Genomic DNA, 130,280 nt, shown 5'->3' with positions numbered 1-130,280 from the left:
TAAGTCCCTAAGAAACTGAATCCAGCATTGAAGTTAGCTCTCCTTTAAGCAGGAGATGGGATTCAGTGAGCTTCAGAGATACCTTCCAATATTTCTATAACCTATTAAATTATGAAAAATGGCTCAGGTCAAAGCTGATTAGCATTTATAAGTCCCTATTGTGAAACAGTGGAATCCGTTTAAATAATTAAAGTAACTGGGAGAGCTGGAGTCATACTGTATACTGGCAGAGTCGCCTAGAGAACTGCTGCATAACAAATGCACTTTAGCACTGGGCTTAATACGTAAGGATCTTCTTGTTTCTTTCTTTGCTAAGACAGAGATTGGAGACCCGTTACATATGTAAATTTGATCCAAGGGTCAGCATTAACACGCACTTTAGGCTTAAGCTAGTGTTTGGGAAGTACTGTTTCAAGACACCAGGTTATTGTTTATCTTGGAGGGAGCTTGGATTTAGAAAGAGCCTTAATGTCAGTTTTAGCCAACATTTTTCCTTTTTCATTCCCTGATGCATTCTCCACCTAATATGTAACCTTATGGTTAGGATTAGGGCTTGGGGAAGCACAGAAGTGTAGGAAAGCCTAGGTTTGGGAAGGATAGGAGGTCAGGTAACTGGTTCATTTTGGAGATCCCTCTGAGGTAAGAAAAGGAATAATTTCCTTTAGAGCCAGTTCTTCCTTTTCTGTTTCATTTACTTGAAAGGCCCTCTCTCCCTCTCTCATTAATCCTAAAAGGAATATTATTTGAAATTAGAAAGACTAATAAATTGTGATTCTTCTTCAAAGGAGAAAGAAGCTAGCAGAGGCACAGTATCAGACGTGTGGTGCTTACATCTTCTTATTGTGGAGGAATGCGACCCATTCTGAGAATATGCTTGGGTTATATATAAGTGTAGGAATGTCTTTCTCATCTTCTGATCCAATGACATCATACACCAGGGAGTAGGTGAATTATGCAGGTCACTACCAAGAGGAAAAACAACTTGTCTGGTGAGAGCTTTTGTCCTTTTTGGGGTCTGAACACTTCAAACGACATTTACAGTAACCTAGTATGAAGTGAGATACAGCTAGAGAAAGTAGCTTCAGGAGGCCAATATTCTTCTGAACATTGGAGGATCCTCTAACTTATGGAGAAGTATTATATCTGCCCATGTTCAACAATTACATGTACTATCTGGACCATGCCACACCTAATGTTGAGATGCTGGGACAGGCACAGACCTATATCACAGTTTGGGAAAGATCAAATTCTTGTGCCCAGAGCAATGGTTCATCTTAGAGGAAGGGTATAATAGATTTGGATCAACTATTTTTCTTCTTTCACTGTCTATGGAAATTATGTACCAAACACCTAATCTTATGGGTAGAGTGTTGGACAGGTTTAGAGTTTGGGAAAGAACAGCTTCATAAGGCATGTGCGGTTCATACCAGAGGCTGTAAGAGTAAGAACAGGGCTAAGACTGATCTGGTCCATAATTTCTTTACTCATATATTTGCACCATAAGCAATGTGAACCTTGCACCTGAACACTTTGAGTTAAGCTTAGGGATAGGGAATGTACAACCTCAGGGTCCTCAGTGTGTGATGCATGTTGGAAGGGTTGGAGGACTAGGAAGAGGGCTCAGCTGGATCTGAATCATTCCTTTCTTTTGTCATTCCCCATATATGTCCAAGGCTGTACATGAACCCTCTGAGCTAGGGCAGAGCATGTTGGAAAGGCTGCACAGTTAGGAAGAGGATTAAGCCCATTACATAACAGGTCCTCAGGCCAATAAATACGTAGACTATAAACTATAAGCAGCCTATGCTTTTGGAAGGAACAAGTCACACGGCTATACAATAAGGGACATGACAGCCACTATTTATCCTGTCGTTCTTCCTGACTCCCAAACTGTTCTGTGCAACAGCAACATGGACTGCAGACTGGGTAGATCCCTAGCCCCTCACATACCATTAACATATATCTCAGGGATAGGATCCACTCACTGAGAGGGAACTGAGAGGGAAATAAAGAACTGGCTCCTACCACATTAATCTAATCCCTTAACATGGAGGGTACTGCAACATGCAGCTCTTGGCTGTGAACTTCACAAACCATAACACTAACTGCAACACTTGACATCATTGTTCTAGTAAGACACCAATCCATACGATAAAAGGAAAAAGAAAGAATGGCGTCCAGCTGACGTTAGCCTCTTTTTCTACTGAGAGAGATCTGACTCATGCAGAAATTACCTGAGCTACCGAGCCTCTGGATTTGTAAATACTAGCCCTACAGCTATCTCTATCCCTAGCTTCATTTTTATGAATGTCCCCAACTCCGTGCAACAAAGGGCCTTAAAGGACTGACTAGCAGTGAGATCAGTTTCCAGCTCAAGGCCCTTACAATAAGCAGCAGTTAATTCTGTGGCTTCTCAATCAGTAAATATGTTCTTAGTGTTCATCACAGGCAGAGGACCATCTCCCAAAATTTGCAACTTATCAAAATTAAATCTAGTCCCATACATTTCAGTGGATCTGTTACATCCTAATAGAACACATTCTGCATAGGTCATATAATAATTTTTGTATAAGGCATAATCCCCTTACCTTTGGCTTTGTCGTTATTGGGGTTTTTTTTTTCACCCAAGGCCGTAGCTTTTCTTTTGTAAATTTTCAAAGTCTTCAAAGAACACAGATGCAACTTGAAGGTCACTTTACTAAAATGAAATGTGACGAGTCTCTTCTGCTCCATCTTTATCTCAATCATAACAGCGTCAATATGGTGTGTGCACAGACAAATATAAAGCATTGTCATGTGAAATGGGACAAATTTATTGTCTTTTTTCCTGTATGGGTACACAATGTGGAAGGATTCCCCACATACCACTCTTCTCTTATACCTGTGCACACACATTGAGAGCTGAAGTTTCTACTAATGTTTCCAGTAAATAGGAATTTTCTCCTTTCTTCCTAATAACGCTAGGCCGGGTTCTGTTAATGCTTTTATTAACTCATAGTGGTTACTCTTTCTGATGCTAGGTTGCTGGGTTTCTTCACACTGCTGCCTTTCTGGATCCCCACGCTGAATTGTTCATATGATACACTAGTATAAGAGCTTTCAGAGCAGGTTCTGTGCAGGTGGTGGTATCTTCTCTGTTCCAGAGGACAGATGGATTACTCTCAAGCCCAGATGGTGCATACAAAAATATTTGGAAAGTATTTTGCACCTCCTAAATCAATCATTTTAAGATCAGACAGAACAATTTTTGGAAATTTATCCTATGGCAACTGCAATATACAGGAGCATATGAAAGGTCATACTATACTGAACTTAAATGTCATCAGCCACTCCAGCCCTTCAGCATGCTAAGATTTTTCTTCACCACATATACAACTTTATGTTTATGTACATTGCATTTCATCTCCCAATTTATCATCCAGTCACTCAGCATTGTCAGGTTATTGTGCTTCTTCACAGTCACCTTTGACTTCTGCTATCCTGAACAACTACTTATAGCTATTTATCCATACGAGGATCTTCCCTCTTATCCCATGGAAGGTTAATTTCTTTGGTACTTTTTCTGCGAGACCTCAGCAAACGCCCAGTAGGCAATTTCAACCTGATGTCCCTTGAGCATGTGCTCTGTGAATCCTTCAAACTAGACCTGAAATATAACAGTTTTGAGAGGAATGATTTTCCATTTTAGGTTCCACACTGACTTTTGCCATATTTGTCCATGAATCCACTAATTAATTCCTTCTTATCATTTCTGCCATTTTTTCCTATAAGAACATCATATTTACTGGTCTATAGACCAGTAGATCACCCTTGGAACAATTTTTAAAATGGCACCACGTCACAATTTTCCATTCTTTTGATATAAAGGCAATTTTACAGCTGAATTTATGAGCACATCCCTTTACGAGTACTTCAAACTATTTCATTTTTGGGTTCTTTTACAACTCTTCAGTGAATTTTATCTTGAACTGATATGATGCTCATTTTTTTCTATAACCCCTTCAGCTAGCACTTTGCTTTGAGAGTGATCTTCCCTATCATTCCCCTTGAAGGAAATTTCCATCATGAGAACAACCCTAAGGGCCTCTGTAGCACAAAATACTCACTGAGATCTTCTACTCTCACCTTACCTCCTTCAGCAAGTCTTTTAATATACCTTGATCATCTATTGGCTCCATGGTTTCTGAAAAGCTTCCCTTTTTGGGAAATGATTTATTATTCTTTTCTTTATTTAATGCCTCTTAGAGGTTACGCTGTAAAAAACCTTTTTGGTTTGATTTGTTGTGTTCTTATATTTATCATGCCAGAGTGCACATTCTTTCCTATTTTCCTTCTGTGCATTTGGCTCCAATTTTTTCATAGACGCATTCTTATTTTCTATAACCTCCTCCACCCTCTTACTTTGCTAATGCAGGATTTAGGAGGTTTTTTTTTTTTTTAGTTTCTAAAGATAAAAAAATTACCATTTGATTTCAGTTTGTATTATAACGAGGCCTAAATAGTAAATTTCTACATTTAATTTAGCTGTGTGAAGAGATACAGCATTGTGCATAGCTGTGTCTTCATCACATACTGCAAGAGTAGCTCTGCATGTGATGCTCAGCGTCCACATCACTGATTTGGTAGAAGCAAAGAGTATTATTTATTTGCACAGAATAGCTGTGCTATCACTACTTGGCAAAAATCTAATTTCTGCGTCACCTGCAAAGTGTAGCAATAGGCAGAGAAAGTAAGTCCTTGTAACAGGGGAGTAATCACTAGAAACAGTTTGGTCAGCACAGAGGACAAAAGACAAATATGCTTACCTCCTCTGATCTCTTTTAATATATTTGTCAGAGATCAGGAGCACAGAATCAAACTCTATTTTACTGGTATAATTTGATTTCCAAGCTGCTTTCTTTGGGAAGGAAGTATATCCCAGCAAGAAAATCAGAATTTGGGCAGCTAATAGCCGAGCACATGTAAGACTTCCTTTGGTTAAAGTCTAACTGCATACAAGGCTCATCCAGTATCTGTAGTTATATCAAAAGAGTGCTGTCATCTCACTCCCCAGTTTGAACACTTGGCCAGTAAGCCATTCACTTGCTACTACCTGAGGATGAAATGCTGGAAGCTCACCATGACCTCTAAGGTGGTCTTAAGACTGAAAAAGAAAAGGGACATCGATTTTCCTCCTTAACAGAATTAGCCTTCCAGCTCTTTTATTTGCATCAAAAACAATTTTATCCTCTGTGTAGCCCCACTGATTGTGATAACTGATATATCCTGCTGCTTCTTTTGGTGTCAGAGATTCAGATTTTGGAGGTCTCATAAGGTTATTTATAACCTTATATAACTGGATAAGGAACAGCTGAATTATGACAGGTCTGTCCTTTGATGTAGAATTGCTTCTCATTTTCAGACTCAAAGGCTCACACTTCTATCCTAGACATTTGAATACAGACATTTGATTATTAGACTAGATTTTTATGAAATTAGACACTCGACTAGACACTAGACTAAATATTCCCGTAACTACTTTCTGGCACTGAGGCCAATTATCATGTAAGAGCCCAGGTACCTATTATTAAACTCTTAAATATTTGGACACATGCATACTGCTGATTAGACAATAGCCCTGGCCTGAGCTAGCCCCTGAACTATGCCCAGAAGTTGTTCAGGACATTATTAGTAAGCCCTGGCCAAGTCTGTGCTGGGAACTGTTGTTTTCCTGGGCACGTGCCAGCATTGGGGAACCTTCCAGACACCAGCACAGACAGGGGCCATCCCCGGCACAACTCTAGTCTAACTGGATGCAGACAGCTCTTGGCACGTATGGCCTGTTTGTCTTTAACAAAGTTAATCATTGCCTTTTGATGAAAGACTCACCTGGGGAGCTTTTTCCAGCAGATAGTACAACATGGCCAATTTCTTAATGAAGTTAAGGCTGAGTTTATGCTGGACATACATGTAAACCATTCTGCATTTCCCTCAGGATACAGTAGAGGCCGGAGTTCAAATGTTCGCAACCACATCGTAAAGGAGTGACGGCTAGAACTAAACTACGCTGGGTTATACAACCTTGTCTCTTGCACAGAACTGTCAGAGTGAAGCATAGTTTGGCTCTAGTCCACCATAACCTAGCTATGAGCTACGAGTCATGAGCGCTGAGCCCTGAGTGCTGAGCCCTGAGCTCTGACCCCTGAGCCATTCATGGATCACCTACACGGAAAAGAACAAGAAATCATAATAAAGGCAACATCAAGACATTCAGGAGATATCATTAAAGTCTTGTTAAATAGATGTTAAACTCATTTGTTTCCTATTTTCTCCTGGAAAGGGATAATATACTTCAACTCAGTCAACAAAGTAGCTCAGGAAAACTGGCAGGTGTTTTAGGGAAGTATCCTCCAAGAACAAGAATGAGCCATCCAGATACTCAGGGAAACAGGTAGACGTATAAGAAGACCGGCTTGCCTAAGCAGAGAACTCACGGTGGAACTGCAATGCAAAGGTCGTACACAGAATATGGAAACCGGAACAGCTACAAAGGCGGAATTTAGAAATATTGCCTAAGCATGTAGGAAAATCCAAGCTCACAGAGAGCTGACACTTGCAAGGGACTTCAAGGGCAACAAGAAGACCTTCTAGCACTACATGAGTATCAATAGACTGAACAAGGAAAATTCCCATTGCTGAAATGGGGCAGGTGGATTAGTAACGGTGGTCACGGATAAGGCTGAGGTACTGAAAGCCACCTTTGTCTCAGTCTTCTCCAAGAAGGCCTCTCAAGCCTCTGTGATTGGTAAAAGGGTTCAAGGAGGAGAGGAACAGTGCGTGAGGGTCAAGTCAGGGATTACATGAGAAATCTCAAACCCATACAAGTCTATGAGACCCGAATAACTGCAGTCAAGGGTGCTGAGAGGTGGCCAATCCACTTTCTATCATCTCTGGCAGGTCGTGGAGATCAGGGGAGGTATGTGAGGACTGGTGAAAGGCAAATGTTGCACCCATCTTCAAAAAAAGGTGAAAAGATTGGCCTGGGGAACTACAGGCCTTTCAGCTTGGAAAGTCATGGAGCAAGTCCTCTTGGAGCACATTTCTGGACACACGAAAGAGAAAAAGATAATTGGAAGTAGTCAGCATGTATTTACCAAGGGTAAACCATGTCAGACCAATCTGATTGCCTTCTGTGATAAAATGACTGCATCTGTGGATGAGAGAACAGTAAAAGTCATTTACCTTGACTTTAGCTAAGCTTTTGGTACTGTCTCTCACAAATATTCTTGTATCCAAATTGAGTCATTGTGGTCTGGATATGTGGACAACCAGATGGGTAAAATCTGGTTGGATAATTGAGCTCAGACAGCCCAGTGGTTAATGGACTTTACCTGGATGCCCGTGACGAGTGGCATACTGAAGGGACCATCGGGGACCTGTCCTGTTTAACATCTTTATCAGTCACTTGGAGGAGGTGACAGAGCGCACTCTCATCATATTTGCAGATGACACCCAATTGGGGTGACCAACTGATACATTCAAGGGCTGGGCTGTCATCCAGAGGGACACAGTCAGGCTGGAGGAATGGCCCAAAATTAACCCTGATCGCAGCCATTAGTCTCTCGAATTTACTCTGTCCAGAAGAGGAAAAAGAAAATAAAAATCACTATTTTGAAATAGCTTTTTCAAAACTGGTATTGTGAAAAATGATGAAGTACATTTCCTAGAACTCTATGCATTACATCAGCCCTTGTTAGTCTGTTACAAAACAGCTTCATGTAACAATGGGCAACTTATTGAATTATATGAACTCAAATTGTCCATTTAGTCCTTTCTTGTGAAAGGTTGGCAACATTTCTGAAGCTTTTCTTAGGCTGCTGTTTTTTCCAGAGCTCCTCCTAATGCAACAATTATTGATGGTAAACTAAGACACTATTACCAATAGATTTTTCAGACCATGTAGAGTGATTTTCTCTCTCTTTCATTCGTAATGAGCTATTCATGAAACAGCTAGCAACATCTACATCAACAGGAATCAGTGGAACAACATATGCAACAGATTCAAGCAATTCACCCCACACCAGTGCCCACAACCGCCCCGCAAGATGCCCTGATGGGGCCAGGCCAAGGTCCAGCTGGGGAGTCACGCTAGCAAGGTAGAATGAACGTCAGCAGGGTACGAGGCTGGGCACAGGACCGAGGGCCTAAACTAAACTGCAGTATATGAGCCAAGGGGCAGAGTTTGCACGCGTGGAGGTCCCTGATGAGGTGTCTGCCAGCTCTTTCTGCCCTACTCCCTCCCTGCATTGAGACCCCAGGCTACTCAGCCAGGCCAGAGCAGAGCTAGTTGCAGCATGGGCAGCCAGGCCTTGAGGTAGGGAGAGAGGTTGCAGAGCTGGCTGGTGCACACATGGCCCTGGTGAATTAGTTCACAGTAGAGTTTAAAATAGAACAGTTAAAAACAATTCAGCTGCTCTTTGGACAGCCTGAAGCTACTGGTCAAATGAGACATTAAGACCATCCTTGGATTATGCAGACCCTGATCAAACATGCAACCACAAAAGGATGAAAATCCTTTCACTAAAATAAACTACCTTTTTCAGGAAGCGTCACGGGGATAAAAGTGGTCAAAATTGTCTCTGAACACTTTAGTTAGGATTTGTCTGTTCTCTTCACCTGGGATGAGATGTCTCATTTGTCCTTCCGGCCCAGTCCTTCAGGCTGTCTTCACCAACCTTTCCGATCCTTGTCCTCTTTCTCTGGCTCTCGGGTGATGAGTGTCATTTTAGAGCAGGCTCATGCCCAAATCCTCTCCCATATCACAAAGTCAGAGGTAGGTTCTCAACCATCAGACACAGCCAACAGTGAGCAATGCTTGCTTGGAAGGTGTAATGAACTTGTTTTTGGATAGGAAAGAATGGCATAGTATTGAACTATTAAATTGAACGATTATAGTTCCTATTAACAGATTAAATGAAAAACAATTAGGATGAGAGAGCAGCCCAGAGAGGATGCTGTCCTTTAGCCTGAGCAGTACACTGTAGATATTCAGGGTCTTCCTGGGTTATGTTTATTAAGAGAGGAATTGATTATGTAAGTCACGTATTGCCTCTGAAAATACAGGAGACTGAGCTGAGGATGTGCATGCCCACCTGTATTATGACAGTATCGAGTAAGAGGAGAGAAGAGATTTTAACAGTTTTTTATTCAAAATGCTAACACACAAGTTTATTTTCCAAATGACTTACCTAGTAAGGGCATCTTATTTCTTCTTTCAGGTAGCTTGAGTGGACTATGACTCACAGCCACTACACGACTATGGAAAGCACCAGCCTCAGTGAGGTCTGAAGCAGTGTAGATATCAAAGTCACTGTATTCGGGATTCACCAACCTCTGTCAGCCCACTCCTTCAGATTCATTAGAGATGCACACCGTGATGAGGTAAAATACCCTACCAAATGTTATTATTATAGCAGATAAGATGATTTATCCTTGCACAGAGAGTGTCTAATGAAAATATATGACTAAACCTGACTCAGGTTTTCTTTTTGTTTATTCTGCCCTACTCTAACTCTATTGTTACATTTAAACTAGGCTTCACTAATATGATCGTTTCTCAGACTGCTAATATTTGGGGATTAGTTTAAAGGAATCCTGCTGAAAGTAGGTCTTCTCTTGTCATCTTGACAAGCTTTGTGACTCAGTAGTGGTCATCCCCTGATGGTGGTGAGCCTCACAGTGGTTGCAACACCCTTATTTGCTGCTCTTGAGAGGAATCAAGAATGTTAGCTAAATTAAAAGTTCAGAAAATTATGAAAACAGTCAGCGTGAGTCACTGCTGTGTCCTCCCATTGTCTTCAGTTTCTCCCAGTTTCTCCTATCAGGTAGGCATACTGATACAAACTTTCTATTATAAATTCCTATGGCAAGGGATGATGGTGCTATAGAAAAGTTAAGTAAGAAGATAGTGGTAGGAGAGGTGGCTGGTGGTAGCCAAAGTAGAGCATATTTGATGAATAGGCAATTCCAGACTCACTGACACAGGCGCTGGTTATGGTCAGTTCAGGCTATGTAAAAGAAGAAAATAAATTCCTTTAGTGAGCAGAATATTTGGAACATGCCAGTCCTGTCCCCAAGGTACTGAAAAAGCTGGTGGGGCCAAAGATGAAGTAGTTCTGGAGACTGATTGCAAATTCCGCAACTGAGACATGGACTTATGTGCACACTTCCCTCAGCATTGCCTCACTTATTTATTCTATAGTGTTTTCACCCATAATATCAAGGTTTCACAAAGTAAAATATTATTAACATGCCCTTCTGGTGGGATTCAGGGGGTAATGCGGTGTGAACTGAAAAGCAAAGATATTTGCGATTGGAAATGTCCATGAAGCAACTCTCTATTGGTGGACACTAGCATACTAGCATGTCTAAAATGTCTGTAAGCAAAAAAAAAAAGAAGAAGAAAAAAAAGTTGGGGATTAAGAATAGTTCTTCCTCTAAAAGGCTGACTAATAAAGAACCTGCCTCACTCCTAAGAAGCCTGGTGAATTCATTGCCTTCCTACCTACACTGTAGGGGGGAAGGTAAGGAGTAATTCAAATCACTCTTGCTACGGGAGCTTGAGAACAGCAAGAAATAAAAAAGAACCTATTACGTGAAGAACAGCTACTTTCTTCTCTGCACGCCACATACCTTATCATGCAAAACAAAGTGGGAAGTGCCTAACACTTAGCATGACCTAGAGCCACATTTAAATTTGCTGGAAGTTAAAGTAAATATTGTTCGTTAGATTCTCACATTTACATGACTGCAGAGTCTTTCACTAACCTGACATGACTGAATTCAACAAGTAGCTTTGGTAATTTTCTTTTCATTTGAAAATTCAAACACTTTTGCTCCGAGTCCATGATATCGTAGCCTAACACGAACCACATAAAACCAACTCAGAACAGCACATTGAGGAAGTTCTGAAATTAGGATCTGATGTTTTCAATACCACTTCTTTGCCTGCAAATATGCAAGAAAGGATAATTTTCTTGGCTGTTTGAAAATGCTTGCTTAAGGATTGATCTTCCCAAAGGGAGAACCTGGCTGGTATGACCTCAGCTCATTTATGCTGAGGTCATAAATGCTGTATATAGACAGTCAGGTCTTGACAGAATTAAGCGTTCATGTTGTAAGCACTTTAAATATGGACTAGTAACAAAAAAACTGCAGTTATTTGCAGAAAATATTATTTCTGAAAATGTGTTTTTCTGTAGGAGAGGCATTTCTATGAGCATGGTCATGTAGTATGGCCACCATGTAGTTGTATGTTTTTGTATAATGAGTTTACATATTGTGACTATTAGTGCTCAGTACATCCAACATAACAGGAAGAACGTTACTTGCACGACCAGTTCGTGTGAAATCATTAACATCTGCAAATAAGCAAATTTAAGGAAGTTCAAAAGCAGTGAGGGAAATGATAAACTGACTCGCATTCTGACTTGCAGCATTTGCTATTGAACACCAGCACATAGTAACAATTGCTAACAGGCAGAGCAGAACATCTACCTGATGACTGCATGATCACTACTACAGGTTCAAGTGTCTTTGCTGCTGCGATCTAAAATCAAATAAGACAAAGGAGGAGGGTTTTTTGAAGAGGAGGTATGTCTATCTTTGCTGTTGTCCGTTGCTTGTTTCTTGTGACATGGAAGATATGATGCATAATACAAATGTTTGTAAAGGCTTGTTAGGTCCACTCAAACTAGTACACTTGCCAAAGCTGGATTGATTTCTTTCTTATCTAAGAAAACTAAAATTTTGATGAGGCATTAGCCTATTTGATGAGCAATGTAAGTCTGTATAAAATTTTCAGAGCTTTCTGCAAGAATCAAGGAAGACTGAAATGTGTCTCATGTCTGTCGCTCTGTTAGACATCTGTTATTTGACATTTATTTTGCAATAACTGAAAGAAATGCTATCTTCTGTCTCCTTTCTAAAAATTAATCTAACTAAAAATATGTGGAATACTACTAATACACCTCCCTCAGCCTGCTGGCAACACTCTTCCTAATGCACCCCAGGATACCATTGGCCACCTTTGCTGCAAAGGCACATTGCTGGCTCATGGCCAACTTGTTGTCCATCAGGACCCCCATGTCCTTCTCTGCAGAACTGCTTTCCGTCAGGTCAGCCCGTAGCCTGTACTGGTGCATGGGGTCATTCCTTCCCAGGTGCAAGATTTTGCATTTTCCTTTGCTGAACTTCATGAGGTCCCTCTCTGCCCACTTCTCCAGTCTGGCAAGGTCCCTCTGAATCACATTATAACCACCTGACAAATCAACAACTCCTCTTAGTTTTGTATCAACTGCGACTTTACGTCATCTACAAAAATCAAAATATTGATCTAGAGATTGAATCCGTTCTAGGAATGTTGCATTTAGGCAGCAATATAAAAGAAGTATTTCACTATCTGATACGTATTGTCAGGTTTTTATTCCTATTGCTATGCCTCCTGGTAAGTTTGGCACATATATGAAGCTCTCCATATGCCCACAATTTATAAACATCACTTTATCCTCACACCATCCTATGAGGGAAATTCCAATTCTCATTTCTTGAATGGGCAGGAGAAACTTTCCCAAAGCCACCCAAGAAAATAAAGTCACTAGCAAAGAGGGGAATTAAAAGCAAGGAATCTTGATCTGAGGTGGTATCTCCTGGTACAGGATGCTGCCTGTACTCACAGGCTGCAAGCAAAGACAATAAACTCTACAGATTTGCAGGATAACAAATTAAAGTGTTTAAGTCAGATTTTTTATGCATATATTTCTGTGGAAACTACTATAGGTATATCACAGCCTTTAAACATGACTGTATTTTCCTTCTGGTACATTTATGACTCAGATCATTCCAGAGCAGACTGGAGTTTGACCATGACTGTTTACAAAAGATCAAAAAGGCACATGTTTGCTAGTATACCACAAAAGCATCCAGCTTACCAGGGAAATGCTCACTGCTGCTGAATAAGACATATCATTTCTGGTAACATTAGATAACAAGTTTGGCAGTAATTTAAATGTCATCTTTGATAAGATTTTGCTAGTGGAAAAGGAGGACATAGCCAAGAAAAATTAAACATACAGGGTCATGCCCATACCTCTAAACAAAAGAAAGTCAGGAACAGATCCACGGCTCCAAGGCCAAGCAGCACTGGCTGGTTCACAGCCCCATAGCTTAGGTGACAGACAGCAAATCTGTCATGGAGAGATGTAGGTGGAATAGTTTGAAATGGAGGTAGGAATTGAGCCAAGAATTAAGGACTGTGGAAAACCAGGTCCTTGAGTTCCCTCTATAGCCCTTCCTCATTTAGCAGTGTAGACACATGCTGAAAAGCCAAGACACCTGTAAGGCTGGCCAGGAGAAAAAAAAAGAAAAGAGCAGAGCAGAAACAAAGAGAGAGATAAGGATGACAGTTTTCATCTTCATTGATCTCATACTAGTTGTTTTTATATTATTTTCTATGTTGATAATAGATAAGGAAATACCACTTATGCAAGTGTATCTGTGTTTATATTGGCCTGTTCCTCCAAATAAGTCTGACTGTGTCTTATTTGACAGTCTTATTTGACTGTGTCTCTCGGCAAAAGACCAGTCTGGGAAAGGGTGGAGGCCCCGGAGGCATGTAGCTCCTGTGCATGTGGCGGCGGAGCCATTTGCCTGGCCACCAGGCATGGATGGGCCAGGCAGGCGGCTTAGGGCTTGACACAGCTTCTCTGCCTCTCGCCCTGTTGGCAGGCCGGGGAGAGGCTGGGGGCACCCGGCTGTGTGTTGGCACATTCAGCTAAGGAATGCGGAGGGCAACCCGACACTGACTCCTTCATGTATAATCCATTTTAAAAGTCAGTCAACCACAAAACACAAATCCATTGGGAAGCAAACAGCCTGAGCGCTGGGGTGAGTGGAACTACTCTTTCTAGAAAGGAAAGTGAATTTTACAGGCCCTGCTCTTCCTGCTGCAAACGCAATGCCATGTCCAGAGCCTGGAAGCAATGCCAACAGCAAGCACTTCTCCAAGCAGGATGAAGTCTCTTTGGCAGTGCTATAGATGAATGTTTCCATGAGAAAATGCAGAGAACACTCGCGGTTTGGGGCTGTTGTCATACGTTCGACATATGAGGGCAATTTTGCCAGGAGCCATGAGGGCAGACGGAGGGAGAAGACAAGAAGGACGAAGCAAAGAAAATGCAGGGAAGGGAATAGACAGTTGGGAGAGAAAAGTAAAAGTAAAAGCCTAAAAAGGAACATAAGATGAGAAAAGGAAGGAAAAAAGACTCAGAGCAGCTGAACAGAAGACAGAAGAGGGACAAAAATTTGCTTATATGAGAAGGGGCAGAGAAAAGGGACAGAGCACTCCAAGTTCCTATGTACAATGCTGGGGAGATTACTGATAGCATGGGAAAGTGGAAAGAATTGTAGAGCCCATTATCTCATAGAGCATTTCTGTGCCAGTCCTCTGTATTGTTTGTACCAAAAATTCTTCAGTATCACTTCCTAGCAGCTGTGGCCACATCCTTGCTGTAACATGATGATTTACATAGAAAAGATTGATGCTACAGAGATAAACAGAGAAACATTAGGCTACAGTGAAGAGTGTCTCCACTGCAACTCCTGCATGACTTTCTGTCCTAACTCGATTCTTAGAGACTGTGACTGACAGGTCATATTAAGTCATTCTGCATGAAATGTGACATTTGTGTGGAAATAAGCAAGACTTTAGCTTGCTTTGAGAGTCTGGTTAGGTTTTTGCTTGCACCACAAATTGAGTCAATCTGAAATCAGTTCTCTTGAAACAGCTGTAAATATTAATGTGGAAGGACAATAAATTAACAAAATATAGTTGTTTCTTTTTTCCCATGTTTATAAGAATTTACCTCACAACCTTAGCATTAACCTAGAAACACCTGCAGTCAAGAAAATTACTGCTACGAAAATAGACTACTAGGACATATCAAAACAAAAAATTCCATTAATCAGTGTTGCTTCTTCACTTAGAAAGGAATAGAAAAACAAGCACTAGGAGAAGAGAAATTATTTCCAAAGAGTTTTAACTTCTCTGAGAAAAGAAAAATGGTACCCAAGCTCTGGATATCAGCTCTGTCAGGAGCTGATGCCAGCGTTTGACTAGCTCTGGGCAGACTTCCACACCCCATGAATGAATCTGAAATTACCTTTTGCAGGTACTCACACTTCTTCATTAATTTAATTTATTATTCTTCATTAATTTAAATTCCCTAAAATGCTCTGTAACAGCTGACTCCTAAGTTTCTGACATTGCAACAAGAAAGTTCAGCATTTGAAGCAGACCGTTCTGGGATGAGGGTGGTAAATATCTAAAAAGAGAGAGAGAGAATCCAGTTTAAAAAGTATAGAGCCATTAGGCAAAAGCAGTAGGAAAACCTGTGAAGAGCTTCTTAAGTCCCACCAGTGAGCCTGAGCTAGGGAAGGACAACTCATAAAAGCACAACCACGGACTACCTTGTAGAACAGAACCGCGTGCCAATTCTCTCCTGTTTCCTCACAGCCTACAAGGAGAGGCTGCATCTCCCACACACGATCTCTGCAATGCTTCACCAGAAATAATAGTCGCATAGAGATAAAAAAAGAAGCAAGTAAGCAAAAGCAGCATGCCAGGAGTAAGATCTGGTTACTGCTTACAAAATACCTTTAGGAAAAAAGACATCCAAATCAAAGAAACTCAGTATAGGGGAACAGAAAATCAGACATTAAAACAGGAAAATACTAAAAAAGTTAATAAGACTTTTATTCAGTAAAGATAAAAAGATTTCACAACAAGTATTGAGAAATTATATATGTATGCCAAATGTAAATGAAGCTTTCCAGAAAGCCAAGTGCACTTTGGCATCACCTTTCTTTTTTTTTCTGAAGGCTTCCTTCTTGTCTCTTTCCAGAGGAGAAAAGATGGTTGATACTCTTGGACTTTTTTACATGATTTGGTGCATGATGCTATTTCATCCCTTGCATGCTGATACCTATTGTATGGAACGTGAGTAGAACGTTTTTGCAGCAATAGTTTGACAAACAGAGTTTAATTTCTCACCTGTGAGGGATATTTGTAATTAATCTGCCAATTATCATCTTGGACCTGCTAGATACAAGCCTCTATGTTGAACAAAAATAACAGGATATCCTTACTGAAATTGTTCTATAATGTTTTCAGTAGAGACACAAGAATCACCTATTACGAACTTGACATTGAACTGGAGAAAAATGGAACTATCTTGGGAGAGCAGCTTGAATTTCTCTGAGTACATTTGTATTGTGGCCACGAATATGTCTTCTATACAGAAAAAGGTAAACTTGCTATTTATGGAAGATAAATAATGGCACCTCTTTCTTTACCTTTTATAGTTTTCATTTACTGTGAAAAAACAAATCAGTTACAAGTAAAATCTGATTAGTGGTTGTTTGCCGTCTACAGTTTGATCTGTCTAGGGACTGTGGAAAGCTGCAGGTGCTAGCATGCACTCACTGTAAGAGGAGCATCCTGTGCATATGAGAAATCTGTGGGGACCAAAGTGGAAAGAAGGCTACTGCCTGAACTGCAGCTAAGCTGAAGCATGAAATAGGAATCTAGCTGCTGAAATAAAGGAAAGTGAGACTAAGGGAGACACCTAGAGAATTTTCCCAACAGCTGGGAGACTGAGCTGTGTGGCTCAGACTATCATACCGTGACAATTAAGCAGGGGTGACACAGTATAAAATCTAAGAGAGAGAGACATCCTTCAAATTAAAAGCGAATTCCCCAAATACTGTTACGCATCATCAGCGTCTCAGATTCTTCACACATTGGTTCTCAGTAAACTGGATGATGACACTAGAGTAGGTCTTGTTATAAGTCCACATCACCCAGAGAGAAAAGTAAGGAGCTCGACAGAGAGGGATTATTCAGCTCAGCAAAGCAGATGCCTTAATTAGAAATATGTATTACAGTAATGCATCACACTTTTATTGAAGACTATAGGTATAGTGCCATAGACTATCTTTCTTAACCACTGGGGACATCAGATGAGGACGTATCAGTGTGGAAACCCTTCTATTTCCCTTTGTCTAGGATCCTCTGATTAAATTCCATCTTGGTTCCCCCTCTTATTGACCATTTCCTGTGATACCATTAGGGTATTAGATTTTGGCCTGGGAGTTGAGTTGCTAACCTGTGCTTCCAGAGCCAGTATCATCCAATACAGCAGAGGAAAAACAGAAATAACACATTAATATGTTATTTTTCAGGTGGAGAGGGTCCCATGCCGCTTTTCAATGGAAATAAACCTGCCTCTCCACAATGGGGCAGTCTTTACCATTGAAGTACCAAACACAAACATTTCAAAAAAATGCACATTTATCCCTGGAGGTAATAATTGATGGTTTGGGTAAGATTTTCTCCATTTCATATCTTTTAAGGGTAAAAAAAAGGCTTAGAAAACAATTCCTTATAGAAAAGCTAGCTACTTCTCTTGATTTTAAAAGTGGGTTTTTTTTTCCAAATCTGCTAAAATTATTGGCTCTGCAACAAATGTTTCCACAGTTCTTCAAGAAATGCATTAGTATAGACGTATCAATAATTGCGCTGTTCTCTTTCACATCAGGGCTCCAAAATAACACTGAGTAACGGGTGGTTTAGGGAAGGATTCAAATAATTGTTCTGACTGTGAGAAATTAAGATGACAGCACCTACAGCTGTATTAAATGTTTTTCTGCTGAACTGTTGGTGAGTTTGTCAGGACCCAGATCACAGAGCTAGCTAAAGGCAGAGGCAAGAGATCAGTTAAACCAGTCGAATGGGAGGAGGAGAGAGGAAAGAAAATGCTGATGATAGGCAGCTAGGAACAAACTGAAGGCAGCAATCTCCTGATCTGGCCCTGGCACACGCAGACCTCAAGTTCCCTCAGCTGGTGCTCACCCATTGAGCCATGATAATTGTTTGCAAAGATATTCTGAGCTCGCCCCGTTTGTTGGCGATCCAAAGTGAGATTTAGGCAGAGCATAGATTCATGATTCCAAGGTTGAGGTTCTAACGGCCTGTTTTCCATTTCCCTTTCACTTTTCTCCACTGAAGTTACCCAGTCATCAGCGGTTCTGCTGCTGTGCATAACTGGAGTATTTCACACTTGACAGAGGTGACAAGATTAGAAGCTTGCTCAGACTCAGGTAGAAAGAGTATTCCCCTACTCATCTCTTTCTTGGGACTTGGTAAAGGAACAATTCTCCGGGTGCTCCTCAAAATGCAAGACAGGACATCACCCTTTAAAACCCTTTGGTTTTGCTGTTTTTCCATAACTGGCTTAGTGTGCAGGTTCCCCACGCGAAACCCAACCCCTGCTTCCACAAGAATGGCCTTTCATTGATATTGCAGCGTGCTGCAGAAAATGCCAGAAAATTTACTGAAGGAAAAGAGAGAATAAGGCTGAGTATGACTGTACAACCCAGGGGTGAGGGAGCTTCTGAAGAACAGGAGTTTCCTATTAGAATGTGCTCCAGAAAAGGAAGTGATCAAGCCACTTCCTCCCAGGGTGAAAACCTCTAACAGCTGGGCTATTTGATCAGAAGGAACAACAAGTCCCACTGTGCTTTTAAAAGTCCCTATTTTTTAAATGCAGTGTTTAAGCACATCAGGAGAAGTTTTCTGACTGTTAATCCCAAAAGGAGAAATGTATCTCCCTGCAGCGCTACAAAGGCTGTTAAAGGCAAATATGCCTTGCTTTACTTATGTGAATGCTGTAATTGCTCACGGTGGTCACTGTTCAGTGGTAGCCAAAACTGTGTGAGAGTCCAGCTTTTTCTGTTTCCTTTAGCCACCACACACAGCTCTGCACTTGAGTTTCTATTCCTCTCTAGAGGCCTCAGGCTCCTGACTCTTCCCACAGAGGCCACAGAGCGCTGAGACAGCTCTCTCAGGGACGTGGAGCCTATTACAGGGTACAGAAGGCTAAAAGAGAGATACTGCATTTCTCAGTAGTGTGACACCAGCATTTCATTTTGAGCTGGAACAACTGCGAATCTACATGAGACATACCAAAGCACAGGAGCAGCCAGTGCTCATGTCAGTCTGTATTAGAGCAGCGCAGATTCCCTTGGACTCTAGTCTAGCTGATTTAATCTTAACTATGCCTTCAGCATCTAAACAATGGAACATAATCTGTACTGAACACAACACAAACATCTTCCAGTTATGCTACCGAAAATGAAGCACACCATTCCTAAAGCCCCACAGTAATCAGCTGAAGTCGCAGGTGCCTGAAATACCTAAGTGGATGCCGGGATGTTCTGATTTGGAGCAGTCATACCGTTTTCCCCCACAAAGGGACATGGGACGTTCCTCTGTTTGCAGGCATGCCCGGGACAGCCATTACAAATTTCTCCTGCGTGGTTTACAATGTTTCCCTTATGAACTGCACTTGGTGTGCGGGCGGGGATGCGCCAGGTGATACCCAATATTTTCTCTACTGGCAGAACTCAAGGTGAGTAGGCTTGCTTGACTCTAGGGAATTCTGAATCCCGATTCAGCGCATGACACTGCACGCGTGCAACTAAAACACCTTGCTGTACACAGAGAAGGAGAAGAGATGGAATGTGAGCTTTATGTTGAAGATGGAAAAGGGAGGCACACGGGATGCCACTTCCAAAATGTGGCGATAAAAGATGCAATTACTTACTTTGTGGTGAATGGGTCTAGCAAAGACTCCGTGATCCAGTTCTATGATGAGTACATCGAACTGTATACAATTGGTAAGTTAGTAAAAATTTTTATTTTATTTTTGGTATATAATAAAGGAAGTGGAGAATTTACTTCTGAGGAGAAAAAAAAAAAGTAAAATAAAATCTATAGCTATTAGACGATTCTGTACTGCAGGACAGGCTCTGATTTCTAATAGCTGAAAAAATACAGATCCAGAAATGAACTAGAACAAATGCAGAGACAGCCTGAAATAACAGCTCAGAGAAGTGGTGTGCACATATACGTGTACTCTAAGCGATGATATGAAAAGATTAAACTTTCAAGGCCGGGTTTCTAATTGCACTATCGAGCTGATGGGCTCTTTCCACCATACTGGAATTCCATCCCTCTTTGAGAGCCACAAGATCAAAGTGTCCTAAAGTCAGAGGGAGGATTCAATTTACAAATTAAGACTATTTTAGTTAAAAATGTAGATACCTACATGCGAGCTAGGTGTTTAAGCTCTCAGACAGATCTAAAGCAGGATTCAGATGCTGAAAAATATGCATATACTGCCATTTGAGACACAGTAAGACATTTAAGACTTATATAAGGCTTGCAGATGTAGCCCAGGACTGGTGAGAGACTAGTGCCCGTAGGAGACAGCTATGTTCACAGCTGAATCCTGCCAGTAGTCATTACGGACCATAAAGTCCAGTGAGGTGTTTAGCAGAGCTAACTTAAACATCACGGGCAGCATCGAGTAGGTCTCCACTGACTATAACGGTTAGACACCTGGTTCACGTGTACGTTCTGGGCACTCATTCAGATGGCTTTATCTTCTCGCTAAACACTACGATATATATAACCTCCATCCTTTATTCTATGGAGACTTGCATCGTCAAGATGAAATTTAGACACAAAAGAAAATGATATGATGCTGATTGTATTACTGAATTACACAAAAGCCTTCATGCCTTTTTCACACAAACTCCGGTTGCTTCAGATGCCCAGTACCTGAAGTGTTACATTGCCTAATTTCGCTACTGAATGTTACTCCTATTCACCAGATGATATGGGTTAACATCGGTAGAACACAGCTGTACACACGTTGCCTCAAGGTCTGAGGTATTTCACTATGAACCCACGAATTATAGCTGATTATTGACCATGTCGATACTAATTATTTCATTCCAGAAAGACTCACTCCTCCATTAAATGTCAGTGCCAATTGTACTGGTGATCCACAGGGCTGCATAATTGAATGGCAAGAACCCCTTACAAGTCATGTGGAAAATAAAGATTGTTTTCAATATGAAATTAACATACAAAAGAAGGTAAAAACAATGTATTGATTTGCATTTTACACCATACCTACCTACATGCATGCATATAACAAACTTACTTTTGTTTCCTTCACTTATTAACTGCTGTCTCATAAGCTGTGATGTTCTCCTGCTGTTCTTGCATCGTGTCACTCATTACCTTATTTGAAAATAATGAGATATAATGGGAAAAGCAGAAAAGCAGAGGAGAGCAGGATATGATTATGAGGGGTGTTTCAGACAATCAAATTTATACTTTTTCCAGCTAGTCCTCAGACAGTGAAACACCTCAAAGATTGGGAGATCCAATCTTTGGGAGAGCCAAAGGATACAAGCCAGTATCCTTTCCAAAGAGTCACGTCAAATGGCCACACGATGGCAGCCCGGGATCAGAAACGAGAGCGCTGCCCTTGCTGTATCCTCAAGCTCGGTCCGAGTCCAGTCACGTTTTAGCTAGTTCCCAGAGTGCGCTTGTCTCTTTGCAGGCATTTTGTAGACACCGCAAAGCTCACGACTGCCTCCGAATTTCAACACACGGGACTGCTCTTTCCACTGTGCCTCCACACCTTTATCCCATCCCCGTGCTAGCGATCTGACATGCTTCGGCAGCCTTCCTTCAGATGACGTCCTTCCCTTGGAACCTGTTCAGGCCACCCCAGTCCCCATTTTTCCACACAGTGTGCATCAAAACTTCCTTTTTGAAATTAGTGTTGAAACAGAAGCCACTCTTCTGAAAAATTGAGTACACCAGCAACTCAGGAGAAATTTTACACAATCCCAGTGTAGCCATCAGCAATGGATACATTTACTTTCCAGCTAGTTACCCTACGCACTCTGTGCAGTCAGATGAAGTGCTATTCATCTCATTCTAAGGTAGATGACTGACAAATTGTGTTCTTGAAGTGCTTCCTTCTTTCCAGCGACAGTAAGAGAAATCTAAGATGACCAACTCAGATGTAAACACTTAATCATGCAAATACCAAAAGCAAGCTGGGATTTATCCTATTCTCTATGCAGAGCACTACCAATTCAGTTACCAGATTACCACAGTAATTGTAAGAAAAGTGCAGGACAATATAAAGCATGTCACTTTACCATAGCTATGACAAGTTTCCATCAAGTACAACAAAGTAAATAAGCTGAGGTGTCAAATCCTCTTCCACAGATCTCCGAGCTTAAAAGACCTTATTTTAATAGCACTAAGACAAGAAAACAACAAGTTAAAAACCTGCTTTGTTCTGGGAGCTTTAGGAATCAGGGCAGGAAAATTCTTAGACCCCACAAACCTGACACAGAGACAAGAATTAGCACTCTTCCTCCCTATCTCTGGGATATCTGTTTACCACCATGATGTGATTTGCACATGTGGATGATGCCTGCTTTCTGACAAATAAGGACTCTCTATTTACCCTTCTTCTGAGACACAGCTCAGATGCTTACTGTAATGGCAACTCCTTGGGCCTTTGTAGTACAAAAACCTTATAGGAAAGATCAATTAAGGGCTAAACATAAACATACGATTACAATAGAGTAATATATCATTAAATCTCATGAACATATTCAAAGCAAAGCCTGCAGCTTGCACACTGCAGACAATATGGATTGTCTGGGTTGTGTATCTTATATGCATTCATGGTATTTACCTTCATAGCTATTTCAAGGAGCAATTGCAGTGTTTGTAGTTTTGCCTTTGGCTAGTATAATATGACAGTAAGATCTTGTGTGCAATACATAGAATGTTTTACATAAAGATATAGGCTATCACACAAGACTAATGTAATATGATGAAAGTATATTTCTTTTAAAGAAATGTATGTTACCTTTTCTTTCCTATGCAGCAGTCAGAATGGGAGGGATTCATCTCACCAAAATGTTTAGATAGGATTCAGTTTTAGAATCAGACCCCTATATGCAGGCATGAAATTCATCTCACATATTAAAACACCCAAATGTAGTTGTCTACATACAAGCCAGTCTCCCATTGTAGTCAATGCAGATCTAGGGCTCCCTTCAGCTGAGCACATGTAGGTGCTCCGTGCCACTTGAGATGCTCTAGGTACTTGCTGTAGCTACCCAGGGATAGCAGATGACACATACCTTTCTGGAGCAGCCATTCGAAGCAAGGCAGGATGCTCTGTATCAGCTAAAATGGCACTACACACCTAGGTTTAGGCCACTCGATAGACTTGCACTGCCTGCAGCACAGGGTGATGACTTCCACCCATAAAGAGCTCAGTAGGCAAAGAGTTATGGGGAAATACTGAGGTCTAACTTATAAGGCATCAAACGAGGTGTATGTATTTTTTGAAATGAAACATTCCTTTCAATAATATCTTTCTGACTTTTCCATAATGCCAGCTATCCTTTTGACATTACATGTGATAAATGTTTTGAGGATCTCAGCCTTTCAATGTCTTCCAGGATTGTTATTAAAACCACTACTGGTGATTTTGTTCGCTCATTTTGCATGCTGTCGTCTTTGTCTTAGATGTTTTGCATTTTTCAGGTTCTTTGACCCAGGTCAATGTTTGATTCTAGTCCATTAAATGTTGACTGTATGGGATGTATGACTCTTCATAGTATTTTGGGAAAATGTTTGGAAGGAAAGGAAATTTGTTGTTCACATCAATTTCCTGACCCATGTCATTAAACTATTGTGAAATCAACACCTTACAGATATGCTGTGTTTGGAGGATAATTTGACTGCTTGAATAATTTCCATATACTTCTGCTGGACAATAGTGTACATGTGTCTTTAGAAGCAAATGTGGCTTCGTACAACCATTGACAAGTAACTTACATTTCCTTTCTTTTTCAAAATGAAATGGATGAAGCCAAAACTCTGAGTAAAATTCTACATTCTGAGGCGTTATTGGAGCAGAATTTCCAATTGAATTTTTCAGTTAAAAATTACTTATATCATTATAAGCAAGAAAAAGAGTATAAAAGAGAAAGAAATATTTGGTTATCGGAGAAGAAAATCATAAAAATTAAGATTTGTATTTGGTTTTCAGGATAAGCCCAAAGAAGAGAAGACAGATCCTCCTGTAAGAGTAAGGTTTCTTGTTCTACAAAAATATTGTACTTTTGCTCTGTTTAGCATATAGATTACCATGAAATAGAGTATCGTTACTTCTAGATCTATGGTTTTGGTACTAATATAGCAAGAAGAACTCAGAAAGACATGTGCTGTAGAATCTTTATATGTAAGCTTCTTAAATATTTTCCTTTAGGATACTACACCAGGCAGAATTTTCCATGCATTTTATGAAGCATCATATTTTTTGTTTATTTCACAAATACATTTTGATTGAGGTTAGATGTTACACTTTGTTTAATGACAAAGTGGAAACATTCTCTTTCTTCGCTCTTTCTTGCATTTAATGGTGGAAAAATACCATTGTAGTTTAGGACAGCTAGACTGAGGAAATGCAGTGATTTTTAAAACCTTTGAAAGTCAATTCCAACATATACCGCCAGTCTCCCCTTTACAAGTGTACAGCTCTCTTAGCCCTAGAAAGCATCCTAGACTTAGTGGACTCCAGATTTTGTATGAAGTAGTGCGATATCGGATGGCACATAGCTGCTAGTGGACTGTCTCAAGAATACTGTTTGTTTAGCAAAGACAATCACCATCCAGGAAACGTATCCTTTGCGTTATTGATCCTTGTAAGGGTTGTAAGCTAAACTTACAGGGTATTTCTCTAGTTTCAGTTTTCTGTCCTTTAGGATCCTTAAAAAAGGACAGGAACAAAGCATCTTTAAAGCATAAGAGAGTAAATTCAAGACCTAACAGAGGATTTACAGCTTCAAAACAGAAAGATTCTATATTAGGATGAGCTAATTTTTCATGCTTCCAAATTTGGGGAGAAGAACATTTAACCACAAGATACCTACTAAATCATACAAATTACATTTCTGTAGAACTTGGATGAGAAAATTAAAACCTGAATTTTATTAGCACTTGCATATGAGGTGAAATACTCAGTTTAATTGCTTTGATTTTAGGTAAGGAACTACAGATATGAATTTCAAAACTTCAATGTTAAAAAAAAATATATTCTGAAAATCAGAGCACGTGGAAAAAACTGTCTTGTAAACTCAAACTGGGGAGAATGGAGCGACCCCATTGAGTTTGGTAAGAACGTGATACTCTCTTCATCTAGATTCTTTTTCAGTATTACCTTGTTCACCTTCCTTTCTCTCTCACGCTCACAGATATGAACAAAATCTTAATTCCTATCCACTGACATGGAAGGAACAGGATGGAAATTATGAACATACAGGAGATGTCCAAATAGTATGGTGTTGAAGGCTGACATGAGTCTCTGATTTGTTGTGTTTGTAAAAGCAGCAGGTACCCCGCTGCCAGGGTTATAAGTACAGCCTGAGACAGACCCACTGTTGTCCTTTGACAGCTCTGTTGTTACTGTTTTCAGTCTTTGAAGATTTTTGTCATGGATATCATTCTCTTCCTTCAGACTATTCCTTTTCTCTTATCAAAATTCTTTTCATAGCTTCACCGCCTTTTCTGTGTTTTTCCCAAGAATCTTAAGGTCTGTGGCCCTGTTTCTCCTTTTGTGTATTTTAAATTGTTCTAAGTTTAAAATGTGTATATTTTAAGTGTACCTGAACTTTTTGTTAACAGTCTGTAACATACCAAGTCCAAGTTGCTCAGATTATTCCAGAAGTTATGTGATAACAGCATTAATTACTATTGATCATGAAAGCAGTTTTGTGGCTTGCTATGATTTTTCTCTCTTGGGTGTTTCAGGTCCAGGAAAAGATGATTTTATTTTTGTGATTTTAATTCTGATAGCACTTGGAACAATCTCTGCGACATTACTCCAATCCTTCCTTTGCAAAAGGTAAATCAACCTTAAGGTAAGGTAGCTATTTCTATGAAACACAAGCATTTTCCATACCTCACAAAACTAAAAGTACTCAGCTATTATATTATATGTCATGAATTATTACTACCAGTATTGCTTTGGCTGGCAGTGAGCATGCAAAATCATTACTATGAAACAGGGGAAAGGATATTACAGTTAATCAGCGATGCAAACCAGATCCTACAAAAATGAAACATTTCTGTTTTTACTTTTACGTATTTAACATTCACATTGCTGTGAAGTAGTTAGCTTCACCAAGTACCAAACAACTGGGAATCAGGACAAATGTGTCATTATTTTAATAAAGCTTCTTACCTGGGGTAGAAGAGAGTGGTTTATTTTGTGTGATTTATTGAAATTGATTATTTAAGAAAGTCATTTATTGTTAATCGAATCACAAAAGAAAGCGTAGTTACCCAAGTGCAAGAATAGTTACCACCAGTTTCCATTTAAGATCTTTCTCCTTCTTCTCAAAGTGATTCGTCAAGCAATACATGTCCAATCTTGAAAGTAAGAAACATCCTTAAAGAACAGAAGATGTTTGTGCATGTTGTATTCCCAATATTTTAATTTCTTCACAATTCTGTTTTGTACCCAAAGGTACTGCAGCTCCAAAAGAGTATTTTCTCCCATTCCACACCCAAGAGACAAATTTAACATATTAACTGATGAAGATATCCAGGTACTACTTCTTTTCAATTTAGTCAAATCTGTTAACTAGAACCCACCATGGGCTAGAAGAATTGGCACATAAAGAATTACATTATGTTCATTAATATATGCAAAGTATGTTGGTTTGAATCTAGAAATTTTTTCAGGGCAGTGCTGAGACTAGTACTAGATTATCCTGTATGCATTTACTTTGTCCTTAATATATGCTGCAATCATTTTAACTGAGATTGACAATTTCTGTGCATACCAGTCTTGCTAGGTTGTCATTTCTACTTTGAAAAACACCAAAGTGAAGAAACATTTGCTATTAATATTTGTTAATACTGATAATACAATGTGAATGTTTCATAATTCTGACCCATACCCATTTAAGAAATGTTTTACACTGAAGCATGGAAAATAGGGCAGCAAAGAATCTCATCAGCTTTTTGATGTTTTGTCCAACTTCACTACCAACATTCTGCAACGTTCTTACAGATATCTATTCTCTAATAAGTAGTCTATTCTAATGCTCAATTATCCTTACCTTTATAAAGTTTTTTGAATATATAACCATTATTTGTCCTTAATCCTTTCCTGTTTAGTGTCTTACATACTTGAACACCATCAGCAAAACCTAACTCCTTCAATTTTTCTTTACCTGCCATACCTAGACTTCAAATGATTCATTTTTCTCTTCCTCCTGTCCTTCTAATTGGTCCACTTAGAGACTGGTGCTAAAAACAGTTTGCATTGTCTCTGCATAGCAGTAGAGTGTTTTGTATTAGCTGGTTAAAGCGAAGGTTTTTTGTTTGTCTTCTTAACATTAAACAGATCATGCTAGCTTCTATTACCTGCAATGTTCAAGCGGGTAACGAAACTCTTAAAGAGGCTTTTAAAAGCGATACTGAGAATTTTTTCTTCAATCTTCTACTAAGAATCCTCAAAGCGATTATTACTGACTAAAACTCTCCAATTTTGGTAGCTATACCAACAAATTGTACTCTCTATAGTTTTAATAAAAAGCAGATAGCAGTACAACTTGGACGAGTTTTCTCATACACCTTTTTAAAGTCATAAATACCTGATATCTCACCCCACGACATTCAGCCAGAGCTAAGGCAGCAGGTCATAGTCTATCAAGTTATTAAACAGTAATTGCTAGTAAAGTAGTAAGCAGTCCAAAAATCGCAGACCCTCTATATTGCCTATTTTTACTAGGCTAGGGGGGTTTATTTTTCCAAATCACTGCACGAATACTACCAAAATTATGCAAGTCACTCCGCTACAAGCCAGAAGTCTTTGTGAATATGGTTTCATGAGCTGGCACAGGTACTTCCATGCATGCAGTAACTGATCAATAGCAACTGTCAGTTTTCAAACGATGACCTCTGCTCAGGTTCATGCCTGCAAACTGGTTAACAGGAAGACAATTTGTATACCTAATACACCTTAACAATTTCTAGCCCATTCATTACCTGCTGTAACCTAATTTCTTACCCCTTCTTCACTGAGACTACCTATAATATAGATACCCAAATGCTGTGATTGAAACTTTTAAAGTGGGTATGAAAGCAAAAATGTATTACCTCTGCAGAGCTGTCCCTCTCCACTGAATACCAGACTCCCTCTCCCTAACACTTCCAGCTACTGGTAATATATTTATGGCCTGTTTCAAAACTTTCAAGGTTCTCCACCAATTACACTTTTGAAGTTTGCATTTCCTGATTCTGTTGCTACTATGATAAACTTCCAGATTTTCCTCAGTATTTTGCCTTTCTCACATACAATAATGCTTTTCCTTAGACCATTGAAAAACCTTAAGATTTATTAAGGATATAAGTGCAAACTCAGCACAGAAAATACGTTCATTAAAGAATTGCCCATTTTTTGTATTTGTTTTGGAGAAGGTCATTGGTACCTCTATTCCTTTAATTCATCATTTTATCTCTGTAAGCTTCCTTTGCTTTGTGGTCTTTCTCACCCCAAATGTTTTCACATCCTCAAGCAGTTCTTCCACTCGGAATTAAGTCCAACACCTTCTCTTCACCTTCTGTGTGACATACATCCCAAGATCTTGCAGGACATGTTCTGTGTGCAGACATAGTATTTTCGTCAATGAACACCTGAGTGGTGCAAGTTCCCATGAATGTCAAGTCCTGGAGCAGTGACCAGTCTGCAGGTTCCCCAGGCAACTCCCCCAACCTCCATCAGGACATCCTAGTTCCATGCTCTGTAACACACCCTCAGCATGAGAGCAGGCAGGTTTTTTAATAGAAAAAGCATAGGGAGAGAAAGTACGCCTACTCCCTCCAATAGTTTGAGCCTCAGTGCACAATCCTCCCAATATTCCAGTTTCAGTACTATGATCTTACTTACCAACCGCTACTCCAGGATAACACTTACTGAAGCTTTTAAGTGTTTTAGCCAAGTAAAACTATGATAGCAACCAAAATGTTTTACTCCTGCTGTAGTATAGTTTATGTCTACACAGGGAAAAGTCAGGCAATATGGAAGAGTGCATACAGAAGAGACTTCTTCTTGCACTGTCTCAATTATTGAAGCTGTTCAGCATTTAATCCCTGCCCCCCTCCCCCCGCAATAGAAAAAGCTAACATTGATCATACAGGTTAAAGGTAAAATAATCCTACTGTCCTTAAGTTAGGTCAATCTCCTGTTTTAACTGTTTCTTACACATCAAAATAGTAAGACTGGGTGCCTCGGGTACTAGTATATACAACAATATTTCCTCTGAACGGCCTCCCTGTTCACAACAGTAAATTTGTAGTATATTGCATGTTAAAGACTAATACATTTTTCTCTCTCTTCAGAAAGAATATGTAAATCTACCAAAAAAAAGTTACATTGAAGACATAACTATGGTTGAAGAAATGACCTAACTTTCAAAAAGGAAAAACAAAGCACTTGTATTCCTCAGCTAAATGAAAATCGTACAACCTCCTGACAATTCAGGAATATTCGGTGTGTTATTCACAGTCCAGTCTAAAAAAGACCTCAAAGCTTTTTTCCATTAAGATCTATCTAAAGGGACCAAGTAATAAAAACAAACAGTAAGATTTGCTATTTTCCCTTTGTTCAAAAACATGTCTGGCAGCTAGGCATTTCTGCAAATGCCTATCAAGCTTGCTTGAACCTTACTGAGATTTTCTTCAAATAAGTAAGACAAAGCACTTCAAGCACAACATAGCCTAAAACTTGTTATGATTTCCCATCTTCATTGCTATATCTCTTTCCTCTGATCTTAAAGCACACAATTGTCCTGTATGAAATCATTGAGAATGACCTGGTATTTTCCCAGCTTATCATTTTTGTATATCCATTATGGCATTTTCTGAAGCAAAACTTAACTTATTCAAAATCTGTGTTCAAAACTGCCCTTCAACCGTGCTTGATCAGCAATATAAAACTGTCGCAAAATACTCAATAAATTTTATTTTCATTCTTTCTGCAAAACTGAAGAGGGAAACAAAAAACACTTGTCAGAAATAGCTATTAATACTGGGTCACCAATTAGCCATGTCAAAATCCCACTATTTCAATGGAAATGTGAACTTCCACAATATTTATATGGACTTAATTAACATAGATCACACTGAAAAGTCTTCAGTATGTTCAATACAATACATTTGCTAGAATTATAAAATATAATTGTAAGTGAGCTTTGGTAACTGTGATTTTAAATTTATTTGAAAATTTCCTCACACCAATGTATTTTATTCCCTTCACACTGTACAGCTCATACTTCCATGTTTTTATAGTAGAATATACTTTAGATGCTGGCTTTTTCTTTAAAAATTTCAGATCTTCTTTTTTATTTTTTCCCCCGAAATAAATACACTTCACCAAATAATTGTTTCAGGAAGGCAGGAAACAAATTTTTTAAAAGTCTCATTTATTGTTTGCCTCTTGTGTTCCCACACTGCATAATCACACATTGAAAATTGCTGCTGCATGACTAATGAAAGTCATATCCTTGAAAAAAAATGAAGAACACCAAGTAGTACATGCTGAAATGCACAGCAGAGGTATAAAAAACAGTTCCACTTTAAAAATAACCCACATTTACATTGCTTTCTTATTTGTCCTGCTTAAAACCAATTCTGGAGAGGGCTGGGGGGGCATGAAAAAAATTTCACCCCCCTTTCGAGGGCTGCTCATGTCACTACGTTTGGTTCTTTCTCAGAGCTGAGGCCACCATACACTCAGAAAGGTTACACAAGGTATTGTGTCCTTATTTCTACCTCTCAAGCCACTGATACATAAAAAACCAAGTGACATTTACACAAACATAATAACCTTTCCCCCTAGTCAGCATAATCACAACTGAAACAGCAGCTTGATTGACAAGGCCAATATCAAATGACCTACCCACACCACATCATCGAACAAGATAAAAACACTTAAGAATTGCTTGCAGTAGGTATATGAAGTTTGCTAGTAGCCTGTATACAATGTAGCTACATACTTACATTCATAGAGACGCTGAAAGCAGTGCTTGTGCAATAGTGAAAGGAACTTCACATCTGAGAGAAAGATAATTATCAGCCAAAGCAAAGTACTTAATTTAAATATCTTATCTTGAGTAGCAACCTCAGAAGGCACACAAAAACCCTCGGACAGTCAGCCTTCAGTGACTGTTACACAACTTCCCCCTCCACACACAGATGTGGAGTTTTTTTTGTTTGTTTTGGTTTTTTAACACGATTGGAAGCTGAACATCTCATTTTCTTTTACTGGTCCCCCTATCTAGTTGCTTAAGGAAACATATATTTGCAAATTACAAAGTACAAAAGGAAGATTACGTACATAGAGAACAGCATATAGGTGTTACTATATCCCAAATAACAGAATGACAAACTGTTTAGCCTGCCTTTAGTCTTCAGACTAGAACTTTACAACTAATCAGCATAAACTGAAGGCTGACCTATCTTTATCCATATTTTACAGCTAACAGAAGCATACATATTCCCCCTATCCCCCAATCAACTTCATCTCTTGGAATGAACTTTTTTCAGTTTAAATTCACCATCCACAGAGGTACTGACTACTGCTAGAGATCAGTCCAAATAAGACCCTGAAGGGCACAATCAGCATTTCCAAACAGCAGCAACAAAATAGAGATAGATTACTTAGGAGTTGAAGGCGTTTCACAAGGTTTCTGGGTTTTTGCATGAATGCTGTGTCGCTTTTTATTATTTCATTTAATGCTGTTTTACCAAGGGCAAGAGCATTCCTAACTCATTTTTGACTACCCTTGGGTTCTCCTTTTAGTACTACAATAAAAGGTCCTCGTTTTACAATATATGACGGCAAGTTGCAAATCAGAGTAAGAATCATGCAGAAAGCCACTTGCAGCAGCCTATTATACACTATCAGGCACAAAAGAGTGGTTTCTATTATTACAATCCATGCTCCCCCCCTCCACCATAAAGGTCTCACATTCAATTATTATAAAAAAATAAAAAAAAAAATCAAGCTTATTCTACTTCAGTGCAGTGTAGGTTTATCAGAGGTACCATTACTTGAAACGAATTTTCAGCCAAAAGAGACTTCCCCAAAGCTTAGATGTAATAATTTCAACACAGACAGAGTAAGTATGTTTATTGTTTTTACAGCAGAATGCCCCAATTTAAGAACATAATTGCTAGATGTTCAACTGTGCAAAATGGTACATAGTGCTTCAGTACAAGTGGAAAAGACATGATTTGTTAGCAAGTACTTTCAAATACAATTTTATGGTCCTAGAAGATGGGACTTGAAACTGGGGACTGATCCACAGGCATTTTTTTCTGCCTGAATTGGACCCAGTCACTTTGGACCCAGAATCAATGCCACTGATTTCTCACTGCTGGAAAAAAATCACAACACTGAATTGCCAGTTTCAGTGTCCCCATGCAGGTCAACAAGAAATAGATCAGTCCCTTATGCCAGTTTCTAGCCCCGTCTACAAATATCTGGCTCCGATAAATAAGACTCACAGGAATTTCTTGAAGGTCAATGGTCCATAATGATAGTTATTCTACATGATCTGCTCAACTTGCTTTCCAATTCTAGTTAGGCTATCTTTAAATGACTTTCTTGAATTCATCATACAGCACAAGCACAAAGGCACCCCCCATGCCTCTGAGAACATTAGACCATGCACCCTTGAAGAACGCTTTTCCTCCCTCATCCCTTGCAATCTTCCGCCAGCAGTCAACTGTTCCAGAGTACATGATATCAGCTGTAGAAAAAAGCAAAGAATAATTTTACTCCTATAATTACATTTGAAATATTTCTGTCAACAGCCCTGTTTCACTTCACCAGCTACCTTGTGGCTTCTCAAATCACGTTGAAGGCTGTTATACACCACTCTTTCAGGCAGCAGCAAAGCTTCCAATCCTCTTGCCTCGTCATTACAAGTTAAGTCATACAATAAGAATATGTTATTAAGCTTTCTTTTGGCAATTATATTGTTACCTAATTGTTAGCATCTAATTTGTCATTACAAACAGGCAATTCTTCCCCAGCGCATGCTACATGCTCTATAAAGAAGTCCTCAACCCAAGTACTCTCAAGCACTGTCACAACACAAGTTATGAGCCCTACTGTAATTGCCCATGCAATAGAACTTAAGTCAGCTTAATGATAACTAAGCGCTGCCAGATGACAAGGAAAAACTTCATCTTGTTAACGCTGCTTCAGAACTGTGTAAGTTAATAGCCTACCTCCTTTGCGTCCTGACTGCATCATCATCCTACGCCGAACTGTATCAAAAGGATAGGAGACCACACCAGCCACAGCAGTCACTGTCTGTGCAATCATCCAACTGATAACAATATGAGTATTTCTGGGATCTGGGAGCATGCCTACAATAAAAAAACCTCATTAGCTTTTTATCTTATACCTCCTCTTCCTTCAGTGCACTCACTGAACGAATGACAACTACTTTTACTTTATACCTTTACAACATTTTGTGATAGTTTGAAGTCACAACAAGGCACTTCATGCAACAAGACTCTTTTAAAGACACTGAAACAACAAAAAAAAATCTCAGGACTATTCACATTTATTCTTAGTAATCAAAGTATGCAACATTTGGGTATCAGGATTCTTTCCAGACTGGCAAGAGCAAAAAAATGCTCCCATTTTTTGAAAAATAAATGTCACTAAAGATCATATTGTGTGATTTACATTAAACTGTTAGCTTGCATTAGTGGCACTATGCCCTACTATCAAGATCAACAAGTGTTTTGGTAAAACTGCTCAACCCCATTTGGCTGAGCACTAGTTAGTCTAATACAACTACACCAATGCATTGAAGAAAGACGATCTTATACAAATTGTGTATGATTACTAAAACGTATTATTAGCATTAGAAAAACACACTTGCTTTTAAGAACAAGGTAGAAAAATAAGATATTTGGGAGCAGCCCACTGTCAGTAAGATGCACCAAAGTTTTGCCTTCAGCAGTGCAGCATCACTGACATTGGCACTGGCAGATAACCCTTCCACCTTCTCACTCACATGAACTATAGTTACTATAGACAGACAGCGACAAAGAACAGACACAATGTTTAAAGACAGACATACAAAAAACAGGCAATAGAAAGACACATTCTGCAGAGACGTTTCTTATCACTTCCCTTCTAAAGTTTACCTTTTGCTGTATCATAGATTCCAAAGTAGGCTGCTCTATAGATGATGATACCCTGGACAGAGACATTGAACCCTTGGTACAAGCCACGCAGACCATCAGACTTGGTAATTTTGACTAGACAGTCCCCCAGGCCAGAGAATTCTCTGTCTGCACCAGCTTTTCCGACATCAGCAGCCAAACGGGTTCTTGCAAAATCCAATGGGTAGACAAAGCAGAGGGAAGTGGCTCCAGCTGCTCCACCAGAAGCCAGGTTACCAGCAAAATACCTCCAGAATTGAGTGTGCTTGTCTACTCCTCCTAAGAACACCTGCTTATACTTATCCTTGAAGGCAAAGTTGAGGGCTTGAGTTGGGAAGTATCTTATGACATTTGCCAAGTTGCCACGCCAGAAGGACAGCACTCCTTGTTCCTTCGGAATACGCACTACACAATCGATGATACCCTTGTACTGCTTATCAGCAGCAATTTGTTTACTCGCATGTTGTACCTGCAAATGAAAATACATATTTTCACTGTATGTCTTGGTAGGCCTGCAGACAACCGAGCTTAGGTCTGCTTATACTATAAAACAAAGAGGCACTAAGCTTGAACACCTGACAGCAGCTGACTATGGAGACTAAGCCTGTTTATGGTAACATGCCAGCTGTAATGGCAAACTTCCAAGAATCTCAAGAACTGGAGTAATTCTGAATGGAGAGACTAAAAAGAACTGCCATTTATTGGTATTTTAGTCAAGATCAGAGGCCCAGTTACCTCAAGAGTTAAGAGTTTTTTTTTTTTTTTTTCTTACACAAAGCAGGATGTAGGAAGAAAGATTTCCTCAAAAATCAGGACCTCATCATTCCAAAGGCCAGAAAAACGGCTTAGAATTACCTCCTGGCTTCCTAACAGTTCAGCACTCGCCAAGCTAGGAAGGGCTGGCAGCGGGCTACAGTGGCAGGCACAAGGCAGGTGAGGGGCCGGAAGGCGGAGAGCCTTCCCCGGGGGTCGGCAGGCCGGGGGGAGAGGGCGGCTGCCCGGTGCCCGTCGCGGCGCCCCCTCCGCCCCCCTGGGCGGGGCCGGGGCCTGCTGCGGCTCCCGCGAAGGTCACGCGAGTCACCTTGGGGCGCGGGGCCGCCCCCGCCGCGCGCGCAGGGGCGTTGTGGAGCGGGGCGGGGCCCCGGCGCCGGAGAAGTGTGTGTGTGTGTGGGGGGGGAGGTTGCGCCGCGCCCGCAGAGGTCACACCGGGCCCCGCGCGAGGGCACCGGCCGAGCCAATGAGCTCCCCGCAGCGCCGTCACATGAGGGTCAGCAAGATGGCGGCGCGCTGCCGCCCCTCCCCGCGCTGGGCGCGAGAAGCGGGACGGGAAGTGACAGGCGCAGTCGCCACCTCCCCTCCCCGCCTCCCGCCCGCCGGCGGGGGCCAGGCCGCCGCCGCCCCGCCCCGCCTAGCGGAACCGGCTTCCCCCCGCCCATGTGACCTTCCCGCCGCGCCGGCACCAGTACCGGTACCGGTATGGGCGCGGCCTGGCCCGGCCGCCGCGCGCCTCTTGTTGCCGCCGGGCTGTGGATACGTCGCCGCGGGAGCCGAGGCCGCCGCCGGCCCCTATCCCGGGCCGCCCGCCGTCACGCGGGAAGGTCACGGGCCGCCCTGCGCCCCCCACGCTCCCCCCCGGCTCGCCGGGCTCCGCCGCGCCGCTGACCTGGAGCAACAGCTTGACGCGCTCGATGGGAGCCACTGCCGTCTTGCTGATGGCGGCGGCGACGCCGCCGGCTAGAAAGTCCTTGAGGAAGGAGAGGGCCTGGTCCGCCATGTTTTCGCCGAGCCGGAGCTGGAGCCGCTGCCGCTGGGGGGGAAGAGACGCTGCTGCCGCTCAGGCCGAAAGGGCGGGACTGCCGCCGCGCATGAGCTAAATGCCGGGCCCGGCCGGCCCCGCCCGCCGCCGCCCCATTGGCCGCGCTGCCTCGGGGGCGGGGCTTCGGCGGGCGGGGCGGGGCCGCGTCGGGTCGCCTGCGGGCGGCCGTTACGGCCGGTGGCGGGTAGCGCGCGCCGCTTCCTCTTCCCCTTCCCCCCCCCCCCCCCCAAGCCGGGGCGCGGGCTGGGGGGCTCCCGGGCGGCTCCCTCCCGCCGAGAGGCCGGTGACCGGGATGGCGGCTCCCTCACGCCGGCTTCTTCTTCCGCTTCGCCTCGGCCTCCTTCCTTCAGACGGCGGGCCGCGGCGCGGCGGTTAGAGCACCCGCAGGTGCCTCGCACCTCGGTGTTTAGAAACATCACGGCGGAGAGTTATCGTCGCGCACACGTTTTTCCACATCAATCCCTTTTCTGTACTATGGTCTGCTTTTTTGTATGTTTTCTTTTTTCATTTATCGTTGAAATTTACGTTAACCCATTTAAACCTTACACAGCTGGATGTAAATCAGTGCAAGACAGCCAAATGCCAAATTCAGTGGCATGTCTGGTCAGCACAGATGGTCAGTTCAGGGGATAATCAAGCAAACTAGAAAGCTAGTTCTGCTGTGAATATTGAATGCCAATTTAGGAATGAGGCACTACCTCACCCACAAAGTTACTGTGAGTGGTCCCCAACAGCAGCAGCACTCCTTCGTGGAGGAGGAGAGTGAATTTTGGGTCACTGTCTGGACACCAGAGGCTTTTCCTCTGTACTCATCAGCCTCATGGTCACACAGACTTAAGGCACGCCCTTGTTCCCAAAGTTTGTTCCCACCTGCTCATCCTCACCCTTGCACTGTCGGTGCCACATCTCAAAGCTTTTCTATACCTCATGGAACTGATCCAGCTTAAAACAAATGAAACACCAAAAACAGTTACACCTGCATTACCTACAATGTAAAAGTATGGTCCTCACTTCCTTTTTAAATGCTTAAAGTTAGTTGATGTAAAAACCTCTTACAGGGGTTGTCAGAGGAGGCGCTCGTCACAGATCCCCTGTCCCTATAAGGCTGCTTTCCCATCAGCAATTTCTGTTACCTTTGCTGTATACTGAAAGTGAAATTTTACATCTAATGGCCAAAGTTCTGTCTGAAATTATACTCGTTCTTTTTAAAAGTCTTGAAATTATTTTACAGCTGGAGGGCATTAGGTCACACACACCTTTAATTTAATAGCACTTTGTTAGTACTTTTCTTTCGTAATTGCTTTCACTTTTCCTTTCAGTGGATCTCTCATACAAACAGAAATAAAGCAAAACAATTTTTTTTAATAGGTCGGTATGACTGAAGATAAACCGCAGAACTGCAGTAGCTGAGGTATCTGAAACCGCTGTTTACACATATATGTGCTCTACTGGATTTCAAAAAGAGAGCATCTCTCAAAGAGTGTGTAGTGACAATCTGATGTGCTAGGCATAGTTCTACTTCATCTACCAGACCTTTTTTCTCAGGTAGTATGATAGTATGTATTAATACATCACTATACTGTTTATTGTACGTTAAAAATACAGAGTAAGTTGTATGCTATTTTATATTCTAAACCCTTGAATGGATGTAGCGAACTCACTCCTGTGCCCACACAGGGCTAGACACACGCAGTTACAGGACCATATTTTGGAAGTATATAACGAAAGGCTGTGATGCATATACTCAAGGATGCACACATTACTTGAACTGTCGTATTCCCACAGAGACTAGGCCCTGGGTGTTTTTGTTTATTTGACTGGTGAAGGAGCAATTGACAGGACCAGACCAAAGCTTCCAGCTCTTAGCACAGGTGTCTGAGATGATTCCCACTATCCTAATTAATTATCCTATTAATTATCTCATAACAAAAGTAAAGAAGCCAAGGGAAATCACTGAAAGCAGCAGGTCTTCTTTGTATTATTAACAGAAGCATCTTTGCAACTGCAGACAAAGGAAGACAAAAACTAACTTGTTGCTACTGCAGTGTAATGCTGTCCTTGAGATTTACCTTGATCAGATCAAACGTGGAATGGCCATACTAAAACTTTATTTCTCAGCACCATGAGACTATAGCAGAGACGATGGAGAATCCAGCAGACTTCTAAATTTTTTTTCACTTTTTTTTTTTTTGAAAATTCTCTCTGAAGTGATCTTACTGGCTGTGAAAACTTTTTTTTTTTCCCCCCAAAAGAGTAGCTCTATTGAATCTTAAGAAAAGGAAATGGTTGCATTGGTAATGGGCAGACATGGAAGGCACCTATTGACAGTTGAAGAAAATTGTTTTCGCAGCTAAAAGTTGTAATCTGTTACAAATAAGAATACAATATAGCCTTGCACAGCAAGTGAACCTTGCAGATTTTTCAGAATCAGGATATATTATCCATCAGATGTCTATGTTGTAAGAATGATGAAGCTGCATGCAGAAGCATGCACAATACTCAGGCTGGAACATTTATAGAGGCAGATACACTGACATTAACTGATCACTTATGGGTATCAGAACACAATTTATCTATTGAGAGAGGAAGTATTAATTAGGACACTGCTGTTTAGCTTTTTTGTAAAATTTCCAATCTGTGTAAGGCAACTCCCATCGATGAGAGAAACTCCTACCCTTCAGTGCTCAAAAGCTCTTTGTCTTAAAATGCTCATGGCAAGCCTTACAATCTGCCTTCACAGGCAGAAGGTTATTTGTGCCACATGAACACGTCTTGGGAGACGGAGGATTACCCAGTGGTGACAAACTCCATAACACTAAAGGGACTGTGAGTTTTTTCATTGATTTTCACATGCACGCTGATGAGTCATTTGTCTATTATTGACCACTTGGTATATTCCTTTTTGGGGTTACTTACGGGGGCCTTCCCACCCATGTTTGTGGGTGCAGTCCTGAAAAAAACAGTATGCCTCTTAGTAGCCACTTTTTCCCACAGTCTCAATTTGTTGAGACCTGCAAACAGTTGGGAGTATGTCACTGGAGGAAATCGGAGCCCTGTGGCCTAAAACAGTAGCCATATGATCATCTTGACTCAATTACAAAGGAGAAGACATGGGCTGGGACAGAGCACTGTGATCATGGAGAAAGGACAGGAGAAGGAATTCTGGGAATTAACTATACACGAGCAAAGGGGAAAACAAAGAGCCCATGCTGGGCAGTGGGGATGACACCTCTGGCATCTCAGGCCAACCTCATCTGCATACAGGCAGTAAACAGTTATGTGGAATCCAGCCCCGTCTACACCGTTTCTTACTATGTAAGGAGCACAAACAACTGTAAGACAACGAGGGAAAAAGGTGAGCAAGAAATAAGGAGGAACCACTGTAAAAGGCATCTGAAACATATCCCTCTAATCAAGCTGTGACCTGTGAAAAGGAAGAGAAAGTGAACAGCAGAAGGTGTGTTGAAAAAGAAAAAAAGATGCAAAGAAGCAGCAAAAAAGTGTATAAAAATAAATAAAAGTGATAAAGACAGAAGAAAAGGTAGAATGCAAAAGTATAGGCAAGTTGTGGAGTGGGGTAAGGCAATGCTGCTTTATTTACAGCAGAGTGTAAAACAAAAATGATATTAAAAAGGATGATGGAAAGAAATAGTGTAGGCAAAATGTTACTGCTAAACCTCTGAAACAGGGAAAGGGGCAAAGCAACGTGTGCTGTTCTAAAAATTAGACCATCCTAGTTGCACCAAATATAAAGAAACAATGATTTCTCAGCAATGTCAATATTAGTGTAAAGCTGCTGACACAGTTTGTGATTTGAGGCTCGTTTCTGAGGGTACTATGAACGCTGTGCAGTCATAACATCACTGCCACCAAATAATACCAGAATCTTGGGCCTCATTTTACTCAAAGTTTAAAATAAATGCAATCAATCTCTTTCCATTGTTAAAATTAACTTCAGAAAGCTGACAAAGCATTTCTTGTCTATAATATTGATGGTAAACTGAACATATATTTGCATAATTAAAAAAACAGATATGACTACTGATACATTCAAATTTTAGTACTAAATCTTTTTCTAGGTCTTAACACAGAGAATCACATCTAATACATTTCCTGTCAAACTGATTTTGACATTTGTGAATCCATGTTGTTCCAGTAAGCATCGATATTCAGAGACACTTCTCTCCTTTCCCTCTGTCTGCACAAGCATGTTCAAAGACTGCAGCAAAGCTGTGGCTCTGTTTTTCTTCTCATCATCCAACACCATTTCAGCTAGCAAAATCCCACAGCCTAATTTGAAAACAAACGCATGCAACAGTACTAGTCCATTATCAGACAAGAGAGAATCTCATTTACCATACAGAAAGGTGCAAGCTACAATACAACAGTGATTTCGTTTCTCATTTACTGATTTGCCCTTAGTTAAAGTTAAAAGTACTGTATAATCCACTATTATTAGAAATTGAAAAAACAAACCAGGAAATTTCCTTTCACAATATCGAGGGATCAAACCCTCACAAGTTAATATATGGCTCTGTTTCCAGAAGAGGAAACTACTTCTTTGCACTTGGCTATGAGAGTTATGGAAAAAAGTACAGTAGGAATAGCAGTGCTATTTCTTTAGAATATAATACTGCTTCACATTTATATTGCAATTGTGCCACAGAGACAAAGTGGTGGAGAGATCCCTGATGGCAAGCATTACAGAAGCAGAGGAGCAGCCAATGTGGAAACATTATTTCTGTGGGGGCTGCGGTCTTTGTGGTGGGAGAGATCTAGGTATGAGAAAAGAATTCAGGTGATTCTGTTTTCACACAGCCTCTTTCTTCCTTAATCTTCACACCCATGAGGGGAAAGCAAAGACAAGAGCGAGGGAGACTACTGACAAAATAAGCATCATTTTACTTCTTATCTTTTGGCCCTACATCTTATGTGATAGTTTCTCTCTGACAGCATAGCGGAGGTAGGAGGCCACCAATGCAGTGCAAAACAGATCTGTTTCTGAAGCACTTTTTGCACTGCACAACATTATCATCTTTGTTCTAACCCTTAGGACAATCCCCTCCGAGCCACTCTTACCAGCCCACCTCACACATCTAGTGCTCAGTAAAAAGTAAAATTAAACATAACACTGCAGTCTTTCAGAGAATAAATTGAGATCTGAGGATAAGAAACGCTAAGACCTCAGTGTAATGATCGAGAGTCATGCGAGTTCTTCTGACATCTTATTATTAGCCAATTCCCTGCTTCATCCCCCTATCATCAGCTATCTTACTAGAGGTAAGTAGAAACCACTCATTCCATAATGAATCAACAACACAAACATGTTTTACAAAGAAAAAGTAGCCAATCATGTTTGAGGTGAACCTGAACATACAGTCTCTCTCCAGTGGGATTCTTCTGCCCAAATTCAGGCATCCAAAAATTAGATAGCTGTATTTCAGCTAGCCCCTTTTTAAATACCATCTGAGTACATGAAAAGAAACCAGCATCCCCAGAAGGCAATTCAGTCATCTTACAATAATCACATAAGTGACATGAAACATCCTCTGAAAATGCCTATTCTTCTACTGACGGAAGGAGCTCAAGGTGACTAGACGACTTAAATACCTGATGCTTAGGTTTCTAAAGCTGGGATGATAAATCCAATTTGTTATTACACAGTATAGTTTCTATTCCCTTTCTCTATGATACTGCTTTGCCTTTAACAGATTGAACTGATTACACAGAAAACATTCCCAGGTAGACTAATGCAGGACTATCCTTTCTAAGTCACTCAGACAGTTTTATATTACAGGTCTGGAAGAGGGTGTCTGAACTTTGAACACTCTGAAAGGAAAGCACAAAATAATGGTCACTTTAATCTGTCACAGGAAGTTATTTGCGACATCTAGATAACAACAGCATAATCTAGCAAAAATACTCCCAGGAAGCACAGCCAATCCAGGAAGAACAGCTTCTAAAGTTAAAACTCAGTAAGATAAATTAGCATAGGGAAGAAAATTAACTGTAGAGAAATGTTTAAGATTTTCTCATGTCACTGAAATCTCTTCATGAGGAGGACTAAAGCAGAAGGACTTCCAGCCCTTCCAGGAAGCATACTCTGGTGAAGAAATTTTGGCCACAGTTTTATAGGAAGTCAAAGTTACTCGTGACAATTTTTCTGAATTAAAAAGTCATTTAATCCAGAGTATCAAGGCTTAGCAAGAACATTAAATTTCCAGCCAAAAGGTAGGGAAAACCATGTAAAGTGACAGCTGTCTGGAAACAATTTTTTTTTTTTTTTAAAAACACATAACAATCCCTCTGTTATCCAGCAGTCAGCTAACATCCAAAACTGAACTGAGAGCTCACAAAAAGGGTTTAGTCATTAAATAGCTCTTCCTAAGCTTCTGTGCTGAGTAGCTCAGGTGAGGCAGAAAACTGACATAAAACAAATTACTGAGGTAAGACAATCAGCTAAGTTTTGTCTCTTCTGTCTTATAGGCTTCTCCATTCATCCTCCTTGAGGATTCTTACTCACCTCAGCATTCAGTGAGCAACTGACAGAGTTCTGGTTTCTCTTATTTTACCTATCATTCTTTTAACCCCCACAATTCTCTACCTCCTCTTCATTATTTCACTCAGGCCTGGTTTCCTGGTCAAGGACTAATTGATTTCCCCACATTTTAAGGCAGAGCATAGGTTAAAAGACAGCTTTTTTCAAGCAGGCATACCTGAATATCACTTCCCAAGAACCCCAGAAAACTTACAGGCTTTACTGGCAAGAGTTAAGTTAGGATTTTAAAATATACTCCCTCATTTAAGATTTGTCATGTCTTGATTACTGAGCAGCCCCAAATTTTCCTCAGCTATGCCCACTGCTCAAGAAGTCTTTTCAGTGCAATAATACTATTAAATCCACCCCTTTAAAAGTCAGGAAAACACACCAGCTTTCTCAAAGGAAACTGAAGAACCAAGTTTGAACATTAATGATAGTTGCCTGAGAAATGATAAACTGGTTATCTGGGATATTCAAAATGATCACAGAATAATTTAGATTGGACAGGACCTTGGGAAGTCCCTCGTCAAACCTCCTGCTCACAGCAAGGTCAGCTCTAAGGTCAGATCAGGTTGCCCAGGGCTTCATTCTCTGGGCTTGAAACCTCCAAGGACAGAGATACCATGAACTCTTTGAACAACCTGATCTAGCGGTCGATTATCCTGAGAATGATTTCTTTCTCCTAATACCCAGTACTTGTTTCAGTTTATGCCCACTGTTTCTCATTCTGTTACCATGCACAATAAAGAGCCAGCCTGGTTCTGTCTTTTTTGGTAAGTCTCTTAGGTACTGAAAGATCCCTCCAAAGCCTTCTCTTCTCTAGACTGAAGAAGCCGAGTTCCCTCAAGCTTCTCCTCACAAGCTACGTGCTCCAGCCCCATGGCCATCTTGACGGCTTCCACTGGACTTGCTCAAGTATGAGGGTCTCACACCTTCCTTCTAAATGCTTTCTGGAGAGCCAGCCCTGAATCCCTTTACACTCCATAATGTCATGGACTTCAACTTGTTGAAGTCACGGGTGTGGAAGATGCAGGCAAAGTGGGAGGTTAAAAAAAAAACAAAACACCTCGTTTCTTTCCCCTCTCTAAAAGACCCTGCTCCATTTTCCTGTCAGCAGTTAATAAACTTGTAACAGTGTTTGGAGATGTCTAAGAAGGCAGACGTCATCCGCTGTTCAGCAAAGCGGATTTGCCTACAAATATTAGCCTCCTTTGTAGCACAGTCAAAGTTAATTGACAAAATGAAGCTGGACCTCTCTAGTATAACGGCATTTTATTTCAACAAACAGCTTTTTCATATTCACACCTTGAGAACATTTCCTTTGTGTTAAAACCTAGCAAAGCTGTGGTGCATTACTGCGGATGCCACACCCAAGGGACTAAAGTATAAGATGTTGTGCTTCAATCAGAGTACACTGAGTTTGTATGGTAGCCAAGCATGTTCTATTCAAATTTTAGAGTCAGTGAATACTTAGTACCTAGAGACACAGGTTTTAAGTCTGCAACCATTCCAGGTATGCCAGGTTTGAAACCACAATGCTCTGACTCAAACAGCTTCCAGCTGCATAAAGAACAGCATTATGAAGTTTATGAGTAATTTTATGGAATGAGATATCTAACGGCTGAAATGACTCTCTCAAAATACAAGTTAAATACAATGGCAGACATCATGTAAACACAAAAAAAAAGCCAAAAGCTTACTTTAGGTTTATTCAGTAGCTGGATATTTTCCTTGGAGAGTGACTTATACCTCCAGATAATATTTGTACAGATTAGATAAGAATTAATTTTTAAAAATCCCTAACAGAAGCTTGTTATTAATGGAATTTGGCCTTGCTGGGAAGTCTGATGTTTCCTTGATTTTGTGCAGCTGAAACTCTGTAGTAAGCATGTTTCTCATTATGGTACTTTTGCCTTATTCAGTGCTCAAAGAGCAAAGTAACTTCACTGATTAAATAACCTAAGATGGAGTCTGATAGACAGATGTGAGTAACTCTTGACCTTGCTCATCAACCCCCTTAAATTGCTGAGGTCAGCAACTCAGCATAGACACTGCTTCTTTCACACTGGCTCATTACAGTTATTCCTACAGAAGGATGTGGCAGGCAAGAAACTCACAACTGCTAAGGTAAAAGCTAGTTTTAGAGTGCAGCTTTAATCTCCAGGAAGGATTCTACTACAAAGTACATTTTAAATAGAAAAATAAATATTAATATAGTATCACGAAAAGAAAAGTTAGGAATGGTGACATCAATGACAAATCAGTTGAAGAAACAAGATACACAGTATGGGCTTACTTCTCCAGTCACAAACTGAAACATGAAGAAACTACTATTTCTATATGCAGCTTTCACAAGAGAACTTTTACAATGATCTTAATTCTCAAATAATGAGACAGAAAACAAAGCTATTTAACCATAACCAGAAAAGCCTGAAACTAAGGAACAGAGAGGAACAGCTCTCAGCTAGAGACTGTTGTAAATGTGCTGACTGGAAGTCAAAGACTGCTGAGGTTTGTGACTTTACAGTTGCTCTAGGAGCTCCAGTGTTTCTAATTCTAGCTTTGTCCTATTTTTACTATTACCTGAGGAAAAACATGCTGAAAGAAAGGTATGCTTGAGTGCTTCTGAGCAAAGTCCCACAGAAAAGTGAAGGAGGACCAACAACCCCAAACTGATACATACAGTGTTCACTTTTATTTTTTCATTTCTAATAAAACAAGCAGTAGCCACTGAATATATTGCATAGGGAGAATTCTTTATAATTTGTTGGAGTCTACTAAAATTAAGGTATGAATGCAGCTCATGTAGACTAGCAGTTTGAACTTACCACGCTATACAGCTCTGTCAACTCTAACCTTTGCATAGCCTGCAGAACGAGCAAAGAGAACTGGATATGAAGGTATGTAACATATCGAGTTCCAGGCTGCCCCAGACACTTTGAGGGGTAGAACTCATCCCTACCCAAGCTGCAGTCAAACCTTTTTCCAAAACCTGTAGTATCTATGCTGCTACGACAGGTAAAGGTCAAAAATGATCCTAGGCAACTGACAGTATATGCTGGTTGATAAGTATATTATACAAGTGTTATAAAAGCTCAGTGTCCCAGGTTCTTTCTGTGCACATTAAGGTGACTGACTCTTCCTGAAGCACAAAACAGCATCTAGTAAGTTTCCTGTGATCTTAATTTGTACATTCATGAATCCGTATTTCTCCAGTAGTTGTTTATATTCTGAGCCACTTCTCTGCTTGCCTTCAGTCATACTGAGGGACTGCAGTACAGCTCTAAGAGGATGCATCTTCTGTTCATCAAGCACAATTTCTGCCACTAGCAAGGCACTTCCTGCATTTCCAAAATAACCAAAAGTGGTTCAGTAAAATATTTTTAGCTACATATTTGTAGTTGTTTTGTTCACAGTTTTTGATGGTTAGAGAGGTGCACACTGATGTTTTAATGGACTTCAGTGGAAACCAGTGATGGAAGTTTCCTTTCATTACTCTTCTCCTGTAAGCAACCACTGCATGCCAAAAGAAAGGGAGAGCTTAAAGCACTAGCTCTACTCTGATCTTCAGTATAGTTCAGACCACTTCCTGATTATGCTCTGAAGCTCAGTCTTGTTCCATGTGAATCAAGCAGCTTCTGAAATCAGTCTTAACCTTGTTATATGAAGGCAGGGCTAAGAATCATCCACAATTCTGTTTTGTAATTTAAGAATTATCCTTGATGGCCTAGATCTAGCTCTGAATGCTCTCCTATGAAATAGCTACAGTTTCCTGTTGAATTAAGGAATTAGTAAAGCGTAACAATCAGGTGTTTCTCCCTTCTCTCCTGCATTCTGCCTTTCCCTTTGATCTTTTGTACCGTTCAAATGTAAGAGAAAGCACAAATGCTATATATTTCGAGAAATCTGTGCATAATGCAGTGCTGAATTCCAACATGCCATATTCTGGGTATTACTGAAGTTACAAAATGAACTGCCTCCTCTTGACTAACTTCAATGCCCTTTATTTAGTTAGACTACTCAATTGCATAGAAATAAGCATATACTTAGGTATTTGAAGGTAGAAGACTTGGTAAGAAAGCTACTATGGGCATGACAGATGGAGATCAAATAGTTACATGTACAATCTCCTTTTCTTTTAACAGGCATTATTATAATGCAAGCACAAGTATTGAAGTAAAGGCTACTAGGATTGCAAAAAAATTCCTTTTTAATATGAGCTTTTTATTATCATAATTAACCATACTTCTGTAAACTCAGAAGACTAAAAACCCTTACCTGGTTTGCAAACAGCTGATATTTTGCTTAATAGTGTATGAACCTTTTCATCAGGCCAATCATGAAGGATGCGGGAAAGAATGTAAAGATCTACTTCTGGAAGAGTATCCTTGAAGAAGTCACCTGTTACAAAAAACAGAGTTAGTGCTCTTAACACCGGGGGCGGGGAGAGGATCAGAGGAACAAACACACACACCACACACATGGAGGAACTGGAAGGAATTTCAGCTGAGGTAAAGTAAAAAAAATGTGAAAGAGCAGATATAGGGATACTCTCTTTAACTACAAATCAGTGTATCGTTAAGAAGATAGGCAGATCACAATTAAAAATTCTGTAACTTGCAAGGATGGAGAGAAAGCCTGAAGTAAGAATGGAGAAGTTTAATTCTTTTGTAATCACCATATTAATGTTGCCTAGATAAAAAAAGGCTGAGAAAAGGACATGCAGCAAACCCGCACCCCCTGTGGTACCTACAAATAGGGCTTTAACTCACAGTGCCTTTTTTATCCACATTCTCCAACTATAATCAGTTTGTTTTTTGCCCTGCAGCCTATTTAGCATGGGTAAGCCCACATTGTCTTTCAGCACAAGACACATTCAAGTTGACTAGGACAGCACATTGCTTCCTGCAGCAGATGAGCCTGCTCTGTGCTCCACGATAATAGAAATAAGAGCACAAAAGTTATGTTTTACACTTACCTGATACAAACGTCACTGGAGCTGTGCATGGACCTGAAGGCTGAAAATAAGAGGCATTTGCAATGACTTCTGGAAGGTCAAATACAGTGACCTTCAGATTTGGGTATATTTGTACTAATTCATAAGCCAGAGCTCCAGTGCAACCTGTTAGAAGTTAGAAAAAAAACACCACACACACACATAAGTCTTTTCTCATGGCATTTGCACAGATTTTTAAGACAAGGCTGTATTAACTCTAAGACAGAGGCATGAAGTTAGAATTAAAAGTAGCCAGTAAGCTCCACAAGGAACACTGGCAATAGCACTTCCTAGTGGATAGGTCTTGCAGGTTGGGGAACGCAGGCTTTACTCCCTCCTCTGTCACAGACATTTTAACGTGGCCTTTGACAAGCCACTGAACTGCCCAGTAGCTCAGTTTCTTTGTAGAAGAACACTAGTGAAACCACAATGACTTGTAATTTGTGGATGAAGAGCAGCAGGGGAACTATGAATCACTCACAAAGTGCTGATTTCTAGAGACCGACAACCCCTCCTCAGCATAGTGAATGATAAGACGGTGAGGTCTTAATTTCTGGACAAGTGGCAAAGGCTGCACCAATATTGTGTTAATTCCTCTGACATGCCACACACCTCTCTAGACACAGAGTAAAAGGTTCTTCCTTCACTGGATCTTTTCCCTTTGTAACATCACCCTCTCCATGCAACTCCAAGCATACAGTTAAAACGGATACTAACAAGGAGAATCTCTTCAGGTATATCATTGGTCTTCAAAACGTTAGTGGTCATCTTTGGATATTAAGAATACAAAAGTCAAAAGCAAACAAACTTGTCAATCCATTCTAAAGGACTCCAAAATTTGTTCTAATCAATACAGTGTTTTTCAAGTTTGACACCCCCATATGGAAGGATCCAGAAATCCTTTTTATTTCTGAAAATCCTGAGGAGATGCCAAAGGGCACCATCAGCACAGTCAAAAATGGATCTCCCAGCCCAATATTCTATCAGCTGAGCCACAAACCATCTTGTTTTCTGTGTTATCTGAGCCATATGTCAGTACATAGCTGATTACTCAAATATGTTTGTGATGATTTAATTATTTTAAGCAAGTCAATACTACATAAGTAACTGCTTTCAGCTGTACTTAAACCTGTTTGGATACCATAGTAACACAATACCAGGCAAATAACACTAGATGATTTTACTGCAGTTTTAGTGAAATAATAAAACATGGAACTGAAATCAACTTTTCCCTATAATTTGTATGCAAAGGTTCAAATATAGGCAATACCTCCTAAATCACACGCAGACTTAAACTGTGAAAGATCAAATGCTGTAGCCACATCTCTTGCTGTCAGGTGGGCAATGCTGTGCATGGCAGCCATAAAACGCTGCTTCACCTCCTGGCTCTGGTAATAGTCCTAACAAATAAATAAAAATGAAATAAAACCCCCCACACAGCAGTCAAATTTTATTTTCATTACTAATACTAAACAAAACTAAAACTATGTCTAACAAGGGCAGTAGGTGTTCTTCTGCACCATTAACGTGAAAAATCTAAAATTGAAGGATTAGTTCAAAGTGACTTTGACTAGCTGCTCATCCAAGTCCTTTCTTGGCAATTACAAGCTGTTTCATTGTAGTGAAAAGCAGAAATTTCACTCTTCTCCAAAATCCCAGAGACGTCTTTTCTAGTGTCCCAAATAACATATTTGGATATTTTGATTACAGTCTTGGAGATGTCTCAAGGACTGTTATATTTAACATTTCTGACCCCTGGAGTTGGGGCAGAGAAGGCAGAAAGGGTAATTTACCAAATGCTTTCTTTAAAGAAATATTGTGTCCTTGATATATATTTAATAACACATTTGCTTCATAGCAAGGTGTCTCTAGACTTCAAACTTAGTTTGAAAGAACAGATTTCACTTTTTTCTTCCACTAGTCTCCTAAAACGTTTTCTTCTTTTTTTTTTTGATACATGCCCAAATTGTTTTCATTGGATTCTGACATTTATTCTCTCATGGCAAGAAAGCAACTAAGCAGTTGGACCATGACTTAAAATAGGAAGATTAAAGATCATACTTTGTTTTTGGACTGGTTGAGAAGTATTCAGCACCAGAACTTCAGGTCTTTAGCTTCTGGATGACGTTTCTCTCTCACTCGCGTACAGACTACAGTTATCTATGGCTTTACTAACTATGTAGTGGAAGGATTTCTAGGTACTGCCACGAGCACAGAGGTAACATGTATATTCTGCATACACCGAGCCTAAACTGCTAGTGACTCCTGCCACTAGCATTACCCAAGTAAACTAAAGGCAGTAATCTGGATAAGGTGAACTGGATCTCATCCTGTGTCGCTATCTTAAAGCACCTAACTCGCATATGAATTTAAATACCTACTGCAGCAATCATACTAAAGCAAAGTATCTAAGCTCTGTTTAAAGCAGCCTTGGAAAGATTCCCAAGAGTTTTGTTCACCAGAAATCTAAAAACTAACATTACGCTAACAGTATCTTCTTCTGGAGGTCTTCAGAAGCCCTTGCTTCCTTCCTTCAACTGTACATAAGGGATGGAAATGTTTCTTTTAGGAGAATGGCTCCATTAGCATCTATGAGTTAGGAACAGGATGTAGTCACAAGCAGACTTTGACAGCACTGCTGCCTTAAAGACAAAGCCCTGACACCTTTTCCTGCTCAGTCTACCACCCCTTTCCTTAAACTGCCACAAACATTTATGCAGCCACCTGGTGAAGCAGGTTGGAGAATTGAGTAGTTAAGGCTAGTTATAACACTAAGTGATTCCCCAGTCCTAGCATATCCACCTGTGCTAGCATAAGGAAAGGAATGCTACGGAGATGGAAACAGATGGAGGGAAGGACTGCATTTCTTAACAATGGTATATGCCAGCTTGAAGTATATACAAAATTACAGCCTAAATAAAATATACTGAGCCCCTCTCTACTGCATTTGTAGAAGATGACTTTAAATAGAGCTTTGAACATGCAGTCAGCACATATTACACTGGATCTTTGCTTCCATCAGTACTGCGGGATCAGCTTTCAATGCCAGAAGGAGTACATGTACCAGGTACTACCTGGCATTATATAAAGGCTACACATCAGTAAGCTACACGTGCCCAGAGGTTGTTCTGGGAGCATGTTAGTTGGACAGGCAATACTTTAGCCGGACAATTTTCCTCAGCGCTCTCGAACTTCCTAACATACTCTGTGATTGCTCAGGCATATTCAAGCCTAAAGCTTGCACAATAAACCTGAAGAGAGCAGAAGTGTGGGACTACAAAGTTACATTCATTGTGTTTCTAGTATCCTGAGATTCACCTACTTTCTTAGACAGTTCAGTCTTCATTTCACCCTAGATCAGTTTTTCTGAGCCACTCACAACTAGTTTTCAAACAAATAAATTTACACTACCTTAAATAAATCCTCTGTTTTCTTTCCAAAGGCTCGATGGTTCTGCCTGGTTCCTTCTTTGACAGCAGATTCCAGGTTTGTAAAGAGAGGCCAAAGGTGGTCATTAGAGTGGATAATGTAGCCATGAAGTGAGTATTTACCATCTGAGGTCAGATAGATACTTGCTGCATCTGTATTACTGTAACCTTATGGGAAGAAAACAATTGTAATTAATTTTGTTTCAGCGCTTGTAATTGTCAGCATCTGAAGGCACATTTTCATGTGCAGCTGTTAAATAGCTAGTAAATAGCAATCTTGGAATCACAGTATCTTCTCTGTACAACTGTTCCTATGAAACGGTTCTAAGGTCTTCTCATTCTTAGAGAAACAGAATCATAAATTATTTCTAAAAACAAAGAACTTAAAGTGCCAAAAAGACAGACAGACACCGATTTTTTTTTCTTGCTAGAGTATCTCAATTATATACCTAATATTGAAGGGAGACTATTAGAAGTTCCTCATTCTTCGCTACGTTTCTCAGCTTACGCCTCCTCCTTCCCTTAAACTCAAGCTTTCTCCATCATGTTTTGCCTTTAGGGCTTTCTCCTTGGTCTTGCTCTCTAAAAGAGTTGAAAGATTCCTTTATTTCCTCTTTGCGGCACTTGACCTCTTCAAGGCATACTACTCAAGCAATGTATATGGAAACTTCTAAGTACATAGTGAAGACTGAAAGAGTTAATCCTGTTACTGACTCCCTCACCTACATGCACCTTCAACCATGGTGCCAGTTAGGGGTGCTAAAATTTAAATTGTTGCCCAAGAAAATGGGCATACTCCAGAGCTCTCCTCTCAGTAATACCCTGATGGTCTGCTGAAATTTGTGATTCTATTCTGCTGTTGTAGCAGAAAAGAGAATTTGTCCTCATTTTATACCGTTATATTTATACTGTTTTTATATATATATATATATATTTTATACTGTTTATGGGCTGTTTACACTGTTCCCTGGGACTGCCCATACAGGTTTTCCTTTTGGCAGTGGTCAGTATTATGTCCAGAGAGGAAGTGGGGTACAGTGCCTAATGTCAGTGTCAACAGCAATCCCAGGGTTTCTCCAATAAAGGAGGCTTGAGATGTTCGTTTAGAAGTGCCTGCTCCCACATAAAATAATTCCAGCTTCCATCATTTCAGTGGTGGAATTATTCCCTCCCCCTCCAGCTCTCCCCAAATACAGGCTACCCACAACATCAGGTTGGTCTCTGGGATACAACAGCAATCCTCAAGCACTGATTTTCTAGTGCTTATATGCGGTTTCGGGAAACTCTTCTCCCCTGACTCATGAGACAAAGAGGATAAAAGGCATGGTTTGACCAGTTTGGTCTTTTTTCCTCTCTCATCTCCTCACTCTCCCACTTTTTAATAAAAAAAAAAAAAAAAAAAAAAAAAATCACCCTGAGGTGTTTTCTCCAGTAATCCAAGTGCAGCACATGCATCAAGGAGTCTTTCTGTTCCACACAGGGAAGCTCCAATCTCATTTGCAACATCCACAGCATTCAGTGCACCTTTATCTTTCAGATGATCAAACACCTTCAGCTTAGAGGCTACAAACAGAGCCTGTGTGTAGGAAGTACCTGTTAGTAAGTTACATTTAAAAAACTGCAATCAAGAAACAAAACTCTACCTTTTGTCCTGGACAAACACGTCAGAAGTATTATTCCTAAAGAAAAGTAGCTGTGGAAGAGTGTAACAAAGAACTCCTAATTGCTATGACAGGTTTCCTTTCTTCTCCTAGCAGGTTTCAGGATCTTTAGCCAAGTGACACTGTTCGGGAGACAGGGGAACATGAAAGATACTGGAACAATCTACAGATTTTGTATAAAGGAGACCTATTTATTCAGGTATTTTGCATATACCTTGCTATGAGCACATTCCATAAAGTTAAACATGCTTAAGCATGTTTCTGAATTGATGCCAAAGAAAGCCCATAAAAAAAATTAAGTTTGATTGGCCTAAAAATATAGAACTGGAAAGCCCCACTAACGCAGTGTAACAGCTTCAGTAATTAAGCAAAGATTGGTGATTGTTTAATTTGCCGGAATAAAACTTAAGGGCACAACTCTACTATACTGTGCCCCTTAACAGGACAGGTACGCACAGAATGGGGACAAAACGGTCATTGCCTGACTGTGGAAGAAACCCATATGCAATTCAGCTGTGTAGGTTGGAAAAAACTCAGCTGAACTTGTAGAGAAATTTATTATTTGGAGAGGAACACTAATGATGTGATAATGTATACCTCTCAATTTGTATACCACTCCTGTTTTATAGCTTTAGTATTCTGAAACACAACGTGGAAAACTTAGAACACCTAAAAGCAAAGAACTGATGTAGAACACAAGTGTGGAAATGCACAGAGCGGTCCCTGAATCCATTTCTTCACAACTGCAGGCAACTACAATACACAAAAAAATCAGACTGTCAAGATAAAAAGGACTTCACATTCTGTTTAATAAAAATCAAATGGAGAAAAAGGAGATTAAATTGGGAGGATGGTGTGTACGCATGCAAACATCTAAGTTTACAGCCTTCATCCTCTTTCAAGGTTTCTTCTGTTATTCTAAAAACAACAACGTACAATTGGGATTTATCACAGAATCCAGACCTTCACAATACTGAGCCAACTATCAGGTCTATAACCATTTGGCTTCCAAGACTCGCCTAATCTTTGGACAAATACCACCTGGAAAAACCCGAGAACAGGAAAGAGAAGGTAGGAAGATATGGTCAAAACCTTGGCAGATCCAAAATACTTTTTACCATTCTGTAACCCTGTTTCAAACCAAAGATGGCGAGGGGGTGCGGGGAGGGGGAAATCTGAACAAGGATCAGGACGTTCGCCAGGCTATGCAAATTCAAAACATATTAGGTTTAAAAATTAAAAAAGTTATTTAACCCTGATCCTCTACTGTTCTGTAACAGCAGCCCTTAGGAGTAAAGCAAGTGGCAATGTTTTTTTTTTCCTCTGCAGCAGACTTCAATCTGCTTTATAAAGACTGAAACAAAAGTTAGGGTTCAAGATGATATAGACAGAATTTTTAATCTGACTAGATGCCTTTGTGCAGTCATCCTTACTCTACATGCGGAAAGAGTTGAGGTTTTTCCAGAGATAACAGGAATAGTCCGTCACAACTGGTAACTAATTTTAGAAGGCCTAAACCATTAAAAAAAAATCGCATTGGTTCAATATGAGAGTCAGTACTTCACTGTAGGACTGTAAGCTGAATTTCTGGGAAAATAAAACTTGTCTTCTGTTTCTATTTACAGTTGCCTCCGTCTCTTGCATTGCACAAAACTTGCATTACATCACAATGAACAGTATATATAAACAAAATGCTAGCAATTCTCCATATTTTGCACTTAACTTTGAGAAATGATACGCAGCATCCTACTTTTTCAAATACATCGACATGTACTCCCTGTGAACACATCTCACTTGATGAGTCTGGCACTAGCCCTGGAAATATCTGCTAACATAGCCTGCTGCTGCTGCCCAGTTAACTGGAATTTTTGTCCAATCATATCTGGTTTTAATTCACTTAACTGTATTTGCATATAACTAAGAAAAATATAATTGCTCTAATGTACAGCCTAACACACAGCAGCCTCCTGTAATACCTGAACACACTCTAGAAAGTCTCTTAATGTTTCCTTTAGTTCTACTTTCCTTTCTGGAGGAGACAGCTACACTTCCATTTTAAATACTATGGAAGTACTCACAAACCTGTCAGTCTCAAGGCAGCTTTATCCCAAAGTTTTCAGCTCTGCCTTGCATGCCTGCAAGTAGCTTGCCCACAGATCTACAGTAACCAACACCCTACAGTTTTCCTTCATATCCAAGCACAACTTTCTGCTGTTTCAGCAGAACCACGGCCCATTGTTTTTTGTCCCTGTACCCCTGTCCGCCCTGGCCAAGATACAGTCTATCTTCAGAGCCAGGTTTGTCATTTCACTGCCACTTCTATGTTTTTTCACCACTTCCTGAAGCCTGAATGACTTGACAGATCAAAGATCTACTTAGAATGCCCATTTCTCCTTCACCCTCTTCACTGTTGTTTTAGCTACGCTGGAGCTCTAAGTAGAAAACTTGGCACTGTTTTTAAAGCATCCAACTACTCCTTCCCATGACACTTGGCTGCTTGACAGAGCATGCCGAGATCTTCAGTTTGTGGACTGTTCTGTGTACGTCTCCATCAGCTATTGCATTATCAGTTAAAAATACCCTGAATGTGAAACAGGATATGAAGCATATTTCATCAATAAGGAACGAAAGAAATGATTAACATCTTCCAGAAAATCATAATGCAAAGAATTAAGTGTTAAAAGGAAGGAGGAAAAAAACTGTGACAAGCACTGTATATACGTTAAATAAATGATAGATAGATAAATTAAACTTATAAAATGCCTTCTCTGCAAATAGTATCTAGAAAGTTAACTCTATATTTGATTGTGCTCCTGTGATTGGTACAAAAAAACCCAAACTCAAATAGTTAGCAAGAAATTCACATTTCTTAAAAGCATTTTTAAATTTCCCTACAGCATTCCACTTTGCTTACTGAGTAAATTTTGCATAATACATTTCCGAGGCTCTCGTTACATGGCAGCCTCACACTTAACACACAGATACCAAAATCACTATTGTAGCTACTGGAAAATAAATTATGATCTTACATAAACTACACTGAATTAGACAAGATGAAAAAAGGCACACATGGGGAGCAAGGGGTCTCTTCGGTAGTATTTCCCAGAACCCTGAGAAGCACACCTGAGGCAAAACATGCAAGTCTGGGGCGGGGGGGGGGGGGGGGAAGGGGGCCGGAGGAGAGGCGGGAAGAAGTGTCTCTTTACTTCTGAAATCAGAAGATCAGTATCCTGTGGTTAGTTCAAGTGTCATAGACCAGGTTAAAGCCAGTAATGAAAACACTTCACCATATGAGAAGTTTCAGCTATTTTAATTTTAGACTCTCTAGAACTTATACTTAGTTATTAAGACATTCTTACCCAGGCTCAAATATCTCACATTACCTGCTAGTATATTAAAGTCCAATGATGCAATCATACATCAGTAGGAACAGTAGTGAGTATTCTTGGAAGGGTTTTTTGTTTTTACCTTTGAAGCTCTAAAACCATCCATCAGCTCTAGAATTGTAGATGGGAATTTTGCTGCGTTTTCCAATACTCCATTCTGATTTTCCAAAGGCACCATAAAAGCAGTTTTGACATGGTAACTGTCTTCTGAATTGCAAACAGGTCCTGAAGGACGTGTCCTACTACTGTCCAACTTGTTAGCACCTTTATGCGCTGCAGAATTTGAGGATTCACTTTCTCCATCACTTAGGTTCTCAAAAGTGTCCACAGAAGGGATAGAGTCATGCTTTATATGGTGTATGCTATGTTTAGGGGGCGGACAGTACAACTCTACTAGCTTTTTGCAGAAGTGATTCAGAGGAAATCCCACCACATTCAAAAAGTCTCCGTGGACATACTCAACTAACATTCCACCGAGGGCCTGGATTCCGTATCCACCGGCTTTGTCCCTGGGGAGAGAAAAATATACAAAACAGGTGTATCCAACTACAGTTAATATAGAAATTAAGAGTAAAGATAGCACAAAGTAATCCAGCAGTACTGCAGAATCTGGCATACAGCATAATAGTAAGAGGCTCCAAGTAAGAGGCTAGGCTCAACATTTCAGTTCATGAATTGCAATATAAATATAAGGATCAATATAAGGATCAATATTTCTATTAGGGGTGGGTAGCCTAAGGTCCTTGAGCTTCTTCAGACAGTCCAAGTGCTGTAGTCACCTACGGTGGAGAATGCTGGGTAACCTATGACACCACAGTCTGACTGCAGTCAGACGATGTAGCCCCAAGTCCTTGCTACACTGGAAAGTTAATAAGCATCACTAACGCCAACATTGCCACTAGGTCACCCAACTGCACAGCAGCCCTAACCCTATTCTAAAACAAGATGAGAGATCCTCAGAGATTTGTTAGCCCCAAGAGGAGCTCGGATTGAAGTGGACATCTTAAATCTCAGAGGATTATAGCACGTCTTTTGGCTCTCAGTCATGTGAGGACCAAAAATGAAGGAAGTTAGGTTGCTCCTCTCCAAGAAAGTCCTGTTCAAACACACAATCCACTGCTGTCCTCTCAAACCTATCCAGTTCTTGTGTAACCTCAAGGAAATCAATAAAGTTGTGGTTTTCAGCAAGGTGCTCTTACATGTTCCTGTCAATACAAGTAATTTGGCATTACACAGACAGTAACCTTGGACATCCAGTTTCTCTTCAGAGGCAAGTATGCAAATTCCATTGTCTGGAATCAAATTGCACCCATGCTGATAAGGCATGATAGAACCAATGATTTTATTGTTCACGTCTAAGGAACATGGCAGCTAGGAGTACGTTTACTACATGATAACATTAGAATCTGAAAGACAAAGTCAGAGAGCTCTGAGACAGAGATTAGACACTTTTATTCAGATGTACTGACCTCAGATAGTATGGAATTACACCACTACTTGCTAAAGAGAAGATTACTGTACAGAAAAAGTAGATTAGATTTCTACTCTAAGATTTGATCAAAGTCAGCTCTTCATATTTTCATAACGCATTTCCAGATTGCCCTTCAGATGCTATCCCAGGGAGAAACAGAAGAATGATCAATATCCCAGGAAATGGGATTTTGAATTACTACAAACTAGGGAATGGGGCTTTGCCATTAGCCTTGTAATCAGCCTGCATTTTGATTAGCGCTGTACAGCTCTGTTTTTAAAATATTCCTTCCTTAACAACATGTTGAAGACTCACAGTGATAAGAATAGTCTTAACCCAGACAACCTAAAAGGTCCATTTTTAAATGAATTAACACTCCGGTAGGATGAAGTTGTTCTGGTATATGCTGACAGAAAGGCAAAAACATATGTTTTGGCCATCAACAGAAGCAGTATCATACTCCTAGACAGAATTTTAACACAATCAGCCACCTCTTTATTTTTCTATAGAAATTTTGTCTTCTGGCATGAGATCCAGAGGCAGATCCTCTACTACAACCACAGCTTCTAGTCCGAAAACATGAGGCTATGATTAGTTATCAATTAACAGTTCCACTGATTTTTAAACTAGTCTCCAGTGCTAATAGTCATACTGTATCAGTATTTATACTTTATGCAGCTATCACAATAACTGGCTCCTGCAATAAACTACCTAATCCCACCAGCTTCTGTAACTGGATGCTTTTACTGGCATATTGCTAACTTTAAGGGCTTCATTTAAAACATACACAACAGCAACTAATTTGCATTACAAGTAACAGAAATGGATCTTTCAAGATCACTGCTGTGACCAAAACGTTTTTCAATAACTCACCTTTGTAGGGCATATATGATTTCAACAGGAATGTGTGCACAATGATTTCAAAAATAAAGAGAGCGGGGAAGAACAAGTTTGTTAACCTGTGTTCTACCTGAAAATGCAAAATTAAAGTCTATTTCCTTAATCAGCTGCAAAACTGCTTTACTCATGTCACCAAAACAATATATCCACATGTTTAGATATATTTGAATTGTACAACACAGAACAAAAGCTCATATAATCACCACTGCACTGACAGGTACTATTGTTCCTACAGACAAAGGGAGATACTTGGCTGGGTTTCGGGCTGGTTTCCAAAGGAAGCAAGCCGTGTGCGACTTGTCATACACATCTTGGCCCATGTTCAGAGTGACTAGAAAAAAGGACAAAGTTCAGCCACATTAAACAGGCCATCCGAGCTAGTGACTCAGGGCTACCCAAGAAGTCAACAAAAAGAAACAAGTACATCACAATTAATCTCCACTGAAGCAAACATTTAAAATAAGTCAGAAGAGATACTCTAAGATTTCTTGTCCCTCTCTATCAGCTACCAGGGGACCCTAGGGTATCCAATCCGAGTTTGTCATCTTCAATGGAAGCAGAAGTTGGACCAGTCCACCTTTAGTTCCTTTTAGTATGAAGTTAGTGGTATTTGTAAAGCATTGTTTACACAATTACTGTCCCCACAGAGGTGAAGAGAAGCAGAACTGAGTCTCTTATCTTGGAAGAAGCAACAGCTAGACGCCCAGGCAGCACGCACACAGCATGGAATCAGTGAGAGTCCTGTTTCCATTTGCCAATTAAACAGACAACTTGCAAAGCAGCTCAGATGGGCGGGTACAAGAAATAAATTTGCTAGTAGTTCTGCTCAATGTGGAACAACTTTTTTTTCCATACAGAGGAGTGAACTGCATCAATATGGTAAATTAAGACAAGATTCAGAATTAATTCTGGTATAAGGAGGGTGCAACTTGGCTTACTTCTGTAACCCTGTGCCTGTATGTACAGGCTGAGATTTTTGCTCTTGTGCTCTGTGACACCCCAAAAAAATCCCAAGCTGTCCATGTGTCATTCTGCTCTTAGATTGTAATTACTTGCACAACCTGAAAAATCTACCTGCTTACATCCTACAGCTTTGAAGGAAACAACTCTTGCACAAATCATGCAAGGAAAGAAATTTATATTCTATGCTTTACTACTTCATAGTTAAATTTGAAACTGCTTCGGGCTCTGTACCCATCTCTTGGGAAAGCGCAAGTCCTTCTGGTTTCATTGCCACTATTCAGAGCAACAAAGCTACTAAAACACACGTTCATTTTAATATCTTCACATTGGAAGTTGTGAATAGAGACAGAAGAAGTTGTTCACAAGGGAAAGAGATTGTAGCATAAAATTCCAGGCCAAAGAGGCTAGCAGAAACTGAGTCCACTTGTTATGTAAGCCAGAAATATTTAGGCTCACTATGGTCCAGCTCTCTTTCTACAAAGAATCAGAAAGCAGAAAAGAGACCCTGCCAGCAGGCCGAAAATCCCTGACTGGAAAGAACAGTGGGGACAAACCAAAAAAAGAAGAAAAAGAGCCCATCTTTCTGCAGCCAAAACACTGAAGGATTTTAGTCTCACCATAGCCTATGTTAAGACAGTGGTTTTCCCTTCTCACTTTTTTTTTTTATTTTATTTTAAACAATATACTTCTAGAATTAGTTCCTGTCTTACCAGTGACTGATTTTTACAATATTTTGTATACCAATTTTATCCTCGCTATAACAAGGACAACTCAATCTAATCCTCAACAGCATAGAATTGTATCAATTTTCATTTTGTGTAGTTATAAAGGACTTAACGACTCCATGAAAAATTAAGTTATATACTCATTTAAAAAAACAAACAAATGGTCACTTGAACTGCAATAGTGTTTTAAAATCCATAAGCACATGTGCACTTGTTACACACGTGTACAACCTGTATGGATGGCCACATGAAAGAGGGCCCAAGAGAAACTTACCCTTACTGTGCACTTACTGTTTTGCACAACTTACAGGCCACTACATTAAGTGGTTCCTTCACAAGGAGACAGTAAATGCTTCCTACTCTCTTGATTGTAGAACTTCAGATTTACTGACTTCTGCTCCAGAGAATGGCAAAATATATTCTCTGAACCTCCAGTCCCCTGATAAACTTTCTTGCTCTCCCATACCACGTTAGCAGAATGAACAGAATTACCCAATCCTGCTCCAATCCTGCTGCACCACAGCAGTACTTTTGCATATTCTTTCAGAGGAAATGCTCAGAATATTCAAAATATTTCTAAATCTGTCATTCTTCCTGAAAATCTTTGGTCATTTCCCCTTCAAACTGCAACTTTCCAGTCAGCAGCCTACTAACGATAAACGTTTCAAACCTATCTAGGAATTTCTGCTATAAACTGTATTCTCTCCAAAACATTTTTCCCTCCATAATCCAAATTAACTTCACTCTTTAGTGAGCTCAGCACCTTACATTTTCTAAAAATATGCCCAATTCACACATCCAAAGGTTATATTGGTTCTTCTTTCCACAGTAAAGCATGACTACATTATTTTGTATCAAAAACAAGCATAATGAAACACCACAGTTGATGTTACCTTCAATTCTGATTGCATTATACAGAACCAAATGTTTACCCTCAGATCACCAGATGTAGTCCACAGTGCTTAACATTGCCCGATTTGCCTTCGGCTAGTAGAAGGGAAAGGCAAATTCTGTAATGTATCACATGAATTTCTTTTTTGTCTCCAAATAATTACTTAGCTCTTTATTTAGAAAGTGGTCAGCCTCATCTTAGAGGCCGTCAGGCATTCTGCTCTCATTCTCTACTATTTCTGTGGGAAGAATGTGCTCTGTAAATAACTGGCATAAATGCAAGTGCTGAGGAAACAGGTGTAAGCCAAAAGACTATTTATGGCAAAAGAACACATGTGTAAGTTAGCCATCAGGATAAAACTGAAAGTTATGTCAGTGCTTCTCGTTTCAGAACGGTAGGATTTTAGACTAATCTTATTCCCTCATTTGCTTTTTGCTAGGCTAAATAAGCCAAGTTTAGCTCCTTTCAGTAAGTCTCCAAAACTCTGATTACCCTCATAGTCCTTCCATTCACCTATTTATTCGAATGAATATCTTTTAACTATGGCTAATGAGAACTACAGCCATTTTCTCAGGTATCCAAGCTCCTCGAATGCCTCAGGTAACAGAGAGGTAATTTTATATTAGAAGAGTATTTGCTGTAATCCAGAATATTTCAGTCTTCATTTTTCAAGTTTGTTAGAGTACTAAAAAGGTCATTCAGTTTCCCTGGAGCAATGCTAGTTCTAGACAAGAACAGAAAACCCATGTTGCATCAGCCACACTACCATCTGACACATACAGAGCAAAATTCCACAGAACACAACGCAAAGTGTTTTATGGTGAAGGCTAGTAATATAGTGTATGCTATTCTCAAGCACTCTGTGCTAGCTTCGAGGTCTTACTTACATTGGCTCCCCACTATGTATGTATTCCCACAAAAGCTCTTCAGACAGGTCAGAAAATTTCACTTTAGTCTCTTCATAGAAATCAGTGACTTCTGTCTCCAGCTGATTATCTGCAAGCAGAAAAAGGTTTCACTACAAACAGAAATTGTAGCATGAAAGTATAGTTTAGAAAGCATAACATATCTCAGAGTTAAACTTCACTTCATAGACATTGGATAATTTTGCTGGGGAAAAATTAAAGGTAGGTGCTAAACAGGTGTGTTGGATGATTAATAATGCTCTTTAGGAACAGTGGAATCATGTCTGTTTACTTCTTTCTGCACATACTCACTAATTTTCCAAAAAAAACCAAACCAAAAATCCCTCCCACCCCCACTTCCTACCTCTGCAGTCCTATCTTAATCTAGCAGGTTGTTCTTCCCGATACACTCAAAGTTAATTATGTGCCTGCAGCAGGGCTATTTATGTGCTGCCAATGTATATCCAATAGTGAATACAAGAAAGGCCACAAGCATCCCTCTAACTTTGCTGTCCAAGAACTCTTAACAATGCAACACAGTTAAAACTATTACATACTCCTACATGCACAGCTGCACCTGTACTGCAGGTCGTCCAGCAAACCTCACGGTAACAGTCTTTGACTGCAGAATCACAACAGAGCCTTAGTTTCATCTTTCAAGAAAGAAGTGAAGTATTTCAGACCTCCATATGTGAAAGTAGTTGTGAGACAGTGAGAGGTGTTCCAAAGCACTGCGCAACTGGATGCGGGGTGCCCCTTGCATGGGTACTCTCTGAATCTGGCATCACTACAGAGAAAGGCTGTTACAAAGCACGTTCCAAAGAAAGTAGCCTCGCAAAAGTAAACCTGCAGCTGGTCATTAGTATGTTAAGCATTACTGACTGTCTCTTTCTTGCAAGATTGAGGTCAGTATCTCTTGTTACTGCTGTGCAGATCTCTAGTTACCTCTCTTATAACAGTGAAAATGCCTTAGGCAGAGTATGTAAGAGATTCACAGTACAGATCAGGGGAAGACTGTTATCCAACTGCTAACAGTGTAAGTATAGAACACCACAAACAAACCAACCCACATATGTAATGACTTAGTTTTATTTATCAACATTGAAAGAATGTTTTTAATCAATCTTCCTATATAACAACTCTTAATTGATCTATCAACTAACAAAAGTATTGCAGAAAAATCTTCAATTGATTGCACTGCTTGAGGAATACACTGATTTATTATATTTTCCTTATCAGAATCTGTTTTGGTTTAAATTTGTAGACTTCAAACGAGATTTGTTGTCATAGCATCAGCACTGCAATTCTGTGTGTTTTTACTTTCCTCTTAGAGTAAGTGACAGGCATTATTACTCTTTCCATATAGTTCACATGAACCCCTTGACAATCTATTTATTTCTTTGCCAGTAGCTTCTCTTACTGTGTACGTATATTAATAAGGGTACTGGATCACTGACATTAGCTCTGTTACAAGAGCTAAGAGCAATCATTCCAATAAAGATTTTGAAAATTGTAAGGAATGCCCACAGAAAAAGAGCATCTCCAGTGAAATTTGAGAACGGAGCCTTGCAGAAGTTCCATTACTGAAATTTTGGCATGATTATCACATGAAATCCCTCAAACTAAACAATCCTAAAATTATATTAATGATGCAGTGCTCACTAAACCACTCATTTACTACCTAAGTGATCTGTTAAAGAATGTAAGTTTATTGCTCCCTACAGTTCATTAAAAGATTGATGCATTAAGCAATGAAGCCATTATTTTACTCATCCCTTAAAAATGAACTAAAATTTCCTTTTTATTGGGGGGGGACCCCAACAACAACACTCACAAAACTAAGTAGTAACTCCACATACAGCAACCTCTTGCAAGTATCAGCAAATAAGTAGAACACAGGAAGAAAGCCAGTACAAATCAGATTCTGCTCAGTCTTGCATTTTGTAGTACCTTACTTGTATTTCATTTAGGACATTCCCACAAATTTACATGGGTCTAAAGTAGTTCCATAACTTTTAGACATATTACTTGTAAAGGCTATTTTCTATGTCGTAATCCTTCTTCCTTTGTGAAAATTGAATGCAATACAAACATTAGCTTTGGTGGGAAATATCTATACATGTGTGCACATACACACATACATGCGTACGCACATATACATATTCATAAGGTAAATTTTATCTCGAGTGGGAAGCCAATTCAGGCTGCGTATGAGAAGTCCCCACCCTCTGTTTCTTCACTTGTGTACATCATCCTTAGAAAAACAACTCATTTTTTGAAGAAAACACTAAACTTCAATAAAGTAACAAACGTACCTTTACTGCTGCAATGTATAATTGCCACTCCTGTGAAAACACTGTGCTCTTTCCCACTCAACCTATCAGGGAAAAATGTGCATTAATAAAGTTCTACGAAATTTGTCATCTGCAAGAGTCTTCTACGAGACTATGTTACTACAACTTGAGAAAGAGACCACTATATAAATAAATCACTCAATGGCTCAATGTATCCTAAGCAAATACGTTTAATTTTAATATAGTTGAAAGACACTGGCAACCAACCCCTCCAAATACTATAAGGATTCAATTATTTCAAATCTTCCTCCTACCAATGTCCAAAAATCATTGTCTACAACTTAGGAAAGTAGTCAGTGATATCCATCTATTTACCATACCTGGGGAGAAGTAAATAATTCAAATGCGAGAGAGAAAAAAAATAATAGAAAACCCCACTATCATCACAGGCAACGTCAGTGAAAGTTGATAATACAGAGTTAGATAATACAACTTTGATTAAACAAGTGGTAGGTGACTACAGCTTATGCATTTGTTTCATCTGGATGACTGCCCTGCTATAATCCCATGATGAGTGAGAGCAGCAGAAGCAGATTGTAGAGGGAAAAAGCTGATCTTCACTCTAACCCAGGACTGATGCACTCAGCTCCTAGCTGAGCTGACTGCTGCGTGAGAAGTGAGAGATAACAGGGTCTCTCTTGCTGTGGCTTCAGAGTACTATACTGTGCCTAATTAACTTTGAGGGCTTTTTAAATTTATACATTTGATGTAAACAGAAGTGCAATAAATAGCATGAGAACTTGAGTTGAAGAGACTAATTAAGGAATTGTCTCATACAGATTAGCCAGACTATTACTTAATGTGAATAGAAGTATCTTGCACTCTTACTATCTCCCACAAGATTCAATGCGAGTAGTTGTAAAAAGATAGATTAGGGAGTGAATATTTCAGCCTGACACTTTGGATATATCTTGGATACAATCAGCACAATGTACTTTTTCCTGCTAATACTGATCACAATTAGCAGGAATTATTAAAAAAGAATTTCAAATACATTTCATATCCATGATTACAGAGACTGAGCTACTGCAGACTTCTAACACACAACCTCTATTTTAGAGGTAGTACAGTAAGCCTAGCCAAAAAAAAATATTATTTCTGGAACTAACCAAAATTGGCATGATTCCAAGCAAAAGCATATAGTAGTGAGGAATCCTTTGTCAGAGATTCCTTTGGGAATCTCCTACTAATAACATATGCTGCTCTCATTTGCTTTCTTTTACTACTACTATTGAAGTTAACATCATGCTATCAAGAATCACAAACACAGCTTAAGTTATCAGTGCAAAAAACCAAAGAGACCTACAGGGGGAGGGAGGGGGAACAGACACACACCCCTCAAAGACACCTACCCCTTAGAATTCTCTCTAGCAGATTCCTGAATTAGCTTGTTTGTTTCATCAGATCACATTCCATGTCTGTTGTTGTATTCCCTCACGACCACAGATGAATGCACAGTGGATTCATCGTATCTCATCTTTCATAAAGAAAATGACTAGAGTTTTAATTAGTAGGTGTTTAAGAAATGAAGTGCTAGTGAAACAGCTTTTCCTGTGTTAAGAAGAGAGGACTGTAAAGTCACAGAGGTAACATTAAGCTTGAAGGGGAAAAGGATGCTCCAAAAAGAGAGACAGAAGCCTCAAAAACTACCAGCCTACTCCCCATGAAGAACTCCGACAGAAGTGGAGTTTTTCCCCTCAGTTAAACTATAAATCCAAAGCACTGACACCGGGGTTGGCAGAAAACCACAGAGCATGACCCCAAGACAATTCCCAACTCATTTTCTCATAATTTCTATATTGAGTGGATCTTATCTGAAGGTAAAGGAATCAGACAAATGTTTACTCTGTTATAGAATGTTATTAGAAAGGAAATTAGCAAGATGGTTATCTAATGAAAAAAGTTAAACTAAGGAGATGAGGCACTTTTATGCCTGATACTTTCAAGGATACAAAGTACCAGAATGTAAAGCAACAGTCAATGAACACATATCATTATGTACTTTCTTGTACATGCAACATCCTGTCATTAAATGTCAAGCCTCAGAGCACCACTGTGATGGCTCTGCCCTATCTCCCCTCCTTGTCCCTTTCTTGTATCACCTGATGCATATAGGTGGTCCTGTGGTACAATGACTCTGGAAATTAATCAAAGGGAATATTTTCCCAGCAAAATAAAAGGCTTTGTTTTAACCCTGATCAGCTCCCTAAGGTGCAGGAACAAGAACAATTAGCCGGGGGCAAGATCTAGCCAGTCTAACTCTTCCCAGTGGCATAACTGGCTTATACTGTTTAGTAAAAAAGTATTAAAAAAACTTGTGGGCATAGAGTTCTTCATATATTACAAGGAATTCGTACAGCTCCTGCTACAACAGCTTAAGTTATACATTTGGAATCTTATTTAAAACTACAAACCTTGATAGCATCCTATATGCATCTTGCTTATCAACTGGTTTCTCCAGGATCTGCTCACCCACAGTCTAAAACAGAAAAACAAAGATATTCTACTGTTATGTCTTACTTTTCTGAAACTGAGATAGGACATAAGACTTTGAAACCATAATTTCAGTCAGGCCTTCAAACACAAGTCTGCTGAGCCGGGTAAGAACCACAGATACTTGAGCAGACAATTTACTGACAAGCACATAAGTGCAACTATGTAGGCCACCCTCTGGTGTCAGGAGCTTCCATAAACAAGAGGGTAATTCAACCTCGCCTGTCATTCACTGTTCACTCTCTCTGTGGAGACCGCAGGTATAAGCAATGTCTGCTAAGAAACCTAACATCAGACAGCTCACCTAATCTAAACTTCTTGATGGTCAAAAGTCGCCCAATAACAGAGTACTACACAGTAGCAGATCTGAGGCACTACTTATTTAATACTGGAGTCTCTGAAAGACAGATAACACTCAGTTTTTGTGACAAATTTATGCTGACATAAAACCCTCAGAACACACAATATTGCAGGGATCACTTCTTAGGTAAAAGTTTTTTCCAACTTTAGCTTTAGACTCCAAAATACAAGTATTTTCTGTACTCATCATACATGATAGCAACACTGAAATACATAAGACTTCTTACCACAATAGTGTCTGCTCCTATAACAATATCGGGAGTTCTAAGGTGTTTCTGCAAAGGTGAAAAGAATACATTTCTCAAAAAAGCAGTAAAAAACAGTCAAGCAAAGAGCGTTTTAAAACCCAAGCTAACAAAACAGAAGATCACCGATTTATATTTACAGCTCCATGCTGACCTGAATATAACACATTCTATTTCTTCTTTTGTACTGTTTACAGAACTAACCATTTATAACACTAAGAGCGTGTAAACAGGAAGCTTCAAGCAGACCTTTCTCAGGTCACAATTTTGCCTAAATAAGTTACTGATGAACAAATGCATCCAGGAAAAAAGTTTCATTCTCAAAAGTCAATTTGGTCTTCAAAGTGGCAGCCAGAATTCCTTTAAAGGAAGCGTCCTATGTATGGAAATCAGAGATAAAAGCATTAGCAGAGGGCTTTAACTCTGTTTGCTTAGTTAAGTCTTGCCAAAGTGCCTTTTTGTAACTACGTTTTCAAGAGAGCTATCCAAAGTGAACATACACAGTCCATTTCAGGGTACCGAGAAGTAGGGGTATACAAGAGTTCCTTTTAGGCCTTTCCCTCTCAGCTTTAAACTGTAACCTCTTCCTATTGTTCAGGTTTGGTTTGTGTTACAAGGTGCACAGCTACTATTTAACATAGCATGGGAGAAAAGTACTTTTCTCTGTAACTGTGATCATTATAAAAAAAAGTTAGAGAAGTGACTCTTATGTTGATCTGTTTAAACTGTAGACCTAATTCCAGCAATTATTTCTCTAAATCCAATATAAAGTACTTTGAAATCATGATCAGCAGCACAGTGTTTTGCAATGAAAGCCCAGTATGTGTTAATTAGCTAGGTCTGTGTTTAAAATCCACTCTGCTAATGTCACACTACTCTCTGAAAAGCAGTCGGCAGAAACCTGGATAACCATTTACACTGGAGATCATGCAATATTTGCTTTGAGGAATGGTGACATCTGGCAACATTGGTGGTTTAAAGCATTCCTTTTCTGGCACCAGTATAGGTTTGACAAATATACTCTGCTTTCGGAGATGCAGCATTAAGAAATTATTAGCAGCTTATGGCTTGTTTAATGGAATCTCACCAGGACGTATTCAGAAGTCCACATGATATAGAACAGCCTGATATGCTGACACACAGCGATTAAACCTTAGGGCGGAAATCAAATATCACATTGATACTATGAGTTGCATCACTGGCTTCTGATGTTTAGGAAATAGAATAGTTGCCTTGACTACAGTCACATTAGTTTCTCCCTTCTTAAAAAGGATTTCCTAATTTTCGCAGAGTGCTTAATAACAGAAAATATTTTGTCTGCTAAATCTTTTAGCATTCCTCTAGTACTCTTGTACTCATGAGCCCTCTTTTGTTACAACTACCGTTCAATGACAACTACAGCAAAGCACTGGATTCACACTGGCGTATTTCGAATAGAATCTGCCCCCATAGTCAAATACCCAGAAGGGAAAACCATCGGGATCACAGCTATTCAGCCTACACTTGACTGCTGGAAGGAACTAGCAATTATATGTCGCAAGTCACAGTAGGTGTGTTGCTGACAAGAGACGCAGGCCACTTTCACCTGTGGAAATGCCAATTTCAGGTATCAGACCTCCTTTTGACAAGGTGAATTAATTTCAGTAGCTACTTTTCACAAATGACAGAAAACATCCATTTGCTTTCAGTGGGAAAATGCACTCAGAGACAACCCAAGAAGTGCATGCCAATTAAATCACAGTAACATCTACTGCATAAAGACAGTATCTAACTATTGGAATAGCTGGTAACTTACCACATGCATTCTGTTTGCTACCTCAAGAGCTTTCTGTTTTGCTGTTTCTATGGCATACTCATAAGGGGCTGCAAAAGATGACTTTTCAAGTGTCTCCTTAAACCAGGATGGAACAACCTCAAATCGTAGGCCCTGCAACAAAGATAGGAAAGCCATACAGTCAATGTAATGTCTTGGGAGCAACCTGTAAAAGCCTGCTATTAAGCCAGTGATACAAATTTGATTACAGATCTTTCTAAAACTTAATTTCTCCTCTATATATGGGAGATATCCTTCAATCATAATGTTTCGTATATACACACCATGTACATACAGCCCAAAACAAAAAGCAACCTGATCAGAAAGAACTCTTACACTGGCATGCTTACATCATTTTACCCTTATTTATTAATCATTTAACTTTACTGTTTCCTGTTTACAGGAGAAGAACAGTGTATTATTTATGCACTTCACAAGCAGGCTATACCAGTACTGGAGGTTTTTACTGAGTTCATCCTTAGCACTTCAATTCTCCTTTTGCGGAACATGTTTTTATACAAGTCTTACTACCCATAATTTACATTTTATTATACATATGCATATACAGAAACCAAGAAGAGCCAGTATCTGCACATAGTTCCATCAGTAAAAACCTCATTCTTCCTATTTCCACCTCAAGACTACACCTAGGAGATAGGGTATGTTTCTAATAGACATAATTATAGAACATATAATGAACAAAAAGTACATCTTTAACACCTTAGGAAGTTTGAGTTAAGACCTCCCAAACTTCTCTGTTATGTCCCACAAGTAATTACACCAGCATCGCACTAATCAGTCTGAGCGAGTCCTTCATTTGCTCTATTCCTTAACCTTCCCTTCACTGGAATACTTTCATCTGTTCATACATCAATCCAACCATAAACAGATTGAGGCAGACATATTTGTTTACAGACAAAATCTGGCTAAGAGGGAAAAGAACTGAAGTTTTAAAAAGTGTTTCCTGTCTTCACATGCAAACAGACAGGCACCTGTGAAAACTGACACCCACTGCCGTTGGTCTGCCTCGTAGCTTTTAAGCATAAAATTTCTCCAGGTTTTTAAACTGCTGTATAAGATTACCAGGGGTGCAGCAGCGCACAGTGCAGCTCCACACAGCTTCCCCGGAAGTTTTGAAGGCCAGTAATCCCCCTGACACCCTCCAAAAAAAAAAAGGGAGGGGGGGTGGGGAGGGGAAATCAGCTGCCGTAACAGCTACGGCTCGCAGTTTTACCCCCCGCCCTGTGCTTAGACCCGACCGGACCGGCCGCCATCGCGGCTGCCTGACGGAAAGGCCGCACTCCTCCCCCCCCCCCCCCGCCTGCCCTGCGCTGGGCCCACGCAACCGTTTAACGGCCGCTTGCGGGGCCGCGCGCACGGCGCCTGCGCAGACCGCGCCTCCCGCCGCTGCGGGGGCAGCGCGGCGCCTTTCCCCTGCCCCGAGCGGCGGCGGCCGCGGCAGCAGCAGCTCCCGGGGCTGCCGCGCCCGGCGAGGGCCGCGCACTCACCACGTTGGTGAGGATCTCCTGCCGGCGCGGGGAGGCACTAGCCAGCACCACCCTCTTGCTAACCAGCTTCCCCAGCACCGGCTTCAGCGCCATGGCCGCGGGCACGAGGAGGCGGCGGCAGCCAAGCCAGGCCCGGCGCCTGCCGCTCCGCCGTGCTGCGCGCCTCCGCGGCGGGGGAGGGAGCGGCGCCCTTATAGGGCGCTGCGGCGGGGCGGAGCGGGGCCGGGCCGGGCCGTCCCCGCCGAGCCGGGAGGAGGCCTCGGGCTGCCCGCTGCGCCTTCGCGGGGCGTGAATTATTATCCTCAATAACTGCTAGTGATGTTAAGGGTTTTCTTAGCTGGCTAGCAGGAAACTGGGATCAGTGCTCTAGTGTTACAAAGCAAAATATCTCCGGCCGTTAAACTAACAGTCTGCATGGAATAACTAGGTCTCTGTATAATCTGTCTGGTGGACCTTACCTATCTCATGGGTTGTGTTAGGGGTTGCCAAATTTGGCAGACCCAGAGAAGCGACTCTGAGGGACCTCCAAGCCCCCAGCTCCACCCAGTAGCAAAGCTGAGCGTGTATTCCCAACGGGCACGCACACAAGTAAAAGCGCGCAGCATGTATACACACATGGCCGCACAGATGGCGCAGACAGAAAACAAAGCACTCACCAAGCACCAACATCCTCATCTTGTTCCCCTCTCTGGCTGCGCAAGAAATAGGTCCGTTGGTGGGAAGCACGTGTATGTATGTGCAATGTGGATCCCTCCAGTAGATGGCCTTACACACCCAGTCTACCCAGCAGCTAGCCTTCAGTCCCGGGTCTCCTCTGTTGCTGGCATCTGGAGGCGTGAGCCCCTGAGGCCGCAGCCCCACTTCAGTTGTGCTTACAGAGCCCTCCCACACATGCACAACAGGTCTCAGTCAACCCCAGAGTCCATGGTCACTCCGGCACTTGGCCGGGACCTCCCAGTCCCTCCAGCGGCCAACTCTTCCAGGTGCCTCGCTCCCAGACACACATGCACATACCTCCAGTCCAGCTGCCCGGCTCACCCGGCTCGACGCCCGCTGGCAGCCACAGCCTGACAGCAGCCGCACTGTGCACCCGCGCTCCGCTCCCTCCTGGCTGGCCACCGCGGTGCCACCCCCTCCTGGGGCCAGCAGAGTCAGTGAGCAGCCGGGACAGCCGGGACAGCGTCCTGACCAGCACCTGCTCTCCCTTTTATCCCCGTTGCCCTCCGTCTTGCACCCTCCTTCCTCGCCAGCCACCTTGGTGCCACGCTTTCCCACCTGCGGTCTCCCCCGCCACCTCCCCTCACAGGTCCCGCACAGCCCCGACGTATGTGTGTGTGTGTCCCCACCTCGGGGGCGACCCTCGTCCTTGTGGCACCCGGGGCCTCTCCCGTGGGGTCTCCCCCAGCCCCGGGGCAGGCGGCTCCTGGGACGCCCCGGGGGGCCGGGGCAGGGGCTCCGCTGGCTCCCGCGGGGGAAGGGGGCTCCCCCGCCTGCCCGCCGCCTCCCTGCCTGGCTCGGCCCGAGGAGGGAGCCTTTCCTCACTCACGCAGCCGGACAGGTACCGTGCAATCATCCTGAGTACTGGACTTCAGATTTTGACGTAAGACTTTTTTTATGGGTAGCTGTGACTTGAGAACAGAATTGCAAATTTGTCTTTGAGCAGAGTTTCGCTGAAGTAATTTTAAAATACTAAGAAACTAGGGGAATTATACTAAAATGAAAAAGGAAATAAAATGCTTGGATTAAATACAGCTGTGAATGTAGACAGCTGTTCTTAAAAGCAAGGGGACCTGAGTAGATGTTCATGTCTTTGGTAAATCCGTAATACTGAAAATAGTTCTGGGTTATTGGGCAGCTAGAGAACCGATGAGGAAGAAAGATTCAATAAGGAAGCGTGAGACAGAAAGGGGAAATAGTCATAGAGCTTGTCAGAACAAAATCACTGCTCTTTTTTAAGGCTCTGAAGTATGACACTGCTCCTTGCAAACAAGGAAGATTGGAAGATACTACAGAAAATGAAATCCAAAGTATCTTTTGTATGATACTGTTATAATTTTTGACTGAAAAAAGCACAAGAATCTTATCAAGTAACAGAAATGCGTTTCGTGGCACGCACACAGGTCAAGGATGTTGTGGAGTTGCTCCTTTTGGACATGCTTCTTATCCCATGTCATCATTTTATACTACACTTTGCTGTGCAGGGGAGTATCAGCAAGCTCTACAAACTAAATTCTCGCATTCCAGAAGAGTCACATGACAACACAAAGTTTTCCATCTCAAAGCAATGGGCCTGATTAACTTCTACTATTTTTCGCATGTTATTCTGTCTGCAAGTGTAGTTTCACTGGCATAAAAGAGAAGTAAAAAAGTGGTGACTCCAACCCCATATATATAAAGAACAATCTTACCAGAAAGAAGGCCTTCCAGTCCTTTCAGTTTGTTCTGATAGACAATGATGGAATGGTGCTACATATCCTTCTAATCATTTATAGAGCCTGTAGAGATGCATGTCTCATAACTCTTCTTTCTTACATGTGTAGTCCCGTTAAAGGAGAAACAAGACAAACATGGCCTTCCGCTCCTATCTGAATTCTGCTTATGCATTGCTTCTCTCATTTCCAAGAGATTTTTCTGAGGTAAAATTAAAAAGCACAAAAGAAATAGGTGGCATTTCTATAGAGTCATTTCCATGAAAATTCACACATCCAAAAATGGAGACTACTACAAGAATTTTTATGGGAAAATAATGTGAAGTGACTCTTTGATTATTATTTTTAAAGACTGGTGATTTCTAAATATGTTATTCTGATAGACTTACAGGAAAAAGTGAATTAGTTTATTTAGAAGGCAAAAACGTGAAGCTGTTAAAATACACATTTTCATCAACCTTTATGTTATTTACGGAGGTCTAAATGTCGCAATGTTCAAAGGACCCTATATGAACAAGATAAACAACATTAGATATGCTAACACAGCTAGGAGAGGTTTGACAAGTAACCTTTATTAACTATGCTGTAGCAGCTTTACGAGAGTCAGACAGAACAAGTGTGAGACTGCAGTGAGCTGACCGAGAGGAAGATCAATGACACCAGCAGTTATCAGGAAAGTTTCTGTCTTGGCTGACTATGCTAGTCAAAGATTAGCTTGTCCAAGGTTGGTTACGAAACTGTTGACTTTTTAAAATACCTGCTACGTTTCAAAAAAAGCAAAGTAAGTGTTAGAGCTCTGAATTGCGGAGATACTTCCTTGATGTTTTTGTTCTGCACATCTGCTTTTCTGCCTATGTATTAACACTATGACCATCAGAGTGATAGTTGCACGCATGTAAAGAATATTGTTATGATCAAATTCTTGCATCTACAATTATGTATATTGCAAATAAGTACATTTATGTATATGTGCCTAGATGTGTTATTTGGATGCATCATCTCTGCAAGCAACAACATTGACTTGTTTGGGGAAAAAGTGCATTTCCATTGCAAAGAAGCTAAAGAATGCTAGGGAAGTTGCTACGAAGGAAACGACCATTTCATCTTTCACAAGGCTTAGCTTTTCTAGGATAACTTCATTAATTTTAAGAGTTCAGGCTTTTGTTTTTCAGGAGCCTCCTTCTGACACTGGAATCCTTGCCATATGTCAGTGTGTCTGCACAGCTCGTGAAATAATATTTCCTGTTTATATCACTATACGGAAAAGCACACTAGGGATTTAAATATGGATTCTATTTCATCAAATAATTATCAGCTCCAGGGACTCTCTTCTGTTCAAAAATAGCACCATCTCATCATTCAACCTTACCTTCATGTTCCTGTTTTTGGTTTTGTTTTTTTTTATTCCTAACATAAACTGGTATTTATCTAATATTTCTTCTGAATTGTGTAATTATGAAGAACTACTACCAACCTAATACGATAACATTGCATATCCTTGATTTTTTAATGTCTTCACATTCTTGCACGATACATAAAACAAAAGTACATGCTGACTCTCAAATTCTTTTTTCATTGCTCTTGCAGGGAACTGCTGAAGTTTTACTGGAAAATCATAAGCTTTCAGTCACCATTTTACCAGACTCAGGGCATGCTTTTAGAGTGAGTATCCTAGACTTCTTTCACTAATCTTATTGTTTAGCTCTAGATTCATTTTTTAAGAACCTATATCAATTCAGTTTTCTTCAGCTCTGTTTTAAATGCTTCTTCCTCTTCTTTTACCAAATCTGGAAGTCCTGCAATAGCTCAATGTGTCTACATGATCATTTCCCATAATTCACTTTCTCTTTGAAGTAGAGTGGTGATGGTGTTATAGGCATGTAGAGATGTTTTGGGGAAACCACAGGAAGTCACATTGCAGAAGATTTTAAGTAAATATGTGGACTGTATATTATGTAATGCCCCTGTAAAAGCTTTCATATACACTTTATTTTAAGACGTTTATCCCACATAGCTGTAAAATGGCATTTTACCTTGCCTATGAGGAAACTTCACAACTTCTGAGGGAGTACGACATATCTCATACCAGAGGAATACCATACCACCTCTCAGGAGGCTCCATGCCCATCTCACGGAATAAGGAAAAGTAGTTACACTAAACGTGGACCTAGCAAGGCCAGGGAGGAGAGCATGGCCACTCACAAAGAATCTTCCAGCAGCACAAAAGTCCTCACCCAAGCCTCGGTGAAGCATCCCTGACAAGCATGGGTGAAGCATCCTTGACAAGCATACTTAAATAGTATAAGGAGATTCCTTCCAGGAATCCTTAAAGAAAAAATGCCAGTGATTCAGACTGACTGCATAGTTTTTGTCCTCCACCACAGAGAAGGTGCCTACAAGCTGGAAAAGCCTAGAGCTTTGAAAAGGTCTCACTGGGAACACAACTAAATCCTGCTGAGAAGAGCACAGAATGGTGACTCTTGTGTCTGTGTTGTCCCAGAGGACAAACAGGTACACAGGTACACAGCATGAAAACAGAAGTAAGAAAGGAATTCTTCCTTCCAGCTAGTTTCCACCAACTGTGAGCTATAGCCCCTTCTAGGAAGGAATCTGTGCAGCAATCTCATCCCAACTGACATGATGCAGAAGCAGCATCACAGTTACCCCTGCTTCCAGTGCTGTCTTTCCCAGCTACTACCACAGCCCGATGTCTGCTGCTGAAAGGAACTTCCCTCATAGGCAGCTTGCTTTCTCGTGTTGGTTTGGGGCCAACAATCAGCCTCAGCAGAGAGACAGGATAGTGCCTAATGACCCTGTAACCACTGGGACAGGTGAGTAAGTGTTTGCTGACAACATTGCTAGTTATTTGTGCGTTTGTGAGGCAGCAGATTATTTCAAATCCCTCAGCCTCTCTTTTAGAGTCACATGGGTTGCTTGTGCTGCACTGGTAGGTAGTTCTGCATCTAAGCTCAGTGTTGTACCAGTCTGATACCGATTTCCACCTAAATAATCTCTAGTGAAAAAATAAATAGCATATCGAACTCTAAAGATCACTGTTCCTAAACTGTTCATATAAAAAATACAAACAGTGGTTCATAAAATATTTTCAAAAGATGCATGTGTGTGTGTATACACAATACATAATGTATGTATTCACAGTATACACACTACATATCTGTGTGTATGTGTATAAAACATGCACATGTGTATATAAAACATGATATACAAATATATTTATATTTGTGTAAGTATGAAAAACAGGTTGTTACTCTTCTACTTGGCACAGTGTAAACGGTTACTGGAAGGACAACGGTGTAAGGCTAGGAAAAATGGGCGTAAGATGCAGATGACTGGCTCAGCTGGAATCCCAGCTCTTCTAGAAAATGATTTTTTAACTCAATCACCTGGGTTGAGAACATTTGTGAACTCTTAATTATATGTTTATTCTATAAATCTCCGCAAGAGGGCAGTACATCCCACTATTTTTCTACATATTTGCTTGGCGTTCCTCAACTTTAAAGTAACAGCTATAGCAAACTGGGCCTTATAAGGACCAAAGACCAAGCACCACTCACAGTCAAAGTTCTAGTTCTAATTATAAGGACAACTTAATGTGACTGCATGCACGTATGCGTGTGCTTGTAGGTACAATCAGAGCTAACATTGAAGTCTGCGGAGGCCTAGTAATAGCTTAAAAGTTAGTGTGTAAGCATTGAGATCGGAGCTATACGCAGAGGCATTTATTAGCAGATTAATAGGTGCTAACATATGTTTGTAACAGGGAATATGGAAACAGCAAATTTGCATGACTGTAAGAACAGGAGTTCTTACAACAGGAGGTAATTCCACCCTGTGACCCAAATACCTTTACCAAACATGACAATTAAAATGTATTATACTAAAACTCACAGCAAATACTGTTAGTTATAGGCATTATTTTTGTCTTCTATCTTCTCAGTCATTAAAGAAAGTTCATCTGCTGTATTGTATTATATTTTTATACTCCTTTGAAGGCTTAGTTTTAGCAGGAATAGGTAGGAGCGTTTGCCTTGTCACAAAATATATTTTGTCAAATATATTGTCATTTTATGTAAAAGTGTACCGTGTAGTTTGCATTATTCGTCAGAATGGGGTAAGAATGCAGGGATACTGATGCATTCTGCACGTACTACGAAAAGCAGCATGAAATATAGGAAGGAAAAATGTTGCCCTGTGGACAATGATGCAGGAACTGGGGAACAAGAATCACCAGCTTCCCATTGCTGAAAATTTTTGAAGAGGAAAAAGCCGTTGGACCTCATTGATTGAAGACAGAGAGATTTCTAACTGAGAAGGTGATGTAGACTTTCTGTAGAGACAAATGATGTGTCATTTAAATGATAGATTTGTCTTCATCTACTGAAGTCGCAGAAGTCAGGGGAGGTCTGAAAGACCTGTAGTCTACTTAAGCATTTGCGGAGGTTACCAGGAGTATTAGTTTCCTAGGTCACGAGGCAATATGGCTTTCCATCAGAGGAACAAGCTCCTGTTACAAGCTTGAAGACAGCAAAACTAGAAGACAGCTGTCAAAAGGCAGAAGGTGACAGGTCTTGGACACCAGCATTGCTGTTGTGGTATGGATCCATGGTAATTTGGAAGTGCATGGAGGTCTATCAGTATCTGGATGCCTGAATGCAACCAACAACCAAAGCAGCTGTCAAGTAGCTTTTGGAAATGGAGGGGGCAATCAACATGAATTGCTGCCAAGCATCAGGACACCTAAAGCAACATTTAATGTTTACTTCTGATCAGGTGAGTTGCACGTTTTGTGCCTTGTAAGCCCACATATCCAGAGACGTGAGTTCCTCTGTGACATCTGTTTGCCCTGATCTAGGCAGTGGTTTGTTTGTCTGTTAATAACATTCCTTTCCTTACAGCAGGAATCTGGAGATTTGTCGATGCCTCCTCCTTTCACACTGAAAGGGCTTCATGTTTCTAAAAGGAAATTGGCTGTTTATGAAGAAAACTATTTAGAGACATTTTTTAATTGCAGAGGGACTCTTGCAGATAATAACTTTCTGGATATTTTTCCAGACTCTCAAGTGCTGTATTTCTCTCTCCAGCTGCCACATAAATTATTTCTTCAGCCCTTCTCCCACCTCTGTCTTGAACCTATTTATACCTCCCTAAGGTCTGTTGTCCTCTATCCTTTGACAGGTCTGCTAAGGTATACAGCGCAAGAGCCAGGCATTTGAGTTTTCTCCGATCTAAGGCACTCAAAAAACCACTTACCCATTTTTCTGGTACCTCACCTGTAATCCAACAACAGCAACTGAGGGTGCGCATTGGATATTGGAAAAAGCTCAAAATACAATTAGCCTTGGCAACTCCAAACATTACAACACGAGCACTTTCTGCATTTGGATAACTGGCATGCCAGAGCCACTGTCCTGCAGTCAGTCTTAATCAGGAGCCAAGACAGTCAAGCAGGGGGCTGAGGTACTAGAATGATATTCTGGCTGGCAGCTCCGAACTTGCTGTTTTATAATAAGAGAGAAATGAGAGTGTCCTCATCTGACAGCATATCTCTAACTGTTTAGGCTTTAAGGGAAAATATTGGAAACCATAAGACTTGCAACAGAATCGTGAAAGATTAGGAGTTCTGTAGCAGTCCAGTCTTCAGACAGGTAGTTTTTTTGGTAGTTAAGCCAGCTTTTTTGTAATGGACAAGATATTTCCACTAAGCAATATGGTCTACCCACATCCTCTATAACTATACTTTATGGGTTTGATAACAGGACAATTATTTGCAAAAATTCAACCCAGAATGCGCAGAACCCAGATAAATATATCAAAATGAATAATATGAGTTAATTTCTGCTCTCAGTAACTCCATTTAAGACTACAAACTGCAGCAAAATGAGGAGAGACAGTACAAGATTTATTCCAGTAAGAAATTCCTCTTTTTTTTTTCTGGATTGGTTTGATTAATGAGTTCAATAACCAAGGCTTATATCCCGATTGACTTGCGAGATTCATTAAGTGTTGGAATTTTCATTTGGGACACTTAAAAGACTACAGCTTTAGCTACATCTAAAAATTTTGCCAATAAAATTCTCCTATCAGCCTTCACACAGACAATATGCTGTCAGAACATCTTAAACCAGCTTCTCTAGGAACTTGCTAGGTCATTGGAAGACTCGTGCACATGCTATTTCAGCAAAGGGACACTAGAGGTCTTGCCAGGATATCTGTAACAATCCAGGCAAGAGAATCACACTACCACAGCTATGGCAGCTTTTAAGAGGAGACTAGGCTGCTGCCTGACCAGTTGAAAGAGCCAGCGATTGTGAATGGCACTGCCACAAGAAGACAACAAGATCTGCTGTTAGTCAGCTCCAGTGACACCAGCCTTCAAGAGAGGCAGGTGAAAGAAAAAACGAGAAAAGGGGTTAGAAATGGAATTAATAATGTTATGCTTTGAGGCAAAACCAGTTAAGTGTTGTTACTAGCTGATTGTTGAAGCGGGATTTCAGCGTTCAACTTTGCCCCAACGTGAGGGACTTGTCTACAGTACTAAGTGAACGAGCGCCAAGAAGCAGGCTTGTGCCCCAAGCTCCCCATTGGGGCACTCTTAGCTCCCTCCCTGGCTCTGGGTAGACTCCTCCAAGGCAGTAGCAGGCAAAGCTCTCTGCTAAATCCAGCCAGGCAGCACCCATAGCAGGCAGTGTAGAAGAGGCCATGCTCGTGGGTAGACAGTGCTCCAGGAAGTTTCTGGCAGACATTGCAAGGGAGCGTAAGAATGACGAGGGTGTGGTAGGCCAGGGGTCTGCCTACCTTACTCTGTTCTCCCTCAAACACTGGCCACAACTGGGTATCTCAAAAAGGCTAAGAACAGAGCAATCACGTAATGTCTTTTCGCATTTACACTCCTCCAACCTCTGACCATTTTAAGTTTAGGAGTTTTCCTGACTCTGCTGTGGCTTGCCTGTCTAGTAACCTGAAATAGATCTCTTTTCCAGGCACTTTTCCAGTCTCTCTGTGAACCCATCTATGATGTGCATCTACAACACCTTTGTCAAGGCATTCCCCATTTCTACCATGTGTTATAAGAAGAGATACTTCCTGTTGTTGGTTTTGATCCCAGATGTCATTAGCTTAATGTGTTGCTCACCAGTTCTTGCATGGGGAAAGACCGTGAAACTCATCTCTATCTCTCTTAGGAATAGATACAAAATTAAAAATTTAGATAGATAGAAAAAACTAAAAGTATAATAGCAATGGAGAACAGATTTGTTGTACTTCATAACTTTGTTTCCTAGTCCTGTTCTAAGCTTGGAAGAAACTCATGCATGGCAGATAAAAACACAGGAAACAATCTTAAATCATTTTTATGTTTATTTATTATATACAAAAAAGTCTAAGCACATTCATAGAGATTAAATTGTTAAACAATAAAAAACAGAAAAATCAGAAGCCCATACAGTCATGTCTCCTCCTCAGTAAAATTACATTAACCACACAGGCAAACAAGTAAAAATGTCACCCAGATCCTACATTCCCAGAAGCGAGGGAAGTATAGACATGAACTTCTTGATAGCTCCTCAAATGCTACATACATATATCTCTATATACACGTAGCAACATATACCCACTGAATAAGGAGGGTAGCAGTCTTGTCACCTTATGGTGTCCCACAAGGACATGTTTCCAGTGTCAAAGAACAGTACAGTGGGCTACTTTTGAAAATAATTTCTTCTTCTGTTCTCGTAAAAAAAAAAAAAAAAAGCCTTCACAGTGTATCCTATCAGAGTCAAAAGACTGCTCTCACTGGGATCACTTCTGCGTTCCTTACTCAAGGAACAGTCCCACTGACTTGAATGGGATTTTTGCCTAATGTGAGCTAACTACAGGCTAGTTAGTGAGATTACATGAAGAGAAACCTGAGTGAGGTATCCTTCCTATTCCTTTTTAGGCAGCATCAGAAGAGAGATGAAGTGCTATGAAGGGCTGTGCGAGGTTGGAGAGAAGAACATTTTCAGTCAATTGTAACCATCTTTTTCTGCCCTGCAAAAGGAGCAGTTCAATATTTTCAAAAATATAGTTTCTGCCCTTGCAGCTCCATTTGATGTCAGTTAAAATTGAGGCATGTTTCAGCACATTTCATGAGGCACTAAGCACTTCAGGATTAGGTTCCAAATAAACCAGAGTGAAAATCAGCATTAGAGCTGGGGCAAGTGACTGTTTTCATTATAAAAATATTTGCATGTTAAAAAAAATATGTATTGTAGTATTTCCTCCAAAACAAAGTTTCTGCCACAACAGGATGCTGAAATCAGTTTTGATAGTGGGAAATACGGAATTCTGTGAAAGTGGGTAGTTAAAGGGACTTCAACAGCAAGGTGAACTATACACTGCTAAATTCATAAGCAGCTTTGCAAAACATGAACGAACTGAGTTTCTGCCCCATGGAAGTGGAACACGTTAGAAACAACCTATTTTGTGAATGTTTTCAGACAGTGTAGGTAAACAGAGGCACATATCCAAACTCCTCAGATTTAGGTATTTACGTTTGCTTAGATTTGTGTGTCCTCAGATTCTTAGGATCTCTTCCTCCTCAAGCCTTCTGCTCACATTTCCTGACCAGATGCACAGATCTGGGCACAAGCAGACATTTTGGAGTGTGTGCTAGAGCTGATGCAGGAACATGGATTTGAGCCACCAACTCATACAGGAACAAATTCAGTGGGCTCTTCTATTTCAGCACATGGAAGGTGATTTAGATTTGCAAACCCATCTCACTACACATATACACTTGGCACACAAGCAGCTAATGAGGGTAGCTTCCACATAGTAACTTGATAGGAAGGTTTGGACTGACTATTTGTTGCTAAGATTGGCCTTGTAGGCAGAAAATACACAGATCACTTATAACTAACACCGTGAAATGACCCAAAGCACTTCACATAACTTTTGAAAGGTATCACCAGGTTCACTGGCTTTTATCCTGCTCTAATAGCTAATGACACTTTGACAGAGGTAGACCATGTAAATATCTCACAGTCCATTTTGTAGTTATTCAACCACTACAGTGAAGACCGTGGTAAAATTTGGGATGGGACAAAGTTAAAGTACAGAACAAATCACACCTTAATCAGCGGTGGAAAACTGGATTTCAATCATGTCATAAAAAGAAAAAGACATATAAACTGTAGCGGCCTTGGCCTGATGCCTTTTACTCAGAGACAGAAAGTACTGTACTCAGAAATTGGTATAATTGGCAGCCACTGCTCTGTGCTCACCTGGCATTTGGTATCTAAACCAACTGTGCCTGATGTCAAAGAGAGCATCCTACTCAGAGCTGGATGAAGTCACAGCATAGCAAAAGGATACAGGATAGTTTTGTCCCACTTTTGAGGATAAACTTGTCTGGCTCTAGCAGGCAGTTTTGGCTCTTCACTGTCATGAGAGCCAAAAGTAGGTATAAAACTGTAAATACTACAGGAAAAATATAGTTTTGAGTCACTCCCTGCCTTTATCTGACCCCAGGACACATTCTGTAGCTGTTTTCTTTCCAAGCATGCAGGCAGTTGCTGAGGTGCGAGAAGAAGAAAAACATGACACAATATATGCAACAGGCTGGAGAAGGTTGTTTCTGAGAGAAGTCCCAGACATAGAACTGTAACAATCAACCTGCTTGTATTCACAGCCTGGTTCCAGGCTCTTTGGTGTCTCTCCCATTCTCAAGATTTGCTTTCTTTCTTTTTTTTTTTTTTTTTTTTTTGCTTCTTTCTGTTGGCCTGTTTGCAATAAGCATATTCTAACATTTGGCCATAGGGACAGGTTTTCAGTTGGTTTCTGCTGGCAGAGAATCACTTCAATTGGTTGTTGCATTCTCATATATTTAGCTGAAAATTTGGTTAACAACCTACACCACCTCCATAAGATAAACTTATCATGCACACACAATATAAAGCAAAATTCGCTGCTGAGGGAGATGGTTCTTCAACATGGCCTATAGAGAACTGGTGAAAATCACTTGTTGATACCGGTCATAAACCAGCAGCAGCACTGTTACCGTAGTAGGTGACTGTGAGGAAACTGTTTTCTTAATCCAACCACTCTCCACTCTCCTGAGAAATTAATAGCTTTAAGAAATGATAATACAATCCACTCAGCAACTGAGGTGGTCTCAGACACTGTTAATTTTAGCTTTTCTTTCATTTATAAGATAATTTGCTATACAAAATCGAAATAAATAATGTGAGTCAACCTAACCTTTTCAAAGGTTAGCGCGGTTTCGTACAGATATTGGGTGAGTGTTCTGATGAATTCACAGTGGCTATACATAATGCATCAATGGTAAAATGCCAGACTATTTTTGTTCATTCTTTTATAGAAATACAACATGAGAGAAAGCGATACATCATAAAAATAGTACATTACTTAGAAAAATAACTCCCCTCCCCCAAACCCCACTTCAGTATATGCTTCAGTTCATATACAGTAAAATTTCACATTCTCTGAGAATCAAAAGTCTTTGGCTAATCACTGAGATCAGAGAACCTGAAAGTAATTTTTATTCTAAACTTATTCCTTGATTTCATGCAGTAGAACTCATTCCAGGCCAATCCTTAATTATCAATGTTGTTTTGACTTCACTGGCTCTTTTAATAAGCTTAATTCCTTTTATTCTTCCATTTCTTCCTAGGAAACAGTAGCTTGCTAAAGTAGCATGTGAGATATTCTCTCTTAAGTATAGTTAAACTTCTGTCACTGGGACAAGTCATTTTGAGAATAGCCATTCAAAAAGAAATGCCGCCTTTCTCTACTCATGGAACTCACAGGTGCCTTTCTGCTTGAGAAGTCTAAGGCTAAAAAACACTTTCATGCCTTTGCAAGTAGACTTTTACTCCCTCTAACCCATCCATAGGTCCACTTGACATAGACCTGGCTGACATGGTCCTGCCAGAGAATAAGCTTTCCCTTCTGTTTTCCAAGCTGTCACTGAGCAGTGCCTTGGGACGAAATACTTGCATGAATTTCTGGTAAAATTCTTTGGATGCAAAGTAGTAAATGAAGGGATCAATACAATTGTTGAGGCAACTGAGGCACAAGGTAAGCTTGTAGGCAGGGTACAAACTCTTGCTATAAAATAGGCGGCTGACCATATGCACAAGTAGGATAAAGTTATTGGGGGCGAAGCAAGTGATGAATACTAAAAGGACTATCATTGCCAGGTATAAAGATCTAGTCTTCTGCTTGTTACCATATCTGTTAGATGTCTGAATAAGCTTCCGAATGGTGCCAATATAGCATCCCACTGTTATAATAAAAGGGATCAAAAAGAGCACGATAAATAACGTAAGGAGAAAGGCTACCCAGGCTGCGAAGTTGGGCAGCATATCCCATTTGAGGACATCAAAACAGGTTACAATCCCCAGTTCTTTCACTTCATAGGTCAGATCTGTGGTTTCTAGTGGGTAGAGAGCTAACATCAAGAAAATCCACATTCCTAGGCAGGCAGCTAGGGCATACCTTTTTCTTCTCCACTTTATTAACTTCATGGGATATACCACCCCCATGTACCGCTCAATGCTGATACAAGTCATGGTCAGTATTGAAGAATACATGTTGGAGTAGAACATCACAGTCACGAGGCTGCAGAGAGTCTTACCAAAGGCCCAGTGATTGCTTTGGATGTGATAGATAATCTGGAAAGGAAAGCAGCAGGCCAGCATGAGATCTGTGATGCTGAGGTTGATCATGAAGATAACAGAAGAAGTTTTGGGTTTAATATGCCAACAGAGCACCCAAAGGGAGAACAGGTTGCCAGGGATACTGATGAAAGCCACCACTGTGTACACCACTGGGAGGGTGATGGAGATAGCTTTATTCTGGAGCATTGCCAGCGTTTCATTGTCCAGGTGGGATCCGTTTTTAACCATTATTCAGAAGGAGGCTGTTGATCCCTATAAGCTAGCTGGATCATATCATGAGTGCTTAGCTTAGAAACCTAGAAGACAAATGACAAGAAAGAGAGAAGCAATAAGTCAGAACAGAAATTAAGATCACATTTCTTCTATTAATTAACTAACTTTTTTAAAGGTCATAAATATGTGAAAAGCCACATTTAATCTCTTAATAAACTCGATCCGTCAAAATTATCTTCTGAAAACTGGCTTCTCCCTCTAAATTGTGTTAGTGTTTTGCCAGTCTCATTTTTTCTTCCTACTTTGAACAGCTAAATGCAAGGGTGAAGGATCTCTTCCTTACTGAATGGCTTTCTCATACTTTTTTGCAGACCATATGCTATCACACCTCTTATTGTTATGTTATTGCAAGACAAAGAAAATCACATAGGCTCAAACTATTTGAAATTAATTCAATGCCTGCATGGGAACACTATGCTGTAGGATCTCCATGAATGAAATCCATCCTATCTGCTTTGGATGTCATGAGATTGCTCTCTTCAGATACACAATATTTTCTGATTTGGGGGGGGGGTGGTTTTTTTATGTCCAGCAAACAGTGATATGCTGGAAATCTCTTTCTATGGGAAAGGAGAACTTGCAAGCATTATTTTTAGTATGTTCATGTTATAAACAGAGTATAAGAAAATAAATGTATAAGCAAGAGCCAAGGACAGACTGTAGTTGCTTGGACTAGTTTAGAGGCTGAAGGGACAAGGCTAAAGAAATAACAAGTCATCTAACAAAAAGAAAAGCTATAGTTTCCATGCTCCAAGATATAACTTCTTGGAAAATGTTCTGTTTGCAGCTATCTCACTTGTGTCACCTCTAATTCTGCAAAATCAGTTTTAGTTTTGCAGCCTGCAAAGTAAAATCATGCTTTCACTGACCTATACAGAGCTTTCTTGGCAAACACAGTAGCTTATGGTTTTAACTTACTTATTTCATAAAATGTGGTAACGTCATGCCTCAGCATGCTACCTGCATGCACACTTATTTTCATTAAGCTGTAAGTACAGGGATTCAATTTAAACAAGTAGAGTCAAAAAAGTGAAGAAATGGCAATCACTGATGAGAAAAACAGATGACAGATCAACAGTGAGTTCTATGAACACTGGGAGTAAAGGCTGGAAAAGGAGTCCAGGCCAAACCAGCCGATAACTGGGGGTACATCTGTGCTATTAAATAGAAGAGGACCAGAGAATGAGTACAAGCACTGGATCCTGATCATCTGCACTGTTTAATACAAGTGTTTCTTTCCAAAACAAACCTACGTACAAGGTTTGTACGTACAAGACAGGTGGTGCCAGTTAACCTCAGATCTGGTTTAAAAAAAACCCTCTTATTTAACTGAACAGATATGTAGTGCAACAGGTCATTTCTCAGAGACGTGGCCAGCCTTGGAGGTCAACTAAATCTAGCTGGCAATAACTCTTTCTGACAAAAACTATTATTTCTCGTAGAAGCTATTACCAAATAACTTGCTAGCCTTTTGATTAAAAAAAAAAAAAAAAGATTCCTAATGAGGTTTCTACTGCAGACTGTGGTGCAGTATAGATATTCAACTCTAACTTTAAAAATAAACTGGCTGTATATCCAGAAAAAAACACAGCTACAGCAGCAAGATGCTTAGTGTGGGCTTACTTCTTTCATTTCTTCGCCAGATCAATTTGACATAATGCTTCAAATGTCAGCTAAAAAGATTCCGAGCTAATAAGAGTCATATCAAAAAGTGATGTTAACTAACGTTTCTGATATTTTGGGAGTTTTTAGCCGAGCTGCTGGAAGCCCAGAAAAAAAGTCACAAGAAAATAGAAATTAAGAAAAAAAAATGTTTCTAATACATTATACACAAGATACAGAACCAACATTCCAAGAAATAAGTACATCATGTGATCAAAATTGCAAAAAGCCTTTTGAGCCAAATCCATTTCAGATGAAATTCTGCTCTTAGTAGTAGAGCTATATCAAGCAGGAAGCTAGCTCTTGAATTTTCAGGGGAACTTGAAACAGCACTTACTGACGCAAAGCTCTTGAGAAAACTTAGTATCATCCATTTCATCTTTTCTGCCTGTGACTTACCATAGTAAACTTCTATTTATGGACTCTTTACTGCCTCAGATACCCTTCTCAAATGACATGCCCCTAAACTCCTCAAAACCAACAGGAAAGTTTAATTCATATCAAAATGTTTACTGAGCTCTGATAATAAGCCTTTGCAAGTGAAGGTTCTTTACTCTCAGAAACGGACGTATCCCACTCCTAGGTACTATTCCTCTAAAAAGTATACATATTTGGGAGGTGGGAGTATAGATGAAAATTCCCATTAAATCTGTCACACCAGTGTTCCTATCGTAAAGCTATTGAATACTTAGTATACTGGGTTTTCTCTTACTGCCAAACATGAAGGTGTTTTCTGAGAGCGGCTTCTAGGCTCTGGTCTAGGCTTGAGGGCATGTGTTGATGAGAAGGAGATAAAAAAAATGATATGGATGCTGAAACACATACATGCTGAAATAAGCGATACAGCACCAGGATTAGCATCTTAGCTAAAGGCAGGTTTTATGCACTTATGGAACACTACTGTCAGTAAAGCACAAGTCCCTCCCAAATTCAGGCACTTCTTGAATAAGGGTTGTAAAGATCCAGACTTTGTGGTTAGGTGCCTACAGGAGCCTTCAAGAGAGAGGAGGTGCCATTGTCACGGTTTACTGTGACAGAAGATGTCGATCACAAAGAAGGAAAAAGAAAAGATGTTTTCCTAGTGTCATTTCCAAGGGCAAGGAGGGGAGTGAAGCATGCAAGACTCTCCTTTTGCCAAATCCTTCTGGGGCTCTGATCCTGAATTCCTCGTTCAGGAAAGCGTGGGCGAGCAGGAACTCCTGCTCTGAATCACCCTTACTTCTATTCGGGTTTAGTTAATACTGTATTTGTATTTTCATCTTGTTCAGGGTAATTTTATGTCCTTCCCCCACCGCAACCACAGTCTCATTCTGTCGCTTGTGGTTTAACTTGAAAAGCTCGTAAATTAAACGAGAAAGTAATGGTTACAAGAATTAGAATTAGATTCCCTGTACGTTTTATATGTCTTTTTCTTGCAAATGCAGCCTTCCGACACAGTGCATATCAGCAGAGCTTGCATGGATTCACTGCAGGAGACAGTTTGACCAAGGAGAGTTCAAAAAAATCAGCCCTGAGCTATAGTTTCGTATACATAATCTGTAAAAGCATAGGTTCTGTTACATAAATATCCTCGTTAGAAAGGTATGGTTTTGCTTTTATTTTGAGGAGAGCCAAACAAAGAGATATAGAAATAGGCTGAAAGAACAGCTCAGTAAGGATTCTTCAAATAAGAAAATAAGAATAAGAAAGAGTCTTACTGCTGGCTACACCAATCTTCAAGCTTCTGACATAGAAAGAGAAACGTTAAGCTTGACTCAGTCTGAGACTTTTAGTGAATGGATGTATTTTAGTTTGGTATTAGATACTAAGAGCACCTGGATCCTCTGGAATAACCCTCTCCAAACGTAGGCAGGGATTTTTTTGTTCCTCTTCATACTCACTCATGGCACTATATGTAGAAAGCTCACTTGGAACCTCAGTAACCCTGGGTTTTCTTCTGCACTGTGACCATAAATAAAGATGACAGCTGTCTATTGCCTCTGGTGACAGGAATAGTGATTCCTCTCTCTTCAATTGACAAAAGATAGCACATAAAACAGTGAAAGGTACACTCAAAATCAAATGGTTAAAAAACAGAAGAGGATAGGACTGAGGTATTTGTCATGGAAGAGTAACAACAGAGATGTGTCTACTTTCTTTTTATGAGAGTACTAAATAAAACTGATGTTTTTCCTCTCTCACATCTATTCTCTTCCTGTTGTCAATGTCAAGTGCACCTGTGAAAATGACTGAAAAGCCTGTGAACTGACTGAAAAACAGAATTAGCATTTTATAAAAGGTTTTGTGATTTGCTTTGTTATTTGAGATGGAAAAATAGAATTTTGAATCGTATCATGCAGCAGAAATCCTGTGAAAGTTTCATTATTTTTGATTCACTCCCTGTCAAAGCAGTACAATGTTCAATACAAAGGAGTTATTTTTCTGAATTCTATATTATTTTTACACTTTTAGTGAGACACCTTTCCAGCTGAAAAATGTGGGACAGCATGTTTCAGATTACAAGAAAAAGAAACTGAAAAGCTGAGCTCTATTGCCAACTCAAAATGAAATAGATTTAGAATGAAGTAAAATGAAAACGCAAATTTTACTGTAAGCACTATGGAAACCATACTAACAATTTAATCAGAGCAAACAAAACTGAATATTGTAGTTTACCATTATCAAGACAGTACGTTTTTGGCAAATATTTACTGAAATTTGTTTTACCTGCTCTCTTTATGACTGTTACAAGGTAGTAATGAGAGCTGAAGTGTTACATTCATGTGTTATTATATAAGATGGTTTATTTTTATCTAAAATTAATTAAAATTGAGTAAAACTTAAAAGACAATGATTACTGCTTGCAATTCAACCCCTCCTTGGACTCTTTGAATTGCTAGCGAGAAGACAGGATACTAGATGAGCACAGAAAACACAGGCACTTAATTTCCTTCATAGATAGTGAGGAGAAGTTAAGAAGACAAAGGAATGACATCGTGAGTTGCAAGAAGACTGACAAACACTTTGATATTTAGATAAAGCAAGGGGTTTTCACATGAGGAACACTAAGAAAATGTGACATTTTGTCACAGATCACAGTTACTGTTCCTGAAACATTGTTGATGTGATTCAGAGAAGCCCCTCTGGAAAAGTTCAAGCCACAGAACTAAAGAATGTGGATGCATGCTTCTCTTATTGTGTGTTTCTTAAACTGATTGTGGGCTTTACCAAAAGAAGCCAAAGATTTTGACTGAAAGAGTCTTTCTCACCCTCATAATAAACCTTTCTTGCAAATTTTAACTTGTAGGCTTACATCTCTACAAGCCAAATTTTTGCTTCACTCAGTCAAGAACTGAACTTAAATCTTCTAAGAAACTTCTCTGTATTGGGCCTTCCCTGTTCTTTTTGCTGATTGCGTTTTTGTTTCTGTTGTTTTACTCTGAATACCTTTATTTCAAAGACGGCAAAATGCTGCTCTATGAGTCTGTAGTGAGCTTATCACAAAGGCGTTACTTCACACAAGTCTTTGACTTATTATCTCATAAAAATAAATTCGTTTGGGCAAATGAGAGTTCTACCATCTCTGCTCATGTGTGCAGGTACTAATTTGTACTTCTGAACAAACAAAACAAATCTGAAAGCAAATAATTAGCTGAATTATTCCTGACCCTCTATGTCATTTAGCTTTAGGAAAATAAGACAAAACTGTTCTTTTTTTTTTCTACTTTTCATTAAATATTATTCCAATAAAGCACATAAGAAAACCATGTATTCCTTCACTGCACGGATGGCATATTTTTACAATGAAAGGACAACTTTGTGATTATTATATGGATCAGAAATCATTGCAGAGACAAACAGGGGAATTCAGTAATTATCTTGATCTACGTAGTCAAAGTAAACCCTATGGTGGTTGTAGGGCTGACCTCAAGTAGTCAGGGCAAGGTAAAACAAGAGTGTCTTCTCTCCACAATGATTTCACATTGAGAAGTAAAAATAGCTCTCTTTTTCTCAGTGAGAAAATATAAACGTATTACCAGCTTTAGTGTAGTGGAGGAGTAAGTGACTGTTGAGCTCCTCAACTATATCCATCCAGATGAAAGCAACTTTATTCAAAAAATAAGAAAAGTAATTCTATTAGGTAAAGATTGCTCCTGCCTAGTAGAGAATGCTTCTCTTCTCCAATCTGAAAGAGTGCAAGTCAGCAGCTTTGAAGATTCAACCGAAGAAGTCTTACTAAGTGTGTAGTCTAAGCATATACGTGAGAGGCAAAGAAATATCACAAGAAAATATTGTACTAATTCTTCAGAACCAGCTAAGTAGCAGAATTAACTGTAAATAATTACATTTGTTTCCTGTGTTTGTCCTGAACTATACAGTTTTGTTGATAATTGAATATTATTTCATTTAAATTTTCACTTTTGCTAACTGCAAGTTAACAAAGTCAGCTGTCTGTGCTGACGTTAGCAACATTCATCTTAATTTCGATAGAGTTTGCATAAACACAGCCACTATAATCTTTGTCAATAAGCCTGTTCAGAGTGAACCTAGTCAGCGTGGTCTTTAAAAAGTCTATGTCTGCAGTAGTCAGGTTTGTCTAAATACTAAGGCCATGGACCAGAACTGACAAATGACTCTTGTCATCTGAAGCCCGATACCATGACTCCAAGTATTGCCAAGAGGACAGTTACACTACAAAGTAAAGCAATTTTCTTTATTTGCGTGCAATATGGTCAACCTTTATAAATTCTATGGGTTAAATCTTAGGTCAATTGAAACCTGACTTGTATAAATACCCTGACTGATTTTTTTTTTTTTTTTTGCCTGGTCTAAGTTTCTATTAGAATGATCATCCTAAACTGCGTTTGAAGAGCTTCCAGTTTATGGGCAAATACTTGGAATTTTTTTTTTTTTTTTGGTCTTTCCTACGTAAATAGAATTTGTAAGCTTGATTTTTTAAGCTTAATATTTGTAGTAGAATTTAGTAAAACTAAGGCAACACCTTTTAAGAATTCAATATTCAATATTTCCAGCCCAGGAAATTATTTCTACAGGGTAAGCTAGGGTATGAATTTACATTCCTCTGTGATCACTATCCACGTGCATGCTCTTATTTCCCAACAAGAGACGATAATTTGCCCGTTGGTGAAATGACGCTATCTTGCACATATCATGGAGGAACGGCATGCATGCCTGCAGTTACTGAAAAATTGCTGACGTCTGGCAGAGAATCTCTATTGCATTAGACCATACTGTCTATGTGCCTGCTATCCTGTGTCTGAGGGCCTTTCTGCAGAGAGCTTGCTCCTAAACTACGATTAATCAATATTGAGTTATGGTAAAATGGCAAAGACTTACGTTTTTACAGAACTTTGACAACTAGATCAAGTCTAGATTTAAATAAATAAACTGATTTCCTTTATAATTCTAAATTTTTTGGATATTGTCCATGCCTAGGATTAACAGACTTCCGGTCTGCAATAACTTCTTTATACAAGTAATTGCCTCACACAGCTGTTGTGAAAGTCAGAGGAAAAGGCATAGTCGATCGTTTCCATTCTGACCTCAAAGGCCAGGAAAAGAAGTGTTAGTTTGTTGGCACAGAGTGATTGTGGCAGACAATTTGACAGATTCCTAAATGCGACTCCTTTAGCCTTCAGAAAACTTTATGATCTTATATTGAATCTGTATAGTATGACTGGTATTTTACAGCAAATATATATATTTTTTCTATTTGGAACCTGTACTTTGTATCTTTTCATCTCTCTCTTCTGTGAAACTCTTCTGAAATGGTTTATCTCCTATTCAGTCCACAAAGGAATTGAGGTAGAACTGCATGCATGTTTTTGAAGATTATCGTTTGAGATAAACAACCAAAAAAAAAACCTCACCAATTGCTTTCTCTTGCACTTACATTAAGTATATGACAGTCTGTAGCTGTTGATCAGTTTAACATATTATGGGGTTCATAAGCAGGAGAGTCAACCAAGTTTTGCAGGTGTAGCTGAAAGGATAATTTGCCATGGTATTCGGGAAATGTTTTGAGGATAGAATATAATGTAATTCTAACTTCAATGCATTTACTGTGGCCAGAAACCAGAAACGGTGCTGTTTGTTAGTGATGAATCAAAAGGAACCCGCCTGAGCTTCCAGTAGTTGGTCTCAGTACCTATAAAATCTCCTACTATTTCATAGATAAAAGGGGAACCTTATTCATCAGATAGTACAGAGGCATATCCCAAAAGGCCTACACTGGATAACTGGTGATTTTAAATGTAGGCTGTACTATTGTTTGTTTTATTAAGTAAGATCTATGTCATTATGCAACTATTTTTCCAGAGCAGTAGCATCAAGTAGCAGGATTTGGGTATAGCTGGCACTTTTATTTGCCTGGTCTTAGCTACAGCTATGAGATTAACATCTGGACAAATGTGAGTGCCCATTTTAGGGTGAATTGGAAAGTCTAGATTCCACTGACTGTACTGAGCAGATCTTTAGTGACTGCAACAGGCAGGTGTCTGAGGTTGAATTTTAAACATCCCATTAATTCAGATCCTGTTTTCCTGGAAGCCCGTAATTGGCTGGTTTCTATCAAAATTTGAATTAGTTCACTAAACATCATTTTCTCCTTTCACACTTTGCCCACTCAGCTGCCATGTTAAAATGACCAGATCAGCTTCCATATGAAAATGAGTCGGTACAGAGTAGGACCTAATGCATGATTTTACCTCATGAACACTTACTGGGGCTTTAGTTCTTCTACCAGCGTGTCAAGAGCTAAGGTCAGTTTCACATGAGTATGCTGGTACCGTTTGTGTAGCAAAGATGCCACAGCTGGGACTCAGGGGAAAAATTTGTTGCCTGCTGTTGGACTTGTTGCTGTAATTGTTTAGAACATATCATTTAGCATTTACTGACAGCTCATCTACAACACTGCTTGCTCTACTTTCTCCCCAGTTGTCTTCTGTAATATTCTGAGGGTGAACTCTGGACACAATGGGCATTCTTCTGGCATTCTCGCATCTGGACTTGCAAAAACATAGTCTGGGCTGAAAAATGCACAGGGCCAGGCGCTCCATAGGAGCTTAACTGGCATGCCCGTGGCAAACATCTCTCATATCTAATTCTCTGACCCTGAAAGCATGCTCCCCCAAGAAGAGGTAGATGTACAGAATAAATAAGCCTAGCTTCCAAACAAACTATGCCTCCTTACTGAAGAGCTTTGATGCCAAAAATGGGCGGCAGGAAACCTCTGTCGCCTGGCTGGAAATGAGATTAATTATGTCTGTTCTTTCCCCTGGAACCTCTGTCAATACCTACCGAAAATAGATAATCACACCGTGGTACACACATGGCAAGATCAGGATCCACTTTTCTCAAGACCAGTCCCACAGGTTTTATATTGATGTAACTCCCACCAAAATCCAAGGCAGCTTTGTGTGCACTGCAACTCAGTGTTCTTTGCTACTCAGGTTTTCAGTAGGTAAAGGCCATCTCACTTTGCCTGAGCTCACACAAACTCACTCTGTTCACACACCAGAAAAGCTGAAAGCTGACTTCTCTGCAAAGCTTATGGCTTGTATTGAGTGGCAATAACTGCAGCTGCACAGCTTGTGGTTGGCACAAGCCAGCATTTGCTTGGAGTAATTTCACACATGTAATTTCACACATGCCTGAAAAATGCTGAGCAGATGTACCCTAAGGCACATTGTGCAGGCAACACAAATCTTAGAAATAGCTAACTACATTAGCAGATTGATAGTATGGCATAATTTTGAAAGCAGCTATATGTGCATGCAAAGACAAAAGAGAGAAACAGCAGAATGATTTTTCACCTTATTTGGCGTTTAGACCTTTTTCCCTGAGTTTTCTTCAGTTTGGGATTTTGATAGCAGTATGAGATGCAGAGGCTATGAAGTGGGAAAAAATAAAAAAGTTTCTAACAAAAGCTCCTCTTCTTGCTCAGTTTCTTTGTAACTGCCTATGCTCTCTCTCTAATACAAAGAGACGCAACAGGAATAGCGCTCTGAAACCACATCTGCTGTTGTTTCATTCTTCTGAAAGTCCTCGAAGGCAGGTGAGCCTTCGAGGCACGTGAGAGAGCCTGCCAAAGTTCAGGTCTTCTCAGCTGAACTGGACTGCAAGTGGTCTGGTATTCAGGCTTCAGTCTTCATCTTAAATCCTCACTGCACTCAGGTAACTTAAATGCATGAATAAAATAAAAATTTGATTCCGTCTTTGTCTAACATATTCATTCTGCATAGAGAATTACATAAGTACCCTAATTATAATTGTTATCAGATATATTCTGATATGTTATTGAAATAATTATTTGAAATAATCACAGGCAGGACTCAAACATTGTGTTCTGCAGCTAATTTTGTTGGGGGAGCTACTCTCTGCTCTTGCCAGCAGGTAATATATTGCAACAGCTTGTTATTGACTTTCCTGACTTTCTCTTTATTCCCAATATTATGAGAATAAAAACACTAAAAAGTCCTGAGATTTCTGGATCATAGTTGTGCACTGGAGTTTTGCAATTTTGAGAAGAAATTATGAAGGTGCTATGCTTTAAAAGGTGTTATTTATTGATTTGTGTACCAAAAATTTGTGTCTTAACAATAATTTTTATGAGCTCAGCATTTAGCTTTAGCTTGATGGAACTAACTCTCGGTATTCCAGTAGTAAACAGACGCAATCTGTGTCTCATAATCTCATGTACTACACTCATCTGTGGTCTGCTATTTTTGTTTTATGGTATGGACAAGCAAACACATTCTTGAAACTTAAGCAAAGGTGTGAATTCCTAGTACATCAGTGACTCTGTGAAATTAGTCTGTATATTTGATTTCACTTATACAGAGACCTGAGCTTGCTTGTCCCTCTGGGATGAAGTTTAGTGAAAGGTTGTCATGAGGAAAGATGCACGCATTGCTGTAGTATATACTATACCATAGCTGATATACTGCCACCTTATGCCCTACTTTGTCGTAACTTGTTTGGTTGCCCACATGCTTGTGGCCAATAAACACAGCAGACGTTTCTAAACTGTGCCCACTTGCAAGTAGCACGGGTCGGTATGAGGTGAGAGCAGCCTTAGTGTGATCTGATGCAGGCAGGGCCGCTGGATGGAGTACATCAGCAAAGTAAAAGAGAGCTATGCAGCCATCCTGAGGACAGACAGGTATTCCTATTTATCCAGCTTATAAAAAAAATATCATGATTGTATTTGCTTCATAGTATAGCTAAAATTTTAAGCATTATTTTATTTTTAAACTTTTTTGAGAACTACAAGTGAAATTTCAGCTATTTGGTTATTAAGGCTTAGTAGGTAAAACTTTTAAATGAAAGGATAGAAATTCTATAGCACAGCAGTTCCAAGACCTAATGTAAAAGTACTCAAACAAAATTTAAAGTTTGAGTTTCAGTAGACTGAAAACACTATAGGAAAAAATGTGGGCTCCAGAGCTCAGCCAGTTTGAAAGAGCATTTGCTTTTCAGGTGAGGCCAAAAATTCAGCCACATGGAAAAGTATGCTAAGACTGTGGAATGCAGACAGTGACAAGGACTAATATAAAGAACCAAATTAGTTTTAAAATGTGCTTAGTGTAACATCAAGACTAGAGAACTCAATGCTTTTAAATTTTTATGATAAAATAAATCCACAGATATTAAATGCAAGGTTTAGGTGACTCCAGACCTAACTATATACGTAAGGTCTGAGGTGACTCAGTCCTCAGTGAGATGCCACCCACTGTGGAAGCTAATTAATTGCCCTCATTTAAACATGTCCTTCCACGGACCAAACCACTGAGGTTTAGCTGAGGTCTAGCTGAGCCTGGTGTCTAACCTCAAGTAAAATATATGGCTCCTACATATATGTCTTTGCCTGAATGAGAAAGGGGCCCTTAGGTGTCATGAACTCTGGAACTAGGTCTATGGGACAAAGAGCAATGTGACTGTAGCGAGAACTGAGGTGTGGAAAGAGAAAATGTAATATTCTTACTCCCTGGCATTTGAAAATAACAAAATAAACACTTTTCCCTCAACCTGAACTACTAAATAGTTTAAAAGGAAAACAAACTCCTCCTGCCCCAATAAAACCACTCATACACTAAAATGAATGCAGAAATCCAGCAGGAGAGGAGCATGCTGAAGAAACCTGCAAGGACACCATAAACTGGCAGTCCTATTATAAACTAGCAGAGACTGTAATTCTGAGAAGAACAGACATCCACTGATAGAAGAAGGACAAGCTGGAGAAAACCCTCCTGCAGCTGGGAGCTCCGGCAGATGGTGACCACGCATGTGGTCCTTCAGTGACACAGATTATCGTTATCATTATCATCTGATAAAAAAGATAGATGTTGCAGCACTTGGGGTTTGATTATGGAGTTTATAGATATTTGAGTTTGTAGGACCCGTGGAAACTGCCTGCTGGAGACGAAGACTCTGAAACTCATGGGATACCTAAAGACAAACTCTAAGGTAATGTTGAAGACTGATCTGAATCTGATTCATGAAGACAATCATAACAATAGAGCAGTAGAAGATCGCTCTTCAGAGGTAAAATTTAAGTTGTTAGGAGCCCTAGAGATCCCAAATGACATGTTCTGACATACTACTTTGTTCCTGGAGTTTCAATGTATGACTGAAAATAGATGCATAGGAAGAGGATGTATATGTACTAAGAATAAAGGAAACGTTAGCAACAGACAGAACCTATACAGGAAAATACGGTTCCACCTAAACCAAAACAGAGCAAGGTTTCTATCACTAAAAGTTAAGGATATCATCTTTAAACTGAAAACCGAAGAAAGTCAACAGGCACAGAAAAGTATATAGTTCAGGATGACACATTCTTGGGGATGGGAGTGTTACCAAATCTTCAGTATTCTTGGAAAAAAGGACAGGAAAAGATATTAATAAAATTCAGGAAGGAACAGGACAAACGTTTCTATGTGTAAAGTGTATGAAGTAGATCATGTAAAACAGTCAGCCAGAACAAAGCCAAGATCTTTGTGTCTCTACAAATGTGTAAAAAGTAAGCAAATGGGGAGACTGATTGGCTTGGTTTTCAGCTGGGAAACTGATACAATTTAGACGTCTGAATAGTTTGATGAAAGAAGGTAGCCAGTTGGAAAATGTAGTACCAGGGCAAACACTGATATAGCAATGACAAACTAGGCCCTATCACTGAAGGACTGGTCCTGTTCTATTACAGGAAGCTTTGAGTCACGTCCGATAAACAATTCAATTGCATCAACAAATAATACAGAATTTCCATGGATTGAAATACCTAAATAGGAAGACTATAGCTTCAGGGATGTATTTGTTACTCACATAATGAGGACAGCAATAGCGGCAGTAACGTGCCAGGAAATGGACAGGAAGATGGCTGTGAGGGGGGAAAAAAAAATGAAATAGCAAAAAGAAATGTCCCGAATAAACTGGACAAACATGATGGGGTGTGATACAGAATCTGAGTGTTCAGCCACCGCAAATGACTTCTTAGGGGCAGAACTTGCCAAAGTACCAGAGGAGAGCTCATCACAAGAGGAGAAGCACCTCTTGGTTCAGGTCCCTGGTTTCTGAAAAGCAAGAGGGACCCAGCCTGAGCGCTGTGCTGCCTGACCAAGGCATCCTACTGCTCCATTGGCTCAGCTGCAGAGGGGAGCCAGAGAGTGCCTCTACCCACTCGGCGCAGGGGGCTGCTGGAAGGGCACCTCCAAGGAGGTGGCGGGGCTGCGTCTGAGCAGTGCCTGCGGCAGGAGCACTGGCTCCTGGGGCTCCTGCTTCCCTATCAGGATACGCGAGTGCTTTGGCCTGCAGGCTGCTCCATATACAGTTCCTCAGCTGTTTAATAAAAAATAATAATCTGTGTCTATGTGTGGGGTGGGACCCCGTGAGTGTTTTGTGGATATGCTAAAATTAGGCTTGTTAGGAGACTTAGCTTCTTCTTTGCCTTTTTCCTGGATCCCTGAAGGGACTCCACTAGAAGATAGATACCACCAGGCTGTCCCAAATGTTGGTTTAGGCCATTGGCACAGGCAGAGCTGGGTAATGGCAACGTCCAGTGGAGAGGGGAGCCTGCCGGTGAGCCTGGGCCTTTGCTACGCAGTCACAGAGTTAGGTCCTTCCCAAAGGAAATTCTAGTATCACTGAAGAATCCTGTTCCTTCTTTAAATGCATCTTCCATCTCCGTCCCTCAGAGAGCTGCTGCTCGGCCTGAAGTTAAAGAGGACCCTTAATTAGCGTACTAAGTGTTGTTTGGTAATAATAAACCACGTGTACTTGGAGATATTCCCTGGCGTGGTGGTTGGCTCGCCAGGAGGAGCGGATGCCCACACTACGAGGCCCCCACAGAGCAGGCAACAGTCACATCTGCACTGCTGGGGACTGGTCTCCAGCCTCAGCCCACCTTGGACCTGGCTGGGAACTGGAAGGATATTAATTAGCACAAACCAAAACTGCCCCAGGAGTGCTCTGATCGTTTATTAGTGCAGAAAATCATGCTCCAGTGACCAAAAACTTCCCCTGGAGCTGATTAATTTATTAGCGTAGAAGTAACGCAAGCACACAGGTTTGCAGAACACATGAAAATATCTGATGAGAAATGATACTTTGCAGAAAACTGTAACTTTGAAACTCGGACTCTTGGGAGGGCTTCCCTAATGAAAAGTTTTGGTTCCTTTTTTCACTCTCCTGTAGTGCAGTATGTCATGAAGGAGAGCTGGCTCTGGGAGCTTCTTCGCTGTCAGGCACCTGAGGCTTTGGCAGTGGCTGAGGTGCAGTTGCAGCCCTCACAGCAGCCATCTCATCTCCTGAAACCCTGAGAGTGCCTCAGCTCTGCAAGAGCAGAGGCAGGATGGTGTCTTTGCAAATATAACCCACCCTCCTATCTGCTGTGAATGTGTTCAGGAAGATCAGTGCCAACTATATTCTTGCATCTATTTCTGCAGATAATGGAAGTAGCTTAATTTTTGCTGCTCCTTAGCTCCCAAATCGATTTTGGGACCCATGGCTCATGCTACCTCCTGGGCAGATCAGGGGGCCAGAGACGTTTTGGAGTTGTCCTTCAGGGTAGCTTAGCCTGTGGCCACTCCAGACTTGCTTGAACAGACCAGTGGTCAGGGCACAGTTTCTGTGTGCACATGTTTCTGTGCATGATACCGAGTGTGAGTCTCCACGTGACACCAGCCCTGTGGCAGGAGAGCCCCAAGAGGTCAGGCTGGATGGGGTCCGCCGCCACGGTGCTAGCGATAGGGAGTCCCTGCGGATGTGTACTCTGCAGGGTTTTTAATGTGATTTGGCAAAAAAATGATGGAAAAGGCCTGTGTTTTGAAAGTTATACAAGAATTGTAGGAAACAAGTCCAAATCCTTTTTCTACTTCGAAAAGCTCAGTAAGAGTCTCTTATAAAAGCATAAGAATAATATAAATTTCAGGAGAATAGCTTTAGTAGCCTTTTATTTTTCTGTCTTTGTGTTTCTCTTGCTCTGCCTGTCCTTCGCTCTCATACGCAAAAATATACAAGGAGGGAGAGAGAAAGAAATGGAAATCAGAGTTTTCAGCTTTAAAATAAACATTTTTCTTGGGGATGATAGTTAATGCATTAAATACTCATAAAAGAGCCTAGAAAGGGAAAATACATTTTTACAGCCCTTTTCTAGCACCATCCATCCGGCCATGCAGGTGAGTAAAGCCATAGTGCTCTAACATCTCAGATACCAAAGATAAGAGTGCAGCAATAAAAGGCTTTTCATCACATGATGTGGGGAAAGTTTACAAGTTAGGACTGCTGCTCAGTGCAGGTTCCTCTTTCAATTCTCTGAAACTCTTTAAAGAAATAAAAATAATAAAAAAAAAAACTAAAAGCGGTTTCCTCAGCTCAAACCTCCCACCACTCCCACACCGCCTCTACAGATGCTACCTCTAAGACATCTTACAAGATACACATGCATGTTACTTGCTTTTGTAGATTTTTTAGAGCACTCTGTAACATTGTAACAGATGACCCTACATAAAAAAAAAAATATTTAGTTTTGTTTACCTGTTCATTTAATGTACAAGAAATCTATCCTTTTTGCTATGACTAATTGAAAGATAAGACACCTAGAAATTCACCAGCTAAAATTGATCCTTTTTATTTTTAAAGGTTATACAATCACAACAGGAAATATTTTGAAATGGTCACACTGATCACAAGATACACTACTTTTTAGGCTGAACATGTGTTCATACTAGTCTCCTATTTTTAGGTCACATCACATGCCAACTCCTTGCCATTGCTGTTTGTATTTTCATCATAAATGAACTAATAACTTCTGCAGTCTTCAAGAACAATGGGATCATACTTATTTTTTGCTTCATTCTTATATATTATACTCAAGTTCATAATTTTACAGAAGCAAAGCGTAAAACCCAGTTAGTTAACATATATAAAGAGATGGGAATTTTGTTTTTTTATCTTGTAGTTATTGCTTCTTTTGCTTGTTTCTTTAAGCACCTGCAGCAATCTTATTCATTCAAAACAATATTTGGGAAAGACACTATTTTTGGCCTAAGCCCTCAAGAATTAGGCATCCAAATATCTCTGAGGAAACAGTCCTTAGCAGTAGCACTCCTGATTGGTTTCCATGTACCTTTCTGCAAAAGCAAAAGAAGAAAGCTTGCCTTCTGTTGCCAAAACTGCCAATGAAAGAGTAGCAACGACGCTTTGACCAGGTGAGTGGTATGTCAGTGACCTGGCTGTAATGGCAGAATAACCAAAGCACAATGACTAGGCTAACAAGTAAAGTAACGACCCACCTTATTGAGTACATCTATGTGAAAGGATGGTTCCGACATGCCAAGAGCACTTCCAAAGTTCAGTGCTAGGACACAATGGGCTGAAGGCAACACTCAGAGTGAGCTTCCTTATTATCACTCATACAGAAGGCCAAGCCAGCAAGGAGGTGAAAATGTTATGCACTTCTTCAACCTTTTTGTGAAAATGTCTCCTTGGAATTATACAGAGATAGTGGATTAAGAACCAGGACTCTCCTGTGTGTTTACAATACTGAAGATATGTCCTTGAGGATGATAATCAGATTGTCTTGAATTCCAGCGCAGGGCTAAGCTCTCCCACTTATGTGCTCAATGACTTTGAACAAGTCCCTTTCCCCCCTCTGACTTCATTTTTCTTTTCATAATACAAATATATTTGGATTGCTTAGTTACCTCACTGATGATGGATTGAGAAATATTAGTGTCTTACTTGGCAAAGCCTCTAAGTATTATAAAGATAATAGTTGGCCCCTGAAATTGCAAGGGAGAACAGCCCCTGTTTTTATTTAACTAAAAAAGCAATCTGTATACAACATGCTTGCTTGCTTATCCTGAGATGAAAACTGTTGCAGTAATGCACTACCTATTTACTTAGAAGATTTTCCATTCTTTTCTAAATTCTCAACAGCTGAATAGCCTCAAGAAGTAGGGTACATTCTGTATCCAGCTTTACGGAAAGTATTCATCTAAATATAACGTTAATTTAATATAATCAACGGACTTGTTCTCATGGCTTGTATCTCTCTTTTTCTGGGCAAGAAATTAAAGCTTCCTACACAAAACCTCTGCAAACCTCTCAGTTACTTCTTTGAACAACAAAGTAAGCTCAGTGAAATCTTTCAGAAGTTATTACAGAAAGGTTTCCAAATGACTATTCAGTTTTCATGCCATCTTTTTGAATGCCCAGCTCAAGATATGTTCAAGGGATTTGTCAAAACAAGATGTTCAGATTTTTTTTCAATTGAGCACTTGCTTGTACCTTCAATTATGATACCCAGATAATGAGACAGCCCAAATCACTTGTCAAAAAGGAAAATTCATGCCTTTCAAGTAGTATTTTTTTTCTTTTCGAATTATAATTATATAATAATACATTAAAGGGAAAAATCTCAACTAACTGCAAGGTACGGTAAAATTTTGTGGTTCTCAGAGTACTGAGAACCTCGTATTACAAACAACAGTGTATGACTTTGTACACTGGATAGGGATTTCTGATGTCTTATTCTCATCACAAATCAAGTTCAGGAAAACCACACTACCCCAGACTTTAGCTGAAAACAGGTTAAAAGACATTCTTTAGAAACTGGGTATGAAAAAAGATTGTGGTTAGTTTTGCTCAATCACAAAGAAAGACAGAGACACAGCAAAGCAACAAGTATCTAGAGGCAATTAATACAGAATTCAAAGCTACAGAGAGGGCCTAAGACCATCCACACCTCTTACATCCCACATCTTAGAAACACAAAAAGACAGCCGTACCTGGCTGCCTGGGAGGCTCCACAGCCCCATTTGAGGTGTCCCATATGATACCTACTTAAAATTAAGCATCTTAGAGTGAGATCCAGAAAACCAGGACATCAAGCAGCAAGCAAGCTAGACAACAGGAAGTGCCTTGGTCCCCGAGAAAGCTGCAGCTTTCGACACTTTTCTGAGGGTTTCAAGGAGATTTCTAGCTACAACCAAGTATTATGACTGATTATCTCCTGGAGATACATGCTTTCATCTGTCTTATCTCACAAAAAGGCTCCAAAGCAGCAACAAAAGTACTGCCCGTATTTCTCAGATATCACTCAGCAGGGATGTGGGAGGCATGAATTTGTTTCTCTCTTCAGAGGGAGAGGTTTGAACCCATGCCTCCCACTAAGCAATACATTATTAGTCACATAATACAAAATGCATAAATTGTATTGAAGAGGGAATTGCAGCTCAAATGTCCTCCCCTTTTAGGCACTGAACAAAACACTGCAGTCATTCTTTCTCACCCATGCACTTTTTGTCCTTTTTGCACCATGCAAACAGGAACAAATTTAACCACGAAAGTAAAGATAAGTTGTGAAAAAAATTCCTTTAGCATGGTAGTTAATGCATTTTTGAGATAATGGCTGGTTCTAATCAGATTAGGTAGAAAACATGCTTAGTTTGCATCAGTGATTCTATGATCTCCCATGTGCAGAGAGAGTTCTCTAAGCCCTCACCAGTGTTACCACTTTTCTCCTCGCTGTATTCCATGTAGGGTCTACTCCAGTAAGTCTCCAATAAGTGCTTTGACTATTTATGGCATATTAGGTCCTCAAAATTACATAGCTCAAAGAACAGTCTTTCCCTGCTCCACAGCTGTGGATCATTACAAGACTTCGGTTTGAACTGGGCATTGGGAAATAATGCCTAGAGACTGAGCTTCATATTTTTGATATTGGGCACCCTTAGTGAAAGCTGAGCATTGAAAGAGCTCAGTCTGGAGTTTTAACATTTATAATGACAACAAGTTAGAATTTAAACTCCTAATGCCTTTTTTTTCAATGCTAGCAGTAAGGCCAGAGGGTAGGAATTAAACCTGTGAGGAACAATTTTCTCCTTTAGTGACATTGGGGTGAATGCCAAGAAGTAGGTCAGGCAGAGGAACCCATAGAGCCCTGTCTGTTGAGCACCTAATGCGAACTGTGAACCTAAATTTTCCTTGCTCCGCCTTCTGAGATTATGCCCCTTTTGAAGAAGAATCTTCCTGGCTTATGCAGCTAAATCATCTCTTAGTAAGCACTTCATTACAACCTGGTCCCTCACTGGCTGGTTTGCCCACACCATCTATTGTAAGCTTGAGTAGCAATCAATTAAATGTACTTGCCTTTCCTATTGTTGGTGCAGTCCCAATGTCTTTTTCTCTCCAGGTCAAAAATCACTGACAGGTATTCCATACTGTAATGCCACTCAAGCAGCTAACCTGCCCTCCTAGATTATGGTACATCCACAGATATTTTAACTTATCCCTCCCCAAACACCCTGCCCCAGCACAACCAGCATGCTAGGAAAGGTATCCACCAGAAGAAAGTTACCTGGCTTCTCCAGCTCTTCATTTTTGTAGTGTTTGCCAAGCCAGAGCAGTTTGGAGGTGGAAGAGGGTGAATCTGGCAGGTGGGTACAGTGCCTTCACTGTGGGCCACAAGACCTAGGGCTCCTGTTTCTTTCCCTCCTGAGAGGCAGGAGTAAAGTACAGTTGCTTCCTGTTGCATGGGCATGCCTGTTTTCCTGGGTCACTTAGAGCAGGCTGATGAGCCTATACTCACAGAGGTATAGGTAAGCGTGGTTGTGGATCTAGTTGCTCTGTCTCTTTTGCTGAGGTCCTTTACCTATCCCTCCCTGCTTCTCAGGTTGCGGTGGGAGAAGGACAATATATGGATTCTATATGACATTTACTACAGTTAAGAGAGGCACTTACACAGGGAGATTCCTAGGAAACTATTTTCCGTCCTTTAAGGCCAGAGCAAAGGATTTCAGTAAAAATGAAAACTGGGCACATTGAGTTGCAGTGCAGGGCAGGCTGGCCTATAAGATCAGCTCTTTTAGCAGAACTAGGCTCACAGGACATACACGGAGTAGTCGAATGCACCTCCTCACCCTGACACAAGACCTCAGCAATCTCTTGTGACATCCTGTCATCGCCAGTATGATTAATTCATATCAATGGGTATGTGAGTGCGTAACTATAAAGGACAAGGTTAGAGGAAAGTAGCAGATGATCAGGTCATTTTTAGTGTTGTGATGACAGATAGCAAGCAGTCCTAATACTTCCGATGCAATGAGTGATGCAGGCTAGTCAAAATAAAACACTATCAGAAGAATGAAAGAGAAGAACATAAGGTTCTTTGTGGTAAAAGCCCAACACAACTCCACTTCTGCCCAGCTATTGTGATCTCCTTGGCCCCTTCTTGCTTTTCTGATGCTAGCTGAAAAGTTGCATGGTTTTCATACTCTCAGTTAGCTGGAATGATATATAGATTAACTTATTTGTAGACTTCAGACAAAGGAGAAAAGTGAAAGTACAGAAGAGACCGTATGTTAAAGAGTTAAGAGGAAGGGAGGAGAAATAAGGAAGTAGCAGTTGAAAAAATCTGATTTTAAGCATTCAAAAAATTAAAAAAGTCTTGATAACATTTTAAACAGTGTATAAACAACACAGAAGAACCTAAAACTGGATTTTTTTTTTTTTTCCGGGGGGTGTAGGGTGTTAAGAACTAGTAGAAACCATAATGGGAACTTTGGAAATGGAAACTCTGCAGGTAGTTTCTCAGCAAGCCAGATTGGAACATAAACTGAAGGGACCAATTATGATAGTAAGAAGGGAGCTTGGTTTCCATAGCCTTTCAATACTGGTAGCATCATTTTTTCTACTCTGTCATTTAATTTGAGATTGATTAGATTAGAAGCATATAAAACAGAGCAAATACTATAAGCTACCTTACCTTGGGATTAGCCACTAAGGACAGCTGGGCTGTCAGTGTCAGAAAGACAAATGCAAACTGCTTTCCAAAGAATATTTGCAAACTATATAATTTTGATCTAACAACGTTATATCGCCTTTTTAAAAATGATGCCATTCATGGCTGTGTTTCCACTGGAGAAACGTTCTTGTAATTTCTCATCACTGACAGCAGTGATTCAGCAACAGCACAATTTTTGTAGCCTTAACATACAAAAAACAGTTTTTACATAAGAATGTGTGTTTTGCAGATGAGTATTCAAAAAAGGGCAGTCATTTGCAAATGTCTGTACATAAGTAACTGCCAGAGTCTACCACAATGTTTTCCACCCGTGTGAGTAATGGTGGAAAAAGAGTGAGGTTAGGGAGGGCTTAGGAGGAATTTATCTCACAAGTGAAATACATGAGAATAAAATTAAGGATCTGATATTGCATATACTTAGTCTCTGCTAGGTTACTCTCCATCATCTTGGAAAGGTCCTGGAGATCAGGAGAGGTGCCTGAGGACTGGAAGAAAGCCAGTGTCACTGCAGTCTTCCAAAAGGGCAAGAAGGAGGAGCCAGGAAAGTACAGGCCTGTACAGGATTAACATCACGTAAAACACAGAGCTGCAGATCGGGCTCCTCAGTGCCTCACAGGAGCATGCATTGAGATTTATTATTACTGAAGATACATCCCTGGGATGAAATTCCAGTGTCTACATAAGTCAATGGAAAAGCTCCTAACTTCAAGAGGATAAGGATTTTATTAATTGTTTTTGCTGTCTTGATTACATTAAAAATTGATCAAATTATACATAGCAAAAGGAACTTTTACGATCTGTGAAAATTCTCAGGTAAAGGATCTTATAAGTGCTTATTTCTCTGCATTACCTATATTCAAGGGACCCTTGAATGATTAGCTCAGCTGTATACATCCACAATGTAAATGCCTAGAGATTACACCAGTCCTCTCATATGACTTAAACACACACTCAGAAAGTTTTCAGGCTGTGGCCTGAGGTATCAACCTCTGCTGTCATCCAGAGGGGAGGCAGGAAGCACCCTCTGTCTTTCTGGAGGAATCTAAACTGCTGGGCAAATATCCTTCAGAGGGCCCTGGACAGGCTGGAGACATGGGGCAGAGAGGAACCTCAGGAAGTTCCACAAAGGCCAGTGCAGGGTCCTGCACGTGGGGAGGAATAACCGCCTGCACCAGCACAGGCTGGGGACTGACCTGCTGGAAAGCAGCACTGCGGAGAAGGACCTGGGAGTCCTTACGGGTAGCAAGAAGTTGAGCATGAGCCAGCAAGGCGCCCTTGCAGCAAAGTGGCCAACAGTATCCTGGGGTGCATTAGGGAGAGTGTTGTGAGCAAGTTCAGAGAGGCAAGCCTTCCCCTCTCCTCAGCCCTGGGGAGGCCTCACCTGGAGTCCTCTGTCCAGTGCTGGGCTCCCCACTACAAGAGAGACGTGGCACTGGTGGAGAGAGTCCAGCGAAGGGCTACAAAGATGGTGAACGGACTGGAGCATCTCTCCTCTGAAGAAAGGCTGAGGTGGCTGGGCCTGTTCAGCCTGGAGAAGAGAAGACTGAGGGGGGGATCTTATCAGTGTGTACAAGTATCTGAAGGGCAGGTGTCAAGAGGATGGGTCCAGACTCTTCTCAGTGGTGCCCAGCGATAGGACGAGAGGCAGTGGGCACCAGCTGAACTATAGGAAGTTCCGTCTGAACATGAGGAAAAACTTGTTTCCTGTGAGGGTGACAGAGCACTGGACCGGGTTGCCCAGAGAGGTAGGGGAGTCTCCTTCGCTGGAGATATTCAAAAGCTGTCTGGACATGGCCCTGGGCAATGTTCTCTAGGTGACCCTGCTTGAGCAGGGCGGTTGGACTAGATGATCTCCAGAGGTCCCTTCCAACCTCAACCAGTCTGTGATTCTGTGATTCTGTGATTCTGTGATCTTCAGTAGTATTTAATAGTTGAACTGCCACAGGCTTAACTTTGTGCTTCTGTATAATCCCATTGTAACCCTCATGTATGAAGCAATGAATCGGTGCCTAAAAGATTGTAGGCAACCAGAACTTATTTTCATTTACCAGCATCACTGCTAGTTGTCCATCTTCGTTATCTTTGATGGATACACATCAAGAGAATTAAGTTTAGACTCAGCTCTCAAAAAGGACATAAACACTCACAAGCTAGTCTCTACAGTGCATTTCTCCTCCAGAGAAGGAAAGCATTTAGGCATTAATGGTGACACAGAAAGCATAGATTGAATGTATTTCAGAGAAGGCTTTGATGATTGTCTTCTTCCCAGGAGAAAGTGAAAGGCATAATGGCAGAGATAAAAGGAGAGGACCAGGACTCTGTGTGGACCCCAGGGGGCAGTAGGGGGTAATGCACGCTGAGATGCTGGGTTATGCAACGCTTCTCATGAGCCAGTCAATACTGTTCACAGTGACAGTGTAGGCTCCTTGGGACTTAAAAGTGAAAGATTCTGGTTGTTTGTTGCACTTTCCTACCTCAGGAGTGAGGTTTGTGGGTGGGCATGTGGTCTCACCTGTAGGGGAAGGATGCAATGTAAGAGAAACCACAAGGTGATATTCCCTTCTTCAGAGCGACAGGTGAGTGTCCTAGGTGATTGTTAGCTGAAGCAGACATCAAACAGCTTGACTTATTCACTTTATCACTAATTTAGAAGCAAGAAAATAAGTAGCAAACAAAATACTGCTGAGCATAGCTACTATTTTAACCTTGTTTGCAAAGGATCTTTGGTCGATCTTCACAGGTCTGTTTCCCTCTCTCCCTCAATAAATGTCAACCTATTGGTTAATTCTAGCCAAATTCTATAAAGGGTGTAGGTTCTGAGATAGTACTGAGTTTATGAGTATTGCATAAAAATGTCTGGCCAATTAGATAAAAGCCTGGGATTCAGACATTTACAGTTTCACCTAATATATTTTAGTTCCTTTGGCTGATTTCTGGAAATGCTTGTGGCTTCCCATGTGTCATGGCCATAATAACTCCAGAGGAGAAGGTTATAAACATATGCATTGACAATAATGACAATCTTCACTATATAGTAATCCACTATATGACAAAGAATTGCAGGAATAAAATAGCCTAGTGTTTTCTACTGCTCACAGAACCACTGGAGAGTTTGTTGGGGTTGATAGTAAGAAGGGAGCTTGGTTTCCATAGCCTTCCACTCCCTTTTGTGAGAGTGTCACTGTGGGTCACGTGCTGACTGCTCAAAATGCCTCTCACCCATTCCTCTTGCAGCCTGGTATCAAAATGATAAAAGCATAGTTCAGAATAAACAGGAGAGTATTTCATGTGGTTAAAAAAAAAGTCTGTAAATCCTACACCAAATCCTTCTTGACTCCACACATGACAGACCCAATTTATGAATGGGCCAAGATCTGGTGAATACATTTAGCTGCCACTGAAGGAAACTGGAGGTGACAGAATTTAGTATTCAGTTCTTTTAGGCCCACAGCTGGACATAGAAATATCTTTAATATAGAACCGTGACTAGAGCTTGGCACACTTTGAATTTCCATCCAGTTCTTTGTGAGCAAACATCCTACTTACTCATTTCTTCTTTCAGATTTACTAGAAAAGTTTAAGCTGATGATATATGGAAGGTAAGTACTTTTTTCTGTGCTGAGGCAGATGTGGCTAGAAGAGTGTTTACAGCTCCTGTAATATTAAAGTGTTATTCTGAACTGTAAAATTGTTGGCAATGGCAAGAAGGTGTGACATTGCCTGTTTAATTCCAAACATGAGGAAGCTTCCCAGGTGCACCCATGCTCTTCAAGAAAAGAAGATAAAGCTGTTTCTCTTTTTTCTCCTACACTTATGAACGTATAAGCTCCAGGGATAAGTTAGAGCAGCTAGAATCCTAGTCACAACTAAAGGAACCAATATTCCTGTAGTACAGTTTGTTTCTGTGCTCTCTTCCTGCTAACGAACATTGGAATAACCTTTCCACATGCTGATGTTCCTCCTGTAACAAAGAAATCCCCACACACTTCTGTAAGAGAGTTTTAAGTCCTCCTCCTGAGAGTTTTAAGTTTTGTAGTACTGCAGCATCAAAAGTTGAGAGGTGCTGAGAATCCAACCAACTCATTACTCAGTTCAGTTATTTTCAAGCTGAGAGTAGACCAACCATCATTATTGACCTCCAGATCCGTTATGATCTCTGCCTTCTCTCCTATGGGGGTACACGTAATCACACAAGAGAACCCACACACATCAGTAGGAAAAGATATGTGAGCAGAGCAAATAAACCAGCCTACTATAACATTCAGAACGGTATCACGTCCTGTTAGTTTCTTTGAGAAGTAGTGTGGATGGAAAATGTTTGATTTAAAGAGCTGAAAAAAGCTTTTAAAAGTACATATTCGTTAAGATCTCAAACATGTAATGCATGCTGAACCTGAAATATCTTAATGATGAGTTTGTGAGGCTATTTCACCTACCAAGACCAGATTTTGAGGTTATGTATCTACGCAGTGGAAAATTGCTGAGATTACTAAAGCCAGAGACCTAGAAGGAAACTTCACTCTTTGCCCTCTTAGAGGTGACTGAGAAACCAATTCTTAATGTGAAAGAGAGAGGTTCTAAACATTTTGTTTGGCAAGTGCACACAAATTTAGGTCATGATTTAGGGTCAGAAAACAGTTTTGTATACAATGTGTAAAGCACAGTTTAGTTCAGCTTAAGAGCTTGATCTTTCTCCTGTTTCACTCAACTACTTAACCAAAGTTGTTAACCCAACTCGTATCAGCTGCAATTATAGGAAAGCTGCAATTTTTGGACTATGTATTTCTAATGACTAAAACAGCACTGATCATTGCCCTGATTATTTAAATACTGCATAACTGAGGTCATCAGCTTTGCAGTGATTTGGGATTAAGGGGAAGGGAAAGTGTCCTTTATGGAAATGTCTTCTATTTTCCTTCCTTGTCAAAATACTCATGATGCTCACACCTCAGAGAGGTTAGTGCTTTTATCGCCCAGACAAAAACACTGCTGTAGAACCTGGGAGCCAGAATTTAACCAGTAGGTGCCACCGATTCAAATTTAATGGTGCTGTTACTGAAAAGCTGGAAGTCAACAAGCTGAGGATAGCCACTTGCCAAGAAACTTTACAAGTCATTTGGCTGGAAAACAGACAAATTTCAGCTATTTCTATTAAGTCTGTGTTGGAATCAATGCCCTCCTAACAATTTTCCAATGGGAAAATACCGCATCAAAAAGCTTTTGACTTTTTTCTCCTCATCATTCAACCAGTGACACTACGCCTTATGTACAATGCACTATTCAAACCCTTGTCCTGAATACCAAATAAATAATTTCTTTATGGGCATTTTTGTGGCATGCGATGCTATAGCACTGAAATGTTTCAGAGAGACCAGTAAATTTGTCTTCCTTACTTCCCTCTAATATGAAAATCATTTTACTCCTATTACAAAGAAAAAAGTAAGGTGCATAGAACCTGAGCTGCCTAGGACCTGATTTATCAGAGCATTTGGAATTACATAAAATATTTTTATTCCAAAGCCATATTTGTATAGACTACATCTGGATCTGTGAGTACTCAATAATTCTGCAAGTCAGGCCCAGGTGTTGAAAAGAGTACTTGAAAATGAGGAACTCAGAACTGGTGGCTTTCTAAAAGCTTTACCTCTTGAAACCAGATCTGAGAAACCAATTTCAGGTCCTACAAGATCAGCATCATATGGGTGGAATGAGTAAGGCATCAATGAAGCCTTCGGTATTTCACAATGGGATCTGAAATACTCAGCAAAACGATGAGAAACAGTTTGAAGTCAGCACTCTTGACATGCAGCAGGTGCAGCTCATCCAGATGAGAATGAGGATGAATCTTGGAAACATGGAAACTTGGAAAAAAAATCTTAATGAGTCTCACGGAGTGTCTTATCTCTTGCAGAAAAACTGCTGGGGGACAGGAGACATGACACTGTTTATGATGGCTCCTTTTACGAAGATTCTCTGTTGTCTTTTCTTTCAGAGGACCGAATAGGATTTGCTGTAATCTGGTAATATGATGATTAGAAGAGAAACACTTCTCTAAGTGATAGCCTGGTGGTTAAGGTCAGGAAATAGATGCCTCAGGTTTCCTCCCTACTCTGACCATGGGGTTTATATCTGAGCAGGAGATTGTTTTAACCACAAACCTGCTGCATACCACCCATATTTCACATCAAAACGAGCAATAAAAAATATCTATATGACAACTCCGGGGAAGACAATACACCATGCAGGAGGGCAAGAGATTCTCTAGCCTAGACACAGCGGCAGTCATCTGTAAGAAGGAGGACATGGTCTGGACTCTGCTCTTTAAATTGGGCCTCTGTGGTTATCCAGTGACTACTTAATATGAAGCAGTGCCTTTGAAGATGAAACTACAGATCATGTCTGTGCCTAGCTGAATGACCTAGCCACTATATTTCAGATGTTTGCTCCCCTTTTGTCCAATGACTATTGCTTTCTCTTCCATAAAGGCGCAACTGCAAATGATAGGGTGTAAATCAGCCCTGAGTGTAGTAGCTAGTATACTTTCAGGAAAGGAAGTAGATAAAGCTTTGAATACCTTCCAAAGAGAGTGCCAAACACGCATACTCTTTCTTCTAGGAGAGTGCTCTAGAAGAGGGGTGACACTATTTCCTCCTCCTCGACTGTGCTTGAAAAGAAAGCACTTGTATTTTTTAAGGAAATCCAATCTTAATGATATGTTTTAAGTATGCTTCTCATTGGCATTAGGGCAGCTCACTCAGTTCTGTCAAAATCTAATTGCTCCATAAATAGCTGTCATTAAATACTGTTACATTATGTCACAAGAAGCAACTATTATGGGATTACAGTCAGTGGCTGTATGAGAATTGTCCCCACTTGGGGATGAAGCTCTGAAGTTCCACCCCAGCTCCACTTCAGGCACCAAAAAGTCCCTTTTGGAGATGCTCTTTTCTCAGCATCACCCAAGACTTTCAGGCAGAATCACAGACTGAATCTAATTCCATGGGACATCAAAACTACTCAGTCATCAAAACTACAAGGTCATTTTGTCTTTTCCTGTAGTCCTGTCAATGTGTGTCCTCCAACAGCAAGTGGATCAGGGCATCTACAGGCAACAGTTTCCTTTTGAATGGGCTATTGATTGTTTTTCTGCACTTAAGTATTCCTGTGCCCTGGATAAAATGTAAAGTTTCCCTCTGTAATATCTACACTGATGTGATTGAGGGCTATACGACAGTTCACATGCACAAGGGAGCTTTTACTACACTAACTCTATGTCAATATTAGTAAATTAAACACTGTAAGGACCTGGGCTCAGGCCTCAAAATTCATTCTTTTGTGCAGCTACAGTTCTGGCACAGTTCTGGTTCACACCAGCTAGTACTGTCTCAAATAACTCTGGGCCCCACACAATAATTCTGTGCAGGTTAGGAGTTACCATAGACCAAAGACCATTCCCAAAAGGAAGCTTAGATGCAGTTATCTTGTTGTGCAGGCTGAGAACAGTAATTATTACAGATGTGTCAGATAGCTCAAAAGGACAGGGAATTAACAGTCCCAGTAAACGGACGTAGTGCAAAATACGTTGTTGCCTGACGCTGATGATGTTAGGCAACAACATATTTTCTGTCTACACCACTAGAGGGTGCAGACAAGCCTACTCTGCCTTAAAAATTTAGTTATTTTGAAGATTACTGAGACTTGGATGTTTCAGGTTTCACTCCAAGGTCTTTGAGGAAATGAGCTGAAAGGATCAAATCTTGCTATCTCTTACAACCCACCTACTTCAGCTGCAGTGTATAACACAAAGTCTATCTTTGCACCCCAACAGACTAGTGTCCAGACATCTCCCTCTGTCCTCATCTACTTCGGTTTCCTACTACCAGTTTTTCTCCTTTCTTTTTTTGTCTTTTCCCTCAGCATTTCTGTTCCTGTTTGTCCACACTACCAGTTTTTCTCCTTTCTTTTTTTGTCTTTTCCCTCAGCATTTCTGTTCCTGTTTGTCCACAGTTTCGCTGTTCCTGTCCTATCTCTCATCATGCTTCTGCATTCCAGAAGGATTTTACTTTGATCCTCACATTGCCTGAATTTAACACGGAGAAGTAGTAAAACTACAAAAGACCAGATCAAACTGACATTGCTAGATTCAAAATATTCAAACAAAGAAAACTAAACCTCTGGGATATTTCTTATTAACACTTATATTTAGACAAAAATGGATTATATTACCTATTTTAACCCCATTTTAAAAATAATAACCCTAACTAAAGAGTCACTCTCAGGTTTCCTGTTTATAAACAGTAAGCCCAGAAGGAACACCAACTTGACCTTCCAGTTCCAGCTATCAAGAGCTGGCAGTAAGAGAAAATAATCCCAAACAACAATTCCAATTTACTTATAAAATTAGACTACTTCATCCAAAAAATTGTTGAGGCACAAGTCAAGGACCAAATACTCCCTTTTCTACAAAGTCATTTTTCAGAGGAGAGCTCCATTTTAGAGCTCTTTTTCCGCACTGCAAAAAACGTAAGAATAGAGTCAGGAATTATGCTCGATATGAAAATTGTCCTTCTATCCATTGGGAGGTTTTACGGACATTAGTTGTAGACAGTGAAGCCCCCTGGACTTCTGCTTCAAAATAGCCTTTTATCTGGAAACAATGCAAATACTAAGGAAAATTATTAGGAGGTAATACATGTGCAAACACCAGTATGTTAATATACTGAGAAAAAAATCCTGGTGTCTCTTCACATTCAAGTAGGAGGACAGAGGGAGGCCACCACAATACAATTTCTTGAGGCTAGGTTGTAGGAAGCTAGGTTTCTCCCCCTCTAGCCACTCAACCAGAGCACAACAGTTTCCGGGGGGAACATAATTACCATACAAGGAATGACTTTTCTAGATTTTGTTTATTTTCCGTCGTATGCATACACCCTATGTATAATATTTCCATCCACTATGTATGAGATACGCCTTTCCCCTACAGAAAACTGAGGAGTACACCCTTTTCCCATGCCAAAGAAAGATACTGATCCTAAAGGACAATACTGAGTAAATGTTTTAAATCACTTAAGCTGGCCTCCTATTTGCTGCACTTGCAGTCAAGCCTGAGAGCAAAGTTGTCCGCACAGGCAGATGTATCCGAACAGAACCCAAACCTACCCCACAAGACACAAGGAAAATAAACATTTTCAGTAAACATACCTGAAGGAAGGTTATAAAATGAAGTCAGGAGCAGTGGAAAAGCTGCTGTTCGGTGATATGGAAGGCCTGGGCTCAGTTCGCTTTGCCCCTACAAAGCTGTTGTGTACTTTCATTTGAGCTATGCCTACGGGAATAATTGGGAAATGTGACTGCAGCATGGGTAGGCATACCTCGGTTAGGTTTCATCTAGCAAACCATAGTATTGATAGCAATGTGTTTCAGCGTAGACTACAAGTAGTTAGCAACTACGGGGTGCTAAAGGTCTTACAGAGCTGTAAGGAACATCTAACTGATTTATAACAATATCGATACTGATAAGACTGAGGCTGAGTGCTTTTACCCACAGCATAATCTCATCTCTAGCTATATGATGGCATGCTCTTGGCATTGTCTGAGCTAATTTATAGCTCTCTGCTATGTAGACCTGTGATTCTTGATTGTATTCTCTGCACTGGGGAGCTGTGAAAAGCAGGACACAACTCTGGTGTCCACTGGGATTCACCTTCTGATAAAACCGGGAGACAAATGGGACACCACCAGACTCAGGAGCCTAGAAGTTTTCCCACACCTACGATTTAAATATGATACATATATCTGAGTTTTCCATCTGTAGATGACAGTGATGAAACTTTTTTGGCTAACAGGGTGTTTTAAAGGAGAAATTCGTTAGGGATATCAAAGTACTACCATAATAGGGATCTCACAAGTAGAGTGAAGGTGATTTAGGAATGATACCCAAAAATCGGTGGGACTTATGTTTCTGAATCAAACAAATGCTATGGAAAACCCCGGCTAAGTTCCCTCACATGCCATACATAAAATCCAGAAAGTGTTTACACCAAACACTAAGCGCAGTCAAGCAGCCTGTGTCCAAACATTAAAATTGATTATAAGCAAAGAAACAATTAAAATAAAAAAAAGCAAATGCCAAAAAACTGAATCTCCAACAAGCGATTTGACCCGAGGATCGTCATAACATTTAACTTTCTGTTGAGTAACCTGGTGACAGCACATTATTACAATAACTGCTCTACAGATGGCTATTTTATGCTTGTTTTTGAACTATTAAAAAAAACTTTCACAGAAATAGTCTCTCTCCCTGTCCATTAAGAGACAACAAATGCAGCATGCAAGAGTGCACTGTGTTACAAGACTTCCTGTTGGTGCCAGTCTGTCTGAGTTCAGTTTTTATGCATCAAAAGCCCTTGATGAAATTATATCTTTAATGAGATGATTGCACAGGCACTTCTGTATGTATATTTGTTTGCTGTGAACCTCAGGAGCAGTCTCAGGATGACTGTAATACATGACTCTGCAACAGTTAAAGATAGCCATCAGATCCAGATTTACAAACAAAACCAGTACAAAATTATTTGTTTTTTTCCCCTCAAAGTATGGATGCTCATTCTTCCTCCTTTTTAAAACACCAGTTGAAGTCACACTACAATTTTTACTGTTCTCCTTACTGAAAGCAAACTGTACATGTGAGAGCCCTTTATTTTGATAGTGATTTGTGCAGACTGAACTTCTTAAACGTAGCAGTAAGAGTTCTTCCATTCTTTTTTACTGCAGTATCTGCTGTAATAATGTTGACTTCTGACTAGTAGTAACATACATTCTTCTTTATTATTGCTCTGTTATTAACCCATGCAGTTCTTACTTTATTTCTAAAGTGCACAGTCATCAGAGACAAAGACACACATGTACGTCTTGTATTGCAATGAACTTTGTTCTCCCTTCAGATGTAACTAACAGGAGGGAGAAAGAATCAGTCCTTACTGAGCCTGTGTCCATTGAAAAACAATTTTGAAAAAACAATCAAGAAATCAAAAATGCACTCCTTACCTGATCTGGGATGTACAGTGCACCTTGAAAACCTCTTAAATGACAGAGAAGAATTAGAAAAGGTTGAAAGACTGCACTCATCCAACCACAGGGCTCAGGAAATGACCATGTATTTTGCAACGATTAACTCCTTCCTCCCTTCTGTCTTCACTTTTTCAAGTATAGTAAACAATCCTTCTTACCCTTCCACTGCAGTTTCATAACTAATGCCATGCCCTACACATGATTTGTATTTCATACAGAATATGTAGGTGGCCAGAGGAGATAACTCCGATCACCTCCATGGAGAAGAGAATTTGCAGTGTCTTCTGCATAACCGTGACAGGAGTATATTTTACTGTTGAGTGAAACTTATGTGATGAGGTGTAGAAATGACTAAGTTATGGCTTGAGTACTTAACTCTCATTTTTAGAAGAGGCTTAGAGCAATATTTGTGACATGACTTCTGTGCAGTCGTGCCCAACAAAGTAAGGTAAAAGCCGGTTATTTAAAGGAGCAGCATCCATTGCACTCTGGGTAGGCATCTGTAGTACGTAATGTAGAAAATACTTTAATGCATAGTGGGTCTTTAGGTGAAAGTCTGGCATGCTGGATTATCATCAGGGTCCTCTGTGCATAAAAAGTCCTTCTTGTCTCTAAGAGCATATTTCCCTTGGTTGGACATAACGGATCAACTGAAAGGCATTTCTGAGCCTAAACATTGTATGAAATCATTAGCATGAAAGCTAGTAAAGCCTAGTTCCAGGCAGGAGCACAGGTGAGACAAAGATTCAGACTGCCTTTCAAGTACAGGCTGCCTCCCATACTGAACCCAAAGCAGGCACCCAGACTCTCTGTGTAGGCGCAGGGGAGGATAAGAACTTCAAAGCAGATCTCACTTCACCAAAACAGCAGGCTGAGAAAGCAAACACGTAAACAATTTAGACTGAAACACTGAAGACAGACATGTGTTTTGCATCCTTCTTTTTATGATTTAGAAAATGAGCCCTGAACATCAATATGCCCCTTTCCATAGCTCTGAAATATTTTTACCTAGGCACCTGTGTGTTTTATTTTAAAATGTGGGAAGTGTCACTCCCTCCAGTTGGTATGTTGGTAGAGGAAGAGAGAATAGAAATGTCACCAGCGTGCACTTCTATAAGACAGTTTCATAGCTCAAGTACCCAGCTAGGATGCAAGACAGTTGTTTTCAGTTTTGTCTTCTCCTTCAGAAGAGCTAAATCCATATTTTGTGCTGCCCACAGAGCAATGTCTTAACCACCGAGCTGCAGGATTTCTTGGAGTGGGAAGGGTAAGAGGAGGGACCAGGATCTCTCCTCTCTCTTGCATGGGACACTCACAGCTTCTTGTGGGCACAGAGAGGGAGGGAAGGCAGGTTGCTGGGGATGAGGTTCAGGTCCGAGTGCAGCTCCAAGAACTGATAGTGCCCTGCTTAAAACATGCCAAAAACCCACAGAAATCACCCAGACAGGGATCTAGCCCATCCCTCTTAGCAAAGCTGAACCAATAAAGCAAGACTTGATGGGTCAAACAGCCTGTGCTCCAGACATTTTCTCCATGGAAGAGTCATTGTAGGAACTACATAAATGACGCTAGTAACAAGGACCAGAACTTAGTGTTATTCAGTCCTCGGTGGATGGTATTAGAAAAAAGTTCAGTGGTGGGTATTAGAAAAAAGTTTATTTTTAGCAGATTCTTCTTACTTATAGGATCTAGTCACTCAGATCTTGGATTCCTCTCTGCAGAGTGGCCCAGCTTTAGGAAAAGGCACACATCAAAACACATCCCTCTGAGGAAGAAGTCCAGCAAAGCGGGCAGGAGACCTGCATGGATGAGCAAGGAACTCCTGGCAAAACTCCAACAGAAGAAGGAAGTACACAGAACGTGGAAAAGGGGACAGGCCACTTGGGAGGAATACAGGGACGTTGTCAGAGCGTGCAGGGATGCGACAAGGAAGGCTAAGGCCCAGTTGGAATTAAATCTGGCAAGGGATGTCAAGGACAACAAGAAGGCCTTCTTCAAATACATCAACAGCAAAAGGAAGACTAGGGAAAACGTGGGCCCGCTGCTGAATGGGGCGGGTGCCCTGGTGACAAAGGATACAGAGAAGGCAGAGTTATTGAATGCCTTCTTTGCTTCCGTCTTCACTGCTAAGGCCAGTCCTGAGGAATTCCAGACCTTGGAGAAAAGAGAGGAAGGCTGGAGAAAGGAAGACTCTCCCTTGGTCAAGGAGGATCAGGTTAGAGATCATTTGTCCAAACTTGACATCCACAAATCCATGGGCCCCAATGGGATGCATCCACGAGTGCTGAGGGAGCTGGCGGATGTTATCGCTAGGCCACTCTCCATCATCTTGGAAAGGTCCTGGAGATCAGGAGAGGTGCCTGAGGACTGGAAGAAAGCCAATGTCACACCAGTCTTCAAAAAGGGCAAGAAGGAGGAGCCAGGAAACTACAGGCCTGTCAGCCTCACCTCCATCCCTGGAAAGGTGATGGAACAGCTCCTCTTGAAGGTCATCACTAAGCATGTGGAGGACAAGAAGGTGATCAGGAGTAGTCAGCATGGCTTCACCAAAGGGAAATCATGCTTGACCAATCTGATAGCCTTCTATGACGGAATGACTGGCTGGGTAGATGAGGGCAGAGCAGTGGATGTTGTCTTTCTGGACTTCAGCAAGGCTTTTGACACTGTCTCCCATCACATCCTCCTAGGTAAGCTCAGGAAGTGTGGGCTAGACGAGTGGACAGTGAGGTGGATTGAGAACTGGCTGGATGGCCGAGCTCAGAGGGTTGTGGTGAATGGCGCAGAGTCAAGTTGGAGGCCTGTGGCTAGTGGTGTCCCCCAGGGGTCAGTCCTGGGTCCAGTCTTGTTCAATATATTCATCAATGACCTGGAGGAAGGGACAGAGTGCACCCTCAGCAAGTTTGCTGATGATACTAAACTGGGGGGAGTGGCTGACACACCAGAAGACTGTGCTGCCATTCAGAGGGACCTGGACAGGCTGGAGAGGTGGGCGGAGAGGAACCTCATGAAGTTCAACAAAGGCAAGTGCAAGGTCCTGCACCTAGGCAGGAATAATCCCATGCACCAGGACAGGCTGGGGACTGACCTGTTGGAAAGTAGCTCTGCCGAGAAGGACCTGGGAGTGCTGGTGGACAACAAGTTAAACATGAGCCAGCAGTGTGCTCTTGTGGCCAAGAAGGCCAATGGGATCCTAGGGTGCATTAGGCAGAGTGTTGCCAGCAGGTCGAGGGAGGTGATCCTGCCCCTCTATTCAGCCCTGGTGAGGCCTCACCTGGAGTACTGTGTCCAGTTCTGGGCTCCCCAGTCCAAGAGAGACATGGCACTCCTGGAGAGAGTCCAGCGGAGGGCTACCAAGATGATTAGAGGGCTGGAGCATCTCTCCTATGAAGAAAGACTGCAAGAGCTGGGCCTGTTCAGCCTGGAGAAGAGAAGATTGAGAGGGGATCTCATCAACGTGTACAAGTATCTGAAGGGGGAGTGTCAAGAGGATGAGGCCAGCCTCTTCTCCGTGGTGCCCAGCAACAGGACAAGAGGCAATGGGCAGAAACTGAACCACAGGAAGTTCCATCTGAACCTGAGAAAAAACTTCTTCACTGTGAGGGTGACAGAGCATTGGAACAGGTTGCCCAGAGAGGTCGTGGAGTCTCCTTCGCTGGAGATATTCAAAAGCCGCCTGGATGTGATCCTGGGCAATATGCTCTAGGTGACCCTGCTTGAGCAGGGAGGTTGGACTAGATGATCTCCAGAGGTCCCTTCCAACCTAAACGATTCTGTGATTCTGTGATTCTGTGAAAACTGTGTTCTTAGTGAGTTTTCCTGGCGAGTGGGAGCAGTGAGCATGAACCTGTTTAGATTGAAGTGTTTTTCACTGTCTAGGCCTGTATTCTAGATTATTGTGCAGAAGGTGGCTACTACCACTTCTCCCAGCATTGCTCACAGCCACCATTCCTAGTGCTAAGATCAATGCTGTGTCCCTGTTGGGTAGGTGATATTTCACAGAATCACAGAATCACAGACTGGTTGAGGTTGGAAGGGACCTCTGGAGATCATCTAGTCCAACCGCCCTGCTCAAGCAGGGTCACCTAGAGAACATTGCCCAGGGCCATGTCCAGACAGCTTTTGAATATCTCCAGCGAAGGAGACTCCCCTACCTCTCTGGGCAACCCGGTCCAGTGCTCTGTCACCCTCACAGGAAACAAGTTTTTCCTCATGTTCAGACGGAACTTCCTATAGTCCAGCTGGTGCCCACTGCCTCTCGTCCTATCGCTGGGCACCACTGAGAAGAGTCTGGACCCATCCTCTTGACACCTGCCCTTCAGATACTTGTACACACTGATAAGATCCCCCCCTCAGTCTTCTCTTCTCCAGGCTGAACAGGCCCAGCCACCTCAGCCTTTCTTCAGAGGAGAGATGCTCCAGTCCGTTCACCATCTTTGTAGCCCTTCGCTGGACTCTCTCCACCAGTGCCACGTCTCTCTTGTAGTGGGGAGCCCAGCACTGGACAGAGGACTCCAGGTGAGGCCTCCCCAGGGCTGAGGAGAGGGGAAGGCTTGCCTCTCTGAACTTGCTCACAACACTCTCCCTAATGCACCCCAGGATACTGTTGGCCACTTTGCTGCAAGGGCGCCTTGCTGGCTCATGCTCAACTTCTTGCTACCCGTAAGGACTCCCAGGTCCTTCTCCGCAGTGCTGCTTTCCAGCAGGTCAGTCCCCAGCCTGTGCTGGTGCAGGCGGTTATTCCTCCCCACGTGCAGGACCCTGCACTGGCCTTTGTGGAACTTCCTGAGGTTCCTCTCTGCCCCATGTCTCCAGCCTGTCCAGGGCCCTCTGAAGGATATTTGCCCAGCAGTTTAGATTCCTCCAGAAAGACAGAGGGTGCTTCCTGCCTCCCCTCTGGATGACAGCAGAGGTTGATACCTCAGGCCACAGCCTGAAAACTTTCTGAGTGTGTGTTTAAGTCATATGAGAGGACTGGTGTAATCTCTAGGCATTTACATTGTGGATGTATACAGCTGAGCTAATCATTCAAGGGTCCCTTGAATATAGGTAATGCAGAGAAATAAGCACTTATAAGATCCTTTACCTGAGAATTTTCACAGATCGTAAAAGTTCCTTTTGCTATGTATAATTTGATCAATTTTTAATGTAATCAAGACAGCAAAAACAATTAATAAAATCCTTATCCTCTTGAAGTTAGGAGCTTTTCCATTGACTTATGTAGACACTGGAATTTCATCCCAGGGATGTATCTTCAGTAATAATAAATCTCAATGCATGCTCCTGTGAGGCACTGAGGAGCCCGATCTGCAGCTCTGTGTTTTACGTGATGTTAATCCTTTCACCGTTTACCACAAAAATAATGAGTGGATACTCATGGTGCTTAGTCACTTTTTTTGGATGGAGACTAAATCATTCAGGGTAGGTTTATTTATTTTGTGCAGAAGTATGCAGAATTATTGGGGAGCTTTATCGAAAATATGGTTGCAGGATAGAGACTCAAGTTCTTCTTGCCTCGACTCCTCTCACTTTCACATATAAAAACTGAATCAACTGTCAGTCTTTGTCAGCTGCGAGACTTGCTGTTCACCATGAGCCTACAGGTAAACAGGAAGGAGTTTCAGTCTCAGAACCTCAAAGCATGCAAAAATATTGAATCAGACCTCCTAAAAAATAATGAGCTTTGGTTTGCTTCCTAGTTTTTTATTTTTTCATAATAATCTTTTTTCATTTCAAACATAGTAGGTTAGAAATAGAGTTATTTGCTTCCAGGTTTTGATCTTTAAGGCTACATACATTTAAAGTTTAAAAATTTTCATTTGCTGCTGTTCTTAAAAAAATCTCCCAGCCTCCCCTAGAACTGGAGAAAGGAACTTTCAGAAAAGACTAGTCAGCATTTACATTTGATAAAAATATAAAACTTGACAATCCTTGAATTTTTGACAATTATTGACAATCCTTGAATCCTGTGAATTTGTATGGATGTGTTCTTTGGGCAAAGCTCTGGCCCTCTGGAAGTCCATAGTCAGCTTCTTACTGACATCAGTAGGGTCAAGAGTTCATCTTCAAGTCCCCCCTTAGAGCAATCTGAAGCAGCTGATTAGTTCCTTCTTCTGTTAGTAAGAATATGAACTTTGAACTTCTCTTGGGAGATATGGCCATGACTTTTGTTAGTCTGAATCTGCACCAACCTTGTGGATGACCTGAATGTGCCTCTTGTCTCTTGGTGCCCAAAGGAAGGAGACTGTGGAAGGGGATCTGACTTACACAAAGCACCGAGAGTTCCCTTGGCTTCATATCAAGACATACAAACCTCTTGGACAAAAATAGAGAAAAAGGAAGTGGTCTTGTGGAGCTGCAGTAAAGCAAATTTTTTTTTATTTATTAACAGCAATATTGTTCCCAGAGGAGAAAATACAATCTTCTCTTCTTCAGCTGAGGAGGGTCCTGGGGTAATGAGCAACTACACACTAATTCCCTGCCCACTTTGGGTCCCTCTGAGGGACCCAACCGGGCAGTAGGTGCGACTTGGCAGTGACAGCCTGACCGCTGGAGGGTATGGCACAATATTAGCTTTGATATGAAAACAAGGTGAGAGAGGCAACCTGTCACCGCACTCTTCCTAAAGGGTTTGTGATCTCAGCCCTAGTAGCAGGGGGATTAGGACACAAAGAGAGGGTGCACAGGAGATGGGGGGGAAGGGGTGTCTGTAAGCACAGGGATATGGGATTGCAGGGATACAGGCAACCTGGAGGAAGAAGTCCTGTGCTTTGGGAGGGAGGACATGAGAGGATAAATCTGTTCTGAAAGAAGGGATAGCAGAAACGGATGGAGAAGTGGTAAAAGGTGGTAGGAGGAAGGGAAGCTGAAAAAACGAGTCCTCAAACTGTGGAAACAGGGCAAGCAGAAAGGAGGGGAGGAAACAGAGTCTAGTGACATCTGTCCCAAATCATAGCAGAGGGGAAAGAAAGGAAATGAGTATTCCGGGAGAATTCTGCTTCTCTGCCATCCAGCACTTGGAGGTCTTGGACAGATCTTCAGGGACTCCGGCACTTGGTCCATTCTAGGGAAGCAAGATCACCACAGCATGAAGGGTCCCATAGCAAGATGAGCTTTTCAGAGGGATGGACGGAAGGCAGGAAACTAATTAGGAGAAGTCATCCTAACATCTCCAAGCTCCTTAACACCCTCCTTGCTCCAGAACTCAAAACTGAGTTGCGATACCAACAGTGATAAGGACAAAAAATATTACTTTGACACTTCACAAACACATTTTTGCCCATGCCATTGAGCTGACTGAGCTCTGATGCCATTACACATCTGACAAAACTCCAAAACTCAGCTAGGACGGATTGTTAATTTCAAGGCTACCTTGTTCTTTAGATGGTTTAAAGACCTGTGAAGATCTCCAGAAAGAAGACACTCATCTTGACTCCGCAAGTAATGAGCAGAATATCTTGGCAACTTACTTCTAGAGCTGTGTTCAACATCTTGATGTCCCAGGCACATGAAGGGGTGGTACGGTAAATTTAAAGTGGGAGATAAAACCTGCTTAACACTTCCACCTTACGCAGGGAGCTGTGGCATGCTTTCATGAGCAGGTCCAACTGCAAGAACTTCATAGGGTCAAAATGTTCCAACTGATAGCTATTCATCTTCAAAACTGCAAGTTCATGTAATTGTGCCTAAAAGAGAATAAAGGGAATGAATGCTGCCTGTTTCAGTGGCAAGTGTAATAGTATATGATATGACCGCCCTCTTTGCTTTGCTTTGCTTGAAACAAGCTTTCCATTTCTTGAAGGAGTGTTTCAGGCACTGGACTGCAAAGTGGTTAAGGTCAGGATCTCTCAAATTACATCTATTCCACCACATCCAGGAAAACTTCCTACTTTTTACATCAATGTGAATGTTCTGGCTATATCCCAGAACCAAACTGACTCAAGACCATGAGGCCCAAAAGCTCTCCTCTCCCTCCAAGCACACTCACACATGTCTCTTCATTTTCTATGGAAAAAGTAATTTGGAGATATTCTCCAAATGAGATTCAAGGTATGTTCTGAAGAAGTGCTCGTCTGAGCAACTTACTGTCTGAGCATGAGTTTCTGAGCCATGTAGAGGGAGAGTGAGAGTGGGTAAGTGAGACCTTATTGCAAGCAAGAGGTGGGGAAAAAGCTGAAAAAAGAAAGACAGTGGTGCTAGATGGCAGAGAGAGCTGAGTTCTATATGAAGTGCAAGGAGGAGAGGGAAGCAGGAGATTAAGGAAAACTAGAAAGAGCCCTATGTAGGAGTAGGCAGGGGGAGATAGGTTACAAATCAGGAGTGACAGAAAATCAAGGCTAAGCACCTAAGTCCATGGGGTGCACTGTGGCACGCATCAAAGAGTAAGTCCATATGAAGAATTTGTCTGTCCTCATGAGGCTGTTCTACGTTGTATAAAATATAAAAATATTCTCCAGGCAGAATGAATCTGCAGTCTGGTGACCGATGACTGCCCCTAGAAAGGAGGTAATGTTTGAACTAAGTAACAAGAGGTACCTTATTTTCTTGCAGCTCAGACTAAAGCCCAACTTGTGCAGTAGCAGAGCTTGGCTTCCAGTTGTGTGGCTGCTGTTTCACAGTGCCCTTGTCAATCTAGCACTGACTTCTTAGGCAAAAAAATCCCCAAAGGAAAATATGTATTTGGGCTGAAAATTACATTTGCATTAGCTCAAAATAAAATATACATTTCTTAATTCACTGAAAATTCTAGAAATGCCTACATTTGACCCTCAGTATATCCTTTTATTAAAAAAAAAATTTGACTGCCAAGACAACAAATCGATTTTTTGCAATTTTAAGGATCATGCCTCTCTGCTCTGCTTATGAGCATGCATTCAACGCACCTTGAAATGCAGAATTATCACAATATCACAACTGGCTATGTCAGAGATAGTGGATGAAATCGTGTGCAAGAGCCCCTCTGACTTCAAGGAGATCACAGTTTTGGTCTGTATTTCCTCTTCCCCTTCCCCACCAATGGGGAGATGGGCAGGGAAACGAGACTGCTTCTTGCTTGCAAAGGTGTCTGGTAAAACCAAATCATGAGGCAGAGCTGGAGATAACAGTCTGTACTGTGAGACTGTAACATGAACTTCTGGAGAAATTTACTCTGGTTAACAGCTCTTCTAGCACCAGCATGACCAGCGCAGTTGCTCAGGGAATGCCTCCCTTGTGCAACACACAAGCTAGCTGTGAGTAAAACCACCTGCACAGCACTAACTGCCTAGAGTCTTAGCTTGAATTGACTCAGCTTCAAGTAAACTAACAACTGCTTTTGAAATCGTTTAGAGAACTAGCTGTTTGCTGACTGATTGCTGGCCTGAGTAACCCCTACTGGGCAGATTTCAGTTTGATAATCCTGACACCTAGTCACATTTTAGAAGTGACTTCCCTTGCTATCATTGCTGTTTCAGGGTATGATTCCCATGTAAGCTGATCTCCTTTACTTTTCCCTGGCAGTGTAAAGGGGCCATTGAATAAGTCAAAAAGGAATAAAGTAGGGATTAGAATTTCTTTCTTTGTAGTTAATTATTGGAGGTATTTTCTTCCTACCATATAAAGTCCAATCCTGTTTGTCATTTGCCTCTGTTAAAGGTATATTTAAATTCCAGCCTAAGGACTGGACATAGGAGAAGCTAAGCACCTCAAATGAAATTTCTGTGAGAGGATAGTTGGGAGAAGGCAGGCCTGAAAAACCTCGGTCTATAGGGGTTACTGCATTTTGCAGAGGGAATTCCCTCTCACAGAGAGACAAGCAGTGTCATCGGGGAACTCAGCTGACTTGGGCTGGGGGGAGATACTTTCACTTGCAGCAGTTTTCTAGACACGTCATTGAGTTGGGCCCCCAAGATTAGATGGATGTGATACTCCTTAATAACCTGACCACATACTCATTTCTCTGAAACCCTCCCAAAGCGTGGCTCTGCCCAAGACACAAATACCTACAGTTCTGTGGTGCAGAAGGCTGTTGGCTGGTCTGGTGGCCCCTCTACAATCTTATGGCGGAGACACCTCAGTGTTCTCTCAGAGCTGGACTCTGTACTGGTCTTCTGCCACACTGTTCCCAGGAAATGACAGTAAGGCCACTTCAACCAAAGGTTTCCCAGGATGCAGTTATGGGTCTCAATTTCTGGGCACCTGCCTGGAGACACCCAGAGGCTGACCGACTGCAGTCAATAGGAGCAAGCCTTTGGTCAAAGGCTGTATTACTAGGGACATACTGGCTCCAGAAAAACTTCTGATGGTGGTCATGAAAGGAGTTTGGTTATCCTAGCCACAAGCAAGACTTGTTTCCTGCCAGACCTCCACCAACCCAAACAGCAGAGTGGCTGGTGGGCAGACTAGCAGGAAACCAAGGCTTCCCGCCTGCCTGTTCCCAGATTAACCAAGCTCCTTGAGTGTGTTAAGGGTGAGCAAGTGGGAAAGCCTTTCTTCAGTTTGCCCAGCTTCCTACCTTCCTGTAGCCAATTACTCTACCTCAGCCAAAAGAGGCAGGCAAAATGGCCAGCTCCTGCGAAGGAGCACTCATGGAACCAAAATATTTTACTGTCATAAACACTAATAGAATTTTAACGTTTGGGGGTTTGTGCTTTGTTTTGTTGTTGTTGTTTGTTTGTTTGTTTGTTTTATAACTAAAGTGCTTGAATTTTGTTTTGCACATATTTTGAAGCTCTTTTTTGATTTTGGTGCTAACGCCTAGATCATGATGAATTGGAATTTGCTGAGTGAGCATTTTGGAGTACTGTTTTGCATCGGCTCTACAGCAGTGAGTGCTGAAAAAAGAGGCTGAGATTGTCTCATATAGAACAGTGGGATCCGTTTACGTATTTATTCTGTCTACTCCTCATTTGTAAAGACCCTATTACATCACAAAGTTATTGGGAAAATATATTCACCCATGTTTGGGAAGAGAGAGGATGCTGTAAGTCTTGACTGTCACCAAAGAATCCCTTGAAATCATGTTTAATTCTGTCTTCAATATCAGCTGTGCAAGAAATAAGCCTGCCTACTGAACAAGAAGGGAAAATAGAAGATGGAATAATTATTGGCTGACAAGTGCCAGCAACTTCATGCACTGAGGCAGGGTGACCGTCATCCAAGGATTAAGAGGACTCAGGATTAGGCCCAGAATTAAGCCAGGAAGGTGAGACAGCCCCTTTTTTTAAGGTTGTTTTTCAGACATTATGTAACATATCCTATTTGTCTCTTAACTTCTCACCAATTACGAACGGATGACAGGAAGGAAGCACTCCACCCAGTTTCTTAATCTATCATGCACTGTTGCTTAAAGGTGTCATTATTGTCTCAACAGAAAACCGTCTTTTCTTCTTTTGAAGAATAAGAAAAGGGAAAAAAAAGAGCAAGTGATCTTACCGCTTATTAATTAGGAACTGTATGGCGCTTACACCCAGAAAAGTTTTTGATTTTTCCAGTCACAGAGTTACTAAGAAATCCTTTCAGTAAGATACAAAAATATTTAATATTTTTTTTCACAGAAGGGAAACTGTGTGTGTGATGTGAGAGAAAGGTGAGATGTTGTATATTTCCAAAAGGCACTGTATTACAGCAGAAATTGGAAATCTCTATCTTGGTTCTATAATGCAAACGTCAGTCAGTACTTTTAATCTTACGTTTATTTCTGCAGACCATCAGGTAAAAAAGTGAAGGTCAATTTCTATTCCCATTTTTGCTGAGGTAAGAGTAACGCCACTGCAATCCTTACAGTTATCTCATACTTATAGCCATCTACATGTGACTGCAGCTTTGTTCTTTAACTCTATATTGCTTTTGCTTGCAAAATTATGCATGCAAAACTCTCATACTCATGGGAATGGAGGTCCTTATAGGTGCCTCAGGGAAGAACCCCATTCATATGCAGCCCCTGGGAGTGCATGGAGCCAGCTAAGAAGGACTGCAAGGAGTGCTGTTGGGAAAGGACAGGATCCTGATGATCACAGGTCAGGGCAAAGACATGGCCGTGATACTGATACAGGCTTCAGCTCTGGAGGGCAGGGATTGAGCAGGCTTCTTTGGGCACCAAGCCTCTGAGCTCACCTTGCACTGGCTTGAGTTGCTGTTTGACTTCTTTTTGCAGCATGTCTGGACTTGCAAGGAGCATCACAGGTAGCGGGGAGGGGACAGAAAGGAAGGAAGGAAGTAGAACTGCTTGGGAAGCCTTTATAGGAGTGCCAGCGCTGGAGAAGCTTGCCATGGCAGGTGTCTTCTTCAGCTGCAGCTTTCCAGAGGAGCAGCAGCCTCACATGCAAACCTGCTGGCTTGGACTCCCAGCAGCTCTCCAGCTGCAGCCCAGCGCGGGCTCCCACAGGACACAGTCAAGGCCCACACAGCTGCTTTCACTGCCAGAACACCTTAGTGGTGGAGAGAAACCTAGACCTAACTTTGGGCAACAAGCAAGGCTTTTTAGACCAGTGTTTGAAGAGAGGAGAGATGCAAAGCAGCAAATTGACTTTCTGCTGTGCAAAGCTTTGCCATAAATTCAGTCATTCATAAACGGGCCATTCAAAGCACTGACACTGTTAAAAACCAGGTCCTCTGCACTAATATATATCTTGCATTTCTAGTTTAGGGTTATTTATATCCTGAATCTTTTGATTCCAAGTAACATCAGTTTCTTTCTTTCTATTAATGCTGAGCTGTATTTAGTGTCAATAATTGTTTCTCAAAGAAGTTGCAATCACATTCTGGCAGACACTTTTTTGTGGTTTTTGCAGTCTGAGCTCTAAAACAGTGATCTTTTCAGCTCCTAGATAAAACTGTAATGTGTACTCATTCCAGATGAAATGTATTTTCAGTTCTGCAGTATATTTTCTCAGGATGTTCTTGACATATTTAGATTTCCATTGTATGCCTCAGGAATGCATCTGCAGATCTTCATTTGCATCTTTTGTTAAAACTCTTTGCAACAAAATAATAAACAAAAGGATCAAAGAAACAATGGAGATTGTTTACTATCAGTGAAAGCTTATATAACCCTCCAAAAAACTCTTCAGTTGGGCAATATAGGCTAATTGGAATACTGTTATCACTGTATCCAGCATATAGCACATCACAAAAATCTTACACAAAAACACTGAAATGTATA

General features: G+C 40.8%; 4 protein-coding genes across 22 annotated transcripts; 1 reads left to right on the top strand and 3 right to left on the bottom strand.

The window, feature by feature from the left end:
* The first annotated feature begins 11,436 nt into the window (after positions 1-11,436).
* On the top strand, positions 11,437-32,700 carry LOC104138692 (granulocyte-macrophage colony-stimulating factor receptor subunit alpha). 2 transcript variants are annotated; one of them, XM_068922412.1, is made up of 12 exons: positions 11,437-11,631; positions 15,939-16,033; positions 16,208-16,341; positions 17,278-17,398; positions 19,376-19,505; positions 19,598-19,773; positions 20,900-21,039; positions 24,042-24,085; positions 25,041-25,165; positions 25,802-25,895; positions 26,520-26,601; positions 29,402-32,700. In XM_068922412.1, the coding sequence occupies exons 2-12, from the start codon at positions 15,949-15,951 to the stop codon at positions 29,468-29,470; spliced, it is 1,200 nt and encodes a 399-aa protein (XP_068778513.1). In that variant the 5' UTR covers positions 11,437-11,631; positions 15,939-15,948; the 3' UTR covers positions 29,471-32,700. The 2 variants fall into 2 exon arrangements, with proteins under 2 accessions (XP_068778513.1, XP_068778521.1); XM_068922420.1 differs by having other exon boundaries at positions 15,916-16,033.
* SLC25A6 (solute carrier family 25 member 6) lies at positions 32,178-36,154 on the bottom strand. Its single transcript, XM_068922432.1, has 4 exons — positions 35,913-36,154; positions 34,232-34,718; positions 33,299-33,439; positions 32,178-32,814 (listed from the first exon to the last, which is right to left on the bottom strand). The coding sequence occupies exons 1-4, from the start codon at positions 36,021-36,023 to the stop codon at positions 32,657-32,659; spliced, it is 897 nt and encodes a 298-aa protein (XP_068778533.1). The 5' UTR covers positions 36,024-36,154; the 3' UTR covers positions 32,178-32,656.
* Positions 36,155-39,942: 3,788 nt separating this feature from the next.
* On the bottom strand, positions 39,943-71,603 carry ASMTL (acetylserotonin O-methyltransferase like). Of its 10 annotated transcripts, none has more exons than XM_009666429.2 (13): positions 71,363-71,603; positions 69,181-69,312; positions 67,368-67,415; positions 66,702-66,766; positions 64,249-64,310; positions 61,916-62,024; positions 56,160-56,586; positions 52,444-52,606; positions 51,014-51,198; positions 48,873-49,002; positions 47,585-47,728; positions 46,885-47,007; positions 39,943-40,355 (listed from the first exon to the last, which is right to left on the bottom strand). In XM_009666429.2, exons 2-13 carry the CDS (start codon positions 69,187-69,189, stop codon positions 40,141-40,143), a joined length of 1,680 nt encoding a protein of 559 aa, XP_009664724.2. In that variant the 5' UTR covers positions 69,190-69,312; positions 71,363-71,603; the 3' UTR covers positions 39,943-40,140. The 10 variants fall into 10 exon arrangements, with proteins under 10 accessions (XP_009664724.2, XP_068778427.1, XP_068778445.1 ...); XM_068922326.1 differs by lacking the exon at positions 71,363-71,603 and adding an exon at positions 70,707-70,900; XM_068922344.1 differs by lacking the exon at positions 71,363-71,603 and adding an exon at positions 70,707-70,884 and having other exon boundaries at positions 39,943-41,894.
* Positions 71,604-80,494: 8,891 nt separating this feature from the next.
* P2RY8 (P2Y receptor family member 8) lies at positions 80,495-117,270 on the bottom strand. 9 transcript variants are annotated; one of them, XM_068922254.1, is made up of 4 exons: positions 117,119-117,265; positions 115,274-115,397; positions 106,490-106,625; positions 80,495-85,130 (listed from the first exon to the last, which is right to left on the bottom strand). In XM_068922254.1, exon 4 carries the CDS (start codon positions 85,060-85,062, stop codon positions 83,989-83,991), a length of 1,074 nt encoding a protein of 357 aa, XP_068778355.1. In that variant the 5' UTR covers positions 85,063-85,130; positions 106,490-106,625; positions 115,274-115,397; positions 117,119-117,265; the 3' UTR covers positions 80,495-83,988. The 9 variants fall into 9 exon arrangements, with proteins under 9 accessions (XP_068778355.1, XP_068778342.1, XP_068778347.1 ...); XM_068922241.1 differs by lacking the exon at positions 106,490-106,625 and adding an exon at positions 98,092-98,976; XM_068922246.1 differs by lacking the exon at positions 106,490-106,625 and adding an exon at positions 98,092-98,146.
* Between the last annotated feature and the right edge of the window lie 13,010 nt (positions 117,271-130,280).

Source organism: Struthio camelus, chromosome 1, assembly GCF_040807025.1.
Source record: "Struthio camelus isolate bStrCam1 chromosome 1, bStrCam1.hap1, whole genome shotgun sequence".
NCBI classification, from domain to species: domain Eukaryota; kingdom Metazoa; phylum Chordata; class Aves; order Struthioniformes; family Struthionidae; genus Struthio; species Struthio camelus.
Note: the sequence above shows the minus strand (reverse complement) of the source record. Positions and strands in the feature narration are given on the sequence as shown.

Coding starts and splice junctions, on each gene's coding strand:
- LOC104138692 (XM_068922412.1), top strand. CDS start 15,949: ATGGTTGATACTCTTGGACTTTTTTACATGATTTGGTGCATGATGCTA. Junction 16,034..16,207: donor TGATACCTATTGTATGGAAC/GTGAGTAGAACG, acceptor TAATGTTTTCAG/TAGAGACACAAGAATCACCT. Junction 17,399..19,375: donor ATGCACATTTATCCCTGGAG/GTAATAATTGAT, acceptor CTCTGTTTGCAG/GCATGCCCGGGACAGCCATT.
- ASMTL (XM_068922317.1), bottom strand. CDS start 70,799: ATGGCGCTGAAGCCGGTGCTGGGGAAGCTGGTTAGCAAGAGGGTGGTG. Junction 52,607..56,159: donor ATGGTTTTAGAGCTTCAAAG/GTAAAAACAAAA, acceptor TCCTACACACAG/GCTCTGTTTGTAGCCTCTAA. Junction 49,003..51,013: donor AAACAGAGGATTTATTTAAG/GTAGTGTAAATT, acceptor TTTATTTGTTAG/GACTATTACCAGAGCCAGGA.
- SLC25A6 (XM_068922432.1), bottom strand. CDS start 36,023: ATGGCGGACCAGGCCCTCTCCTTCCTCAAGGACTTTCTAGCCGGCGGC. Junction 33,440..34,231: donor AATCTATGATACAGCAAAAG/GTAAACTTTAGA, acceptor TTTTTATTGTAG/GCATGCTCCCAGATCCCAGA. Junction 32,815..33,298: donor GCAGTCAGGACGCAAAGGAG/GTAGGCTATTAA, acceptor TTTTTTCTACAG/CTGATATCATGTACTCTGGA.
- P2RY8 (XM_009666433.2), bottom strand. CDS start 85,062: ATGGTTAAAAACGGATCCCACCTGGACAATGAAACGCTGGCAATGCTC.